This window comes from Peromyscus eremicus, chromosome 19 (genome assembly GCF_949786415.1).
Source record: "Peromyscus eremicus chromosome 19, PerEre_H2_v1, whole genome shotgun sequence".
In the NCBI taxonomy this organism is placed as follows: Eukaryota; Metazoa; Chordata; class Mammalia; order Rodentia; family Cricetidae; genus Peromyscus; species Peromyscus eremicus.
The window spans coordinates 65,222,812-65,348,362 of record NC_081435.1 but is presented as its reverse complement, the minus strand read 5'-3'; the positions used below and the strand labels follow the sequence as shown (position 1 = coordinate 65,348,362).

General features: G+C 44.0%; 3 protein-coding genes across 3 annotated transcripts in view; 1 reads left to right on the top strand and 2 right to left on the bottom strand.

Moving 5' to 3' along the window:
• Nucleotides 1-4,269: 4,269 nt before the first annotated feature.
• Nucleotides 4,270-92,252, bottom strand: Pstpip2 (proline-serine-threonine phosphatase interacting protein 2). Its single transcript, XM_059246354.1, has 15 exons — nucleotides 92,085-92,252; nucleotides 51,078-51,178; nucleotides 38,614-38,691; nucleotides 36,456-36,490; nucleotides 31,671-31,777; nucleotides 23,845-23,907; nucleotides 16,163-16,261; nucleotides 14,883-14,928; nucleotides 14,653-14,732; nucleotides 13,384-13,482; nucleotides 12,341-12,437; nucleotides 11,562-11,643; nucleotides 9,146-9,180; nucleotides 7,539-7,599; nucleotides 4,270-5,282 (listed from the first exon to the last, which is right to left on the bottom strand). Exons 1-14 carry the CDS (start codon nucleotides 92,115-92,117, stop codon nucleotides 7,550-7,552), a joined length of 1,005 nt encoding a protein of 334 aa, XP_059102337.1. The 5' UTR covers nucleotides 92,118-92,252; the 3' UTR covers nucleotides 4,270-5,282; nucleotides 7,539-7,549.
• Nucleotides 92,253-106,252: 14,000 nt separating this feature from the next.
• On the bottom strand, nucleotides 106,253-115,112 carry Atp5f1a (ATP synthase F1 subunit alpha). Its single transcript, XM_059246408.1, has 12 exons — nucleotides 114,971-115,112; nucleotides 113,200-113,278; nucleotides 111,282-111,451; nucleotides 110,503-110,676; nucleotides 110,242-110,408; nucleotides 109,902-110,050; nucleotides 108,887-109,038; nucleotides 108,563-108,787; nucleotides 107,670-107,777; nucleotides 107,400-107,544; nucleotides 106,761-106,911; nucleotides 106,253-106,472 (listed from the first exon to the last, which is right to left on the bottom strand). The coding sequence occupies exons 1-12, from the start codon at nucleotides 115,028-115,030 to the stop codon at nucleotides 106,391-106,393; spliced, it is 1,662 nt and encodes a 553-aa protein (XP_059102391.1). The 5' UTR covers nucleotides 115,031-115,112; the 3' UTR covers nucleotides 106,253-106,390.
• Nucleotides 115,113-119,322: 4,210 nt separating this feature from the next.
• Haus1 (HAUS augmin like complex subunit 1) overlaps nucleotides 119,323-125,551 on the top strand; it is an 11,248-nt gene continuing 5,019 nt past the window's right edge. The window contains exons 1-6 of the mRNA XM_059246446.1: nucleotides 119,323-119,432; nucleotides 120,091-120,265; nucleotides 121,939-122,074; nucleotides 123,833-123,967; nucleotides 124,829-124,952; nucleotides 125,310-125,375. Of these exons, the coding sequence (XP_059102429.1) occupies nucleotides 119,403-119,432; nucleotides 120,091-120,265; nucleotides 121,939-122,074; nucleotides 123,833-123,967; nucleotides 124,829-124,952; nucleotides 125,310-125,375 (666 nt within the window). The 5' untranslated portion in view covers nucleotides 119,323-119,402. The remainder of the gene's footprint in view (nucleotides 119,433-120,090; nucleotides 120,266-121,938; nucleotides 122,075-123,832; nucleotides 123,968-124,828; nucleotides 124,953-125,309; nucleotides 125,376-125,551) is intronic.

The following is a 125,551-nucleotide window of genomic DNA, read 5'->3' as shown; positions in this document are numbered from 1 at the left end:
GAGACAGCAAGTACCTCTCTCTCAATCTACCCCAGGCTGGCCTCAGACTCGCTATGTAGCAAAGGAAGACCATGAACTTCTGAACCTTCCACCTCCTCATCCCAAATGCTGACATTGTAGGCCTGTACCACCATGCTGACGGTAGGAATCAAAGCCAGGGCTTCGTGCATGCTAGGCAAGCACTCTACCAACCAAGCTCCAAAGCCAGCTCTCTATCCCCCACCCCATCTCTCTCACTAGACACGGTTTTGTGAAGCCCAGTTTGACCTTGAACTTCCTTAGTAGATGAGACTGGCCTTGAACTGATCTTCCTGCCTCAGCCTCCCAAATGCTGGCATGACAAGCAACAGCCACCACACTCAGCTAGCACTCACATTTCTGATTGTGTAGTACCTAATCCAAGCACTCTGCCTCAGAGCCAGCTTCGGCCACGTGTGTGACAGGCTGGATGTGTCAGGCAAATAAGGCAAACCGAGACCCACCCTCAACTGATGACGTTGAGAGCTGGCACATAAGAACAACTATGAGCTAAGTTATGTCTCCTCCCCAAACTCTAACATTGAAGTCCAAACCCCCAGGACCTCAGAATGAGACCTTGGAGATGGGTCTTTAGAAAGGTGATTGAGGTAAAATGAGATTCTAAGAATGAACCTTCAGTACAACGGTTGTCCTTACAGGAGGAGGAGGAGGAGGAAGAGGCGGGCATAGAAGGAAAACACTGAGAACAGAGAGAAGAAGGCTGTCGATAATTCAAGGAGAAAGGCCCACGATGCACCCTTCCATGACTGTGCTCAGACTGAACCAGTCTACACCTTGCTTTCTGTCTTCCGGTCCTAGAACTGTGACAGGACCTCTTGTTTAAGTCACCCAGTTTATAGTCCTTTGAGGTTCCAACTTTCTAGTCCAAACACCCAGCACTGTCATCCTGTGGTCAGACTAACTCAACTCTGTCTTTGTGCTGTTTTCCAGTTTCCTTCAGGGAAATTAAAGCCCCGTCTCCCACAATGGCAACTGACTTAACAGCACACTGTGTGTATGTGTGTGTGTGTGTGTGTGTGTGTGTGTGTGTGTGTGTGTGTGTGTGTGTGCAGGGGCACCATCTATGTGCACAGAGCTCAAAGAGCAGCTTTCAGGAATCAATTCTTTCCTTTGACATGAGTTCCAAGGGTCAAACCCGAGTCCTGAGACTGGCTTGGCCAACACCCTTCCGGACTCAAGCAGCTCCCCAGCCTTTTAAAGCACATTCTTTATCCATTTCCTTTTCATCCCTATTTCACTTCCTCTTCTACTGCTGTCTTACGTACTCACTTCCTAAACACACTATGTGATCTCAAATCTTTCTCTTCGGATCTCCTTCTAGGTCACTTCAAGCTAAGACAGCCAACACCAGAAATGGTCCTTGAAGGTGTCAGGACAGGTCGTTACTGTTGCCCCCTCCCCAGCCAGAAGACAAGGTTCTCGAGGAGGATGGTGGTGGTGTCTGAGATGCACCCTCACCATCACTTAGGTCCCTCCTGTATCATCAGGGAGGAATTCAGGTAAAAGAGCTTATGCAGCATCATTAGCATGTAAAAACATGGGGCAAGCGTAATTCTAAGGACCGCAGTGTAAGCTGGTTATAACCAGCTGCTGTCCCTACACTGATGGAAATGGGGAGCTGGGGACACTCGGAGAATGCCTGAGGAGCCAAAAACTGCTGTAGCAGCATTTACAGAGATGAACAAAACCCAATGAAGAAATGCATTGTGTAAGAGCATAAAGTCAATAGGAATACGAAAAGAAATGATGTCACTTCTACACTGCTTAACTTTCTTCAGATCCCATGAGTCCCACATCAGGCAGGCCTGCCTGTCAGCTATCCGTCATGCAGTGGAAATGGTGCATTCTGCCTGTGTGTGGTGGCACTTACGTGTAACCTCAGCTCTCAGGAGGCAGAGGTGGGAAGATCCTGTGTTCATGGTCAGCCTCAGATATACAGCAAGAACCCGCTTCCCAAAGTGGGGGTTGGAGCAAAGAATGAGAAAATAAAATGGTACATTCTGATTCTGGAAGGCTTGGGTACATTACTTCACCTGGTGAGGCACACACATCAATTACCTTCCTTTCTTGGACCTGTGCCTCTCTTCCTCACACTTGTGGTCTCATAAAAGATTCCTTCAGCCCAGCTGACAGAGAAGGGGAAAGCTCAGGCATGGTTCAAGAACAGCTCAGCTCTGCATCCCTCGTTTATGTGGATGTGGCCTGCTGCCACACCGCAAAACTCAAGAGTGACTGAAACGGACGGACGGAGAGAAGGACTCCCGGTAGGTACTACGTCAATCATTCCAGCTGCTCACCAACACACTGTGAGGGGAGACGCAGCCCAAGGCGAATGATGCATGGACCCATGGACCAGACAGGGAAGAAGGTTTGAAGATTGAAGGCAGAGAGCTAGGGAAGAAGTGAGTGGGTGGGCTTATGCAAATAAGCAACAAAATGTGCTTCCTAGTGCCTACAAGGGAATTGCCACCTCTACTGCAGGGGAGATGCAGAACTGCGTGGCTGGGATAACTCCTCCGGTAGACTGCTCTGCACTCTGTCCTTGGCCACCCCAGTGCTTCCATACTAGACCCATGAACAGAAAGGCCATGGTTAGAGAGATGAGACTATACAACGACCCTCCATGGACCCGCTGTGATCTCCTGCTGATTATCTGTTCTGGGGCTGAACTCTAGATCTGTTACCATCCCTCCAAAAGACCAACCAGTGAATTAGAACCATCAAATCTCATCCACTCTGGAAGAGGTAACGGCTTCTCCCTGCCAGGACAGACTCAAAGAACGGGTTTGCCCTTTAGCCTATAGTGTCTGGCCAGTTTATAGAATGCCTGATATGTCATATGAAATTCCATTTATCATTACCTCAGACTAGTGTTTCTCAAAATTTTTTTTTCATTATCATTCCCCTAAGGACTCTTTTAGACACTTCCCTAATCTCCATTCTCATGAAATGTTAATCCAGCGGGCATACTGTGTCTTTGATTAGATGCTATGGGTGTGCGTTAGACCTGTGAGAGGAGAGGGGAGAGGTTGGGGACCGCAGAGATGGCTCAGTGGGTAGAGCACAGTGGGCAAGTGTGAGGGCCTGGGTTCTGATCCCTAAAACCTACATAAAAGCCAGATGTGGTGAGGCACAACTGGAATCCCAGGGCTTCTACATTGTGAGAAGTGGGGACAAGAAAATCCCCCAAAAGCGCCAAAGCCAGCTAGCCTGCCATATACAGTAGCAAGGAACAGAAGACCCGTGTCAAACAAGACAGAAGGCAATGAGCATTGCCCAAGGTGATCCTCTGACCTCCACACATGCACAGTGGCAGAAGCCCGAACACACACACACACACACACACACACACACACACACACACACACACACACACACGTCGAAGGAGCATGTAAAGCTCAGAAGAGATGTGTGTTTAGCACAAGAATACAAATTAAGTCCCAAATCATCAGGAACTTTTATTTTACTTCATGTCAAGCAGAAAAAAAAAAACAAGCAATAAAATTAAAATAGTATTCTACACTCATGAAACACGTTTACATCAATTATGCTGATTGATAGAAAACATCAGTCATTGAGGACTTGCCAACAATAAATAATATACTTAAAAACAGAATTTTCTATGTGCAATAGACAATTTCCTGAGGCTTTCCAGTTTGGGGAAGTCAGTGGACCTTTGCAAACCTGAGTTTCTCAAAAGGATGCCCGACTGGTGCAAATTTCCTGTCAAGACAAGCAGCTGCCACAGCTGGGAGCATCTTATATTGAAAGAGGGGAAACCGGCCATCTTTTTACGGGGGAGGGGTTGAGATGGGTTCTCACTATGTCCCCAGGCCAATCTCAGACTCAGTCTTCCTGTCTCAGCCTCCAGCACGCTGTGATCACAGGCAGGCACCCCCATGCCCGGCTTTCAATCTTATTTTAATCAATTTGTCCAAATTCCCAGGGACTCTACTGTATGGAGGAAAGGAACTTGTTTGTCCTCTACGGTGACACAGGCATTTATGACATGCCCAATAAGAAGCCGTGCTAACAGGCTTTGTCATAACTAAAGTGTTCCACTTTCTCAGGTGTAAATATGACATAAATGGTGTGTGATCTTCCTGCTGTGTGTGGGTGACCAAGGGAGAGCCAAATAGAGAATGCCTCTTTAAGTGTCCCAGAGCACAGCAAGGGATGTGTATGCACGCCCATCAATCACAGCTGTGTGTGTGCTACAGCACATGTGTGGAGGCTAAAATACACGCCCATCAATCACAGCTGTGTGTGTGCTACAGCACGTGTGTAAAGCCTAAAGTGCACGTCTGTCAATCACAGCTGTGTGTGTGCTACAGCACGTGTGTAAAGCCTAAAGTGCACGTCTGTCAATCACAGCTGTGTGTGTGCTACAGCACGTGTGTAAAGCCTAAAGTGCACGTCTGTCAATCACAGCTGTGTGTGTGCTACAGCATGTGTGTGGAGGCTAAAGTGCATGCCTGTCAATCACAGCTGTGCATGTGCTACAGCACGTGTGTGGAGGCCTTCCACCCTTATGTGAGCTGCAGCAGCGGAGCCCAGGACCTCGCACTTGCACAAGCACCTTTACTCCCTGATCCAACTTGCCCGCCCTTCTTTAGCTTGAGCACGAGCATGGCAGCCGCGCGAAGGGCTGGAAGAATAGACTAGCGCTGTAGAACAAACTTATCGGCTAGGTCTGGTTCTGTCTCTTCTCACTGGCTGTCAGAATCGTAAGGAAACTGATCTCGCCCTGCTGCGTCTTATTTCCCCATCTGTAAAATGAGCAGGTCCGATCGGACGTGGCGACATCTTTCAGCCGAAAACAGCGGCCATGTTAAATATCGCACCACTGAGAGAGGCCGTAGCTGTTTTCATGCCCCTACTTCTCACCGCCCAAGGAGCATCTTCTGCAGCCTTGCCTGCCCAAGCCGACACTCAGAATCCAGAGTGGCCTTGCTTTCCAGACAGGAAACAACACTCATAATCTTAGTAACTAACCAGGAAATAATAATTCTTCCTTCTGGGGCAGTATGTAAACTTTCGGAGAAAAAAAAAAAAAAGAACTCTGCAGACCTCTACTTGACTAGGTTGAGTCAAATGTCTACTATAAATTTAAAATATCAAAAAATGTTCCACAAGGGTTCACATCGAAGTCTTCATGATTGACACGATTTGGTTACGGATTGTGCTGCTCTCAGGGCCTCTTTTGACGTCACGGAAGCAGTAACTGAGGAAAGCTTTCTTTTCTGAAAGAAAATAGCAAAGACATTTCATCTGAATGACCTATTCATGCCAACTCAGGAGTGTGTTTGGTCAAGGTAACAAATGTTGAGGAGAGAGCCACGGTCACCACAGAAGTTCTTCATGGTAATAACATGGGCACTGATATTTTTGATACACACATTTTTAATTCAAAAATTATAATCTGTCTTTATTAAGCATGTTAGAATTAAAAATAGGAATAGCAGCTAAAATCAACAACCATTGAACAAACCATTAATGCTTAAGTTCTCCTATGAAATTTCAACCTCTAAGGTACAGTCAAATAGATAAGTAGTGTAATACATGGCCTAACTGAATTAATTAAACTGGGTTCCTTTCCTTAAAATTCTCCGGAATTGAGGCTGGAGAGATGACCCAGTGGGTAAGGGCATTTGTTGCTCTTCTAGAAGACCTAAATTCAATTCTCAGCACCTATCTCAGGCAGCTCACAGCTGCCTGCAACTCCAGCTTCAGCATCTCCTGGACTCTTCAGGAAACTGCAGGCAGGGAGAAAGGGGCAAAGGGGCGGGGTGTAGGGGGAGGGAGGGAGGCAGGGAGGAAGCGGGGGGGGGGGGGGGGGGTGTGAAGCGAGCTTTTTAAATTCTCTGAAATTCAGCCAATTATATATGAACACGTTGAGCTCCTATTCATTAAGCTGATGCATACATTAAAATTACACAGTTTGAGAGACTCTACTCATTAAATGTGTAGGCAATAGCATCTTGCATTCACACATCAGATCCCTGGACCCTGGGGAACTAGAGTTCTATATCAAATGCCAGTCTTAAGCCTGTAGCATATATGCTTTATACAGATAAGAAAGGAAGAAACAAAATAAAAATACGTATTTTATATAAATATATAATATATAAATATGTGTATTATATAATATGTATATTTCATAAGCTCTTGGGACTGTCTATGCTTTGCCCCACAGTCATCATTTGCACCGTGGTCCAGACAGCAGATCTGCCTGATGAGTGATTCACTTACCATGTCCCTGCTTTGTCTCTAATAGAGCTCTGAGAAAGAGGCAGTCTTCGGAAGAAGCAATTATGACAGGCTGTAAAGACTATTATATTATATTATATTATATTATATTATATTATATTATATTATATTATATTATATGTCTACCTAGCTAGAGAGTGGAAAATTTTATGTCTTCAATTTCTATCTCTTTTTATAGCACACTTACATCTTAAACATACTTATGAAGTAATTTAAGGTCTTCTATTTAACACAAATTGATACCAGCTAGTTATTTCTATTTAATTAAGACAACCTGGCTCCTGTCCTGTGTAGCTAGATAGCGATAAGTCAGCAGGTAGGTGGCTTGGGGGCCTGACGCACATGCTCATCTCCTGGTGCTCTCTGGGGGTAGAATGCAAGACTAACAAATGGCCAGAGAGCACTTCTGAAACCTGTCCTGCTTCATAACTGACAGCAAGTGTCATCAAGACCAGGAAGAGCAGAGGTGACACTTGTCTAGGTCGCTTCCTGCATCCATCCACCTGCTCTCCTGTTGAGAAACTAAGACAGACTGGAAATGGAAATAGGTACTTGGAAATAGATCCCTCCTTCTTCTTCACTGCTGAAATCCCATACAGTTCCATCGCAGACTCACCCTGCCTGGCAAGCAGGACACTGTACAAGGAGTTTCATTGAGTATTGTTTTTGGCTTCCAGGCACTTTTCACATTGTGCCAACTGCCTGAGCACCCAGAGGACCAGCTCCTGTGTGGTCACCTTTGTAGCTCTGTCTGGCTAGCAGTGCTGAGTTCTCCTCCAAGAATCCTTGTGATGTGCTAGTTCAACTAATGACAACCTGCAGCCAGGTACAGGCTGACTCCCATGATCCTCCTCCTGTGTTTGGTGAGTGTGATGGCGCTTACATGGTTTTCACTGACTTCTCCCATTTCAGGGAATAAGGAATTCATTAAGGAATGAGAGTCGTGTGTGTTTTGCTTAGGGGATGCTGAAACGTGGGTGTATAAAAGCTACAAGAAGAGCTAAGCGAATTCAGAGAGTCGCAGACTAAAGAAAAGTGAAGAGGAAATGTCCTCATTCCATCAAGTTTCCCGTCATCTTGCAGTGGTGGGCTCCAGAGGTGAGCCTGAAGGGACGGAGGCCACGCCCACCAGGATGCTGGCCCCAAGCCTCTCAGGGATGTTCAGAAGAAGATCTGAAGGCTTCAGAAATGCAAATCAACAGGACTAAAGGAAATTTAAAGACTCTTACCACCACAGGTGCTACTGATAGAGCAAAGTGTAGTCCTCAACCAAGGAATAATCAGGGTCATCTGCAAAGAGAACATAGGACAGAATTAAGCTCATGGTTTTCCTTGATAAGACTTTAGCCCAGTGTTTCTCAACCTGTGGGTCACAACCCCTTGGGGGGGTGTCAAACAATCCTTTTACAGGAGTCTCATATCAGTCAGATATACTGCATACCAGAATTTACATTACAATTCATAACAGTAGCAAAATTACAGTTATGAAGTAGCAATAAAAATTTTTACTTTAATTTTAAAACATAACTTTATGGTGGGGGGGGGTCATCACAACATGAGGAACTGTATTAAAGGGTCACAGCATTAGGAAGGTTGAGAACTACTTAATGACTCAGCCCTTCTCAAACTGAAGCAGTCCACTTCAAGATTCAGGCAACTGCCTTTTTGAAATGACTAAACACATTAAAACACAAAATATGGGCACCAAAGCCCATAATTGATAGTCATTACTACAAACCAGAGAACATTCTAGAAACCATTTTTAGGACTTTGCTCTTTTTCATTCATGCCCACATTAGCATCCATGGTAAAGTCATCATCAAGAATGGACAAAAATGAAGTCACTCATTATTAAATGGTAATTATAAGGCAACAAGAAGTAAAATAACTTATTATTTAAATATATTATTTCAATCACTATTTTTTATTTTTTTTAGTATTTATTTATTGTGCATATCTGTGTACATGCTCAAGAGCTCAGCACACACACAGAAGTCAGAGGATAAACTGGTGAGGGCCAGTTCTTTCCCTTCCACCAAGTGGATTCTGGGTATCGAAGTCAGGCTGTCCACCTTGATGGCAAGCACCTTTACCCTCTCAGCCATCTTGCCGGCCCAAAATTTGTCGGTTAGTCATTAAATTTTTACTGAGATGCCAAATCAGCCTCAGTCAACTTTTCCCTCAGTCCCCACTGCAGACAGCTACTAAAACGGTTTCTGTCCAAAATGGTAAATTGTTAAGCACTGCTATGCAGCTAGTACTATGCTAAGGCTTTGAGAGGACAGGAGAAAGCAAAATGCTTCTCTTCAAAGGTGTTGCAATTAACTAGAGAATATAACTGACAAAAAATGTCATTCTACGTGGCTCTCTCTGTGGTACTACAGGGGAAAAAGGAGATCAGCAAGATCCGAAAACAATTCCTTTTTAGGCAGTGTGCGACATTTTAATTCAAGGCTACACAGTAAGACCCTACCTCAAAAAGAAAAGTCTTATAGTAAGATTCAAATACAGGCACAATCTCTTAGGAACTCGATCCTATTAGACATGTCCAACCCACCGTCCACAGCCCAGGATAGCTATGAATGTGACCCAACATAAACTCAAAAACTCACTTAAAACTCTTTTTTTTTTTTTTTTTTTTTTTTTTTAAGTAACTAGACTGCACTGTTCTCAAGTGCAGAGTCTGTAGATGATGGAGCCACATCGTAATGTCAACAAGTCAGATGTGCCTGGTTCTTATTCTCACATTCTAGCTATTCACATTCAAATCTATTCACATTCAATCTTAAAGAAGATCTGCCCTAAAAATCCCAAGAGGCTTTTCCTGGCGGCATACCTGGTAGACGTTTAGGAACTGGGAGAGGTCCTCTCCTGTAAAAGATGAAAATCAGTCTTTCAGGTGAGTTCTTATTATTTTTCTATCTTTCCCCTGCATGCTGCAAACATACCACACTGGAATCAACTGGCTTCTAGCCTAGAGCGTCAAGAAGGCTCAGCTGAAGCCAATGATTTGCAGCCCTGACTGGCAGAAACCCAAAGTGCAGGAACGACTGAAGCCCATAGGGAGAACACACAATAACCAGGGGTGCAGAGCTCTGCCCAGGGCCCACTGGCAGGATTTTGATCTTAGTGTTGGAACAAAATTTACTAATCTCCTGGTGCATCACAGAATGAGAAACACAAGCAGCTCTCCACTCTCTGTGAGAATCAAGTCAGCTCATTCATATTAACTGTTCTGAATGGTCCTTACTATGGACAGTATGCACTGATCTCTTCCACACACACACTCTCCACTTTTCCTAAAACTGGATGGAAAGCTCAGCGGATGAGAACTCACCCCCACCCCACCTGACTCCCACAGGCTTGGTGTGAAGTAAAAGTTTCTTTTCCCTCAAGACCCTTTATACTAGAAGCAGCACACTTTCTGTGCAATGGGCCCAGTGGGAGCGGCTTGGCTGGCCACAGTGTCTCTGGTGCACCTCTCTGCTCAGGTCTAACAGGAAAACAGCCAGATAAAAAGAGTGACCCACTGGTTGGTGTGCTCCAATAGCTTTCTATAAACCTGACTGTATAATTTTCACATCATTCAAGGGTATCCTTCTGTTTTCCAATTGTTTGAAAATATAAGCCAGGGCTGGGGAGATGAACCGGTGGTTAAGAGTGCTCGCCGCTCTTTTGGGAGACCCAAGGTCAGTTCCCAGTAACAACCACCTGTAACTCAAGCTCCAGGGAATCGGACACCCTCTTGGCCTCCATGGGCATTCACAGACACACAGCATGCAATGACACAGACAGACACACATACGCATAGATAAAAATAAATTTTAAAAAAAATGTAAGTCCGGTGTAATGGCAACTCACAGATCCAGAGAGGCTACCTAGCAAGGGGGACCCTAGGATGACAGTGGCTTATAATAAGTTTTGGTTTTTCTCAATCACTGGGCAAGCTTTAGTGAAACATTTTACTATTAGAATAAGAATTTGTACTATATCAAGCTGATGAAAGAAAATGCTGACTCTACTTTCAGGAGGGGAGACTAAAATCTTTTTAGATTATAGATTAGCCTATAGAAAAAAGTCTGCCGTAAGTCAAACAGTGAAGGGGGAGATGAATAGGAATCTCACTTACACAACTTAAGTAAAACATAGCTCTCTGAACAGATGAAGATAGGTTTCTTCTGTATCCCAGAATCTAATCAATATTTATAGGTATAATTCAGCTATCATTTGGCTTAAAAGGGCTTATTGGGAAATGTTATCATTTTTACTACTTTCTACAGAGATAATATTTTACTGTTTAAAATAACCCCAGATTTTGAATTATAACCTGTTTTTATGTTCAAGCTATCTGTATATTATTTCTCCTGCAGTTGTACATAAAATGTTTTTACATTAAAAAAGGGCAAATAGTATAGAATTGTATTACATGAAATATACAGAATATACAAATTCATAGAGACAGAAAGATTAGATGTTATCTCAAGATAGAGAAGAAAGGAATATAGAGCAATGATTTCCTAAGTGTAGAATCTCTGTTTTGTGTGATGGAAAATCCCCACAAATGGACAGTAGTATCAGGACATAATATCATGAATTAATAAATCAATACAATTAATGTAATTAATGAATATCATAAATATAATTATTAAATGAATACTGTGAATGTAATCAATGAATACCACAAATGTAATTAATATCATGAGTGTAATTAAAAAAATAAAGGAAAAAAATGTAAGTCCGGTGTAATGGCTCATGACTGAAATCCTAGCCCTCAAAAGCTGGAGCAGGAAGATCTTTGTGAGTTTAAGGCCAGTCTAAGCTACAGAGTGAGATCCTGTCTCAAATACACACACACATACACACACACACACACACACACACACACACTCACAGGGGGTGGGGGAGAAATCCTTCTTAAGTCATAGGCCCTGTGGAAACTAGTCAATCTTATCTGACTCATAAGGGGGGCATAGTTTGCTTATTCCTATTTTCTACCAGCCATAGAAAGGCACAGAATTCATAAACAAGTAATAATAGTCATACTCAAGTGTGCTATAGCACCCCAGAAACTATAACTAATAAAAGCTATATAATTTTTCTAAAAATGCTATTTCAAAAAATTAAGTTTTCTTCTTACTAGGTAAATTATGCAAATTTGGTCAACTGAAAACAAAAGGTAATGTCTTAGATCATTAACAATATAAATATTTATTAAAATACTTTTCTTCCCATGAAAAGCAGCCGGTTATTACCTTGCTACATTGGGCCCTGTGGTCTTTCCCGGTGGGGCTGCATTCCGCTGAGGAGAGTAGAAATTCTCATACATGATGGGTGCTACAATTTTTAAGACATCAGACATCAGAAACAGGTAAAGGTTGGGTCACAGCTGGCAGAGCACTTGCCTAACATGCACAAAGCCCTGGGTTCGTCACCCAGGGCCACATAAGACAAGCCTGAGTGCACATGCCTGTCACCTCAGTGCTCAGGAGAGGGAGGCAAAAACATCTGAGTTCAGTATCATCCGCAGCTGCACAGTAAGATTAAGGTTGTTCTAGAATACATGAGACCCTGTCACACACACATAAAAAAAAAAAAAAAAAAAAAGGTGGAGAAACCCCGACTGCTCCCTAGAGCCTTTAGAGACTTTGTCCCCCAGCTTAGCGCTAATGGAAGGTGATAGAACCTTTAAGAAGTATAACCCAGTAGGAACACAGCAAGTCAGGTCACTGGAGGCATGCCCTTGTCTCCTCCCCTTTCACATCCTGGCTGTAAGATGAACAGTCCACTGGGCCACTCTCGATCATTGTGTGCTGCCTCGCTCCAGCCTCAAGAGCAATGGTATCAACTGGCTGGACTAAAGCCTTGAAAACTATAGCTAAAATAAACCTTCCTCTTATTGGCTGATTTACAACAGGTATTTGTTACAGCAGCAGAAGCTGACTAATACAATATCTTACATCCTCTGTGACCTATGACAAGAAACACTAATCCTGTGGCTTAACTGTCTCTCCCACCATGCCACCCGGCTCACCTGGTGGGGTCTGTCCAGTTTTACGCTGGTTCACAAAATACTGGATGTCCTTCTCAATGCTGCACATTTCCAGACTCTTACGGACTTGTTCATACATCTGATAAACACGAGATAAAGCATTATATAGAAGTGTATTGATGATAATTACGGCACCACTCTATATGAAAGGAACATTCTTGAGCAGCTGACTCTTTTGCAACTTTTGTAAGTAGAAGACATTCCTAAGTCCAAGACTCACATAAGGGCAGCTTTCTAGTATATCTGTGCTATTGCCTTCTTTAAATAAATAAATAATTTTAAGATACAAGGAAGTATTTCTTTCAGGTCCAACCAAAACTCTGGTTATTTTTTTAAAAGTATTGATAAAATAAAGAAACTATATGCCAAGTCCAGAGATACAAGTCCCATGACCAAGTCTCAGTGCCACACGCAAATGCAAACACAACTACTTCACTTGAGGATCAGTTCTTCCGTTCAATTCTACGGGTTCCCTGGACACCTGATCATTCTCTAAAGCCATGTCCCATCTGAGAGAGGGGCTATTTCTTAGCAAAGGCTGTGATAACCTCATCTGGTTACTATTGCTGGGGACCCGGTTACTATTGCTGCACACAAGTTAATTCTGGATAAGTACCATGAAGATACAGAAGCAAATCTTCACCCTGGGGTGACCATCAACCTGCCATGGGTCAGTCTGCTAATACTTGGTGCAGGCAGTGATGGCATTTTATGCTGGAGCTGTCTTTGGGACTCACGTTCTTCGGTGACATCTCTGTCTTCCACACGTTAAACTGTGTTTGGGTTTCCTTATCTGCTCTCCATCCCTAACTCTCGGTTTCTTAGAGAGTCATGACGGCAAAATGGACCAGGAGTCGGGCCGGTGACAGCAATGCTCAAGCCACTACCTCTCTGTCCCTCAAACCGAAGCAGGAAGCGGGGAGAGGATAGACTAGTGAGCACCGAACTAGTGAGCACTGACGGTTTTCTGCTCTGATGATTCTAACACACAGAGCACAGTCCTCTTGTGAATGCTTCGGACTTACTTCATCATTTGTGACGCATTGCTGGGACAGCTGATTGACATGTAACCACAACGCATTCCGGAAGAAGTTGATGCGCTCGCATTCTTGAGCCTCAAACACCTACAGAAAGACAGTGACATGGACATGCATTTGTAAAGATGAGGGGTGGAGTTTAAAAACGAAAGCAGAAGAAAGTGCTTAGTGTACAGTATCAAATTGTAGAGAGTCATCAAATAAGATTTTTTTTTTAAAAAAATCACCAAAGTTGGTCTGGGGGTACAACTCCGTGGACTGGTGCTTGCCTAGCATGTATAAAGCTCTGGGTTTGATCACCAGCATCACACAAAGGAAAAAGAAACCACAAAGGCCCACTGGACCTCACACCAAGGGCATCCCTGGTATCCATGAGCGAGGAGAAAGAGGTGTAGGCAGTAACCTTTAGGCTGAGACAGGCTGGAACTTGGAACTTGCAAACAACTTCAAAAAATGTAGCTGGGGCTGGAAACATATCTCAATGGTAGAACACATACAAATGTGAGGTCCTAGGCATGACACACACACACACACACACACACACACACACACACACGTGCACACATCAGGAGAGACAGAGCCAGGGACAGAGAGAGAGAGAGTGCACCCGCAGCCAAAACGGAGGAGACTGTGCCAAATGGTGTAAAGAAGCCAGCTGAGCAGCCTAAGACCTTGACAGGGCAGGGAGCAGCTCCTTTCCGATTAAGGAAAGCTGTGCATCAGCGGTTCTAATTCTTGAATTCACAGAGACAGCCAGCTGCTGCCCTAAGTGTTTCTGACTCCAAAGGCTGGGCAGAGAGGCCTCAGATAATGCTGGTTCTGCTGGCCCAAGAACGCTGTTTAAAAACCGGTGTCAGAAAGCTGAAGAACTTTCCAGCTTGTGTCCTTCAAGTTTTCTCTTGAAAATTATGGAGTCCTGTGTATTCTCCTTAGAACCTAGCGAGTACAGGCCTGACTCTCAGAGGGATTAGTGCTCAACCCACCACTGACTGATGCAGCTGCGTCATGCCTAAAGCTCTGGATTGAGCTGGACAGTGAGGTCAGGATTGGGGTGGGGCGGCAACAAAGATGAGCATTAGGAGGAAATTATTCCAGTCCCTTTGGTTCTTCACTTAAAGTCTCGATTTCTAACTCGCCCTTGTACTCTGAATGAAAAGCAGATTCTCAGGTTCTAGGAGGAAAACGTGCTCCGTCCCATGCTGCTTCCAGTCCCACACTGCTTCCCGTCCCACGCTGCTTCCGGTCCCAGGTACCTACCTCACAGGCCTTCACGTGCTCACTCTGCCAGTCTTCCCGGACCTTCTCTAGCATGTTGATATGCAGCATGTACGATTTATCTGCAATGGGCGGGGTTTTGATTTAGAAACTAGACAGGCTTGTTGGAGTGTAGCTGTTCCTTTCTAATGCCTGTTGATCCTACATATTAATAATAATGTAAACAGCCCCCAACCAACCCTCCCCATGTATCAGAGCATCCCGCCCCTCACCTGAATCCTCTACTGCAGTCTTTGAAGTTGCCAGTTTCACAAAAAGCTGTGAGGACCAAAACCAGAAAGCATTAGGAAAGCTGAACCAGGCTTCCACGGGCAAACAGGGGTAAAAGTAATAACGATGGAGAAGTAAGGTCTGCTCCAAGTCCAACTTAGAAGCAGATCTTTCATCTTTACTCCTTCATCTTCTCAGCATCGGAAAACAGCCATCCTATGTCTTCCTATAGACACATCTCTGTAGTGGGTACCTGTTCCACCTTGAGGTACCAGCCCCTAGGGCATGGCCTCAGGGCTAGCTTAAGATCTGAGGGGCACATAGGCCTTGCTCTCTTCTCTCCCTTATGGGCTTGGATGATGTGGACTGACTCAGGTGGCAGAAGCCGCGTGGGACTGGCCATGAACCTTCCGGGACTCTGCGGTGATTTTGCCTCATCCCTCTTAGTGAGTTGTTCTCCCCAATTTATATCCTAATAAACTCTCTAATACTCCTTAAGCAGACTTCCTTGGATTTATCACTATATATCTCCCTGCCCTCAAGCTGTGGATAATATTATGTTCATATTATATATTATTTATTTTATTTTATATTTTGTGTGTATGAGTGTTTTGCTTGAGTGTATGTCGGTGTACCACCTGCAGAGGCCAGAAGAGGGCGTTGTACACCCTAGGACTGGAGTTACAGATAGTTGTGAGCTGCCAAGTAGATTCTGAGAATTGAACTCAGGTCCCCTGGAAGAGCAGTCAGTGCTCTTAACTGCTGAGCCATTGCCCCAGCCATATTACTAAATATATTATTTTATTTATTAATATTATTTCAGCCCATATGATTAAATGTCTCACCCACAAGAAGCATTCTGTCAACAAAGAATACAAGAGCTGAGTTTTGAAGACATTTTTAAAAAATACATCAAGACTCTTATTCCACCCACTGTTCTCCAGTGGTGTGCTTCTCTGATGCTTTCCCCAACCTCAAAAATGTTACCAGGGCTTTTTTTTTTTTTTTCCTTTCTGAAGATTAGAAGCCAAAGAAATTATTGCCACAGACTTGGGATACAAATCTTTTTTAAAAAATAATAAATTAAGTTTTGTTTTGCAATCTTTATTTTTATTTTTTTGAGATGGGTTTCACTACATAGTCCAGTCTGGCATTAACCTCATGACCCTCCTGCTTCACCCTTCTGAGCACTAGAACACCAAGCCATATGTATCATGCCCAACCCCTATAAACGGACATGAGTGCATCTCTGCCTCTTCAGGTTGTAGACCACACCACGCACCTTTTCCTGCTGCCTTGGGTTGGCCACATTGGCACTGCGGTGGACAGCCTGCTCCGCCTCATCCTTGTCCCGACACTTCTGCTCATAATTCTTTTTGGCCTTTGTTACAAACAGAGGGTGGAGACAGGTAAGCAGGGTATACAGTGTGAAAATCAGCTGACCCAGCCCACCAGGCCAGGTCCAGGCCCAGCATAAGCTCTAGATGGTGCTGGAATCAACAGACAAGAGGTTCTCACTGCACTCTGAGAAGTCTCCCTAGTTCCAGCCTTTTCCCAAACTAGGCACAGAGTGGCCCCCAGCCCAAGGAAGTAATAACTGTCATTTGCTGGAACAAAGCTCCAGCTTTGTTTCAAGCTCCACATGAGCTCGAAAGACTAAGAAATGGGACTTAAAATGTATATAAATGATTTTTCTGATTTTTCTTTATTCTTGAAATTTTCACACAATTATACACCGCAGTGTGATTGTATCCATCCCCATGTATATAACTTCTAAGATATGTAATCCAACATTTATGTAACATTCATAATCCTTTGAGTCTATGCACAATCACTTGGTCACTGGAACCAGCTCCCTCTCATTCTCGACAGGCATCAGTACTCTAGAGTCCCTGGCCGCTGCCACACACCGTGAGGGGCACAGCAGTGCCCCGACTCTTCCACTCTAGCATAGTCATGCTTCTTAAAGACTTCAGCTCTACAGAGTTTAAAGTAGCCAACGGACTATCTTATACCACTCTTACTACCAGGATTATGGAATCATTTCACAAACTCTAATCATTGTTGAATCAAGGAAATTAGTTTGTTTCAGGTCTAGAAACAAAGCCTTAGCTTGTTTAAGCAACACACACACACACACACACACACACACACACACACACACACACACAAAAGCTATGAATCAAACAATTAGAGAATAAATCAATATGATAGTTATACTTGACTAAGAATGGAGGTGTTATTTCTTGGCTGGAGAGACGGCTCAGCCACCAAAGTACACAACCAAAAATACAACTCTTGGTTTATTTCTCTGCAGCTGCCTGTGAAACAGAGATCAAGTGCTGGAACCAGAGTGCAGAGGTTCAAATCCAGCCTCGCCTTTATCTATGTATCTTTTGTTTTTAATAAATTACTTTATGCCTCTGTGCCTTTGTTTCCCCATCTATAAAGCAAGGATTCTTATACATTTATCTCTGGAGGGATATGAAAACAAAATAAGATATAAACTGTACTTTTATAGCTTTTACACAAGGACGTGCGAAATTGAACCCACAAAACCCATAAAATTCGATAGGTGATGATCCCCAAAGGATGGTGGAGAGGCGGTTTGGGCTTACTGTGACACATACTCCCCTATATTTCTCATAAGTAAGTTTCCATAATTCAACTACTGCTAGCCCTTCACAAGCTTTCCCTATATGCTGTATGTTATATACTTACCTGTATAGTATAGACCCCCTTGACCTGCCTGACCTTCCATAGTCAGGTCCCTTCCCTGCTGGGGTGGTAGCAGAGGAAGTGTAGTGGGAAATTAGAACTTCCCGTGAGGACAGAGGGGAACCTGAACTCCTAACCCCAGATAGCAGTAATAAGACAATTGCCCCAGCTCGTGTGGACGTGCAGTCACAGGAAAACAGATGAAACATGGTTTAAATACCCCAAAGCTTTCTTGTAATACCCTAAATACGCAAATCGATGGAGTACCACCCAAACCAAGAGCTAGAAAAAAAAATATCGAACTGAATGGACAATGGCAATCATCAGATGCCAGCATCAAGATGACAGATGTTAGAACTGCCTGACAAAGACTGCAAAAGCATTCGGCAAACCACGACCCACCGAAACAAACCAAAGCAAAACAGCATGGCAAAGATACAGAAAAGCTAAGCAAAGAAACAGAAGATAAAAGGAAATCTCAGAATGGAAAAGTAGTTTGAAAACAACAAAAGCCCCATGAAGAACCGAAGAGACAGAGGACTAAATCAACAGGAAGGAGTAAGTGTCATCACCTCGTGTGACCAAGAGTGTATTTAGTATTTCCTCACCTCGGTGATCGAGAGGCGGCTTGTGGGAGGAAGGACTTACTTTAGTTCACAGTCCATCATGGCAGGGAAGGAATGGTGGAGTTCATGACAACGGAAACCTGGGACTCCTCACTTCCGGGATTGGACCAGGAAGTAGAGAACGGGAAATGCTGGAGTTCACCTGGCTTTTTCCTTTTTCCCTTTTTAATTCAGACTCAGAGCCTAGGCTGGTGTCACCACATTCAGGGTGTGACTCTCATCCTTAATTAAGCCTCTAGGGAAAGAACCTCACAGAAAACCTCCCAGGTGAGCTTCATTAACGCCCCTGGTATTTTTAATCCAATCACATCAGCAAAAAATCAAAATTAACCAAAATTGAAGACAAAAAAAGCAGCTGAGAAAATTGAATAGAGCCCCGGGGACCTTTAGTACAGAAAGAAGCAAGCCAATACCTCGTGGACTTGGAATACTCACAGAGAAGACAGGCTAAAACTACATGTGAGGAAGTAACTGAGGCAACCCCAATTTTGGTAAAAGACATAACCTACAGGGGCTGGACAGATGGCTAAGAGGTTAAGAGCACAGGCTGCTCTTCCAGAGTCCTGAGTTCAATTCCATGGTGGCTCACAACCATCTACAATGAGATCTGGTGCCCTCTTCCGGCATGCAGAACACCGTATACATAATAAATAAATAAATCTTTTTTTAAAAAAAAAAAAAAAGATATAACCTACAGATTAAAACTAACTAAACTCCAAACAAGAGAATCCTAAGGGCACCCAAGGCATATCACGGAATGACTAAAGGCTACAACAAAGAAAATATCTTGAAGCAGTGACAGTAATGACATTTTGTCTCAAAGAACAAACAACTGGAATAGCACAGGTTTCTCTCTAGGAAGAACGAGAACCCAAAGGAAGAAGCGCAATAACTTCAAATGCTCCAAGGAAAGAACTGTCAGCCGTAATCCCACAGTCGCTGATCAGTCAGCAAACGAGTGGATAAACAGAATGTAGAAATGTACGACAGAGGAGCTTTCCTCAACTCTCAGGGAAGAATAAAACCGTGTCATTGGCGGGAAACTGGGTGGGGCCGGAGAATTACAACAAGCAAAATAAGCCAGACTCAGACAAGCACGGTTTTCTCCAATGGAAGTCTCATGTCATGTGTATTTCACTGAAATAAACAAAGTAGAGAAAAGGGATTGTGGAGAGTGAGTTAAGGTTCTTACCACCAAGGCTGACAACCTGACCTGGATCCCTGAGACCCACACAACAGAAGGAGATAATGAACTAACGAAAGCTGTTCTCTGACTTCCACAGGTGTGCCATGGTATGTGCTCTCCCAACCCCACCCCACATGCACACACATTTTTTTTTAAGATTTATGGAGAAACGCTGGAGAGATTGCTCAGTGGTTAGGTGCACTGGTACTCTTTCAGAGGACCTGGGTCTGATCCCCAGCACTTAAATAGCAGCTCACAGCCAACCACCTGTAACTCCAGCTTCTGGCCTCTCTGGCATGCTCATAGTGACATACATATGTATGGGAAAAATGCTCATACACAGCCAGCATGGTGGCTCACTCTTTTAATCCCAGCACTAGGGAGGAAGATCTCTGTAAGTTTGAGGCCAACCTAATATACAAATCGAGTTCCAGGGCAGCCAAGGCAGTTACACAGAGAAACCCTGTCTTGAAAAGCAAAAACAAAAAACAGCCAGGCAGCAGTGGCACATGCCTTTAACCCCAGCACTTGGGAGGCAGAGGCAGACAGATCTCTGTGAGTTTGAGGCCACCCTGGTCTACAGAGTGAGTTCCAGGACAGGCACCAAAACTACACAGAGAAACCCTGTCTCGAGAAACCAACCAAACAAACAAACAAACTCATACACATAAAATAAAAATAATTTAAACAAATATTTATGGAAAATTCAAAATATTCTTTAATTTTATTTTTAAGGGCTGGAGAGATGGCTCAGTGGTTAAGAGTGCTGGCTGCTCTTCCAGAGGTCCTGAGTTCAATTCCCAGCAACCACATGGTGGCTCACAACCATCTATAATAGGGTCTGATGCCCTCTTCTGACATGCAGGCAGAGCACTCAGACTTCAAATAAAAAATAAATTATTTTTAAGTATGAGCTGGAGTTACAGGTGGTTGCGAGCTGCTATGTAGGTCCAGGGAATGCATGCCGTGGACATGGACAGAGGACAACCTATGGGAGTCACTCCTCTCCTTCTTCCATGTGGGACCAGGGATCAAACTCAGGTGGTCAGGCATGGCAGGAGGCACCTGACCCACTGAGCCCTTCTCTCCAGCCCTCAAAATAGTCTTAGATGAAAGAAAACTATGGATGACATGCGGGTGACAGGGAAGTTGAAGGAACAATTTGGGAAGAGGAAGAAATCTGACAGGGGCCTTATATGGGGTGAATGTGGTTTCTGCAGGATGTAAATATATGTGGTTCCCACTGGATAATAAATAAAGCTGTTTGGGCCTATGGAAATTAAGCTTATAGCCAAGCCAATTAAATCCAAGCAGAGATACAGAGAGAATGGCAGAGTCAGAAGAGATGTGTGTCAGCCAAAGGAGCAACAAGATGCCAGCAGACTGGGAATGCCACGGCCATGTGGCAACATATAGATTAGTAGGAATGGGTTAATTTAAGATGAAAGAGTTAGCTAGCCAGAAGCTGAAGCCATAGACCATACAGTTTGTAATTAATATAAGCCTCAAAGTGGTTATTTTGTAAGCATCTGTGGGACCTCCGGCTGGGCAGGACTGAGAAACATTTTAGCTACAAAGTTCCTGGATATATTTAAATGAGAGCATCATTAGGAAACATAGCACCTTCTGCTATGAATGTTCACTAATGTAAAGAAGAATGAAGAGAAGAGCAGTAGTAGCGTGGCCCCTGACGGGAGCTCACTGGTTACTTATAATTTCATGAGTTAGTTGAGGCTCACAGGATACAGAGTTTCAAAGATGAATGGTGATGGTGTTTGTACTACATTATAATATACTTAATATCACTGAGCTGGACATTCACAAATGGTTAAGATAGCCTTGATTCCCTGCACAAGGCCTGCCTAGGATTGGGCTCATTCCGTCATGGAGTGGGGAGCAGTTCACAAGACCCCACTTTTTGAGGATCCATAAGCAGTTAGTGGTTGCTGCAGAGACAGACATGTTCTTCAGTGGTGTGGCCACTGCTCTGGTGCCCATGTTCCTGTGAATAACCCTTCACCCATGCTCCTGCAAACAACCCTAGTAAGTGTTTTCAATACAATGTTCACTGGCAGACATATTCTGAAGCTAAAAAGTTCTCTAAACAAAAGGAAACTATGCTAAAAGAAACCATGGAACATTATAAAAAGGAGGTAACATGGTTAGTGTGATGGCTAATCTCAACTGTCCATTTTATAAGATCCAGGCTTGCTGGTGAGATGGGCCTCTGGGCATGCCACTTGGGGATTATCTTTATCGGGTTAAATGAGGCAAAAAGAGCCACCCACTCACTATGGGTGGCACCATTCCCTGGGTGGGTCTGGGATGCTATAAAAAGGCGAGAGCTCTGAGCACAGGCATTTGCTGCTCTTCCTCCTGACTGCACATGCTCTGTGACCAGCTATTCCAGGCTCCTCAGCTTTGACTTCCCCACCAGAATGGACTTATAAACTGACACAAAATAAACCTTTTCCTCGGATTACCTTTGCCAAAGTGTTTTATCCTAGAGAGAATAGTAGAAACTATAACAGTGAGAGGAAAAAGTCAAATACAAATTTTCAAAATTATTTTGAAATTTTCTCTCAAATTTCCTAAATTACTATATTAGTGGAAACAAAATAATTAACGATAATATTTGCTTTGGTGCAGATCTTCATGCTTGATCCAAATTCACCAGTGGTCAGAGAGAACACTTTGGGGAAGTGATTAAATCACGGGTGCTCTGACCCAATCATCAGGTTAATCCATTGATGAGTTCATTGATGGGCTATTGGAAGACAGTAGAAACTTAGGAGGTGGGGCCTGCTTGAAGGCAGTGGGTTCTCAGGGGCTGTATCTTATCCCTAGACCCTTCCTCGTGGTCTCCTGCTTCCCAGGCAGCTCTGTTCTACCACCCAACCTGCACCATGATGCTCAGCCTCCCTTTAGGACCAAGCAACCACACACAGAAGCCTCTGGAACTGTGAACCAAAACAAACCTTCCTGCCAAATTTTAAGTTGTTTTCTCTGATGTTTTTGCCGCAACACAAAGTGGGTTAACACCATCAACAGTCTGTGTGTAGGTACAGGAAACAATCAGGACATGTAGATTTTCTTTAGAAGTCATTCACTTTAATGTGAGGAAACTTGCCCCAGATTTCTCCAAACACACACACACACACACACACACACACACACACACACACACACACTCACTCCCCGGCACTATTTCAGCACTCTACATCAACCTTCCCTCCTGACCAAATGCTTTGATGCGGTTTCCTCCAAGAATCAGCGCAAGCAGAGGAATAGACTGCATGTGCTGTCCACAGAGTGATACTTTCAACACCATATTACAGCCACACACGCTACAGATGTAGCAGTGTGTATGTATCTAAAAGAAAATGTTGTATTGAGCACTAACAGACTCATGAAAAGCTAGGACGGAAACTGTAACAACTTCTTCCTAGCTTGCTAGGGATTGTTAATAAGTCACTCAAATGAAAGGGGGCTCTTATAATTCCCAGATATCTTAAAACACAAAAGGGTCATTCAGTAAAATGAGCAACAATCAAGGTTCAGAATTGCTATGGGGTAGAAAGTTCAAATGCAAGATAAATAGTATATGTATGTGTGTATTTGTATGTGTGTATATGTGTACCTTCGTGTATGTATGTGTGTGTCTCCATGTGTCTCTATGTGTGTGTCTCTGTGTACATATGTGTGTGTATGTGTGTGTACATTTGTGTGTGTGCATTTGTGTATCGCATGCTTTTGTATCACGTCCTAAAGTATTTCAGTGAGCTGGTTTTATTTTTCCAGGTGCCATGCTAACTATTTCAGCAGAGATGAACAAACACCTACTCACCCCCATCAGGGACCAACAGACCAAAGGTACCAAAAGACCACTCAAGTCCACCTTGGTGGACTAATGAGTTTGACTGTGGATATTTATAGGATCAAGGGTGAAGGGTCACATAGAAGCATAGACAACTTATAGGTAGCTTCACCGCACAAGAGAAGTCTGCCCCTACCCAGAGCTGTTATCCACCCATGTCCTTGTTGAAGGCGTGGCCTTGGGAGGCCCCTTATCCTGCTTGTGGCCACTCTTTTGCTGCCCTGTGGATCTCCCTCTCCTGCAGAACACAATGTTACTGGTCCAGTCTTGCTAGGGGTGTTGGTGGCCACAGATACTCTGACTTAGAAGGCAATAGCCACGCCATGCCCAGAGGACAGAGTTCTACCCCAGCTCGCCAGCAGAAAGAGCACCGCTGCACCCACACTCTCCCACTTCAAGCTTCCCCAGGCCTTCACAGGAAGGAAAGCCAAGTGTTTTCCTTAACAGCGCACTGATAAATGACACCATTGAAACATCATTTGAGTAGGAGCATATTCATGTGCAGAATTACTGATAATGCCTCTATTACAAAAACAGCAGCTGCAAGTGTGACTTACATCCATAGTTTTCTTGAATTGAGAGTTCTTTTGTTTGTGGGCAGCATCCATTATAGTTTCTGTCTGTGGAGAGAATACAAACACTGTCAATAAAAACTGTAAGTGACTGCTAACAACAGCTTGTCTTGAGGACTAAGTGTTCAACGTGGGTTATCCGATTTAGTTTTCAGGTCACCCAGAAGCAAAATGAGCTATCACAAATGAGGACAGCACAGACAGAAACTAAACTCCTTGCTCAGGAAGTCACAACTGGTTAAACACATTGCCTGTTATTTAGCCTGGGCACTCATACACCAGGTCCTGAAGGCTCAAAACATCACCAGGGACTCACTGATCACCATGGAGTGCTTTCTTTGGTCAATCGAGAATCAAAGGACTTTGGTTTCAAGGAGGAATTTTAAATTTTTGTTAAAAATACCATTTGTATTTTAAGAGCGACTTTATTCTGGAAGCTATGTCGGCACAGGCAAATGAGGAACTCCACCTCCACTTCTGTGGCCCATCGATGACATGCGCTTTACAACAAGTTGCCAGGGAAAGAAGGATGTGTCTGTAGCAGTGCTAACAGAAACTGCTCTACAATCCTCTGCCTCATCTAACCCAGCGAGGTAAACCACGTAGTTCCCTTGAGCACAATGTCTCCATTGGAGTTGCGATGGTGGTACTTTTATTAGTCAAAACTATGCTGCTTATAATAAACACCTACCTCTTAGACACAATTGTTCTGGCTCCCACTTATCTAGCACTTGTGTGTGAAGCAGCTCCATGATCATAGCAGCATTTCTGTATAAGAACTACATCTCCACTTTTGTGATGGCAATGAGCTTCATGAGCCCAAAGAAACAAAGTCAGTGTGGTGGGTTTGGATGAGGATGGCCCCCAGAGGCTCATAGATTTGCTTGCTTGGTCTCTCGTTGGTGGAACCGTTTGGGGAAGGATTAGGAAATGTGTGTGGCCTTGTTTGGAGGAGGTGTGTCCCTGGGAGTGGCATTTGAACCCATGCCATTCCCAGTCAGCTTTCTCTCTGCCTCCTAGTTACTGTCTCAACACCAAGCACTCAGCTACTGCTCCAGGGCCACGCCTGTTGGCCTGCCGTCATGTTCCCTGCCATGAGGTCATGGATCACCCTCTACAACTGTAAACAACGATAAACTTTTTCTTCTATGAGTCGCTTAGTTCACCGTGTCTACACCGCAGCAGAAAAGCAACTAAGAGAGTCAGCAAATAAAGAAAGCTGAAACTTGCACCAGTGAGCCTACTTATTTCTTACTGAAAGTGAAATTCAAATGCAGCTTCTACTGGATACATAAAGAATTTAAGTTTTTATGTATTACCATACAGAGAAGCATAGATGGATTTTCAGGATATTTGGATGAAATACTTATGGTGGTCTCACTTCAAGTGGGATAAATGAAATTCCCTCACGGGAGCATCAAAGAACCCAGAATTTTCCTCCTAGCCTTCTCTAAAACAGAGATACCAGGAAGTAGCTGTTTGCCTGCTAATGAAGAAGCTAAGGCAGACACATGACTGGGCTCCAACATGAGTCCCACACAGAAAGACACATGACAGATCCTGGCCACAGCTGCCAGGGAGTTGAAGTCCACACAACTGACTAGTTTTACTCCTTCAGTAGTCACAGCTGATTTTCCTAGGCTACTTGACCAGATCAATTAGCAGTGTTGGCTTTGCCATGGCCCTTTAGTCCAAATATACACTTTGCTACTTATCCAGTTGATGGTTGCTACTAGTTTATAGTTGATAGCCAAGATGTCTCCTTATCTCCAAGTTCTATATAGCATCTACTTTAGGCCCTTCTCAGGTGCTGAGTGATTCACAATACCTCTTCACTTCCTGCCATTCCCCATCTGCCTTCACAGGGACACCAGCATTTGATAGTTGTCAAGATCCTAAAGAGCAGCCATTGACTCTAAGCAATCATGGGTAATTTCTGGACCCTGGGGTGACATGCAGTGCTCAAGCCCACTCAGGGAGTTAGTGGTGGCACATCGGGTCTATCTCTATCTGCTAAGTAGCTTTGACCTAAGTCTTCTTGTGTCCATGCTCACTCACAGGGTGACCCACTCAGGATGATCTCAGTGAGTCCAAATTCTCTTGCATGTGTTTTTGGGAGAGATGCTCTTTTAGCATTCAGGTTTTCTGCTCAGATGTGTTTTATTATTGGTAACACAAAGTATGCAAAAACTCAACCCTCTCATCTATAGAGTGGAATAAAGAAAAGGAAGGGAAAAGGAGAAGAGATTTGTGAAGGATCCAAGTAATTCTGGGGCAGATTACTGGGAATGAGATCCACACACCCTCCTCACCCTGCCTACCCCCAGGAATGCCAGGCTTGGTTCTCATTACCTCAGTAGTGGCCTCTAACAGTGGCTTATTATACAGATGTGCTGTGGAATAATCCTCCTGTACATTGAAAAGATTTGTCACTCGAATTGGTTTAATAAAACACTGATTGGCCAGTAGCCAGAAAGGAAATATAGGCGGGGTGACCAAACTAAGAATGATGGGAAGTAGAAGGCCAGAGTCAGCAACCAGATGCAGAGGGAGCAGGAGATTAATGTGCCTTGCTAATAAGGAGTGTAAATAAGGAATATGGGTTAACTTAAAATGTAAGAGCTGGGCTGGAGGGACAGCTCTGACATTAAAGGCTAGGCTCACAACGAAAAATATAAAATGTAAGAGCTAGTTAGTAATAAGCCTGAGCTATTGGCTGAGCATTTATATAATTTATATTAAGCCTCTGAGTCAATTATTTGGGAAGTGGCTTCTGAGTATTTGGGAATGGGTGGGACAGCAAACAGTTTACACAGGTGACTTCCTCCAGGAGGCTTCACCAGCCCCAGGTGAGGTTGTATGTCCCTATTAGGTGTTCAGATGGGAACTTCCTTTCCTTTCCTTTACTGTAGAGGACTCATCATATTTATCCTACATCACATCAGACTGTCTGGCTATGTTCTGTGCTTAGTGGAAGGAGAATATTTCCATCTTGGTGCTCATCCCCAAGAAAACACTACTTGCAGAGGTAAGCAGCTATAAACATCTGACCAGCCACCCTCCCACATTTCCCCTGCCCCAGTCTACTAAAGAAATCAATTATGGAACCAGTAAGATGTCTCAGTAGATAAGGACACTTGCTGCCGAGCCTGATAACATGAATTCAATCCCTGGGACCAACACAGTGGGAGAAGAGAACCAGCTCTTACAAGTTGTCCTCTGATTTTCACATATACACCATGGCATGAACACATATACATGCACACGCTCATGCACTCACACATGTAGAAAATAAAAATGTAATTTAAAATAAGAAAACAGGACTAGAGTGATGATTCATCAATTAAGAACACTGTTGCTCCTGAAAAGACCTGGGTTCAATTCTCAGTATCTACATGGTGGCTTATAACATCAGCAACCCTTGTTCAGGGGTATCTCTGACACCTCCTTCTAACCTCCACGGGCAACAGACATTCACATGATATGCACACATATGCAGACAAAACACTCATACATACAAGATAAAGTTTTGTTCATTTGTCTTTTGAGACAGGGTCTCACTATGTAGCCTTGGCTGTCCTGGATCTTACTATGTAGACCAGGCTAGCCTTGAACTCATAGAGATCTGCCTGCCTCTGCCCTCTAAGTGCTGGGATTAAAGTTTTTTAAATCTTAAAAAAAAAAATAAAGGCAAAAAACATTCTACTTAAGAATTTATTAGGCATTTTTTTAAGGTTTATTTATTTATTATGTATACAGCATGTATGACTGCAGGCCAGAAGAGGGCACTAGATCTCATTACAGATGGTTGTAAGCCACCATGTGGTTGATGGGAATTGAACTCAGGACCTCTGGAAGAGCAATCAGTGCTCTTAACCTCTGAGCCATTTCTCCAGCCCCCTATAGGCTTTTTAAAATAAATCAGTAACTTACATGTGGAGACACAGCTCAATACTGTGCTTGTACAGCACAATCAAGGTCCTAGATTCACCCAGTTGCATAAGAGAAAAAGAAAGAGAAGAAAACAAAAACAAAAACAAGCAAGCAACTGGTCTTTTGATGAGTGTAAATAGCTCGATTTCCAAGAAGTGGAAGACCAGAGCATGCAGTGTGACAATTTTAAAAAGGGAAGTTAGCATTGACACATCTTTTTTTTCCCCTAAAGCATGTTCTTTAAAAAAATGGTCCTCAAAGCACCCCAGAGTCCATTGTGAAACACATAACTACCACTTTCTAAATAAACTTCTGGCTTTTGGATGTTTTGAAAGTGTCTCCTGCTGAGAAGGGAACTTGAACTGAGCATGTGCTGCTCTGCTGCTCCTTGGACCCCAAACCACTCACTGGGTGTGCGTAATGTTAGCGGGAAAGTTTCAGAGCTAACAGCTCTCCCCGAAAGGGCCAGGGCTGCTAAAGATACCTGAGGATGTCAGAAAATGGCCCTTTTTAGTGGAGTCATAGATGCACAGCTCGGTTGACTAAGGTATTATGCTTCCTTTTATTTATTATTATTTTATTTTATTTTTTAACTATTCCACATGAGACACGATATCTCCTTAACTTTTTTATTATTTTTTAATTATTCTTTATTATTTTTTTTTGGAGACAAGGCCACATTAAGTAATTCCCACTGGCCTGGAACTCACTGTACAAGCCAGGCTTGGTCTTGAATTTGCAGAGATCTGCCTGCCTCTGCCTCTGGGGTGTTAAAGGCATCTGCCACCTCACTCAGCTTACATTTTTTTAATTGTATGTCTGTCCCTGTCTGTGTGTGATCACATACATGTGAATGCAGTGCCCAGGAAGGCTGGAAGGACTGCATACCCCTGGAGCTGAGTTGCAGGTGGTCATCAGCCATCTCACATGGTGCTGAGAACCGAACTCAGATCCTCTGCAAGGGCAGTACACACTCAACTGTGGAGCCACCTTTCCAACCTCCAAGTTCTTTTGCTGTCATTTCAGCTGGGTGTGGTGGTGCACGCCTCTAATCCCAGCACTCAGGAAGCAGAAGCAGGTGGATCTCTGTGAGTTCCAGGCCAGTTGGCTCTATGTACTGAGTTCCAGGACAGCCAGGGCTACAGAGAGAAACCCTGCCTGAAGAAGTGGCGAGGGAGAGGGGGAGTGAGAGGAGAGAAGAGACAAGAAAATTGTCATTTCAGGGCTGGAGAGATAACTCAGCAGTTCAGAGAACCCAAGTTTGGTTCCCAGCACCCATGTCAGGTGGTCCACAAACCCCTGTAACTCTAGTTCCAGTGGATCCCAAGCCTCCATGGACACCCACATACACAAATACACACACACACACACACACACACACACACACACACACACACACACACACTTAAAATTAAAAAAAAAAAAACTCTTTGTGGAGGGGGAACATGGGAGGGACTGGAGGTGGGTAGCTAAGAGAGGCTAGAGGGAGAGAGGGAGGTGATACAATTTTATTTCAATTAAAAATAGATTGAAATAAAAGAAAGGGGCTGGAGAGACAGCTCAGTGGTCAAGAGCACAGGCTGCTCTCCCAGAGAACCAGGGTTCAAGTCCCAGAACCCACATGGCAGCTCACAACTGTCTATAACTCCAGTTCCAGGGGATCCGACACCCTCACATAGGCATACATGCAGGCAAAACATCAGTGCTCATGAAAATAAATAAATTATTAGGAAAAATTGATAAATAAAAGGTACTTTAAAAAAAAACTGGTGTCAGGTACGGTGGTGCACACCTTTAATCCCAGCAATTGGGAGGCAGAGACAGAGGGATCTCTATGAGTTAGAGACCAGCCTAGAGATACAGAGTTACAGGGCTACATAGGGAGACCCTGTCTCAAAAACCAGAACAACCTGTAATTTCCTTAAAGAAGTGGCAGACTGGGCAATGTCAGACAAAAGAATCTGCCATCCAATGGGTTCAGTATGAACAATACTTCTGCTTGGAAAAGGGCTTTGGGATAGATAAACCTCAAGAGTGACACGCAAGCTTGAGAGAACAAGTGAAACCATTTGATACAGTGTTCCTTAACCATCAGCATCTGTCCTTCATGATAAGAGATATTGATTGCACAGGTACCAGCTGAGAAATGGGAAGAGGCAGCAGTGTGCAAAAAGCAGCTCTTAGGCCAGGCACAGCAGCACACGTCTATGGTCCTAGTACTCGGAGGTGGAGGCAGGAGACTCAGCTATACATATGCTGAGCTGGAGGCCGGCCTGGGCTTCACAAGACCATGTCTCACACACACAAAGGGAAATGCAGCTCATGAAATGATGGTGGATGTGAGACAAGGAGGTTTTTAAGATGCTGCAAGCAACCGGACACACCAGTGTCAACCCAGACTCCAACTTAAAACTGCAGGCAAAGTTGCTCCTCTTGAGAGGTTAGGATAGAATCAGCCTTAATACTGGCCGTTGGTTGGATGCACAGACTGTAGAAACAATGTCAGATACCATCAAAAGCTAGGATACAGGAAGGATTCCAAAGAGTCCTCCAGGAAGGATGACAGGTCCCCAAATGTCCACAGAGATCTGAATAGAAATCTTTGGTGTCAGCCTTCCAGTCTTGAAAGACATTCTTGAAGGGCTCTACTTGGCTAAAGCGTCAACTTACATATACAAGTTTTTCAGGAACAAAATAAAAAAGAATTAGAATTGTGTCTGCTTATTTCTTGATTCTTCTAAGTCCCCAAACACTGACTACATTTACCATAATAACTCTTACTCACTCCCATCACCTTTCATGTATGTGGAATAAACCCCGTCAAAGAAAAAGAGTCCTGTGGGTCCTGGAGAGATGGCTCAGCAGTTAACAGCACTGGCTGCTCTTCCAGCAGACCTGGGTTCAGTTCCCAGCACCCACACAATGGTTCACAACAGTCTGTAACTCCAGTTTCAAGGACTCGATACCCTCTTCCGGCTCCACAGGCACCAGGCACACATGTAGTGCACACACATGCATACAGGCAAACATGCATACACATAAAATAAAAATTAGTACATCTTTAAATAAAAAAGGGCCCCTCCAGAGCTGCTTTGAAAACAAAACAACTTGGATTTCCCAGGACCAGTTTCTCTAGTTATAAAATGGGATTATGCCATGGTATTATGAACTTTAAAGAAAGCGTGAGTCTTTCCCAGTTCTTCACCCTATTGCCTAGCTTAGGAGGAGTGTGATCCGGAAGCTCACTAGCTAGGGTGTGCTAGATGCTGCTGATGGGAGTAAAGAGATCTCCAGCCACAGTCTTGTCTGACAAAAACAAGTCTGACGAGGCAGCAGATCTGAAAAGAAGAGACGTGCAGACAGAACCACTGAATCCTGTAAGAATTTTGCCCAGGTTCTTGGTGTCTAAAAATCACAGATTCATGCTTATATGGGAAGCATTTTACCATTTGAACTATTTCTCCAGCACTCGTGCAAGTTCTTTTAAAGAAAGACTAACCTGGGGTACAGGGTATATGTTTCCATACTGAGTCTCTACATGAAGACTCCAATATGTCATTTTTCAGGCCAGAAAATGGTTATGATTATATCAGGGGTGGGAACCAAGTTGTGCAGGGATTTTGTTGTTGTTGTTGTTGTTGTTGTTTTGGGTGTTATTGTTGTTTGAGACAGGGTCACACTATGTAGATCTCACTGTCTGGGAACTCACTATGTAGACCAGGCTGGCCTCTACCTCAGAGCTCCACCTGCCTCTGCCTCCTGAGTGCTGGGATTAAAAGTGTGCCACTATGCCCAGCACGTTGAGCAATTTAGTAACAGGCATGCCTGAGATTTCTCTGCAGAAGAAAGTGATACTGTAACACATCCACGAAACTAACCTTTTTCCGCTGCAGCTTTTGCTTTTCCCTGAATTCCTCCATCTTCCTGGCCTCTTCTCTCAGAGTATGTGCAAGCTGGATGTGACACTGGGCCACATTGTCTACTTCTGTAAAAAGAATGTGTAAATAAAACAAAGTCAAGGTCCATATGCGTCTAAATTCAAATATACACAATGATTCAAAACTCAGCATCCAAATCTGGAGCAAGAAACAAAATTAAGAATAATTCTCTTGGTCACCAACACTTACTGAGGTCCTTCTTGTGCCCAATCAAGACCAAAGTTAAGTCGGGTGTTTTGGTCTTTTTTTTTCTGGGACAAAGTTTCTCTGTGTAGCCCTGGCTATCCTGGACTCTGTAGACCAGGCTCTCTTTAAACACAGAGATCCACCTGCTTCTGTGTCTCAAGTGCTGTGATTAAAGGTGTTGGCCACCACTGCCCAGCTCAAAGCTAAGTCTTTAGCTTAGCCTCTAGCCACTGTTACTAACCTAGTTGTACACCCCAGGCTGGGGGGCGGGGAGGGCACAGGCAAGGTTACAGTCAACAACCTTATATCCTGAGAGGGATGTTAGCTTTGATTGTCAACTTGGCACAACCTTGTAAAGAAAGTCTCAGTGAGGGTTGAGACCCTGTAGGCGTGTTGTCAAGATCATTGATATGGGGGAGATCCAACCTACAGTGGGGCAGCACCATTCCCCAGTCAGGGGATCCTGAAAACTCAGTGGAAAAATCAGCTGAGCACAAGCAAACAAACCAGTGAGCATGCATGTAATAATAATCATTACTCTCTGGCCTTGCCCATGGGTGTGATGAGTTCCCTCGAGTGATAGGCCGTGACTGGAATTATACACTGAATATAAACTCTTTCTCCCTAATTTCTTTTGTCAATATTTTATCAGAGCAAGAGAAATAGAACTAGAGTGCTACTAAGATCACAATTTCAAATTTGATTCTTGGGGCTGGAGAGATGGCTCAGAGGTTAATAACTGGCTGTTCTTCCAGAGGACTCGGGTTCAATTCCTAGCACCCACATGGCAGCTCACAACTGTCTATAACTCCAGTTCCAAGGGATCTGACACTCTCACACAGTCACACATGCAAGTTAAACACCAATGAATATAAGAAATAAAAAAGAATCATTAAGTTTGATTCTCTACCTCTTTTCATGATCTCTGGGTGCTTTCTATCTCTGGCCTCTCATGAGCATAAACATTTATCAAACATTTGTGCAATGTTTTGACCTCTGAAGGTTACTTGTCTTTATAATAGAAAGAAAAAAAAACACTTGTATTTTGCTCAAATTAGGCTGGATGTGGTTTGTGCACACCTTTAATCTCAGCACTTGGGAGGCAGAGGCAGAAGGGAGGCCAGCTTTATCTCCATAGTGAGTTCCAGGACAGCCAGGGCTACCTAGGGAGAAACTGTCTCAAATAATAATTATTATTATTATTATATGAAATATGCTGTTAAAACTAGAAAGGCTGGCTGGGCGGTGGTGGCGCACGCCTTTAATCCCAGCACTCGGGAGGCAGAGCCAGGCGGATCTCTGTGAGTTCAAGGCCAGCCTGGGCTACCAAGTGAGTTCCAGGAAAGGCGCAAAGCTACACAGAGAAACCCTGTCTCGAAAAATAAAAAAAAAAAAAAAACAACAAAAAACTAGAAAGGCTGACCTAAGAAACCTTTAATTTTTTTAAATCTTGTGTGCAATATGTGCATTTTCCTGTGTGATTCAAGAACACATATGTCATGGTACATAGTGCAATTTCCTATATGAGTCAGGAACACACATGTCACAGTACATGTGTAGAGGTCAGAGGACACTTCTGAATGGCAGCTCTCACCTTCCACCTTGTTTGAGACAGGTTCTCCTTTTGGTTTTCCCACTCTGCACACCAAGCTAGTGAGTCTGAGAATTCTCCTGCTTCTGCCTGAGATGACAGATGGGCACTACCATGTCTGGTTTTATGTGTGCTCCTGGGATGTGAACTTAGGTCCTGACATTTGCATGACAAGTACCCACTGAGCCAGTCCCCCAGCTCTTTAAGAAAACAATTTTAACTTGTTAATGGAACTCAGGATCCTCCTGTCTCTGCCTCCTGAGTGCTCCGATTACCAGCATGTGCTACCACGACACTGTTTTTTGAGGGAGATGGAAAATAAGTAAGAGTGAAAAAGTCAACTACTGGGGCGAGCCGAGCTATGCCGAAGCTCTTTGCTCCAGCACACTTGGCTCCTCGGTGTATTGTAAATAAGGAACATGGAAGGACACTGCATCTCCATGAGAAGCAGATCCATCACTGAACTCAAGAGAAAAGAAGACACTGTCAGTGGAGAAATTGAGAGCAGTATTTATTTATGTATCTTGTACACCTGTAGTGTATAATATATATGAAATGTTGATTCATTTTGCTGCTTTTGTGACCCCTGCCCAAGGAAGATTGTGAAAACTGATCTCTCTCTGCCTTTAGTGGACCATAAAGAAATTCTTTTCATGTTTTGTTTTGTTTTGTTTTTCGAGACAGGGTTTCTTTGTGTTCTTTATCTTGTCTGGTAGTGGGTCAAAGGACCCAGTTCCCTCCAGAGGAATCTCACCCCATGCACTGCAGGCAGACATGGTACTCCAGAGGCCAGGAAGACTCTGAAGCTCCCAACTGGCTTTCCCACTCAGTCTGTTAACAAGCGTGCCTATCCAATGAGGTCTCCATAAAAATCAAAACAGACACAGCTTTGGGAGCTTTCTAATAGCTAAGCATGCAGTGATTACTGGGTGTTGCTCATCCCAACAGAACAGCGTGGCTGAAGCCTGCTGAACCCATTCCTGCACAGTGTGCTCAGAAAGGGCATAAAAGTTCCTCTCACACACCCCACTTCCGCCCCCTCACCTTAACCCATTTCCTTTGCAATATCCTTCATTATAAACCAGCAAGGGTAATTCTTTCTCTAAGTTCTGGGAGCTATTGGGGTAAATGTATTGAACCAAATGGGGGTTGTGGGAACCTGATCTTCAGCCTGTTGGTGGGCACAGGTAGGAGCCTTGGGACAGGTAACTATAGTGGGAACTGAGCCTTCAGAGTACAGGATCTGATTACCTCCAGGATGATAGTGTGACAACTGAGCAGGACTAGAGGACACTGGCTAGCTTCTATTGCAGAAGAGATTGCTTAGTTGTTATGGGGGGAAAACCTCTCATGTGATGGGTCAGAAGTCTCCTGTGTTAGGACACAGTCATACTGTAGTATGACAGGAAGCAGATAACAGGGGTTCTGACGGAAGAGCACTCACCCAGCTACAGAAACACTTCAAGCATCAGTCATGCACACTGTGCCCTTTGACACCCTTCACCTGGAAATTCCCTACAAGGAAGGACAGAAAGCCCCAGAAGCAGAAACCCTGAGGAACACTAAGCTGGGCAGGACTCCCTGAAGAGTAACGTGACAGGTCTCATCCCAGACCTCCCAGCTCCTGATTGTCTCCACGTTACTGTAACCAATAAAAATCTGCTGGTGTGATTCCGGGTCAGATTCACAACCAAGCTAGGCCAACATCAATGAACATGCCAAAGTGGGTGAGAAAAGCCCATGATGCCTGACATACTCTGAACTAGAGAAAGAGCTGGTGTCCATTAAAAGAGCAGGTCTGGGGAGGGGTAGGTAGGACCACGTGCCAGATTACAACAGGAGGAAAGAATGACCAGGTAATATGTTTCTTTGAAGGCTGCCATAATTAAAATGTCTTGTAGAGCTGGGGCCATCCCATCGGGTAAAACCACTGGCCAAGCAAGTCTGACGACTTCAGTTAGATTCCTAGAACCATGAAAAAAGCCGGATGTGTGACATACATCTAAGATCTAGTACTCCCGGAGAGATGGGAGGCACTGATTGGAGAAAATCCCAGAATCTTGGGGGTCAGCTAGCCTGGAGTAGGCCGGCAGTAAAAACAAGAGAGAGCCTGCTTCAACAAGGTTAAAGGTGAAGATCCCCCAAAGTGGTGCTCTGACCTCTACACTCACATACCCTTACACACACAAATACACACACTAAAAAATAAAGATTTCTTCTGCATAAAAATGATTTTAAAAATGTCTGAAAACCTGGGAGAAATGGCAAGACAGTTACAACATTGCCCCAGTGACTGAAGTCCAGCAGAATTATCTCTGGGAAGCGAAAAGCTACACAAAAATATATAAGAGGCTGGGTAAGTCTGTCAGAATCAAGTAAGGTACAGACAAGCACTCACATAACGATATCTCTGAGTTAAAAACAACACAGGACAGAATGTTCTTGTGTGCTGTTATTCCTGTTTGGAACTTAAGAGCACACAGAATCTCAGGCCCTACTCCAAACTCCTGAGTCAGAACCTCAGATGAGCCCATGAATCTGTGCTAACCACACTATCCAATTGACAGGTAGATGTGAAGAGTCTGGCTCATTTCTACTCTGCAGAGCTATTTCTCACCTTATGGTTGTGTTAAATCTTTTCACCCAATGTTAAACTACTGTTCAAAATAGAACTCACCTTAGAAGAAAGAGACAGAGCCTACCAATGATTGCACTAGGGACTGGAGTGATGGCTGAGCAGTAAGAGTACTGGCTACTCTTCCAGAGGACCCATATTCAATTCCCAGCACCTACATGATAGTGACAGCCACCGTAACGCCAGTTCAAGGGGATCTGATGCCCTCTTCTGGCCCCTGTGGGCACCAGGCACACACATGGTACACAGGCATACATGCAGGCAAAACACCCATACATATAAAATAAAATAAATTTTTAAATAATTAACTTACGCTGCTTGAAGACCTCGAGGGCTCTCTTCAAGGTACTGAAAAACAAGTACATAATACAATTTCAACTCTGGAAATCATCTATCTAATTTTATCACAATGTTTTCACGTGCCTCTCTTTGCCACGTCTTCACCTGGGGGCTCCAGATTCACGTTTACTCTTGAGCCTCAGAAAACAGTGAAAGACCAAAACCTCTTAAGACCGACCTCCTCAATCCCTGGCATAAACAGTTCTGCACTGTCTGCCCTGGGTAGAGCAAAATGTAAAAACTCTGCATTTTATCTTCCCCGGTGATAATATAGGAATCTGATCCTTTTCTCATAAGAACATGTTGTCATTTGAATATGAAAACGAAGCAAATAAAGAGAGAGCTCCAATCCTAGTGTGCACTTTCAGTGAGTGTCTGGGGGGCGGGGGAGGAGGAGGAGGATGGTGTACAAACTGAGACAGCATCTCACCTAGCCGGGCTTGCTATGCAGCTGAAGCCAGCCTTAAATTCCTAACTCTCCTGCCTCCACTTTCCAAGTGCTAGGATTACAGGCATTCCCCACCATGCCCCAGCTCAAACCCTGGCTCTCAACTGACTCCTTTTCCAGAAAGTCATCACATGCTTTTTTTTTTTCTGAGATTGAGTCTCTGTACCTCTGGCTGTCCTGGAACTCACCTTGTAGACCAGACTGACCTCGAACTCAGAGAGATCCACCTGCCTCTGATTCCCGAGTGCTGGGACTGAAGGCGTGGGTCACTACACTCAGCATATACTTACTGATCAGAAACTATAGGTCAAGCTTATTCCTTTTTTACAGCTTCCTTCTTTTAATTGCATCTTTACCATGTGCAACGTAATATTTTGAAATCTGTATGCATTGTGGAATGGCTCAATAAAGTAATTAGTATATCCATTACCTCACATCCTTACCACTGTTTTGGAGTGGTACACTTACAATCTACTTTCAATTCTTTTTAAGAATAATGCATTGCTATTAACTACAACCACAGTGCTGTATAATATTTCTCTTGAATTTATTTCTCCTAACTAAACCCTTAACTTTTTGTTTTGTTTTGTTTTTCAAGACAGGCTCTCACTCTGTAGACCAGGCTGGCCTTGAACTCACAGAGATCCACCTGCCTCTGCCTCCCAAGTGCTGGGATTAAAGGTGTGCGCCACCACCACCCAGCTCCTTAACATTTTTTTTCTTTTCCGTTTTTATACGTGTTGTACGTGTGTATGAACATGCATGTCTCCACATGTGTGGGCATGTATGTGAGCATACACACATGTGCATGTAAAGGCTCAAGGTTGAAGTTGATGCTAAGAATCATTCTCTATCAGTCTTCTACTCATTCTCTGAGGCAGGGTCTCTCAATCAAACTCAGAGCTCACTGATATGGCTAGCCATGCTATCTATCCAGTTAACTCTGGGGATCCCCTGACTCCACCTTCTAAGGTTGGAATTACAGGCTTCCACATCATCCAGCGTTGACATCAGTTCTGGGGAACTGAACTATGGCCATCACGCTTGTGCAGATAGTACTTCAACCAGAGGCATCTCCCAGCTCTGAAATCGTCTTTTTCCTCTAGCCCGGAAGATTTCATTTTCCTATTTGATCCTTTTACAAAATTTCTAGGACATTTCTAAAAATCTCCCCACTTAAGCTTTTAATTCACTCTTTTATAAACATAGTCTGTATAATTGAGGGGTTTTTTTTTAGATCTGTTCATCACTAAAAATCTATGTACATCTAATTCTGCAATCTATTGTATTGTTGAATTGTAGTCACAGTAACCTTTGTGTGTGTGTGTGTGCGTGTGTGTGTGCACATGCACATGTATGTGCCTGTGTATGTTCCTGTGTGTGTATGTGACTGTGTGTGTGTGTGTGTGCGCGCATGTGCATTATGAACTAAATGTTCAGTTTCACTGTGTTTCTTCTGCAAGGGTCTGTACTGAAAAAATTGTGGTAACTTAGAACCACAAATTCTGTGTTCTGTTAAGATCTATGAAAAGACACAGACTTTTCACAATTGGAAAAAAGGAAAGAAATATTAATTCTTTTAATCTTACATACTGTGACTGCTACTCAATTGTACTTGCTGAAACAATGGGGCACTGGGCAGTGAGCCAGCCTAGGACTCAGAAAGACACTGACTGGTACCTACTTGATCTCGGACTGTCCACATGGCTTCTTCCTGGAGAGACTCAGCAGATCTTTGCCATATTTCTCTTCAATTGATGCCCTAGAGGGAACAGAAGAGAAAGTCATAGGTCCTGCATAGAGTTCTTAGCTAAGACACATAAGGCAATGCCCCTGCAGGAAAGTTGTTCATTTACTGTAGAAGTTCAGATGTAAAGTCACTGTGTAAAATATAAGACTCAGTAATTTAAAATTAATTAATTAATTAAAATAAAACTCAAAGCCAGGCATGGTAGTACACATCTATAATCCCAGAACCGGGAGGTAAAGCCAGGAAGGCCAGGAGTCAACATCAGCCTTAGCTACACAGGGAGTTTGAGGCCAGTCTAGGATATATGAGACCTTGTTTCAAAAAACAAAAGGAAGGGGCTGGAGAGACAGCTCATGGCTAAGAGCACTTGTGGCTCTTCCAGAGGACCTGGGTTTAGTTCATAGCACACTCATCAGGCAGTTCATAACCACTTGTAACTCCAAAGGATCAGACATTCACTTCTGGCCTCCTTGGCACCCATACTTAGACATGGCATACAGGCACATACACATAAATAAAAATAAGCCTTAAGAAAATATACACACACGCATGCATACACACACACACACACACACACACACACACACACACACACACACCTTGATCACCAGAACCCAGGCCTTAAAGGCCAGGTATGTGAAACAAACGTGCAATTCCAGCCCCTGGAAGTGGGAGACAGGATTCCTGGGTGCACCGGCCAGGCAGCCTACCCTACCCAGGAGGCCTCAAGACAGTGAGAGACACTGTCTCAAAGGAAAAGGAACACTGCAGCCCACGTCAACCTAAATCTTTACATTAACTTCCCAAAAAGCTATGACTATGGCCCTGAACCACCAGGCCGAGCTTTTATTATCCTAAAAAAATAAACAAAAAGAAAAGCTCCAGGGCTGGGGAGATGGCTCAGTGGCTAAAAGCACATACTGCTCTTCTTGAGGACCAGAGTTCGATTCCCTAGCACTCGCATCAGGTTGCTTACAATTACCTGTAACCCCAGCTCCAGGGGATCTCATACCCCTGACCTTTGTGGGCACTTACATTCATGTGTACATACTCCTCCCCCCAACACACACATACATACACATAATTAAAGTAATAAAAATAAATATTTAAATAAAAAGAGAAAAGCACAAAGAAACAATAATAAGCTATTCAAATTACATCAACCAAAATTAATTCATTTGGGGACTGTGGTGGTACTATTAGGAGGTGTGGCTTTGTTGAAGGAAGTGTGTCACTGTGGGAGTGGGCTTTGAGGTCTTATATATGCTCAAGCTACTCCCAGTGAAACAGTCTACTTCCTGTTGCCTTCTGATCAAGATGTAGCCAGGACCATGTCTGTCTGCACACCGCCATGCTCCCCGCCATGAAGATAATGAACTAAACCTCTGAAACTGTAAGCAAGCCCCAATTAAATGTTTTCCTTTATAAGAGTTGCCATGGTCATGGTGTCTCTTCACAGCACTAGAAACCCTACCTAAGACAGAGTCTGAGAAGACGATTAGTGGGTAAAGTGCATCACACACAACACAGAAAAAGCAGCACACGGCCAGGTATAATGGTGCACACCTCTAATCCCAGCACTTGAGAGGCAGAGGCAGGAGGATCTCTAGGAGCTCAAGGCCAGCCCGGTCTATATAGTGAGTTCCAGGACAGCAAGGACTATACAGTGAGACCTGGTATGGGGTGGACGATAGAACACAGTGACACACATCCATAATTATATCCCTGGGGTTCATGGAGTTTCCTGGCCAACCAGCCTACTGAAGCTGATGAGTTCCAGGTTCAGAAAGAAACCTTGTCTCAAAAAATAAGATAAAGGGGTCAGTGAAATGGCTCGGTGGGTAAAGGTGCTTGCTGCCAACCCTGACAAAAATGAGTATAACCCCCAGAACCCACATGGTTGAAGGAAATAACTAATTCTCCTTCTGACCTCCAAACACACACACACACACACACACACACACACACACACACACACACACACGCCAACAACAACAAATAAAGTAAAAAAAAATGCTGAAAGACAAGTAAGGAAGGCATGGACAGCAATCTGTGATCTGCACAACATACATTCACACACACAGACATGCAGCCACACATATGTGCATGCACACACATGAACATGTATAGACAAATACACCACAAGCATATATAAATTAGTTGTATCATTTGATGATGATTGAAATCGGTATTTTTTAATTTTTTTTGTTTGTGAATATATATGTCTGCAGTGTGTGTGAACATGTGAGCATATGCCTGTGTGCACACATGTAAAGACAAATGATGGCAGAGGGTGCTCTAGCTCACACTCCATCTTCTTCCCTTGAGACAGGGTCTCTAGCTAATCTTGGCATTCACATCTGCTGATTATCCGATAAAAACAAAAAAATGTAAAAAATATTCTAAAGATAGTCATTTTCACAATGCTACTTCTTCCCATCTATGAGTCTAGGAAGTCTTCCCATCTTTGACTGTCTTTGATTTCTTTCATCAGTTTTAAAGTTTTCATTGGTAAGGTCTTTCTCTTCATTGGTTAGGTTTATTCCCAAGTATCTTTTGAGGCAGGTGTGACTAGAACTGCTTGCCAGATTTCTTTCTTGTCATATGTGTGGCTGGTACACAAGAGACTGATGATTTGGTGTAAGAGTCTGTTTGGGAGGCATCCAGGCAGTGGGACCGGGTCCTGTGCTCATTGTATGAGTTAGCTGTTTGAAACCTGGGGCCTATGCAGGGTCGCTTGGCTCGGCCTGGGAGGAGGGGACTGGACCTACCTGGACTGAGTCCACCAGGTTGATCTCAGTCTGTGGGGAAGGCTTTGCCCTGGAGGAGGTGGGAATGGGAGGTGGGCTGGGGGGAAGGTAAGGGGGACCAGAAGGGGGAGAACAAGGGAATCTGTGACTGATATGTAGAACTGAATTGTATTGCAAAATAAAAATTTTTAAAAAATAAAATAAAAAGAGTTTTTGCTGCAAGAGTTTCCCAGCTCTACAAGTTTTCTAGTAGAATCTTAGGGTCTCTTATGCATAGAATCATATCGTCTGGAAACTTTGACTTCTTTCTTTACTATTTATATCACTTTTATTCCTTTCTTTTGTCTCTTTTTCTCTAAGACTTCAAGCACTACATTGAATAAAAGTAGAGAAAGTGGACATGCTTGTCTTGTCCTTGATTTTAGTGGAAATGCCTGGAAGTATTTCCTATTTAGTATAATGTTAGATGTGGTGATACTTTGTTTGTGATCTAACAAATAAAGCTTGTCTGAAGATCAGAGTATGGAGCTAAGCCACTAGTTAGCCATAGAGGCAGACGATCTTTGTGAGTTAGAGGCTACACAAAATTTTGATCCAGTTTAAAAGAGAAACAGAACCAGGCAATGGTGGCACACACCTTTAATTCCAGCACTAGGGAGGTTGAGACAGGAAGTGTTATGTGTGAAGAAAAGGAATAGAAGGCGGAAGGAGATAGGAGTTCAGATCCCTTTCAGGCTGAGGATTCAGTAGAGGTAAGAAGTCTCTCTAGTGGCTGGCTGCCTGGCTTCTCTGATCTTTCAGCTTTCACCCTGATATCTGCCTCCAGGTTTTTATTATTAACACCAGTTAGAATTCGTGCTACAGTTAATTAAATATATTTTCATTATGTTGACATATGTTCCTTCTATTGTAGCCTCTTCAGGATTTTATGATAAATGGATGTTAGATTTTGTCAAAAGCCTTTTCTGTATTAAAATGATCATGTGATTTCTATTCTTGAGCCCATTTGTATGATGCGCTGCATTTATTGATTCACATCTGTTGAACCATCCTTGAATCTCTAGAATGAAGCCACCTTAACCAGAGTGAACGATCTCTTTGATGTTTTCTTCTACTTAGTTTGTAGTTTGTAAGTACTTGATTGATATTTTTGCATGTATGCTCATTAAGGATATTGGCTTATGACTTCATTGTGTTGCTGCTGTGTCTTTCTCTGAGTCTGAAGCTCTTCTTTTCTATTTTATGGAATAGTTCAAGCATTGGTGTTAAGTCTCCTTTAAAAGTCTGGTAGAAGCTGGGAATTGTGGATTTGGGGCCAGTCTGGTCTACATAGCAAGTTCCAGGCTCCTGGTCTACATAGCAAGTTCCAGACTAGCCAGAGCTATGTAGTAAAACCCTGTCTAGAAAGGAAAGAAGGAAGGAAGGAAGGAAGGAAGGAAGGAAGGAAGGAAGGAAGGAAGGAAGGAAGGAAGAGACAGAGAGAGACACACAGCACACAGACAGACAGAAACACAGAAAGAAAAAAAAAAAACAAAGAAATCTGGGCCTGGACTTTTTCAGCCCCAATCTCAACAATTGTTGTAGATGTGTTATTTTATTTTATTTGTGTGTGTGTGTGTGTGTGTGCATGTGTGCACATGGGCAAATGTATGGATGCATGTGTGTTCAGGTGCCCAAAAAGCCCAGAAGAAGCCACTAGATCCCCTGAAGACCGAGTTACAGGTGGCTGTGTGCCACATGACATGGGTGCTGGGAACCAAACCTGGGACCTCTGGAAGAACAGCAAGCACTCTTAACCACTGAGCCATTACTCCAGCCCCCCTATTTAAATTCTTTATCCCACCTTGGTTTAATTTGGGTAGATCATATGCAACAGAAATTCATCCATTACTTTTAGATTTTCCAACATAAAGCATGTCCCAAGAATTTTCTGAATTTCCCCAGCATCTGTTGTAAAGTCTCCTTTCCATTTTTAGGTTTGATTTTTTTTTTTATTAATTTGAGTCTTCTTTTTCTTTTGGTTAGATTGGCTAGGGTTTGCCTATCTTATTTATCTCTTCAAAGAAATAGCTCTTTGCTTCATTGATTCTTTATATTATTTCCATTTCTGTAATTTCTGGCTTGACATAATTTCTTCTCACCCACTGATTTTGTGCTCAACTTGTTCTTGCCCTAAGTGTGATCATTAAGTTATTTATTTGAGAGCTCTTTAATTTTTAATGTAGCCAATGTAGCTATGAACCTTTCTCTCAAAACTACTTTCATTATATCCTAAAAGTTTTGATATGATGTGTTTATTTTCATTCAGTGTAGGAATTCTTTAATTTCCTCCTTGGTGTCTTCAGTGATTCATTCATCGTGTAACAGTGTGTGATTTAATCTCCATGAGTTTGTGTATATTGTATAGTTTCTCTTGCTGTTGATTTAAAGTTTTATTCCATTGTAGTCAAAATACAAGGAATGATTTCCATATTTGCTAAGAATTGCCAGGTGTCCTATCATATGTTCTCTTTTAGGGAAAGTCCCAAAGACTGCTGAGAGAGATGTGCATTCTGCATGTTTGGGTGAAATGTTCTGTGCAAGTCTCACTTGGTCTATGATACTGTTTAACATGGATACATATTTTTTCCTTGGGATGGCCTATTTATTATGGAAGTGTGGTATTGAAGTAGCCCAGTACTACTGTGTTGGGTTTAATCTGTGACTTTACATCTAATAGTATTTGTTTTATAAAATCGAGTGAACTCATATTTGGCGCATACATGTTTAGAATTACAATGTTCTCTTGATGGGCTTTTCTGTTTTATCGGCATAAAAAAATTCTTTGTCCCTTCCTACTAATTTGGAGTGAATTTTATCAGATATTAAAACAGCAACACTTACTTGTTTACTAGGTCCATTTACTTGGGACTTTTTCCTCCTTTTGCCCAAAGGTAGCATCTGTCTTTGATGCAACAAATACATGGGACCTGGGTTTTTGTTTTTTTGTTTTTTGTTTTGTTTTTGTTTTTTGGAGCTGAGGATCGAACCCAGGGCCTTGCCCTTGCTAGGCAAGCGCTCTACCACTGAGCTAAATCCCCAACCCATGGGACCTGTTTTTTAATCCAATATGTTAGTCTGTGCTTTTTAATAGGGACTGGAGACCATTAATATTCAGAATTATTACCAAAAGGTTTGTATTAATTCATGACACTTTGTTGATTGTGTGGTATTTGGTGTTTTCCTCATCCTCATTTGGTTATCCATGTTTCAGTGTACCTTATTCTTCCTTGTAGCCTCATACATGTGTTTAATTGTCTCAGTCTGAAGGATCCCTTCAAGGATCTTCTGCAGACCTCAATTAGGGGTCATAAATTTCTTAATCTCTTTATCACAGAAAGTTTTTCATTTTCCTTCAGTTAGGTACATTAACGCCCTCCTGTCTTCTAAAGTTTCTATTGAGAAATTGTAACATGAATCTTTTAATAAAAAAAACCTGAGTCCTCTGACTGAAATCCTCTGTGTCCTCACCTGAAAGGCTCCAGCTGAAAGTAATGCTTCTGCTGAAAAGCCCTTAGTTCCTGTCTGCTCACACCTTATATACCTTTCTCCGCCCAGCCATCACGTCCTGGGATTAAAGGCGTGTGCCATCACTGCCTGGCTTCTATGTTTAATCTAGTGGCTTGTTCTGTTCTCTGATCTTCAGGCAGATTTTATTAGGGTACCTAGTATATCACACAGAAATCTCTTGTATGAGCCTGGTTTTATATGTAAGCTGGTGTTTCTCTCATGCAGATTTCAATATGAATTCTTTGTTCTGTCTATTTACTGTTTTGACTACAATTTAACATGAGGAGGTTTTTTTTCTGGTCTTTGGTGTTTTAACTGCCACTTGTACCTAGGTAGGAACCTCTTTCCCTAGATTTGGGGAATTTCCTGCTATGACTTTATTGAAAATATTTTCTATGCTTTTAGTACGAACTTCTCTTTCTTCTATGCCCATAATTTGTAGATTTAGTCTTTTCAGAGTGTCCCGTAGATTTCAAATGTTCTGTTCATACCTTCTTGTGAATTTATACTTTTTAACAGTGTGAATGATGACATTCCTCTACCTTGTCTTTAAGCACTGATATTCTGTCCTCCCCATGATCCATTTCATCGGTGAGCCTTTCCATAGAGCTTTTTATTTGACTTACTGAATTTTTCATTTCCAGTATTCTACTTGGCTTTCTTCAGCCTTTCTGTCTCTACGGACTTCTATTTTCATATCTTATACTGATTATGTTATTCTATTCAATATTTGTGTTCTCTTGGAATTCATTCAGAAATTTATGGCCTCTTTGATCTATTTGAACATACTTACAAGTATCCTTTTGAATTTTTTGTCTTTGATTTTGTCTAGTTCACTCTTACTAGAGGCCATTACTACTGGTATTACTAACTTTAGAGAAGTCACATCGTCTTGGTTTTTCATGTTTCTTATACTTTTGCATTGGGACTTGTACATCTGTGTTTGGGTTATTTTCAATTTGGGTCTTTTCAAGTGTCCCTGATTCTTTCACGGGAAGTGTTTTTAACATTTAACAAGAACTAGATTTCAGTAAGGCTGAAGTGCCATTTTTCTCTGCTGGACTGGTGTCTAGGAGCACAGGCTCAATCCCCAGTGCTCCCCTGAAATTAGAATACTATCTTCAAAAGGATCATTACCAAAGGGTATGCCTGCTATGAAAATCCAATAATAGTCGAATTTAAAAAAAGAAACACAACACCCCTTAAATGCCAATCATTTTAGGAAGTAAAGGAGCACTGATAATACTGTGTAGAGTGATATGTTAACCACTGTGTAAAGTGGGAGAAAAATAGAGTAAGACTAGTGGTTAGTGATGGGGGGAGGATAAATATGAATAAAAGAGGGAACAGCAGGAGGGATGAGTCAGTTTTGGCTAAAAGTAAAATGAAAAGACATCAGTAAACTCATATACCCAGATAATCTACAACCATCCAGATCTCAGGAGGCTGAGACACTGAATCCCTACAAACCAGGAAAAGTCTGTGCTCTTTGAAAAAGGAAAAGATGGAGGTAGAGGACACAAGCAAAGGAGACCAGAGCTGTCTGCTAATCCGACACTAGTGTTAAATAAGGAAGACTAAGGAAAGAGGAGAAAGCCAAGTGCAGGATGGAGTCTGACGCTATCCAGCCGGCTTGCTAGTCTACCTGTTTTTTCTCTGGCTCACAGAGGACCGTCACACCTCTAGACACCCCTTTGTAAGGTCACACCTATGGACAACCCTTCAGGAGTCTAGATATCAGTGCTGGCCTATCCCAGTGTAGTCCATCTCAATGTCCAGTTTGCTGCTTGGAACCTGCGTCCATCTACATTCCCCTGCAGACTCTGCTCCAACCAGGTTTCCGTCTCACCAAAGACTGCATAGTTCTGATTGAAGTTTCCACCTACAGTCTAGACACATTCTGGCCAGGTTTCAGAATAAGGTCCCACGGCATTTGCTCTGAGTTTCCCAAGAGCATGGTTCAAAGAGGTCTCAGGCACCACAGCCACCAATATTGCAGAGGTCTTTTTTAAATGGCATCCCACGGCTGCCCAGTGCTGGAAAGAGACTTCTGGAATCTCTCCTCACTCTGACAATGTCACTCTGCATCCCTTGTCTGGCCTCTCCCTCTTTCTCTGCACCTTAAAATGCTTACCACTGAAAGTTCAAGTGCAAATCTTCTGAGCCTTTCTGTGTTAAGCCCTGGCCCTTATCTGCTTTTTCCTCTCACTGGAAGTAGAATCGCTCCTCAAACCAAACCAATCGCCCCAGGAGTTCTCCAGCTTTAGAAAGTCCCCTATTTTACTTCGGTATTAAAACTAGTGATAACTAAACATCAGCACTTCCAGAGTCATCGTCCAGCTTCCAGTGTATTGCGTGCAGAATCTAGCGAGCATCCCTGTCTCTTGTCCTCCATCCTCCTTCCTGTCTGCTCCTGAAGGGCTCTTGAGAACCCCCCTGGCCTCCAGGAGGAGGCACTCTAGCAGTAAGGCAACTGTGGGCAGAATCCCCACCCCCAGCAAGCACAGTGGTCTGCTCTCTGAAGAAAAGGGAGAGCTTTGCTGAAGTGAAACTCCAGAGTCACACTCTAAAACCAGGGGAACCACCATTGACATACAGAGGAAGATCCCAAGCATAGGGGAAGTGCTGGGTTCTGAGGCCATGGCCACAGGAGGAACCACCAGGACTTTGTAGAAATCCCCTTTGACTGGGGAAACACTTACCTAGATCACCACCCACTAACCACCCCAGTGTTCCTGCTCATGAATTTGTCTTCTTTTAAAGATTCATTTATTTTTTAATTGATATGTATGAGTGGCTTGCCTGTGTCTATGCCTGTGTATTATGTGTGTACAGAACACATACAGGCCAAAAAAAAAAGGCATTAGGTCCTCTGGAACTGGAGTTATGGATGTTTGTAAGCAGCCACGTGGATAATGGGAATGAAACCTTGGTCCTCTGCAAGAGCTACAAGTGTTCTTAGCCTTTGAGCCATCCCTCCAGCCCCTAAGTTGTCATTTCTGGAACATCTGTTATATGCCAGGCATCCTTCTGGTGCCAGGAACACCGAAAGACTGAAATGGAAGAGCAGCCTAGTGCAGCTGGTGGGTGTGTAAATCAGTGCTCTAGTTACTACAACAGGGACGTGTGAAAATGTAGAAAATAGAGCAAGACACAGAAGAGGGGTCCTACTCCTCTACTTTTAACGGCTAATTTATTTTTTACTACAGGAATTCACTCATGTTGGCTGTAAAACATCCCAGGTTTCAGAACTGTGGTATCTCTGCAGTGTTTTCCCTCCCTTTTGGCTCTTCTTGCCCTTCCTCCTCCCTCCTCCCTATTGGTCCTTCTACTTCCTGGTCTTACTTGTTTCCGTGCACGAGAAAAAGCATGCTATGTTTGTCTCTCTGTGTCTGCGTTATTTCACTTCAACATGATGGGGAGCTCCAGTTTCGCTCGTTTCCTGAAAAGCCAACGCTTGACTAGAAACTCTTCTTCACAAAGCCCTTCATGCTCACTTTGATCTCTCCCTCCAGATTTCCCAGACCAGGAATAATAATCCATGTGCCAGCTCCCCTTCAACAACTCATAGGCAGCATAATCAGACGCAGCCCTTTCCCTCGGGCCTGAAAACAGTCTCCACGGACTCCCTGCCTGGAGCTCGAGGGAGCCCCCAAGTCAGAGTAGGTAGTCAAAATGAAACCTTTTGTCCAAGTACCTGATATTTACCCATTTTGGCCCATTTTGCTACATATTCCCAAAATAGTGACTCCCTTGAGTTATTAATTTCTTTGGAAGACCCAGGCTCTTTGCTCACAGATTTTACAGAACAAGAGTCCAATGGCTTCCTTTTACTGATGAGGAAAATGACATCTGGAAAGATACGTGCCATAGATGCATGTCCCTGACAATGACCAAGGAAGCAGTATAAGAAGAGGAAGTAACTAGATGCTTCTCTCGTGTTCTTCCCTTTGTAGGTCTCAATTTCCTGCCTGTTCCACCTGCATGTCATGGGCTGTCTCCCTTTTAAAAATCGCCATGTCCAAGTCTAGTCCACACTGTCTCAGACTGTCCTCTTCTTTGGAATAGGGTCACTACAGATGTAATTAGCTGAGATAAGAGCACCCTTGAGCAGGGTCAGTTCCTAATCCATCATTGCCGGAGTCCTCACAAGCCAAGAACTCCCTGTAGTAATGAAGAGGGTAAGGAGTACAGGGCTGAAACCCATCAAAGACTCCTAACGATGTCAGAAGCTACACAAACCACGAACCACGTTCTCCCGAGAGCCTCCAAGACAGCAAGGTCCTGCGCCCACCTCTCCCATGGCGTCACCTCATCTTCTGGTGTCTGAATGAGGTCCTGCCTTCCTCTTACCACCTGGGGCTGCTTGCCGCCACCTCCAAGACCGCCTGTCTCCCACAGCTGTCAGAGCCACCTTTCCTGCCAGAGCCCTGCAAGGATCCCCTCTAGCATGAAGCTACCCCAGAATCTGGTTGTTTCAGTTGTTTGTTTATTGACTCTTGCCGATTTCTAATTCCTTTTTTTTTTCTTTCTTTCTTTCTTTCAAGATAGGGTCTCAACTATACAGCTCTTGGCTGTCCTGAAAAATCACTCTGTAGACCAGGCTGGCCTCGAACTCACAGAGATCTGCCTGCCTCTGCCTCCTGAGTGTTGGATTAAAGGCATGTGCCACCATCACCACTGCCTGGCTATTTTGTCAATTCTTCTTCTTTTTGGTAGGGTGGGAGGAGGGTCGAGACAGGGTTTCATTGTGTAGCCTGGCTGTCCTGGAGCTCACTCTATAAACCAGGCTGGTCTTGAACTCAGAGACATCCTCCTGCCTCTGCCTGCCGAGTGCTGGGATTAAAGGCGTGCACCGTCACCACTGGGTGTATTTTGCCCATTCTTAACCTGCCTCTTCAGTGTCATTGATATCACACTTCTTAATAGAGTTTGTGTGCTTGCTGCATTCTATGTGCTGTCACATTTATAAATCTTGTTTTTCAAATTGGCTCCTGGGAACTTTAGAACCTGCACTGATGTAGAAGAAACTTGAGTGTCAGAACTGATGCTTATAAAGGTTTACCGATAGATTTGCTTAAGTCACTAAAACATTAAGTCACCCAAAGTAGAATTTAGCTAAGGGGGCCACTGCCTCCAAAATACACCAAAGATAAGAAGAATGCTAACCAGGTCTGTTTGAGATCAGTGAAAGTTAGGATGCTGATGTTTGTTTACCAAGACGGAGCCCCAGTTAGGCTCCATTCCCATAACAAAAGGAGAAAACTCTGAATTACAAATGGCCATGAGGCTCATCTCCGTATCAAAGAGCATGACTCTAAGGGGGGCTCTAGGGGGCTGCACAGGCTCATAACCATCATTAGGTCCTGGCCTGCCAGTCAGTCCCCTGTGCTCTTCTCCAGAAAAGCACAATTCTTCCCAGTGGGCAAGACGACCCCAGGTAACAACTATAAGTACAACACTGCTATACTTAAATAATTCTGGCAATATCTTTGCTGTGTAAATCTCCCATCTGCCCAAGCGGCCAAACTTGCAGTCTCGTGTCTCTGTTTAAATCATTCAAAGTGTGACCAGGAACTGGACCTAAATGTAAGGATGACAGTGTGTGTGGAATGCACAAGCCTAAGTAAGGTGTGTGAGTTACTAAAACCATCTATTCATGGCCAGCTCCTCTATGGGCATTAGCCAGAGCTAGACACATGCTATGCTGAAAAAACTTTTTCCCCCTCTATTAATCTATTAAGTATGCAGAGTGATTTCTCACTGAGAAGGCATATTAATATTAACTCTAGAATAATATCAGTTACTTCTTGGGATCGGTTCATACCCTGTAGCAGAGAGTCTTCAGAACTGGTAAACAAGGGAGAAGTGCTTGGGGGGCAAGCCCGCCAGCCAGAGTTCAATCCCTAAAAGCCATGTAAAGGTAGAAGGAAAAAGCCAACTGCACAAAGTTGTCCCCTGACTCCCCCGTACACAGTGTAGCACATGCATGGCCACATACTAACAAGAAATAACTTTCTAAAAAAGAAAGACAAGAGAAAACGAATGATTCCCAGTCTGGGGTGGGGGTGGGGCATGTTGAAGGCCTGAGCATCTTACCTTTCTTTTAAAAACTCTTCAAATTCCTTGCAGTTCTTGCGGCCATTGTTCAGATGCTGGATGATGCTGTCGTAGCCGACAGTGCTGAGAATGTCCGTGCTCTGGAGGAATGAACAGCATAGCATCAGACTAGGAATCAGCATGAAGAAGGCATGGGGCAGAAGGGGCAGGAAGCCCGCAATGGGACTTTCACTGAATCATTTTTACAAAGATGTAACCCAAGAGAAATCAGAAAAGAAGTAAAAATGAACAGCTGGAAAAAAATAGTTAAAATGGTGAAACTGAAGAGCCATTAACAGAAGGGACAAGACAGAGGAATGAGAGGCTTAAGGATGAGGGGTGAGGCAGACTCAAGTCCCTCTCTGGGCCTCCATTCACACCTAAGTCAGGACAGGAGAGACAGGGTGTTGTGTGATCCTTCAAATCGCTTGTCAGTAACTGCCTCGGGCTACCAGGTGGTGCACGCCTTTAATCCCAGCACTGGGAGGCAGAGGCAGGTGGATCTTTGTGAGTTCAAGGCCAGCCTAGACTGCAGAGTGAGTTCCAGCATAGTCAGGACTACACAGAGTATGGTAATTTGAATGTAATTGGCCCCCATAATCTTATAGGGAGTGGCATTCTTAAGAGGTGTGGCTTTGTGGAGTAGGTGTGGCCTTGTTGGAAGAAATGTGTCACTGTGGGGGTGGGCTTTGAGATTTCCTATGCTCAAGATACGGCCCAGTGTCTGAGTCTACTTCCTGTTTAATTTTTAAATGCATCAGTAAATACAATCTGAAGATCTGGCAATTACCCAACAAGAGCATGACATCGCAGGGAAAATCTGTGATGTGCCAATAGTCTCTTCCTGGTCCATGGCATTCCCTGGAGAATCTACCAAATTTAGCCCCTACTCTTGTCCCATAAGTCTGAGGAGGCAGTCAAGCACAGAAAAGCAGCTCCTCTCAAAACTAGAATGAAGTACCCATATGTAGGACCAAGGGGGGGGGGGGAGAGAGAGAGAGAGAGAGAGAGAGAGAGAGAGAGAGAGAGAGAGAGAGAGAGGCTACAGGCCCATTTTAATCAGGGGCTAAACAACATTCAACACCAAAGACCCTGACATCTCCTCCCACAGCCAGTTAGCCCTCTTGAAGGACTGTGGAATAGCCACAAAAGGGAAGCGGTCCTGAACCACAAGGAAGAGTGAGAAGGCAAGCCCCAGAGTGGAAGAAACTGGTCACTGGCCCAACGGAACCATGAATGGGAGTCTGGGCCAGTACTGCTGCACATAGTTCCTGACCCTAGTTTGGGGAAAAGAATATTCAATTTTTAATTAGCAACTTCACTACCCCCTCTTCAATACAGTATTTACATTATCCTTTGCAAAATCCAAAGCCAGTCTTTCAACTCTCACGTTTTCTGGGAGTCTTTTCTGGGTAGCCCAGTTCCCTCTTCTAAGTTCTCAGAATTTGGTGCTCCGCACTGCTCACACAGATTTCTGTCCCAACTCTATCGAATGTGCCTAGAGCTTCATGCAACACTGTCACCACCCCTGCACCCCTCACAGAAAAACCTCCCTTGATGTCATGCACCTCAGGGGCCTACAGCAGAAATGTGCAGGGTGAGATGTCTCCCACCCGAATACATAAGAACAGAACAAGGAAGCAAAGCCCCCGGGGAAGTGAACAAAGGCATGTAAAGGCTCATTGTCAAAGTCATTTTGTAGACAGATGTCTCCGTTCCTACCCATCAAGAACGCTAGACTTCTCTGTTCTATGACATCAGGGAGGTGGTTTCCCTCTTCTTAATTAACAGTACAGATAGTTTAGGTCTGGTGGGGCAAGAAAGCTAGAACAGAGTTTCCTGAAAACACAGGCCTCCCAGCTGCCAGTCTCAAAAACAAAACAGAGCGGCCGCCCAGTCACTCTGAATCAGTGAAGAAAGGAATGCCAGTAAGAAGTAACTAAGAAAAGAAATTCTCAGAAAAAGCAAAGCACCTAGCACCAGGTCCACAGTGGCGGAGGGCTGGCCTATGCTAGTCAGAGAGCATGAGCACTAACCTGAAAGACGGAGATAAGAGTGGGAGGGCGAAGCCACACGGAGGAATGCACACGCAACCCAAGATATAGCAAGACACCCGGCACCAAGGGAGAGAGCTCAGTGGGCAAAACATCCGCTTCACACCAAAATGTCAAGCACGGAGTTCGGTCCAGGCACCCACATAAAAGTTAGGGGTCGCAGCGCGTGCTCATAATCCCAGCCCTGGGGAGGCAGAGACAAGCAGCTCCCTGGTGGAGCTTGCTGGCTAGCAAGCCTAGACTACTCAGCAAGCCCCAGGGAGAGACCATCCAGCGAGAGATTGTCTCAAAAAACAAGGTAGACAGCTCCTGAGGGAGACTGCCAGAGGCTGGCGCCGGCCTCTATACACACCTGCACCTGCGTATGCACAAAGACAGAGACAGGGGGTCGGAGCGGAGGGACAGAGAAGGGGAGAGAAGGGAAGGAAGGGAAGGTTGGCTGGCAGAAATAAAAATATAGCTAGTGGGGCTAGGGGGATAGCTCGGAGGTTGCTTGCTTGCACACACACACATTAAAAACAATTTTTAAAATGAATGTAAATATATAAATAGCAAAATAAAGGAGAAATTTTTTTTAAGAGAGCATCACTATCCTCCATTAGAAGTGGGAATGACAAACCCTTGACCCCAATCCTCAGAGTCAGAATCAAAGGCTTCTATGCAAATCCACACCTCCCCGCTCCCAACCTCTCCCACACGGGTCTCCTCTCCCATCTCCAGGAGGAACAATGCACATTGCTACCCCAAGACCTTTCTGAATACTATTCCTTTAGTGGGAAGGGTATGTCTTCCTTCTTCACTTAAATCCTACCTCTGCTTCAGAGCCTGTTCAAATCCCATTTCTTCTCTGAACGGCGACTTCCTGGAAGAATTTACTGTCCTCGGAGTGTTTACTGTTGCTCAGCTATCAGCATATACTGTTTTGTGTCATGAGCTATCTTTTTATTTTGTTTTGTTTTTTTGTTTTCTTTCTTTCTTTCTTTTGAGACCAGGTGTCATGAAACTGATTGATCTAATTTACTACATCATAGCCAAGTATGACCCTCAACTTCTGATCTTTCTGCCTCAACCTCCCAAACACTGGGATTACAGCCACCACACCAGGTTTATATGGTACTGGGATTACAGCCATCACACCTGGTTTATATAGTACTGGATTACAGCCATCACACCAGGTTTATATAGTACTGGATTACAGCCATCACACCAGGTTTATATGGTACTGGGATTCCAGCCATCACACCTGGTTTATATAGTACTGGATTACAGCCATCACACCAGGTTTATATAGTACTGGATTACAGCCATCACACCAGGTTTATATGGTACTGGGATTCCAGCCATCACACCAGGTTTATATAGTACTGGATTACAGCCATCACACCAGGTTTATATAGTACTGGATTACAGCCATCACACCAGGTTTATTTGGTACTGGATTACAGCCATCACACCAGGTTTATATAGTACAGGGATTCCAGCCATCACACCAGGTTTATATAGTACTGGATTCCAGCCATCACACCAGGTTTATATAGTACTGGATTACAGCCATCACACCAGGTTTATTTGGTACTGGATTACAGCCATCACACCAGGTTTATATAGTACTGGGATTACAGCCATCACACCAGGTTTATATAGTACAGGGATTACAGCCATCACACCTGGTTTATATAGTACTGGATTACAGCCATCACACCAGGTTTATTTGGTACTGGATTCCAGCCATCACACCAGGTTTATATAGTACTGGATTACAGCCATCACACCTGGTTTATATAGTACTGGGATTACAGCCATCACACCTGGTTTATATGGCACTGAGATTACAGCCATCACACCTGGTTTATATGGTACTGGATTACAGCCATCACACCAGGTTTATATGGTACTGGATTACAGCCATCACACCAGGTTTATATAGCACAGGGATTACAGTCATCACACCTGGTTTATATAGTACTGGATTCCAGCCATCACACCAGGTTTATATGGTACTGGATTCCAGCCATCACACCAGGTTTATATGGTACTGGATTACAGTCATCACACCTGGTTTATATAGTACTGGATTCCAGCCATCACACCAGGTTTATATGGTACTGAGATTCCAGCCATCACACCTGGTTTATATGGTACTGGATTACAGCCATCACACCAGGTTTATATAGTACTGGGATTCCAGGCTTCACACCAGGTTTATATGGTACTGGATTCCAGCCATCACACCAGGTTTATATAGTACAGGGATTCCAGCCATCACACCATGTTTATATAGTACAGGGATTCCAGCCATCACACCTGGTTTATATAGTACAAGGATTACAGCCATCACACCATGTTTATATAGTACTGGATTACAGTCATCACACCAGGCTTATATGGTACTGGATTACAGTCATCACACCAGGGTTATATAGTACTGGATTACAGCCACCACACCAGGTTTATACAGTATGGAGGATCAAACCCAGGGCCAGTGCATGCTAGAGAAGCAATATCAACTTAGCTACATCCCTCAACCCTAGTTATCATATTTTCTAACAAATCAATTAACTCATCACAGGTAATTTGGATTAGGCACAAATTTTATCATTCATATCAATGGCTTTTGACATACATTTTAATTTCATACCAACTACACATAAAGTACTAACAAATTTATAAAGCCAGCCTGAGGTTGAGTACTTGCAACCAGGGAACCTACCATTCATTCCAGGGAGTCAGTAAAAATCATACATAGAAAACAAACATGTATGTTCAAAGAAAGTTAGAGATGAGGACAGTATATAACATGGACATATGAAGAACATGTGTAATTAATACAGTAGAAAAAGAAGGAAAGTTTAGTCCTAAGAGAAAAGAAGAAATGAAGAAATGGGAGGCAGGTGAGGTAGGGTCTTGCCATGTTCCCCAGGCTGGCCTGAAGCTGACCACCCTCCTAACTCAGCCTCCTAGAGGTTAGAATTACAGGTATATGTCACCACTAATGGCCAAGAAATAAGATTTAAATAGAGTCCTTTAACATAACCAGGATTTACATGGAAAAAATATAAAAGCATTTTAAATAAAATGACAATGAAAATATCAGAATTTGCCTGGTGGGGTGGCACATGCCTTTAATCCCAGAATTCAGGAGGCAGAGACAGGTGGATCTCTGTGAGTTCAAGGTCAGCCTGGTCTACAGAGTGAGTTCCAGGACAGCTAGGGCTACACAGAGAAACCCTGTCTCACAAAACCAATACACACACACAAATGCAAACACACACACACACACACACACACACACACACACACACACACACACGTCAGAACTTACAAGATGAGGCTCAACCGGCCAGTTGATTGTCTAGCATGCACAAGCCTGATTTCAATTCCCAGCACTTCAGAAGCCAAGTACTGTAGCACATACTTATACTACCAGCACTCTGAAAGGAGGACCAAGAGTTCAAGGTCAGCTTTGGCTACATAGTGAGTTAGAAGCCAGCCTGGAGCATATCAGACCTGTCTCAAATAAACAATAAAAGTGAACAAAAGAAAAAGAGAGAGAGGTGATTTTAAAGGTACTGACCTAAACTTTTACTTTAAGTAGCTCAAGAAAAAGAACCAGATAAACTTGTAGTAAATGGTAGAGAGATTTAAAATAGGGGAATGCGATAAAGAGGAACAGACAACAGAGAAACACTGATAAAACCAAGAAGTCCCTTGAAGAGTTAAACAAAATTGATAAACTATGTCAATCAAAAATAAGAAGGGGGAATAAAATACAAACTGCCAATATCAGAATGAAAGTGGGAGCATCGATACAGATTTCAGTCAATGCAGATTCTACAGGTGTTATTATAAGCTAAAGTAGCAGGTGCAGTACACACCTGTAACTCCAGCACGTCAGCATCTGAGGCATGGAGAATTCAAGTTCAAGACCAGCCTGCACAACATAGTGAAATCCTATCTCCAAACCCAAAAGACATCTCAGCAATTAAGAGATCATGTTCTTCACAAAACAAAAGTTCAGTTCCCAGCACCCACACTGGGCAGCTCACAGGTCACACCTATAACTCCAAGTCCAAGGGGATCCAACCAGCCTATGGTCTCTGAGGACACCTACACTCATGTGTACATACCCACCCACAGACACTCATAGATACACATGCATAATTAAAAATAAAATAATTTTTTACTGGAAAAAAGAAGGAAATATCAGAAGGGCAGTGATGGTGCACACCTTTAGTCCCAGCACTCGGGAGGCAGAAGCAGGTGAATCTCTGAGTTCAATGCCAGCCTGGTCTACAGAGTAAGTTCCAGGACAACAAGGGCAACACAGAGAAACCCTGTCTTGAAAAAAAAAAAAAGAAAGAAAGAAAAAGAAAAAGGAAACATCATGAAATCCACTAACAACACAAATGAGCATCAGAAGAAAGATAGGAGTAGCCCCACATCTTTAAAGAAACATAAAACTTAAAGTTCTCTCACAATGAAAGAAAACTGACCCAAAGCAGGGCATGGTGGCTCATGCCTTTAATCCCAGCACTCAGGAGGCAGAGGCAGATGGATCTCTGTGAGTTCAAGGCCAGCCTGGTCTACACAGCAAGTTCTAGGCCAGCCAGGGCTACATAGGGAGGGAAACACCTATCAAAAAAAAAAGAAAGAAAGAAAAGAAAGAAGAAGGGAGGGAGAAAAGAAGGAAGGAAAAAGGGAAGAAAGAAAAAGAGAGAAAAAGAAAAAGATTTTAAATATTTTTTTAAAGATGTATTTATTATGTACACAGTGTTCTGCCTGAGTGCCAGATCTCATTACAGATGGTTGTGAGCCACCATGTATTTGCTGGGAATTGAATTCAGGACCTCTGGAAGAGCAGCCAGTGCTCTTAACAGCTGAGCCATCTCTCTAGGCCTCAAGATTTTAAATATTACAGTGACATAAAAAAATACAAACTATTCTGGAATAAACACTAAAGTTGGGAAATTTCTTTACTGGAAACCTCAAAAAAAAAAAAAAGCATTGCTGAAAGAAATGTAAGTTCTCAGTAAAGGCAGCCATACATCCCATTTGAAGGCATGAAAACTGCTAAAAAGTTGATTTTTCTCCCAATTGCTCTACAGATGCAACATAATTCCATCAGAATCCCCAAGTCCTCTTCTCTAAATAACTGCAATTTGGACCTAAAATTCATGAAGAGTTACAAAGGACCTGGACTAGGCACAAAATAAAATTTTGGTTGAACTGTTCTGTTTGAAAAACATAGCCAGCACCAGGTATGGTAACACAAAAGTGTAACCCAGCACTTGGGAAGTGGAGGCAGGAGGATCAGTTTAAGAACAGCTTTGACTACATAGCGAGTTCAAGGCCAGCCTGAACTCCCTGAAACCCTGACATAAAAGCTGGAAGATTGAGACCATCTGACTTGAGAACTTTCCGTGAAGTTACAATAATCAGAACTGCAGGGTAGAGACCCGCCCGAAGAAAAACAAGTAGGCAATGGAACAGAAAAACATACAGAAATAGACTCATTTGTCTATAACCAACTGATGTTCAGCAAAGTGCCCAAAGCTGCTTAGTTCTTCTGAACAGATGTTCCTGGAACATCTGCGTAAATTTGATGGGCAAAGTCTCCATTCATCTTCTACCGTATGTGAAAGTCAGTTTGAAATGAACATGCATTTAAATATAAAGGTAAAACATAATGTTTTTAGGAGAAAGCATAGGAAATTGTCTTTAAAAACTTGAGGTCATCCAAAAGGAACCACAGTGGGCTTCGGAATGGCTCAGTCTATAAAGCATTTGCCTTGAAAGCATGGGGAACTGAGTTCCATCCCCAGAAGCCACATAAAAAATATCAGGTGTGGTAGCTCACCTGTAATGGGAAGGCAGAGACAGATGGATCCCTGAGGCTCATTGGCTTAAATAATGAGCTCCAGGCCAGAGAAACCCAACTCAAAGGGAGTGTGCGGCATTCCTAATGATGACACCTGAGGTTGTTCTTTGGTCTCCATGTGTGCATACATGTGCATATTCACCCTCACATGCATGAACATGTACACACACTTTTTAAAGAAAAGAAACCATAGTGGTTTGGGGAACTTTGTAAATCTCTCAAGATCAGAGGAGACTGGGCAGATTCAGGATCATATAGACATAGACAGACTTAGCAAATCTTTAGGGGAAAAAAATCTTAAAGCTAATGGCCAGAGATTTAGCTCAATAGGGGTGTACTTAGCATGCATAAGGCCCCAGGCTTGCCCTGCAAGAACCACCAAAAAATAAATAAGTCTACCTATGTCTGTTCACGTTCCCTGTGAAGGTTTTCTCCCATCCTGTTCACTTGTTTCCAGCTGTTCTCCATTATTTAAAACACTGAGCAGACAGACTGGCAAGAGAGCTCAGGGGGTAATGGCACTTGCCACCAAGCCTGATGACCTGCCCCCATATACATAGCAATCATGTGCACACGTGCACAAAATAAATAAGTAAATAAATGGTTTTTAAAACAAAGAACAAATTAATTTTTAAATTAAAAAATATTGGGCTAGTAATGTGGCTTAGTTGGCAGAGCACTGACCTAGCATGCAGACTTCTGGATTTGATAGAGATAGATATAGATAGATGACAGATAGATAAACAGACAGATGATAGATAGATAGATAGATAGATAGATAGATAGATAGATAGATAGATAGATAGGTAGATGGATGGATGGATAGATAGATAGATAGATAGATAGATAGATAGATAGATAGATAGATAGATAGATAATGATGGTAAAGATAGATGAGAGAGAGAGAGAGAGAGAGAGAGAGAGAGAGAGAGAGAGAGAGAGAGAATGCACGCTGGCTGGCTGGCTGAGGAGCACTGACAGTTCTTCCAGAAAACCCAGGTTCAATTCCCAGCACCCACATGGCAACTTACAACTGTAACTCCTGTTTCTGGGGACCTGATACCCTCTTCTGGCCTCCATGGGTACCAGGAATGCACACAGTGCACATACAGATATGCACACAAAACACTCACACATGTTAAGAGAAAAAATACTTTTTTAAAGTGCTAGAGACTGAACCCAGAGCCTGACACATGCCAAGGAAGCATGCCATCACTATGCTACATCCATGGCCCTAAATACTAGCACATATATAACATTTTTCTCAAGTCATGACTACTTAAAAGGGCATCTGCAGAGAACAGACTCCCTTTATACCAGTTCCATCCTGTACCTTTGCCACCTATTACAGCTCTTGCTCACTAGTGACAAACTTCATTTCTGGTTTATTCTTTTGGTACTTTGTAGCATGAATCTTAAAAGTTCTTATTAACAAAATCAAACCCGAGCCCAGTTATTGGGGAGAAGCTGGAAGATCAGAGATACAGAACAAGCCACAGCTACCTCACCTTGCCAGATCCTCAGCTGGTCTTGTTTCCTCAGACTGGAGGCCTCTGAGTCCTCATCCAGAATGGGTCTCAGCTGAACTGCTGCTCGAAAGCCTGAAGCTTAACTAGCTAAAAGCTTAACCAGCCAAATGCTGCTAGTTTCTGGTCCTCACACCTTATAAACCTTTCTGCTTTCTACCACCACTCCCTGGGATTAAAGGCTCGCTTTCTGGGATTAAAGGCATGAGTCACCATGCCTGGCTGTTTCCAATGTGGCCTTGAACTCACAGAGATCCAGAGGAATTTCTGTCTCTGGAATGCTAGGATTAAAGGTGTGAGTGTCACCATTTTCTAGCCTTTGTATCTAGTGGTTGTTCTGTCTCTGACCCCAGATAAGTTTATTAGGGTGCACAATATTTTGGAGAACACAGTACTTTTTTTGTTTTGTTTTGTACAAATGAGCAGGATCATATATTTTTCCATTTGTTCATCTGTCTTAGGCTTAAGTACTACAGAGCTGGGAAAATGGCTTAGCAGTTAAGAGTGCTTACTGCTCTTTCAGAGGACCTGAGTTCTGTTCCCAGAACCCATGTTGGGTAGCTCACATCCACCTGTAACTCTAGCTTGTAACTCCAGCCCCAGGGGATCTGATGCCTCTGGCCTCCACAAGTACCCACACTCATGTGTACATACATACATACATACATACATACATACATACATACACACACACACACACACACACACACAATTAAAAAATAAAAATAAATCCTGGGAGCTTGTGCTGTCTCTCTAGACTAGTTCCTTGAACACTTCTGAGTCACCTAAAGATGCACAGGGTAGACAGAAATGGTGCTCTGATGGTCTAACTAAGGACAACTGCCCATATCATACGTAATAGCCTTAAACATGCCATGTTCTATAAGGTAACAGTAATAAATCATTTATTATGTCCAGGCTTCAGGACACTGTAGTCACTCTTAAAAACCGAACACCAGCCAGGCATGATGGTGCTCACCTTTATTCCCAGCACTCAGCCAGAGGCAGGAGGATCTCTGTGAGTTTGAGGCCAATCTGGTCTATAAAGTGAGTTTCAGGATAGCCAAAGCTATAAAAAGAGACCCTGTCTCAAAGAAAATAAAAACCTGAACATCATTCCTTATCAGCTTTTTGACAGCTGCATAGACTTGATATATATGGATGTAACACAGTTTATGAAGTACTTTCCTGTGTATGAACATAAATTGCTTCCAAAATTTTACAATAAAAACAGTTTTTAACGTTTTATAATTTACATAAAAAGGCTGATTCTTAGGTGTTCTATTTATTTTTATTTCTGATTTGAGGTGTGTGTGTGTGTGTGTGTGTGTGTGTGTGTGTGTGTGTGTGTACACTCACTTGAGTGTGGGTGTGAGGGAGATGTGTGAGTATTGTTACACTCCTACAATAATGTGTTTGTTGAAGTCAGAGAACAACTTCCAGGAATTGGTTCTCTCCTTCCACAATCAGTGGGGTTTGGAGATTGAAATCGGGTTCACAGGGTTTGTAACAAGTACCTTCACCTGCTGACCCACTGTACTGGCCCTACTTTGGTTTTTTGAAACAGGGTAGCCAGCTAGCTTTGAACCTTCCATCTCTAGAGTGCTGCGTTTACAGATGTGCACCACTACACCTAGCCCTGGTCTTGGCATTGTATGAGTGTTGTGTGTGTGTGTGTGTGTGTGTGTGTGTGTGTGTGTGTAGGTGCCCAGAATCCAGAGACAGATGAGATAGCAGGAGTTTGCTCTGTCACTGTCTGACTTTTTTGTTGCTTTGTTTTGTTTTGAGACAGAGCCTCACAATGTAACCCTGGCTATCTCAGAACTCTCTATGTAGACCAGGCTGGTCTTGAACTCACAGAAATCTGCCTGTCTCTGCCTCCCGAGTGTTAGGGGGATTAAAGGTGTGTGCCACTGCACCTGGCTTGCCTTATTGGTTTGAGACAGGGTTTCTCCCTGTACCCAGAGTTAGGCTGGTGGCCAGCAAACCCCAGTGATTCTCCTGTCTCTAGCCCTAACAGTTAGGCAGATCTCTGTGAGTTCAAGACCAGCCTAGTCTACATAGCAAGTTCCAGACCAGCTAGAGCTACACAGGGAGAGCACATCTCAAAAAATAGTTGGTCAGCCCACCATATTGCATGTGCGTGCATGTGTGCGTGCGTGCGTGCGTGCGCGTGCTTGTGTGTTTTGTGTGTGTGTGTGTGTGTGTGTGTGTGTGTGTGTGTGTTCGTGTGTGTTCTACTCCTGGGTGTTTTGATAACCTCTTGGTACAATTTCTGATGCTTTTGCTTCTGCCTGGAGTGAGATATGGTAGGAGGAGAACATGCAGAAGCCCCAGAGCTACACTGACCTTTTTCCTTGAATGTAGATGTAACCAACCGTCTTATTAAATAAGAAATACAGAGCCGATTCAGAGAAGAAAGCCAAGAGGTCAGAACTAAGAGCCTTATCCTTCCTGCTTCAGCCAAGAGAGCTTTCCGAAAAGGAGCTACTTCCTGTGTGTTTGTCTTTATAAAGACTTTCGGTTCTGACTTCTCATTGGTTGTAAATCCATGCCTCGTCACTGCCTGTCTGTAAAGACTTCCAGGTCTTCTATGGTTGGGATTGAGATTAAAGGCATGTGTCTCCAATGCTTGCTGTATCTTTTTACACACAGAGATCTACCTAGCTCTGTCTACCAAGTGCTGGGATTAAAGGCGTGTGCCACCACCGCCATACTCTTGCTATGGCTCTAATGACTCTGACCCCCAGGCAACTTTATTTATTAATATACAATTAAAATCACATTTCAGTACAAGTAAAATACCACCACACTTGAAGACTGCCACAATCAAGCCCTGTTGCTGGAGGATATCACGCTCATGTCAGGCACCTGCTTCAGGGTGTCATCAGCTAACACTTTGGCAGAACTATCAGAAGCAGCTGCTCCACGTTCACCTTGGCCGCATTCCCAGTGTCTCCAACTGATCTCTCCATGGCTGCTCCCAGTTCAGCTGCCTCAGAGCTTGTTGCTAAGGTCCTAGGACTTGGTGTAGAGAATCCATGTACTCTACTCTCTGTCTATCCTGGGTTGGACACTTTCTTCCAACCTCTGCCCATCTAGTCCCATCTGCCTCCTACACTGCAGAATTTCCCACAATCAACGGCTCACCAGCAGGTCTTTCTCTGTTTTCTAACGCTGCCATGGCTCATTTGCTATTTTAGTACGGCTCGGGAACAGATGACTGATAGACAAGAGCATTTAATTTCCCATTCAGGGATGGAGGCAGGGAGAAAGGCCTCAGATTATAAAAGTAGCATATGTATATTGCAGGAAATTTAGACTGTACATAAAAATGCTAAGATGGCAATCACTCCCAACACTTGGGTGCATATTCATATCCTCCCCACCCCCTCTCTTTTGAGACAGTGTCTGATGCATGTAGTCTAGATTGGTTTCCAATTCTAGTCCCTCTTCCCGCCTCAACCTCTGGAATGCTAAGGAATGTGCCATCACACCTGGCTTCATCTGCTTTTCTTGCTTAATGTGTTCATGCATAACATAGTTATTTTCTTGCCTTCTGCTTTCGCTTATTTACAATCCATTGATGCTGCCTTTCCCATTGGCCTGTTGACTTGAGAGGAGGGACGTTTAGACACGTGTGGACGTCAAACACGGCTCTCACCTACCAAGAGCTGTCTGAGGGCTGTAGGGGCAAGATGAAAGAACAGCAGGGCTGTAAAATAATGCTGGTGCAGCAACTGGGGTGGTGCAGTGGGTAGCCATTCCAGCTTCTCTGATACTTCTATAGCTGATTATGACAAACAGTTCTGAATACATAACAAGATATGTTTATTCTGCCAGTATCTGCCTTTGGTGAAGAAATTCTTGTGTTCTAGACATGTTTCTTTGCCTATGTGGCTAGTCTTGAACTGCTTTTTGAATATGTCTTCAACTCATTTAATCTAAGAAGGACTTGAAAACTCAAAGCGCAGTATCTCTTTTAATCCTTCCAATATCTCCCACATTTCAACCTAGCCAATCAGTCAATTGACAGAACAATTTGCCCAAAGTCACGTGGCTTGCAAATGGTAGACTTGGGGCTCCTATTCATGTTTCACTTCAGAACCACAAATAAAAGGACTAAGAGGGCAAAAGTTAGATAGGATCCTGTGCTCAAATAAGAAAAGCTAGGGCTGGGAAGGACTTTCCACACAAGCATGAGGACCAGAGTTCAGGTCCTAGCACCCTCATAAAAGACAGGCATGGTGGCCTGCCTATAATCTGAGCTTGGGAGACAGAGACGGGGAGTCCCCAAAGCAAGCTAGTCAGCTAGACCATGCAAACCAACAAGCCAGGCTCAGTATAAATAAAACAAAGACCAATCAATGAGGACATCTGACACCTATCTCTGTCCTTCATACACATACATGTGCATGCATACCCACCCACACACAAACACTGTACATATAAGCCTACAAACTACACAAATATACACAGAAAAATAAATAAATAAAAAGAGCTGTGTGGCTGGGTGGTGGTGGCACACTCCTTTAGTCCCAACACTCAGAAGGCCGAGCCAGGAGGATCTCTGTTAGTTCAAGGCCACCCTGGTCTACAGAGCGAGATCCAGGACAGGCACCAAAACTACACAGAGAAACCCTGTCTCAAAAAAAAAAAAAAAAAAAAAAAAAAAAAAAAAAAAAGCTGTGTGGCCATGTGGCTTGAGCAGATTTCAGTCTGTTTCACAACACAGATTTTTGACCCTCAACTTTTTGTTCTATACAATGAAGATAAAGGGCAAGATGAAGATGAGCAAGACACCTCAACAGTAAAGGCACTTCTCCCCCAAGGATAGCAACCTCCGTTCTTTCCTGGTCCTCTGTGGTAGGAGGAGAGACATGACTCCCATAAGTTGCCCTCTCACCCTCCATATGAGGGCTGTGACACTCTTGGAAACACACACATACATACACACACACACACACACACACACACACACACACACACACACACACACCAAATTTACTTAAAATATAATGAAGATAATAATGATGATTATATTGTAAGATTATTGTAAGGCTTGAACAAGATATTCCATTTATAATTGGTAGGCTACTTGTTAATATTTTTTTAAGATTTACTTATTTATTTATTATGTATACAGTGTTCTACCTGTATGTCTGCCTGCAGGCCAGAAGAGGGCACTGGATCTCATTATTGATGGTTGTGAGCCACCATATGGTTGCTGGGAATTGAACTCAGGACCTCTGGTAGAACAGCCAGTGCTCTTAACCTCTGAGCCATCTCTCCAGCTCCACTACTTGTTAATATTAATCAACAATAGTTCATCCATATTTGCAGAGTTAGATCCACTGAGACAGTAAACAAATAGAAAAAATGATATCTCAGAGTCGTTTTGATTTGCATTTCCCTGATGACTAAGGATGTTGAGCAGTTCCTTAAATGTCTTTCAACCATTTAAGATTCTTCTGTTGAGAATTCTCTGTTTAGATCTATAGTCCATTTTTTAATTGCATTGTTTGTTATTTTGATGTCTAGTTTCTTGAGTTCTTTATATATTTTGGAGATCAGCCCTCTGTCAGATGTGGGGTTGGTGAAGATCTTTTCCTATTCTGTAGGCTGCTGTTTTGTCTTACTTACTGTGTCCTTTGCCTTACAGGAGCTTCTCAGTTTCAGGAGGTCCCATTAATTTATTGTTTCTCTCAGTGTATGTGCTGCTGGTGTTATATTTAGGAAGTGGTCACCTGTGCCAATGCATTCAAGACTTCTTCCTACTTTCTCCTCTATCAGGTCCAGTGTAGCTGGATTTACATTGAGGTCTTTGATCCACCTGGATTTGAGTTTAGTGCATGGTGATAGATATGGATCTATTTGCATTCTTCTACATGTTGACATCTAGTTATGCCAGTACCATTTGTTGAAGATGCTTTCTTTTTTTCATTGTACAGTTTTGGCTTCTTTGGCAAAAATCAGGTGTTCATAGGAGTGTGGATTAATGTGAGGGTCTTCAATTCTATTCTATTGGTCTATATGTCAGTTTTTCTGCCAATACCAAGCTACAGCTCTATTAGAGCTTGAAGTCAGGGATGGTGATGCCTCCAGAAGTTGCTTTATTGTAAAGGATTGTTTTAGATATCCTAGGTTTTCTTTTTCCATATGAAATTGAGTATTGTTCTCTCGAGGTCTGTAAAGAATTGTGCTGGGATTTTGATGGGGATTGCATTGAATCTGTAGATAGCTTTTGGTAAGATTGCCATTTTTATTATGTTGGTTCTACAATCCATGAGCATGGGAGATCTTTCCATTTTCTGATATCTTCTTCAATTTCTTTCTTCAAGGACTTAAGTTCTTATCATACAGGTCTTTCACTTGTTTGGTTAGAGTTACCCCAAGGTATTTTATATTATTTGTGGCTATTGTAAAGGATGATGTTTCTCTGATTTCTTTCTCAGCCCTTTTATCGTTTATGTATGTTGTAGGAGTTCCTTGGTAGAATTTTTGGGGTCACTTATGTAGACTATCTTTTTTTTTCTTTTTTTCTTCCTTTTCTTTGTTTGTTTGTTTTTCAAGACAGGGTTTCTCTGTGTAGTTTTGGTGCCTGTCCTGGATCTCACTCTGTAGACCAGGCTAGCCTCAAACTCACAGAGATCTGCCTGCCTCTGCCTCCCAAGTGCTAGGATTAAAGGCATGCACCACTGCCACCCAGCTATGTAGACTATCATATCATCTGCAAATAGCGAAAGTTTAACACCTGTCAGAATGGCTAAGATCAAAAACACTGATGACAGTTTATTTTGGAGAGGATGTGAAACAAGGGGAACACTTCTCCACTGTTGGTGGGAGTGCAAACTTGTATAGACACTTTGGAAATCAGTATGGTGGTTTCTCAGAAAATTAGGAATCAATTTACCTCAAGACCCAAAGATGATACTACTCTGGGGCATATTCCCAAGGGATGGCCAATCATACAAAGACACTTGCTCAACTATGTTCATAGCAGCATTATTCATCATAGCCAGAACCTGTAAACAACCTAGATGCCCTTCAACCAAAGAATGGATAAAGAAAATGTGATACATGTACACAATGGAGTACTACTCAGCAGAGAAAAAACAATAACATCATGAAATTTGCAGACAAATGGATGGAATGAGAAAATGTCATCCTGAGTGAGGTAACCCAGACTCAGAAAGACAAACATGGTATGTACTCACTCATAAGTGGACACTAGAGGTAAAGCAAAGGATAATCAGACTACAACCCACAGCTCCAGAGAAGCTAGGAAACAAGGAGGACCCTAAGAAGGAGGTACGGATCGCGTTGGGAAAGGGAAATAGAGGAGATCCTATTGAATAAACTTGGGGGGGGAGGGAACAGAAGAGGAGGGGATGGAGGATAAGAACATGAGGGAACAGGATGGTCGGTTGAGCTGGGGGAGGGACGGAGTGGGAGAGCAATGAAAGAGATATCTTGATAGAGGGAGACATTATGGGGTAAGGGTGCTAGGGAAATTCCCAGGAATCCACAAGGATGATCTTATCTTAGACTACTAGCAGTAGTGGAGAGGGTGCCTGAACTGGCCTACCCTGGTGATCAGATTGGTGAATACTCTGTCATCATAGAGTCTTCATCCAGTAACTGATGGAAGCAGATGCAGAGATCAACAACCAAGCACCAGGTCAAGCTCCGGAAGTCCAATCAAAGAGAGGGAAAAGGGATGGATTCTATGAGCAAGGCGGGGTCAAGATCATAATGGGGAAATCTACAGAGACAACTGAACCAAGTTCAAATGAACTCACGAACTTTAGACCAACAGCTGTGGAACCTGCATGGGACCAGACTAGACCCTCTGCATACGGGAGACAGTTGTGTAGCTGGGTCTGTTTGATTGGACCCTGGCATTGCGATCAGGATCTATCCCTGGTGCCTGAGCTGGCTTTCTGGATCCCATTACCTATGGTCGGACACCTTGCTCACCCTTGACGCAGCAGGGAGGGGCTTGGTCCTGCCTCAACTGAATGTACCAGGCTTAGCTGTCCCCCATGGGAGAACTTAACCTGTTGGAGGAGGGAATGAAGGGTGGGTCGGAGGTGGAGGGAAGGCGGGGGGGGGGGTGGATGAGAGGGGGATCGGTGGTTGGTATGTAAAATGAATTTTAAAAATTTAAAACAAAAAACAAATAGAAAAAGAAAGTCAAAGCTGAAAGCACAGGGAAGTAAGTGAACTCCACAGTTTTTATCCCAAGTCTACAGTTGTCTTTTAGTAGTTAATAAGTAACTGAAGGATTCTGATGACACTCTTGGTGGACAGTTACAGTCTTTGTGACTGGAGCCAGCAATAAAAATGTTGCTTCCTGTGTCTCATTTTCTCCCCCTATGAAGCATGGAAATGGCTCCATCACACTCTGTTTATGGAGCATGCTGTGGTCTTTGATGCAAAGCACTGCACATCTGTGCCTTCTATGCCCAGGCCTCACACAAATGCAGCCTTTGTATGAGGTGCCAAGCACCTGGCCTCCCTGTTCCGGGGGCGCTCTCTAGGCTTCCAAAAGGCACCAATGCCAATTTGCATGTTTTACTCAAAACTGGAGGTTTTTAAATGAAATGCAAACCATGGAGAGCCTTGTCTGGTCTCTTCCCTTTTCTGGCATCCTTCTCCCATCTCCCCATCCTACTGTGCATGTTTCTAGTTTCTTCTTGATATCTCCTCCAGGCAGGACCCATTACGATCCATTTGTTTTCTGTTTCTTGTGGTAGCAGATCTCAATGCACTCTGGCCTCCTGAAGGAGTAAACAGGCCTACAGCAGCTTAGAATTAGCAGGCCTGGACTGGGGCTGAGGAATCTACACGGTTAACAGCTGCCTGGGTGGTGGTGACCTAAGAGGTTCTGGGAGCTTGTGCCTGGAGATCCCGGCGTGTGTGGTAGACGTGACAGCCGTGGACTTGAGATGCAGCACAGAACCAAATGTGAGGATGCTCAATGCGGTGCTTGTAGCCCTGAGGGTGGTTCCACAAGTGGCAGGCTCCGTTTGCCGCTAGCTTGTTCTCTATGCCTTCTGCCCACAGGCCACCCAACAGGTGGATGAGGTGGGAAGGGGCACAGAAAAAAGTCCTTAGAAATCCTTGCAGCACAGTGCACAGGGTGAGCAGCAACTAGGGGCATAGCACAACGCATATGCCTCAAAGACTGAGTGAAAGCCGGGCTGAAAGACAGAGCTGGGGTGGGAGCGGAGAATGGCGAAAGCCACCTACCCTAAATGGGTGGGGGACACACTGAGTGCCCTGTGGTCTGTGCACAGCCAGACTGTTTCCATTATTCTTTGGCTCGCACATCTGCTTCATGTGGCACACATGAGCTCACGGCTGGTTCTGGAGAGGTTTTTGTCTTAAAAGCCTTTAAGTGGCTTCATGGTAAAAGCATTAATCCACCCAGCAAAATTAGAATGCCATGCACTTCTCTTCTGTCGTACATTACTAAGTCTTGCCTTCCGGGTCTTTGTGAGGGCTGAAAGGCGCGGGTCTTCTCTGAGAGGATCACTTACACCACAGACCTGGCTCCTCAGCTTTCCGACTTCCCCTGCTCTTCCTCTCCCTCCTCATCCAGGACTCAAGGCCAGACTCATTCCTACAGTCTAATGCTCTCTCTGATAACTGCTTGCTCCCATTATCCCTCTGAATCCTAATTTTGTTTTGTCTTTTTATTTTTTTAAGGCAGGATCTCCATTTTTTTTTTCAAGACAGGGTTTCCCTGGCTGTCCTCAAACTCACAAAGATCTGCCTGGCTCTGCCTCCCGAGTGCTGGGATTAAAGGTGTGCACCACCACCGCCCCGTCGTCTTTTAATTTCTTGAAGTGTCACGTATATAAAATGAAAAGTACAGATGTAATTTCTTAAAAAATCACAATCATACAACTTACATGCTCACATCTCTTCATCTCTGACATACCTAAAGACATTCATTCCCTTTGTTCCAGAATGTTCTTTCCTGGCCCCCCTACCACCACCCAGTTCTATCAGTCTCTCCCTAGTTCTTACACCATCACTGTTCTTATATATGTTTCTTTTATAATAGAGTCATTAGCTTTTTTTCCTTTTTATTGTTGAGTTGTGTTTCATTGTATGACTATAACACAAAATAGTTATCCATTAATGAGCTGTTACATGTTTGAGTTGTTTTCAGTTTGGGACTTCGTAAATAAAATCCCCACAAATATGCTTATACAAGTCTTGTATGTTTTTCTGCTTGGGTGTCTTCATTCCCCTTGGGTAAAGGCTTAGGAGTTGCACTCTGGGTTATCAGCTATGAGTGCAGTCAGCTTGCTGAGACACTGATGAACCTTTCCCAAACTGACTGCATCATTTTACACTCTCTCACGTAACACATGGGAGTCCTGGCAGTCTCACATCCTTGCTTGTGTCAATACTGACTTTTTCTTTCTAATTTTTCATTTGTGTTTGGTTGGTTTTGAGGGGAGAGTTGATATAGGGCCTTGTGGTGTAGCCAAGACTGGCCTCAAAATGGAATTCACCATCCTCTCTTGCCTCGGCCTTCCAAGTGCCAGAGCTACAGGCACGTACCTATGTGCTTAGTTTTTGTAATTCCAGCCAAATTCGTTGTGACTTAAATTTGAATTCTCCAGATTAATTTTTAAATGCATTAGTAAATACAATCTGAAGATCTGGCGATTACCCAACAAGAGCATGACATCACAGGGAAAATCTGTGATGTGCCAATAGTCTCTTCCTGGTCCATGGCATTCCCTGGAGAATCTACCCAAATTTGGCCCCTACTCTTGTCCCATAAGTCTGAGGAGGCAGTCAAGCATAGAGAACCAGCTCCTCTCAAAACTAGAATGAAGTACCCATATGTAAGGAGAGAGAGAGAGAGAGAGAGAGAGAGAGAGAGAGAGAGAGAGAGAGAGAGAGAAAGAGAGAGAGCACAAATCTCAGCTGTCCAGACACCAAACCAAGAGAGGAAGTCAGAGCAAACAGTAAATGTGCTGGCACTACACCCAAAAGCAAATACAGAGCAGGAGCCAGTGGGGGAGGGGCAGGCCATGGAGGAGCAGATCGGAACCAAGTGTGACACTAGGTATGAACGATTATTTGTATGAGGACAATATCACAGTGAAACGTACTACTGTGTATGCTAACTAGAAACTGGGTAAATTAAAAAACAAAACAAAACTGGGGCCCAGGAATCTAGAGTAGTTCAAAGCCAGGACAATGTCCAGAGTTGCTGAACCAAGGTGAGAGCCCAGTCCACAGAAACTCCAACCAGTTCTGCAGCCCTCCATGTCCCGTCCCCTCCACAGCACGACATTACAGTTCTGAAGACCTTCAATGCATCATGCTACTGATAAAGAGAATAAATGTCTTAGTCTTTCCTCTTCCCGCCTCCGCCCTCCACACTTTGAGACAAGATCTCACAACATAGCCCTGGGTAGCCTGAACTCTATGGAACCAGGGTGGATGGACTTGAACTCATAGAGATCCACCTGTCTCTGCCTCCTAAGTGCTGGAATTAAGCTTTTTTAAAAAAGATTTAATTATATTTACAAGTGTCTGTATGAAGTGCCCTCAAAAGCCAAAACCGGATAGATTTTTTGGATCCCTTGAAGCTAGAGTACACAGGCCATTGTGAGCTGCCTAGGATGAGTACTGAGATCCCAACCTCAGCCTCGAATAGAATAGTAAATACTTTTAATGGGCAAGCCGTTTCTCCAGCCCCTTTTCTGATTTTTTGAAGCTAAGTCTCATGAAGCTCAGGCTGACCTCAAGCTCATGATGTAGGGGAAGATGACCTTGAACTTCTGATCCTCCTCAGCCTCTTAACCATGAGGACAAGCAACCACACACCATGGAAGAAACAACATCCGCCACACACCGCACAGCTGCTAACTAGAAAAACTTTGCCAACTCTCTACTCAGAAACTGTAAGTTAACGGAAAATATTTCATGCTCATGAAGACAAGCTCTGTCCTAAGGTAAAACCAGGCCCAAATGTACTGATTTTCCTTCCTATTCTGTCTTAGGGAACTCCACCCCCAGAATCAGCAGGGGAATTCCCTGATGGTCTGGACTTGAGGTTCCCAGGCAAAGGTGGATTTATAATCTTCTGAACCAGAAGTTAATCAGTGCTACTTATCAACCATTCACAAAGTACAACTAATCAAAATATCTCATTTCCTAAACATTCTAGAATCAAAGGGTCTGTGTGGTTTCCTATAGTCCTGTGGTCTTAGTGTTCTACGTAACTAAAACTTCACAGAGAGAAGCCGCATAATGCATTTCTATCTTGCCAGTGAACTGAAGCCTAGGTTACAACTTGACCAAAGACAGACTGGCTGTGAGAGCACACGCCTGTTAAACCCCAGTGGTCAGGAGGCCAAGGCAGAGATCTGCTACCTCAAAACAAAGTCTTAATTTTTTTAAATTTCACTTTTTTTTTTTTTTTGAGGTATGCTTTTGTAAACTTACGCTAGCCTCAAACTCTGCATAGTTTCTTCATACGTGTTTTCTGTTTGGTTTGGTTTGGTTTTGCTGGCTGTTTTTTGTTTTGTTTTGTTTGTTTTCTTTTTGAAACAGGGTCTCCTATATCCCCAAACTGTCCCCTAAGACCAAGTTAGTCTTTCCCCAAACCCCAAAAACATATGACTCTTGTTTCCACTTATTCCTACTAACCCTTTATAAAGTTTGCAATATCTGGGCTGGGGAGACAATTCTGTGGTGCAAAGTGTATACTGTCCATGCAAAGGACCAGGGTTCAGGTCCCAGCATCCACATTTGGTGGTTCACACCCCTTGTAACCCCAACTGCAGGGGGATCTGATGACTCTGGTCTCCAAGGGCACCTGCATTCACATGCACATTCTCACACACAGGCACATCATTCAAAATAATAAAAATAAATCTCTTTTAAATTTACAATGTCTGTTGTCCTGGAGTATTTCTGGTTAAGATGTAGTTTAGTTTTAGCGTTTGGTGGTCCTTCCACTGCTGACTGTGGAGCCCAGGGCTTTGTACATACTCAGCAAGGCCATCTACCACGGGCTACATCCCCAGCCCCAGTCTATCCTTCCACTGCTGACTGTGGCACCCAGGGCTTTGTACATGCTCAGCAAGGCCATCTACCACGGGCTACATCCCCAGCCCCGTCTATTCTCAGTCTCACAGTTACCATTTTGCTGAGTCCATCTAAAACTCAATGCACTTGGGGCTTTCCATACTTCAGGCCCACAACTACAGAAATAGGATGTTTTTATATATTCAAATTTCAGACTTGGGCCTGTATTAAACGTCGGGGTTTCAAAGGGAAGTTACAGGAAGTATTCTGTCATTACTTTGTCAAAGTCCACTGCCTTGTCTCCTCTAGCTCACTGATTTCTTATCTGGATGGATCCAATAAGCAGCTCACATGACCCCTGAGCACAGACAACCCAGGCATCTAAACGTTAATCGCATAAAAATGACCCACACCAGCTGACTTGTTGACCCTAAATCAGAAGCTATTCCCACATAAATCTGCACACTTGTTTATAAAGCTGTATTCATAATTACCCAAATGTTCAACAGGTGAAGAGACAGACAGACCGTGGTACATCCGTACAACGAGACACTGTTCATTGTAGAGACCAAGAGAAATGTGTTATCAAGCCACAGATGTGAGGAGGGCTTCCCCACATGCCCCCCCCACTTCCAGCCTGTGACATGAAGCCTATCGACATGGAAGAATTTTACACACCCCCTGCTGGATAAAAGAAGCCAGGGTCTGAATAGGTGGCACACCGCATGATTCCAATTATGTGATGTTCTAGGAAAAGCAAAACTATAAAGACGGGGAAATGAATGAATGGCAGAACAGGGATTTACAGGTAGTGAAACTGTCGTGGGTGCTTCAGTGGTGGAGATGTCATTATTCCGTCATCTAAACCCACAAAACACAGAAAGGGAAATCCATGATCGGCTATAGACCTCAGACAACAATGCGTATCCAAATTACTGTGCCCCTCGAAACACATGTACCTCACTAAAGTAAGATGCTAATGATGGTGGGGAGGACACATGGGAAATCTCTTTTTTTAATAAAACTCCTAAACCAGTAGATCTTAGGTTGTTTTGTTTTGTTTTGTTTTGTTTTGTTTTGTTTTGTTTTGTTTTGTTTTGTTTAAGACAGAGTCCATTATGTAGTCTGTCTGGCCTAGAGCTTTCTATGTAGACCAGGCTGGCTGAAAACTCACAGAAAGCCAAGGCTTCCATTGGAATTAAAGGCATGAGCAACCACACTCGCCACCTACCACACTCCTATTAACATTAAAAATCTGCTGAAAATGTGGGGTGTGCATGGTGGTACACACCCGAAGTCTCAGCACTGGGGAATGGAAACTACACAGAAAGTTTGATGCCAGCCTGGGCTACAGGAGACTAAAGTAATTATTAATCAAATTGTTGGAAATGACTTAATGGCATGCTGTAACTTTCTAGGTAATGACTGGAAACAAGGCTTGAGTGACTTGATCATTTTGGCGAATTAGATTTTCTGAAATGGGTGGTCAACACTTTGGCCTACCTATGAAAGTACCAGTCACTTCCAGCCCTACCATCCTCCCTCCCCACCCCCAGCCCCTCTCAGGGCTGCTCTCCTTCATCCCTCACCTCTCAGCCACCTGTCACCATCTCAGGAACATCCCCTGTGATCAGACTGTCATACATGTCAGTAAGTCTCCTACCAGTTACTCAGTGTGGCAGGCAAAAAGGTACACCCACCCTGAAACAGAAGTGTCAGTCTCCAGGATCACTTAATAACAGGTGAAGTGGAATTTGCAATTATGATTAAATTGAGGACTTTGAGATGGGAGATTATTCTAAATTATCCTGGTGGACCCAGATGTAATTACAGAGATCCTTAAGAATAGGATAATGTGATTGCTGGGGGTTTGGGGTTGTTCTTCTGTTTGCTTTTAACTTTTTTTTCAGTCAAGGTCTCACACTGTAACCAAGCCTCAACCTTCCATATGCTAGGATTACAGGCATGCTCCACCATGCCTGAACCTGACTGCCTTTGAAAATGAAAGTCATGGGCTAGGGAGATGACCCACTGTGCAAAGTGCTTGTTTCAAAAGCCTGGGGGTCTGAGTTCACCACAGCATGCCCAGGGGAGCTGGGTTTGCCTGTAACCCTAAGACTGGGAGCTGAAATAGGATGTTCCTGGGGCTCGCTGGCTAGTCAGTCCAGCCAATGAGTGAACTCCATCATGTTCAGGGAGAAACAGAGACACTATCTCAAATAAATACACACACACACACACACACACACACACACACACACACACACACACACACAGTGATTATATATAAAATAGTGGAGGGTGACCGAGGAAGACACCTGACACTCAACCAATGGCCTCCACACCAGTACACACCGATACATGTACCCACACATACTCATACACCATACACACATGCACACACATGCACACACATTAATTAGTTAATTTTTAGAATGAAATTGAAAGTGATCCATGAGCCCATTCCTGAAAGTAGACTCTAGAGTATAGAGCAGGTGTTCTCAACCTTCCTAATGCTGTGACCTTTTAATACAGTTCCTCATGCTGTGGTGACCCCCAACCATAAAATTATTCTTGTTGCTACTTCATAACTGTAACTGCTGTTATGAATCATGATGTAAATATCTAATATGCGACCCCTATAAGGGTCGCAATCCACATGTTGAGAACCACTGGTCTAGAGCAAGGCAAAGGTTCTAACTAAGCCCTGGCTCCTCCCCTCCAGTCTTCTCCCAGAAATACAGCCTTGAAACATTTCCACTTTAGACCAGGGAGCTGTATGACTGTAAGAGGGGCTGTAAACACATGTCAGGAGTACAGCCTAGCATTTATGAGTTCCTAAGCTTGAGCCTCTTGACCCCAAACACAGAAGGAAAGAAGAGGGAGAGAGGGAAGAAGGGAGGAGAGGAAGAGGATGGGAGGGAGACTGTAAGGTAAATTTGTGTGTCTTAAGCCAGTCTCTGCTAAGTTAAAGCAGTTATAGGAAATTCATATACTCTATGTATTTTCCCTCACTGCAATCACCAAAATCCTTAGTTATACAGTGTATTTATTTAGCTACTAGGCATCTCACACACTAGGATACAAGCTCCCAAAATCTGGTATCTCACGCAGCATAAAAGAGGTCCTTTCGGCCGGGCGGTGGTGGCGCACGCCTTTAATCCCAGCACTCAGGAGGCAGAGCCAGGTGGATCTCCGTGAGTTCAAGGCCAGCCTGGGCTACCAAGTGAGTTCCAGGAAAGGCGCAAAGCTACACAGAGAAACCCTGTCTCGAAAAACCAAAAAAAAAAAAAAAAAAAAAGAGGTCCTTTCAACAGATACTCACTAAAGGTAGAACTTTGATCCCATCCTGATTGGAATCATTCAAATGCTACAACACAAACACAGAGACTCAGAAGTTACCCTACGAGCTCAAGATGGACCAGCAATAGCCACACAGAGCCAAAGCCTGTGCCGCTCAGCACTCCAGGACCTCGTTCCATCAGTGACATAGCAGATGTACAGAGATCCAGCCCACATGGTGGTAGTACATGCAGTCCTGGGGTAGAAAGATCTGGAATTCAAGTTATCCCTAGCTACAAAGGGGGCTGGAGGCCAGCCTGAGCTACAGGAAACCCTGTCTCAAAAAACAAAAACAAAAACACAGAGGAGTCTGGCACCTCTAGGGCTGGAAAGAATACCTAGAATGAATGTTCTAGGTGAAAAAGCGGGGATATAGCAAATTATTTTGTCTAGAAATTTTGAAATTTGGAGTCTATCGTGTAAAGCGTAGAGTCTGCAGGGGTAGGGGTAAGGGGTGAAAGGGAATAAAACACAGGGTGTTCAGGGTGCAGAGAGAGGAAACAAAGCATAGAGTGTGCAGGGGGAGGGTTGAGGGGGAGAGGAAACAAAGCATAGAGTGTGCAGGGGTAGGGTTGAGGGGGAGAGGAAATAAAACATACGGTGTGCAGGGGGAGTGTTGAGGGGGAGAGGAAATAAAGCATAGGGTGTGCAGGGGGAGAGGTGAGGGGAAGAGGAAACAGTTTGAGTCCCATTCAGCAAGGCGGTTTTGAATGAGAAGTCCTGGGGAGCAAACTTCCCCCTGGTGCAGAGCACCAGGCAAATGGCTCTTTATGACACTTTGGTTCTTTTTATGGTGGTTGGCAAGAGTGCGTGAAATTCTTGATCCTCTGCCGTCGGCTGGACACCTTGTCACACTTTTGTGTTTCTTTCTTTTGTTTTAATGACAAGGCCTTGATGTGTAGCTCAGGTTGGTTGCCAACCCAAGCCCTCCTGCCTCAGCCAGAATTACAAGCATGTGCCACCAACCCAGCTGCGCTTGATGGTTTACCTCGGATGATTCTAAGCTTTCTGTTGAGAGAAATAATGCTGAAATGCACACACTAACACAGACAGCAAAATCCTTTCCTAAACATGCTCAACAGTTTCCCCTGCCACTGCAAGGACCAACACCTTCTCCCACAGGAGGCGATGGCAGTGAGGTTTTTCCTAATTTGCTGGATTTGATAAGCAAAAATCCATCCATAGTAGAATTACAATTTTTACTTATCAATTCCCCAGTTAGGGTGAACTATTGGAGGTGTTTTGTTTTGTTTTGTTTTGTTTTGTTTTGTTTTGTTTAGGCAGGGTTTCTCTGTAGCCTGGCTGTCCTAGAACTCGCTCTGTAAACCAGGCTGGCCTCACACTGGCCTGCTTCTGCTTCCTGAGTGCTGGGATTATAGGCATGTGCCACCACCACCCGGTGGAAATCTTCTGGAAAGGGTTTGGTTATACACTGACTTACTTTGTTGTTGTTGTTTTCGTAATTACATTTACTCATGGAAGGTGGTACACTGTACCATGGACTGCACAGAGCTCAGACGACAACTTCCAGGAGTCAGTTCGCTCCTTCCACTACATGGGTCCTGGAGACTAAATTCAGGCCATCAGGCTTGGCAGCAAGCACCTTATTTGCTCAGCCATTTACCTCTATTTTGGTTTTTCTGAGGCAGGGTTCAGACTTACTGTGTAGCCCAGGTCAGCTCTGAATTCACAGAGGCCCTCCTCCTTCCTCAGCCTCTGGAGTGCAGGATTGCCGGCATAAACTGCCACACTACTTTTGTTTTCATTTGAATTTTATGAGCGAGGACAAACATTTTTCCCTGTTCTTACAATTCACTCTCATTCTCTTTTGCGAATTAGAGAGATCGATTTTAAATCAGGATAAGGAAATGGATGGGGAGAGCAAATGAGCTTCTACTCCAAGGAAACACCCAACACTCTCATGTCATATCTGTCTGTTCCCTAAGGACCTGCCTGAGCTTTAGGTGAGCGTCACTTGCTCGCCCAGCTTCTAGAGCAGCCCCATGCACATGCACCACCTCCACTTTCTCTGACTGGTGGAGGCAAGTGCCAGTCAGACACTGCTGTTGCTGTTGCTTTAATTTTGATGTTTGTTCATCATGAGCTACTTCCTACAGTGTTAATGGATTATTTATAATGACTACTGAAGGACTTTTTGCACCCATTTAAACATTATACCAATCCCAGTTCCTCTCACCCTAATCCTGGCCCTGCCCTTTCCCCCCTATCCACAAGACTCCTCTTTCCACAGGGCTTCCTAGAACAGTCATCACTGAATAACATCAAGCCGCACATGATGGACTCGGGAGCAATCTGGCTACAACATCTGCCATGCCATTGATCTCCAGGGCTCATTCAGTTGATCTGGCTGGCTGGGTGGCCTTCCCCCTTCCTCCCTCACCACTCTGGGTGCCTCTCCTGACGATGCAGAACCAGTGAAAGAGGACGACCTTCCCCACTGAGGAGAACCAGTCTTCAGTCAAGGGCACTCAAGTAGCTGCTTTCCTCCACTAGGCCCTCCCAACAAGCTCTCCAGGTGCACATGACTTCACCACCACACTTCTTGGGGTGCACTTAGAAGCGTTTTTTTTTTTTTTAACTTACGGAATATTATATTTTTCTGCAATGAACATGTAGGTAAAAGAAAGAGAGAGAGAGAAAGAAAGAGGGAGAGAGATAGAAATAAACAAACCCATAAGGTCAGAAAACATAAATGCTGGGTTGCTCAAAGGACAGGCTTTATAGCATGCTATTTCTTACCACAATAATAAATATATTTCTCCAAAAATCTCGCATTGAGCTAGGTATAGTGTAGGGACGTACACATATAAACAGCATTTGGGAGGCTGAGGCAGGAGGACCGTAAGTCCAGAACAAGGCCAATGAGATGGTGGCTCAGTAGGTGCCTGCAGCCAAGCCTAAGGACCTGAGTTTGACCCCCAGACCCACATGATGGAAAGAAATTAGGACTAAATTTCACTTGCTCTAACCATTCCTTAAATTTTAAAAGTAATTCGCTTTCATGTATCATCTCAATTTTCTTCCACTACTCTAACTCAAGGACATTACACTCCATGGGCCCATACCTCATTATCTTCACAGTACAACAGATAGCTCAAGCCCAGAGTGGCTTCCAGAATGGTTCCAGGCAATCCCTCACACACTGAGTAAAGCAGCTTACAGATCTCAAGTGACCCCCGGCCAGGTGGGCTGCCACTGCCCTCGGCAAGCGGCCTTGCCTTCCCTGGGTTCTGTTCTTTCTGAAGAAGTCCCTCCGTGACGGCAGCGGCCTTTGCACACCCAGACTCTCTAAGGCCCGAGTCCTTTCAGGCTTCCAGCTTCCCCATCTGAAACTTCACCCATAGGACGCATTTCCTGGCCCTCAGAGAGCAGACAGGCTTCCCGCGGATGGGGCCCTTTGGAGGGCTTTCTGCAAAGAAGGGCAATCAGCAAGTGTTTTAAAAGCAGGGGAGTGCAGCTACTCAGGTACCCTTGACCAAAGACACATCCTCCTCTAGTCCAGGAAGGTCGTCTTGGTTGACTGACTGAGCGTGCAGCTTCAGGAGGGATGTACATGGAATGATGAGGGAGGATGGGGACACCCACCTAGCCAGCCAGTCAGGCAAAATCAACCCTGGCGATCAATAGGGGAACAGCTGCCTTGGCCAGAAGTGTTTTGAATCTGCGGCACACCCATGCCTCTTGACTTGGTTCGGACAGGTCCAGTGAGCTGGCTCCGTGGGTAAAAGTGACTCTCCCACAAGCCTGAGGAATTCCTGGTAGGTGGAAAGAGCCCACGCCACAGAGTTGTTCGGTGACTTCCATGTACACGTGCCTGCGCTCGTATATACACAGAGACACACAAAATGAAAAAATAAGGGAAAAAATAAACCATGGCACAGAGGTCCCCTCACTCACAGATGATAAGGGCATCTGTGTCATCCAGAGAAGCCTGTCAGCCTGACAGTGACCCTAAGTTGGCTGTTCCTTCAAGGTCAACAACTCCCATGGGCAGGAGTCAGATGGAAATCCTACCTGAAAAGGAAGCCTTGACAGGACAGACAGACAGACAAGGAAGCCTAAGCTGGGGCCAGACTGCACATAGAACTGACCCACAAAGCTCAGACCTGGCCACCTCAAATTCTTGCCAAAGGCCTGCTGAAAACTGACTTCATTCCTCAGAGACCTCAGGAGTTCCTTCTAAAAGAGCTAACTCAGGTCCCACAGGGCAAGATCCGCTGTGTTTGCTAAACAGGTATATCCTCACAGCAGGTTCCCAGAGGTCATCAATGCTTCCAGCAGTGAAGGGACTTAGACCCATATTGCTGGGCATTGAGGCCACTTAAGAACCTGTCATTTCTTAAAGCTGTTCTTCAGCTAAGTAAGTGGTCCCCTCTATTCCTGGGGAATGTGTTCTAAGACCTGCAGTTGATGCTGGAAACCACAGACAGTACCCAACTGTGTACATACTATTTTTCCCTATATATACATGCATACCTATGATAAAGTTCAATTTATAATTTAGGCATGGAAGCCGGGCACGGTGGTACATACCACCTTTAATCCCAGTACTGGCAAGGCAGAAACAGGCAGATCTCTGAGTTCAAGGTTATTCTGCTCTACAGAGTGAGTTCCAGGACAGCAAGAGCTACACAGAAAAACCCTGTCTCAACCAGCTGAACTAGTGGAAACGCATGAACTGTGGACCAATAGAAGAGGAGCCCCCGTGAACAAGCAAGACTATAATAGACTAGGCCCTATGGATAAGCGAGACAGTTGTTTGGCTTGAACTGTTTAGGAGGCCCCCAGGCAGTGGGATCGGGACCTGTCCCTAGTACATGAGCCAGCTTTTTGGAGTCTAGTGCCTATGGTGAGACACTTTGCACAGCTTTGGTGCAGGGAGGAGAGGCCTGGACCTGCCACAACTGAATGTACCAGGCTCTGCTGACTCCCCATGGGAGACCTTGCCTTGGAGGAGGTGGGAATGGGGGTGTGAGTTGGGGGGAGAAGGCTGGGGAGCAGGAGGAGGGAGGAAAGGGGAATCTGTGTTTGGTATGTAAAATGAATAGAAAATCTCTTAATAATTAAAAAAAATGGAAAAAAAAGAAAAGAAAAACCCTGTCTCAAAAAGCAAATAGATAGATAGATAGATAGATAGATAGATAGATAGATAGATAGATAGATACATAAATAGAGGCATGGGAAGAGAGTAACAATTAAGAATAACATAGAAAAATTAGGGCTAGGGATACAGCTCAGTGGCACAGCACTTGCCCAGCATATGTTGATGCTTGCCTATAATCCCATCACTTGTAAAGCTGATACAGAAGGATCTTGAGTTCAAGACCAGCCTGGGGTACATAGTGAGTCTGAGGACAGCTCAGGCTATACAGCTAGAGCCTATCTCAAAAAAAGAAAAGAAAAGAATAATAGTCATACATATTGTAACAAAAGCTATATGAGGGCCTGGCGGTGGTGGCCCACATCTTTAATTCCAGCACTCTGGAGGCAGAATCAGGTGAATCTCTGTGAGTTCCAGGACAACCAGAGTTGTTACACAGAGAAACTCTGTCTCAAAACCAAAACAACAAAAGCTATACTAAGAGATGCCTCAGTGGATCAGAGTGCATTCTGCTCTGATGGAGGACCTGAGATCGGTCACCAGCATCTCACAACTGCTTATAAAACCAGCTCCAAGTGGGTGGGGGGTAGGGTGGAGGTGGGGGTGGTCAGATGCCTCTGGTCTCTGAGGGTACCTGCACTCATGGGCATATACCACACATAGACACACAATTAAAGTTAATTTAAATATATATATTTTTTTTTTAATTTTTTTTTTTATTTTTTTTTTGGTTTTTCGAGACAGGGTTTCTCTGTGTAGCTTTGTGCCTCTCCTGGAACTCACTTGGTAGCCCAGGCTGGCCTCGAACTCACAGAGATCCGCCTGGCTCTGCCTCCCGAGTGCTGGGATTAAAGGCGTGCACCACCACCGCCCGGCAATTTAAATATATATTTTTATATGCAAGTGGTCTCCCTAAAAAAAAAAAAAAAAAAAATTTATTTTGCTTTTACTTTCAATTAAAGGAAACAGGACTTCTCTTTTTTTATGTTGACATTACCAACATTACAATCTCATGCTCCAAAGCTATTTTAACTAAAATAGAGTAGTGCCTCCAGAGGGTATACTGGACCAAGGGATGGTTCATATGCAAGGCCCAACAGAGTGAGAAATCCTGAGATTTCAACTTTGCTCAGAATGGTGTGCCATTTAAAATGTGAATTACCTGCTTCTGGAATTTTCCATTCAATATATTTCAGCACAACTCATCGTAAGTAAGTGAAAACTGAAAAAAGAGAAACCTCCAGGCGGTGGTGGCACACGCCTTTAGTCCCAGCACTCAGGAGGCAGAGGCAGGCGGATCTGAGTGAGTTCGAGGCCAGACTGGTCTATAGAGTGAGATCCAGGACAGCCGAGACTGCTACACAGAGAAACCCTGTCTCCAAAAATCAGAGAGAGAGAGAGAGAGAGAGAGAGAGAGAGAGAGAGAGAGAGAGAGAGACCATGGCTAAAGAAGGACTTCTGTGGTGCTCAAATACAAGAGAGCAGGCACCAGCAAGAGAGAGGAAACTGTTGCTGTGGTGTTTTGTATTCATTGGACAGCAAAACCAAGCTGGGCTCGTTCGTGAGATGCTAGCCTAGGCACTACAGGCATAACCACATAGGAACATGGGTCCGTGCTTAGCCCTGCAATGGCCAGTTAGGAACTAGCCTTGAGAGAAACAACATGATCCTTATCTGGGCCGCTGCTGTGTGAAGTTCCCTGCTTCTCAGCTGAGCCTAATCCTATTTATACAAACAGTGAGTGAGACGTCACTGGCTGGTGTTCAGTTTCTTAATGGAGTAGACTCAAGCAAACATGTCCGACCTGTGGCCCAGGGCTGCATGTATCCCAGGATACCTATGAAATCAGCCCAACACATTTGTAAGTAACAATATCATATTTCAATGTCAAAAGGATGGACGATCAGCACAGCGAGAATGCGTAGGGAGTTAGAGGTTCCAGGGGGAAAGGTATGAAATTATCACGGTGAAAAGAAAGAGAGATCTTATTGAAGGACACAGCAACAGGGCTGGACAGGTTCTGTCTGTCATGTGTTTTCAGAATTAAACACCAAACACCTTGTGCATGTGAATGTTATTTATTATAGAAAGCTCTAGAAATGACACACCTGTCAAACAAGAAGATAATGGTATCTCTTATGTTTTAAATAGTTATTAGGGGCTGGGGATGTAGCTCAGTATTAGCTATTGGGAGACAAAGCTATGATTATGGTATTTTAATTGAAATACTGAAACACTAAACAGTGTCTACACGATGGTTATAATTACATGGATGTACCTTACTGAGGGAAGCACAGGCTGTCATGAGGACAGGTGACGTGGCTAGAGGAAACGTTATCTGACAAGTAACGAAGGACACTGTGGTCTGGCCGGCGGAAGGAGATCTGCTCAGAGAGGCAGTGGCTGAGGCGAGAGACTGCTAGAAGAATTTATACAAAGAATGACAGGACTTGGTTTATGTTTTAAGAGCTCTCTGGGTGACTTGGAAAACAGCAACGTCAAGCAGAAGAACATGGAAGGGAAGCCCGGGATGGCAGCGGAAAACAGCCAGTGGAGGTGGGAAGAGGACCAAGGGCTCCTGGGGAAGGTCTCCACAGAAAGGTGTGAGGAGAAAGGGTTGTGTGTGTTTGTTTTCGGAACACACTCTTCTCTATGCAGCCCAGGCTGGCCTGCAGCCTAAGAGCCTGAACCTCAGCCTCCCAAGTACCGGGATTCCAGGTGCACCACTTGTGGCTTGGAAAGGACTTTTCAAAGCACCCACACACACACTGGAGCATTTTAAAAGGGAAAGGGGTGAGGTGGGGCTCCAGACAAATAAGGAAATAAGATAAATAAGGAAAAAAATGACAAGATAATATCCAGGAAAACCAAGAACAAAGAAGTGGTCACAGTGTACACATAGCTCTGAGTAAACTGCCCTCTTAGGGCCTAAGAGCATGAGCAGTGATGGTGATTCCTTTTCCCTCTCTTTCTTCCTTATGGAGACAATGTGGTCCTGGCTGGCCTCAAACTCACAGAGATCCATCTGCCTCTGCCTCCTGAGTGCCAGAAATATATATATATGTATGATATATATAGATATGTGTGTATGAAATGGTATTTAATAACAAAGAATCTAAGTGAAGGAAATATTATATGTTTATTATTTATAACCTTGAAATTTCTGGAACTTTGAATTTTTTTTCTAAATAAAAAGTTAAGCCGGGTGGCAGTGGCAGTGGCAGATGTGTTTTCCAGAGCTCAGGGGGAAGAGCTGAGCCTGGGGTGTGTGTGCGGGGGAGTCTTCAGTATAGATGAGAGATGGTGCTCTTCAGATGTGGGTGTTTTTTTTAAAAAGTTAAAAGTAGTGGCATAGTTTGTTTTTTTTTTGGGGGGGGGGGTTGGGGGGGCTGGAGGGAACAGGAAGAAGGGGTATCAGTAACTACCAAGAGAAAGAGCTAAGAGTTTAATGGTGAGGAAAGACTATGGGGTTAGATTAGGCACATATGAGAAAAATACTGTTTCTATTTTAAGTCATAAGGAAGTATATAGATTTCTCAAAACATGTACTTTCATTATTACATTTTATGTTGTTGTTGTTAAGTATTCGCCTTTATACTTTCCAAGTATCCAAATTTTGTCGTGGATTTCTCTTTTTCTTTTTTTTTTTTTTTTTTTGGTTTTTTCGAGACAGGGTTTCTCTGTGTAGCTTTGCACCTTTCCTGGAACTCACTCTGTAGACCAGGCTGGCCTCGAACTCAAAGATCTGCCTGCCTCTGCCTCCCGAGGGCTGGGATTAAAGGCGTGCACCACCACCACCACCACCACCACCACCACCACCGCCACCGCTGCCTGACTGTCGTGGATTTCTTAAGGTTTTTTTTTTTTTTTCTCCTGAAAGGTACGGTCCCATATCATTCTTACGAAATTTTTCAAATAAAGTAAGGAATTTTGACAAGCATTTTAAAAGACCATTTTTCTAGCTGCTGGGGGGGGGGGGAAGAAAGAAAGAAAGAAAGAAAGGAAAGAAAGAAAGAAAGAAAGAAAGAAAGAAGAAGAGAAGAAAGAAGGAAAGAAAGAAAGGTAGCTGCCAATGGCCCACCTAGCCTTTGCCTTAAGCAAAACAGAACACAGATGGCTCTCACAGTCTCTCCAGGAGCCAAGAGAGAATATTTACAACTGGGAGGGTGGGGGCAGAGATGCAGCTCAGGGTTAGGACTCCTGCTGCCCTTGCAAAGGTTCCAGCATCCACAGGGCACACCACAACCATCGGTAAGTGCAGTTTCAGGGCTTTCAACACCCTCTACTGACCTCTGAGGGCACCAAGCATGCACATTGTACATGCACATACATTTAGGCAAAACATAAAAACTTTTTTTAAAAAAAATCTTAAACAAAAAATTTTATTAGAGCTGCGTGTGATAGAGCTAGAGTTTGAGACTCTAGCAGCTCAAAAACAAAACAAAAAAAAAAAATAGAGAAACATCCTAAATGTGCAAAATACCACATGGAGTCAGTAATGCAGAGGCAAGTATAGCTTTTTTTCCCCTCTGTGTTCAAAAAAGAAGAAGAAGAAGAAGAAGAAGAAGAAGAAGAAGAAGAAGAAGAAGAGAAGAAGAAGAAGAAGAAGAAGAAGAAGACGAAGAAGAAGAAGAAAGGAAGGAAGGAAGGAAAAAAGGAAGGAAGGAAGGAAGGAAGGAAGGAAGGAAAAAGGAAGGAAAGGCAGACTCCCACATGCTCCAAAGCACACGGTATTGAGAAAAGCCTTGAGCAGGCAGACACTGTACAAGCTCCACTCTAGGGCCAAAGGTTTGGAGCAGAGGAACAGCTCTGTGGGCTGGCAGCTGGGTAATTAGGAAGACACCCAAACTTCCTCTGGACAATCTCCAGGTAGAGTGAAGGGTCCCACACCCAGGGCAGGTGTACAGTGCTGACAGTGACTGGGAAGCAATTCTGGATCCAGAGCATTGGGCCCAGGAAAGTCATTCAGGCACAGGCTAGACTTCATGCTCAAATGAGGCTCCTGTAAACTCCCTGGGGTGGGAGGACATTGCTTTCATCTGGCTCTCCTGAACCAGTTCTACAATTGCCTACACACACCCACAGTGGAAAGACACTTTTGTCTGAGTATACCCACATCTGAAGAGCACCATTTCTCATCTATACTGAAGACTCCCCCTACCACCACCCCAGGCTCAGCTCTTCCCCCTGAGCTCTGGAAAACACATCACTGCTCATTGTCTCATTCTGGTGAGAAACCATCAAAGTTGACCAAGATTAATCGCATAGCACTGCCTACCCAACTGACCACTAGAAGTGATGCATACGGAAGAGTGTGCATAGATAATAAGGCACACTATATCAGGGCTGATCCCCTGTATTTTTACTGTGCTTCTTGGATCTCATTCTGTAGCCCAAGATGGCCCAGAATTCATGATACAGCCTACATATGACCTGAAATTCAAAGTAATCCTCCTGCCTCAGCCTCCTAACTGCTTGAGATTATAGGCATGAGCCACTATGGTTGAGTTCTTGTTTTTTGAAATTACTGATTATGGGGCTGAAGAGATGGCTCAGCTTTTAAGAATAATTGCTGCTCTTAAAGGGTCCCAGAGGACCCAGGTTCAGTTCCCAGCACTCACAACCACCCATAATTCTAGTTCCAGAGGCTCCAATGCCCTCTTCTCTCCTTCTGGGAAATTGCATGCACATGGTGCTTATACATACATGCAGGGAGAACACTCATACACATAAAATTTACCTTAAAATATATTTCTTGAATACTGATTACTTCCTTGTAAAGCAGACCCACCAAAAGGTTCCCTTATGTATTTAGCTGTTTATTTTGCATTTTAAATCTATTTGTTTAATGGGAGATGGGGGGTGCTGCAATACACATGTAGAAACCAGAGGACAACTTGTGAGCTGCCATGTGGGTGCTGGGAATTGAACCCAGGTCCTCTGGAAGACCAGACAGTGTTCTTAACCACTGGGCCACCTCTCCAGCCTACAGAGGACAACTTGTAAGAGTTGGTTCTCTCCTACCACCATGTGTGTTCTGGGAATCAGACTCAGGTTATCAGGCTTGATGTCAAGTACCTTTCCCACTGAACATCTCACTAGCTCTAAAGGTCCCTTTAAATAAATATTTACATAGGACATTTAATCAAATAAGTGGAGTGTATTAGCTAAACTTTCAGGAGCAGTACTTAATTTGATCATGAACCTCTCAACTTTGGCATGTTCCTCTCTGAAGCCTGTGACGGCTCTTTCCTGGTTGTCTCCTTTGGTCCTTACCTCTTCCTCTGTTCCCTCCCTCCTTCCTAAATCAGGCATCCGTCAAATGCTGCTGCTGCTTATTATTATTATTATCATCATCATCATCATCATCATCATCATCATCATCCTTTTCCTTTTTCTTCTTCTATTTTTCATGTGTTTGTTTGCCTGTTTGTTCTTTCCAGACAGGGTTTCTCTGTGTAGCCCTGGCTGTCCTACAACTTGCTCTGAGGACCAGGTTGACCTCGAATTTACAGAGATCTACCTGCCTCTGCCTCCCAAGTGCTAGGATTAAAAGGGTGAGGTGCCACGTCTGGCTAGTGCTTCTTTTGTTTAACTTTAATTTTTTTCTTTCCTGGAGACCAGGTGAGCATTCCACAGCACACGTGTGGAGGTCAGAGGTCAACTTGTGAGAGTCAGTTCTGTCTTTCCATCATGTGGGTCCTTGGGCTTCACAGCAGGTGCTTTACCCTCTGAGCCATCTTGACAGCCCCCCCAAAGTGCTTCCTCTCAGACGTCTCTCTTCATCCCTTCTCCTAACTATCCCTAACTCCCTTTGTCACTTGTGCCAATAGGAACAACAGCTAACAGTGACAAGGTACCAGTCACTACGCTCATCTCTATAATTCAGTTCCACGAGAGTCTCATGGAAGAGACCAGCATTATCTCCACTATTATACACAGAAAAAACAGAAGCTTCAGGGCTTAAGCAATCTGCACAAAATCACCAAGTCAGCAAAGGCAAGTTCACCTCAGAGGTCCTGCTAACAACAACACTCTTGTATTTCATGCTGTTCCATGAAATCTCCCAGAACGCCCAAAGAAGCAGCGGCATCTCCACCAGCCAGTAGATGTTGACCGGCACACATTGGAGTACTCACTGACATGTTTGCACTGGCCAAAATGTTAAGATGCTTCCAAACCCTGCTGGCTGACACCCTGTCCTCTCTCCCGGAAAACTCTCCTCTGGCAGGAAGTCCTCAATACTCATCAACCTAGCCTGGAGCTGCAGGGTGAGCCTGGAGCTGCTGGGTGAGGCCTGGAGCTGCAGGGTGAGCCTGGATCTTTGGGGTGAGGTCTGGGGCAGAGGGAGCCTAGTACTCAGGCCACACAGGTGTTACACCTGACTAAATATTGTCCATTGTCACTTCTCCCTCCTCCTTCTGCCTCCACAAACCAGTTCCTCCTGCTGACTTCCTCCTTCAGGACACCCCCACACACACACTTCATTCTCCAGTTCCCCTTCCATGAAGCTAGCTCTAGGCCCCTCTGTTCCTTCTGCTGCTGACCCTCTGTTGGCTGACCTAGCCTGTGGCTTTAATGATCTCTATCTATGTGGTTTCTATATCTGCCTCCTTTCCTACTCCGGCCAGACCCTCCTCTATATTCTTGAGGTCAAAAAATGGCCAAAACCTTGCCTCTCAGCCAAAAAAAAAAAAAAAAAAAAAAAAAGCCAGTGGTGGTACACACCTTTAATCCCAGGACTTAGGAGGCAGGGGCAGGCAGATCTCTGTGAGTTCGAGGCCAGCCTGGTCTACAGAGCAAGTTCCAGGACAGCCAAGGCTACACAGAGAAACCCTGCCATGAAAAACAAAAATAAACAAACAAAAATTCCTTCTCTCTCTACCTCCCTTCCTCAGGAGATATCTGTGTTCCAGCGAAGCTTGCAACAAATTTAACCTCAGCAAATGTCACACCTACTAGAGAGCACTGTATAGAGAGTAACTATTTCATACACATTTATTAAACCCAAGAAGTCGGTGCCTGCTTATGTTTTCTTAAGTGCTCTGCCTTGTCCAGTCACAACTTTCTCATCCATGAAACAAAGTCACTGTTACAGCCTCAACTTGGTCAAGACTTTTTTCCTGTTCCCTAGAAGCATGACTACTTGGCAAGGGGTCTCTCTTCCCTAACAACTCCCTCTGTGCCCTTTCTCCCAGGTCCTGATGCCCCAGTCGGTCCATCTGCCTCATAGCTGATGCCGAGGCCTCAGCTGATGGTAAAATGGTGCCTACCCTCCAAGAACTCCTGACCCAGCTGAAGGAGAAAGGAAGACTCTCGTGAACTGTCCCAGGATGGTCCGATATGTCCCACACCCACTGCAGGCAGACATTTACTCTGGGGCATACTTACTCCATGCCACCCTCTTGGAGATACTTGAGAGAGCAGTTAGTTCATGCAGAGCCCTGGGTCACTCACTATTCATCAGCTTGAGGGCCTTGAGAATGTTGCTTAACCTCCCTGTCACTCAATTTCCTCACCAGTAAAATACCATGGTGAGTCAGTTCCCTCCAAGGGTAACTGGGAGGTTTAATGGAATAATGTGTGTAAAGCATTTAAAGGACCTAATAATCTGCACAGTAAACAATGCAGTCCTTTTCATTATTTGAATGAAACAGCCCCTGGAACTAGAGATGGACAACACCTTTGCACACTGTTACTGGGATAGCAGGTAGCTTTTGAAAGCAGACCAGAAACTCGTCCCCCTCCCCCACCCACCATCACCACTCCTAGACCTTCACCCTAGGTCTCAACTCGGACTGCACTCTGCCCCTCCTCCTGACCATTCCTGCCAGAGTATACACGGGACAGCTGGGGGCTGCCAATGGCTTCTTAGGATGCTAGCACAGCCTCCCCGGTGCTGGGATTTCAGGTGTGAGCCAACACTTCCGGCTCTGGGTTATTTTTAGGTTAGTAGGAAGGAAAGGAAAGAAACCGCGGCTCTTACTGCTGGGACTGGTGGAGTAGGGTCCTGGATCCTTAACTGGACTCAAGTGAAGATTTCCAGAGTCGAAGGGCAACAGCAGTCTTTTCCTTGACACTTTTGACTAAGCCTGCTCCAGGGCCAGATGTGCTGCAGGCACCACGGGACTGTGCGACCATACCATCCGCTTAAGCCTCTGTACCTCAAGTGTTAGCCAAAAAGTAACCACTCTACAGTGAACTGTATACAAGTCTGTCCTTTTTTTCACAGTATAAAAAGTCTGAAGATTCCGCAGGCCTCCTAAGAAGACCAGTAGAAGGTTGCCAACTCTTGCTGTAAAGCTACCCCAGCACTTTGTCTTCCTGTCAGTGCCCTAGAAGGACCCCAAAACCTCAAGCAAATGGGACGTGATAGGCTCTGTCTCTGGGGTCACAGCAGAAGAGTGGTGTAGGCAACTCTGAAGCTAACGGGGAAACAGGCAGGGTCCTAGAAAAAGGCTATGCGTAGCTATGGGTCAGCTCTCAGGTGGATGCTTCTTGCCCTGCCTTAAAGAACGAGGGTGCCTCCTCCGAGTTATGGGGAAAATGGACCCTTGGAGGGTAGGTAGCTGTAGGGTAACGGAATGAGAAAAGGATGTCTAAGTGAAGCGGGGAGAAGACCCAGGAACTACCAGCTCTTGGGTCTCACACACATGCGATGGCCTTCCCGGGGTGCTTGCTCTGGGGGGCTGGGAGGAAAATCAGAAAGCGAGAGTGCCAGGCAGGGCAAAGCTCCGGCCGAGAGCCCCACAGTGATTGCTCACATGCCCCATCCCGGTTCTCCCAGGTCTCCGGAACTCGGCTCCGGGCACCCGCCGGACCGGACGACGCTCCTCCTTTCGGGCTTCAGTTTTCAAGCGTGAGAACGAGGGGTGACGTCAGGGCCCAGGTGTTCGGGGGAGTGCGCGCTCCTGGCGCAGCGCGGCCCCGGGAGCGGACTCGCACGGTGGAGGCGCACAGCCAGGGCTCGCTCCCGCGTGCGCTCCGGGCCGCTCGCCCTGCGCCGCGCTCACTTACCCAGAAGTTTGCCTTGAACAGCGAGCCCGTCATGCTGGCGCAGAGGGCTGGACGCGGAGGACAGCGGGTGGCGGCGGAGAAGGACAGCGGGTGGCGGCGGAGAAGGACAGCGGGAGGGATCGCGCCGGGAGCTCCGACTGTCAGGGCCAAGGTCCGGCGCAACTTCGGAGTTCCACTGTCGCTCCGGGAAGCCGCCCCGGGTCCTAAACCACGCCCGATTGCGCCCGCCCCGCGCCCCGCCCGCGCCGCGCACCTGCAGAGGGCAGCCCGCCCCGGCCCTAGGGTGCGGCTGCTCCGGCAGCTCCGAGGGGGGCGGCCAGTCCAAGCCCCATCCTGAAGGACACCTGAACGACTGACAGAACCGGTCCTTCTCCCTCCGGAAGCCCACTCCAGGCTCTTCCCACAAGGCTTTCTCGCCCTAGTAGTATTCCGGACTATGGATCCGCTGAAACTTCAGATGCTGAAAGTCAGGGACAGCGCCAGCCTTAGCTTATGGCACCAGTGCTACAACGAATAGAGTGCCCTGGGGGTGACTGCAGATTTTAGTCTAAAATGCCAAGAAAAATACATTACTGATGTTTCCCGTCAACTCTGCATGTTTTAACCTGAACTCAGTTAAGGACCCTTCCCCACCAGCAGACTCACCCTTCAGTAAGATCTTTCCTCATCCTCTAGACTCCAAGATAAAAACCAAGAGAGGGAAAGGAGGCTCACACCTGTACTCCCAGTACTGAGGAAACTGAGGCTGGAGAGTGTGAGTTTCAAGCCCATCCTGGGCTACAGTGTGAGGTCTTGCCTCATAAACCAACCAACCAAATGGACCCCAGGGCAAGTCAGACCCCTTCCTTGCCTGGTAGTAGACAAAGTATTTCTCTGTTCTGTGTGCCTAGCGCCCAGCCTGAGATTCAGAGAGGCTGAAAGAGTTGCCCAAATTCACACTTATTTAGGGGGTGAAGAGACCAAAGTTAGAAGTCTGTCCTTCCTAACAGGGCACAAGACTTGGCACAACGTCTCCCTGGGTAAGAAGTAAGTGCTCAGAGGGGAGAGAATAAAGCCAAAGCTACCGAGGCTGAGGACGTTGAGCCCATTATCCATCAGGCCAAAGCAAGCATTTGCCACTGCAGCAGGTTCTAGCTAGATCCAGGCACAGTTCCAGGCAATTGTGGACGGATTAGAAAAAGTTCCCAAAAGTTGTGCTCAGGTCATCTGCCATGCTAGGGATGAGAGAGGGCACGCCTCCAGCCCCGGTACTCTCCAAGGACATGCATCCGTTTACCTGGCTCTTCACGAGCATTCACAACACTGAGGTTAGGGGTACTCGCTGCTTTTCCAGAGGACTTGATTCAATTCCCAGCATCCATGTGCCCGGCTAACAATAGTCCCTAACTCCAGATCCAGGGACTCTAACACCCGGTAATTTTCTGCTAGCAAAGGCATGCAGGTGGTCACAGACATACATGCCAGCGAAAGACTCATAAATTAATAAGCTAAGGTAGAGCCGAGGCAGGGAAGCCTAACTACACCTGCAAGGAGCCGCAGAGGCCAGGTGTGCGTCAGGAGGGTAAAGACAAGCTGGACTGCAGGGGTAGGTGGGCCACACATGACACTGAGGGGTACAGGAGGCTGGAGAGCTGAAGACAGTACCAAGGCTTTTCCTGGGAGGTTTTTATTTTTAATTTGGGTCTCTCTCTCTCTCTCTCTCTCTCTCTCTCTCTCTCTCTCTCTCTCTCTCTTTCTCTCTCCCTTCCCCCCAGCATTGAATCCAGGTCCCCATCCTAGCATCGTTTTAAATTTTTTTGTTGCTTGCTTGTTTTTGAGACACTATCTTACTAAATTACCCATGATGGCCTTGAACTCACTCTGTAGCCCAAGCAGGTCTTGCATTAGCAACTCTCCTACCTCAGCCTCCCAAGTTGCTGGAATTACAGGCATGCGCCACCATAGTCATCAGGAAGCTCGTGACAAATATCTTACATACAATTCTCGTTATCTATATTTTAATTTTCTCCTGGTTTAGATTTTTTTGTTTGGTTTTTTGTTTCATTTTGTTTTTTGTTTTTTGAGACGAGGTTTCTCTGTGTAGCCTTTGGTGCCTGTCCTGGATCTCACTCTACAGACCAGGCTGGCCTTGAACTCACAGAGATCCACCTGGCTCTGCCTCCTGAGTGCTGGGATTAAAGATGTGTCCCACCACTGCCTGGCCTGGTTTTAATTTTTTTTTTTTTTTTTTTTTTTTTTTTTTTTTTTTTTTGGTTTTTCAAGACAGGTTTTCTCTGTGTAGTTTTGCGCCTTTCCTGGGACTCACTTGGTAGTCCAGGCTGGCCTCGAACTCACAGAGATCCACCTGGCTCTGCCTCCCGAGTTCTGGGATTAAAGGCGTGCGCCACCACTGCCCAGCTTTTTAAGAGAATCTCTCTATGTAGCTCTGGCTGTCCCAGAACTCAGGACTCTGTAGACCAGGCTCGCTTTGAACCCGCAGGGATATACCTGCCTCTGCCTCCCCAGTGCTGGGACTAAAGGAATGTACCACTATGCCTGGCTTATATTTTAATTTGTAATGTGTATATTACTTTAAAGTCAGTTTCAAATCTTGTCAGGCCCCATGCAGCAATGCCCTTGGTTTCCCTGACACAGGCTTCTAAAATCACTGAATTTTAACTCTCTTCCACCTCCTGGTGGTACAATTGAAAATTGAAAGTGTTTGTTCAGGCTGCCAGAAAAATACACTCTTCAACTGTGTTGTTATCGTTGTTTATTGCATTTATTTATTTATTTATCTATTAAATGTGTGTTTGGTAAAGGTTGAGACCTAGTATGCCCGTGTTCTGTGGAGGACATCTGAGGATCAAACTTAATTCTTCATTGTTGACAAAAAGCACTTTACCCACAGGCTAGCCTATGGGGTGTTTTGTGGGTGTTAAAAAAGTTATTTTTATTTTTGATGTGTATGTGCAGAGGATACTCATGGAGGCCAGAAGAGGGTGTAGGAACCCCTGGAGCTGGAGTTACAGGCAGTTGTGAGCCACACCACATGGGTGCTGGGAAGTGAACTTGGGTCCTCTGGGAGAGTTAGCAATACTGGCTCTTAACCACGGAGCCTCCCCAGCCCCTCCTCAAAGGTCTTTAAACTCATCACCCGGGCAAGCATCGTGTTTAAATGACAGGTTAAGTGTGTGCTGTGTCTATGGGTCTATGAGAAACTTAGTATATTTTTGCTAACAGAGTTAAATAATACTACCACAGAAATTATGTAATAATAAACAGTGACTAAACTGTTTACTATAACTGCTGTGAATATTTTGGCATAATCCTTTCAGTAATATACATTTCGTGGCTAAGTCCATTCTGTATACAAAATTTTGAGTTTTTCTTTTTTACTTACCACTGTTTCATAAAGGCTTCTGAAGTTATGAAGTACATTTTTTTTCTGACAAAAAGTTTGGTGGCCATACAGTGCTGGTTGCTGTGTGAGCCAATAACCCTCTTGCATGTAAAAATTAAAAATCTCTTTAAAGAGACAGGTGGCTGTATCCCTCAAATATAACATGTGCTTGTCTTTTCAAAACTCTTCAGTAACATTTAAGTTCTTATAAGATTTCCAGTCTTGCAAATACCCAGCATCTCTCTAGTTGGGAAATATTACTGTGATAAACATCTTTTATATAAGGCTTTTCAAGAAGTATTAATAAAGGAATTACAAGTCAAAGAAATAAATGTTGTTAAGGTTCTTGAAGCATTGAGTCCAGTTGTTTTCCAGAAGAGGCTTTGAAGTCTGTACTGCCAGAGATGTGACAGTGTAGCTGGAGTTTTCTCTCCGGGTCCCGCCAAGCCCGGCAGTCTGACAGCCCACTTATAAAATAAACACACAGACGCTTATATTATTTAAACTGTTTGGCCTAATGGCTCAGGCTTCTTGTTAACTGTTCTTATATCTTAAATTAACCCATTTCTATTAGTCTTATACTTTGCCACGTGGTTCGTGGCTTACCGGTACCTTACATCTCGCTTGTCATGGTGGCAGCTGGCAGTGTCTCTCTGACTCAGCCTTCCATTTCCCAGAATTCTCTTCTCTGCTTGTCCCGCCTATCCTTCCTGCCTGGCTACTGGCCAATCAGTGTTTTATTTACTAACCAATCAGAGCAACATATTTGACATACAGAACATCCCACAGCACTTCCCCTTTTCTTTTTTTTTCAAAAAGGAAGGTTTTAACCTTAACCTAGAAAAATTACATATAATTTGGGAATTTGGGTATAGCTTCTCTTACTACTTCCTGCTGGAAGGGGGCGCTGTATCTTATGGGGACATAAAGAAAATTTTAGGATTATGGAGTAGTCCATGAGGCTGTATTGTCTGAGCCAGTTGCCTTCAAACCATTCTGGATGTTGGATCATCTGGGCCATGGTGTCATCGGAGACCTTTCAGGGTGTCTTGGCTGGTCAAACCTGATGTATCTTAATCTGGAACAAATCCATAGCCTCTTGCTTTCTGTGGAAACAAAAGCAGAGTCTCCTTTCCAAAACAACACATCCTTACATCCAAATTTTGAAGTCAAGGTATCTTTAAAATATACATATTGGTTTAACTCAACATCTTTTATGATCAAATGTTTTTCTGCAGTTAAAAATTCCAAAGACAACACAATCCAGATTCTCTGTGTAATATTCATCTTTACGTGGCTTATTTTTTAATATTAATTTTACTGTCTTTTTAAAGACTTTATTTTTTAAACTATATATTTCTTTATATAACTGTATATATCACCTTTTTTGTCTCTTTCAAGCCTACGTATCTTTTACACACATTGTAAACTCTTACATCTGAATCTGTCTTATTGTGAATCTATTGCTTTAAACTGCAGCATTTGTAAGACTGAAATGGCGCTATGGCTGCTGGCTCCGCCCACCTCAGCTTCCCAACATGGCGGTGGTACGTTTACCACCAGCTCTGGGAGCTATTGTGGGTCTATGCTTTTATCTAAGCAGAGTCTAGCCGAGAAACTTCTTTTTTTTTGTTTTGTATTAGCAAAGGCTAAATCCACCACACAGCTTAATGTGCCACTTGCAGAGGCCTCATTCCTGCCATACTGCAGATCAAGCGCGCACGCCAGGAACCCGCCAGTAGCTCAAACCAGCAGGCTGCCACTCATTTGAGAGAGACAATTAGGAAGCTGTTTTTAGCTCCGTTTTAGAATCTTTTCTCAGGGTTTAGGTGGAAACTCTTGCCAACTTGTTGGGCGCCATTTGTAGCTAGAGTTTTCTTTCTGGGTCCCGCCAAGCCCGGCAGTCTACTTATAAAATAAACACACAGATGCTTATATTATTTAAACTGTTTGGCCTAATGGCTCAGGCTTCTTGTTAACTGTTCTTATATCTTAAATTAACCCATTTCTATTAGTCTATACTTTGCCACGTGGTTCGTGGCTTACCAGTACCTTACATCTCGCTTGTCATGGAGGCAGCTGGCAGTGTCTCTCTGACTCAGCCTTCCACTTCCCAGAATTCTCTTCTCGCCTATCCTTCCTGCCTGGCTACTGGCCAATCAGTGTTTTATTTACTAACCAATCAGAGCAACATATTTGACATACAGAACATCCCACAGGAGCCTCTGCCTCAGCCCTTTCACAAACATTGGGTAGTATCATTTATCACCCTTGAGAATTTGAGAATTATTCCACCTATGTGGTTTTAATCATCAGAGCTTTATTCATAACTTTCTAAGTGATTGATCAGGTTTTACATATCTGTTTCTCACTCTCTTGAATATTGTCAGTACCCTTTGCCCTTGGTTAAAAAAAGAAAAAAAGGAAAAGGGAAAAAAAGCCTATTTTTCTAATCAATTTGCCATCTGTTCTGCACACATCTAGCTCTCCATTTCATGGCCTAGCACTACCTATCACATTATGAATACTCAGTATTTATTATTGATTCAATTGAATTGAGTTTCATTTCATTAGAATTTTTTGGAGCCCATTTGTCATATTTATGAAACATCTCTCTGTATCCTCTGTAACCTTTTTCTGGCAAAAGTCCTTTTCCTTGTAGAATTGTCTATGAAATATAAACATGATTTGAAAAAACCTTGGAGCAGTCTAATCTATCTTCTAGTACCAAGCATTAGATGACTTCAAAACCAAATCCCCCTTCCCGCCTCTATCAGTTTGCCTGTTGCTGCAAAATAGATGACTTAGATTTTTAAAAAGCAAGGAGATACACTGGGTGGTGGTGGCATACACCTTTAGTCCCAGCACTCGGGAGGCAGAGTCAGGCGGATCTCTGTAAGTTCAAGACCAGCCTGGTCTACAGAGTGAGATCCAGGACAGGCACCAAAACTACACAGAGAAACCCTGTCTTGGAAAAAAACAAAAACAAAAACAAAAAAACAAAACAAAACAAAATGCAAGGAGGTATGACAACACATGTCTGTAATCTCAGCTGAGGTAGGAGGATTGCTGAAAGTTCAAGGCCAGCCTGGGCTACATAATGGGTTTAAGGCCAACCTGGACTACACTGTTTCCAAATAATTGTTTAACTATGTAAAGATGTGTTGCTGTTTTACCTTGCCTGCCTAAGGCACTTGATTGGTCTAAAACTGAATGGCCAATAGTGAGAGAGAAGTATAAGCAGAACTTTTGGGCAGGGAGAGTAAGGAGGAGGAGGAATTTAGACTTGAGGAAGAAAGAAAAAGAGACACCAGGGGCCAGACAGACAGAAACAGAGAAAGCAGGAAAGTAGTACAAACAAAATGAAAGAAAGGTAAAAAGCCCCGAGGCAAAATAAAGATGAATAGAAACAGGTTAAATTAAGTTAAAAGAACTACTGGGACAATCCTAAGCTAAGCATTCATAATTAATAAGTCTCCATGTCTTTATTTGAGAGCTAGTTGGTGGCCCAAAGAAAGTGCTAACTACACTATGCAGCAATACTTAGCCTCACAAAAAAAATTAAAAATAAAAATAAAAAGTCAGTAACTTAAAACAATAAACATTTACTGTTTTGTATAGTTTCTCTGGGTAGGAATTTAAGAGCTGTGTGGTATGGACTCTATCTCATCAGACCGCAGGCAACTGTCTACTCCAGGCTCACAAGCAGCTGGAAAGTCTCCTTTTCTGATTCCTTTCATGCTTATTGGCAAGATATTAGGTGGCTATTTTCCCGAGATTCACTTAATATTCGGTAGATCTGTGTTCAAAGCTTCTCCCAGCACTGAAGCCTGCTTTTCTTGGAGCCAGTGATCTAAGAAGGGCAGAGGAGAAAGAGAGAGAGAAATTCACAAGGAAGCCACATTTTTATAAACTAATCTCAAGTCCTATTTCAAGACATGTCACCAGCAAGTGCCAGGAGTTTCTACCTAGTGCTGAACCCAGTACAGACCCTGACCCACCTGCCACTCTGAGTCCCAATGGAGGCCTCTAGGCAGCAGATCCCATTGGGTCTGCGTCTTCTCCCAGCCACCTCTAGTCATCCCTGCATGTATCAACACTTCTGAGCAGTTTCCTGGGACCTGCTCAACAGAGCGAGGCACTTGGGAATTTAAGGCGAGGAATAATCCTAGTTGCCCTCAGTGCTGGCTTGTGACATTTCTTTTTTTTTTTTTTTTAAATAATTTAACTTTATTTTATGTGCATTGGTGTGAAGGTGTCAGATCCCCTGGAACTGGAGTTACAGACAGTTGTGAGCTACCATGTGGGTGCTGGGAATTGAACTCAGGTCCTCTGGAAGAGCAACCAGTGCTCTTAACCACTGAGCCATCTCTCCAGCCCCGGGTTTGTAACATTTCTATTGGGAAACACAAGACCAAATCAAATCTGCTTGAGCAAAATTGGGAATAACAGTTCTCCTAGTTGAAAAGTCTCTAGCTAGACTGGGCGTGGTGTGCATGCTTATAGTCCTGGCACTTGAGAGGCTGACACCAGAGGTCATGAGAGACAGGGTAAGAAGAAGGAGGAAGAAAGAAGGGAGAAGAAGGAGAGAAGAGATCAAGGAAAGTGGGAGAGGAAATAAGGGAGAGAATTTGTAGAGGCACCCTGGCCAGTACTGGCTTCATGCACTGCTGGATTCAAAGCTCAAGCATGTCACCTGAGACCTGTGAGTTCCGCCTGCTCTGGGCCTGCCTAAGCTGTATTGATTTCAACTCCAGCTCCACAAGGCAGCTCCTGGCAGCTCTGTGCTGGTCTCATGGAAGGGAGTCTTTCTCCTCCTCAACATTCCAACTAAACCTTGGATCAGCATCCCTACAAGGGTCACACTGTTACCTCTCTGGGCCTAATTAGTGTCAGCCAAAGACAGTTGCTGTACTTCTGGAATGGAATGCCCACCAGCAGCACACAGACCAAGAATGGAAGATCGGCAGGTATTGTTGCACTGAAGTTGGATAAAGGGATCTAGGCGTATATCTAACTAATTACAGGGTTACTCTCATGTTTTCAGTTGCAAAACACCGCTTTCCTAGTCTGTCTGCTCACACAGCCACCAAGTTTCCCTGTTGCTCACCCTAACTAAATCCCAGTGGCCTTACCTGGTGTCTTTAACCTTCCCAAAGCTGATGGGACCCCATCTTTCATGTGCCCCTCCCCTCATGCAGCCCCAAACCCTGAGCTTTTTTTAAATTCCACTTCAGTTCCTACCCCACACTCACTGGAGGGGGGGGCGACTTTGCAGGTTTCCTGGGTTACCCTCCGCCCTCCATGCTGTATGCAGCCCTTACCGATACTCAGTATTTTTTCACTTCTTGAATTTTTACAACTTGTCATCTTTATCAAAGAAATTAGCCTTAAAGATGATTGTTTATAAGCTCACGTTGTCCTCTAGCTTCTGTTCCTCATAGATACCTCACAAGAAGATTGCCAAGTACCTCAAAGTAAGGGTGGGATTTTTCTCCTGCAAACATGTAGATTAGACAGTGAGAAGGCCCACAGGGAATTCGACAGCAGGGCTCATTTTTATTTCAGTTCCATCATGTTCGATCTCTGTCTTTCAGAGAGCCAGAGTATATCTGACAGCGGAGCTGGTGGTCATGCAGCTAAAATGAAGTGGCACCCCAGGAACTCAGACTGGCCAAACAGAAACCTCTACCAGGCTTTTTCTTTGGGGCCACCAACCAGTTCCCAAACCATGACACAGAGACTTGTTATTAGTTATGAATGCTCAGCCTTAGCTTAGGCTTGTTTCTTGCTAGCTCTTATAACTTAACCCGTTTCTCTTTATCTATGTTTTGCCTCAGGGCTTTTTACCTTTCTTTCTCTTTCCTCCCTTCTTTTTCTTTCTTTCTTTCTTTCTTTCTTTTCTTTCTTTCTTTCTTTCTTTCTTTCTTTCTTTCTTTCTTTCTTTCTTTCTTTCTCTGTCCTACTTTCCTGCTTCCTCCATGTCTGTCTGCCTGGCTTCTGGCTGGGAGGGGGGGTCTCTTTCACCCTTGTTCTCTCCTCCTTCTCCAGCCTAGGTTTCTCTTCCTATTTATTCACCTACTAGCCCCGCCTATTCCTCTTCTGCCTAGCTATTGGCTGTTCAGCATTTTATTAGACCAATCAGTTGCCTTAGGCAGGCAAGGTAAAACAGCAACACTTCTTTTCATAATTAAACAAATGCAGCATAAACAAATGTATCACACCTTTCTTTACCCAGTTAAATTAATATTCTGGAGCATAAACAAATGTAACACATCTTTGCCTAGTTTAATAATATTCTACAATAGAGGCCCTGGTCCTCAAGCATTGGAGTCCAAGGTTAAGTCACGTATGTATCAGCTCTGCCAAATCAGCATCAAAATCTGAGAAGCTGGACATGGTCACTAGTCTCAGAACTAGGATATCTGAAGAAGAGAATGGAGGGTAAACACAGTTGAGGAACAGTATCCAAGCAACAAATACCCAGAAGGACCTCAACAGGGTTAGCTGCATGGTGGGCTTTGTCTGAAAACAAACACCTTGGTTTTCAATCCTGGGGAGTTGGAAATGGGAGAATCCCAGGGGCTTGGAGGCCAGCTGGCCTAGCTGAATCAAAGAGCTCAGTAAAAGACTACTTCAAAAACTAAGGTGGAGAACAATTGAAAGACACTCAACATTGATCCCTGGCCTCTACACCCACCCGCATACATTTGCACATTCACGATATAAACACATATGAGTATGTATGAGAGAGGAGGGGAAGGGGGAGGAAAAGAGAGAGAAAGAGAAGGGTTAAGCTGGTGTGATTTTTGCTGCCTGTAATCTCCACACTGGGAAGGCTGAAGGAGGACTCCTATCATGTTGAGACCAGCCTAGGCTACACACTCCTGGCAGGTCTTGGCTACAAAGCAAGACCCTCTCAAAAATAAGCAAATAAAGGGCTGGAGGATGGCTCAGCAGTTAAGAGTACTTGCGGTTCTTCCTGAGGGTCAGAGTTTGCCTCCCAGGACCCACATGAGGCAGTTCACAACTGCTGCCAACTCCAGCTCCACGGGATCTGATGCCCTCTGCTGGCCTCTACGGACACTGCTGGAACTGAACCTAGTCCTCCACAGAGCAGTTTGAGCTCTAACACGAACCATCTCTCTAGACCCCTTGACTTTTCTTTATTGGGGGCATAGTGGCACACGCCTTTAATCCCAGCACTTGGGAGGCAAAGGCAAGATCTCTGTGAGTTCAAGGCCAGCCTGGTCTACATAATGTGTTACAGGACAGTCAGACTGTTGATCTCCTTCCCAATCTCTCTCTCTCTCTCTCTCTCTCTCTCTCTCTCTCTCTCTCTCTCTCTCTCTGTGTGTGTGTGTGTGTGTGTGTGTGTGTGTGTGTGTGTGTGTGGTGTGTGTGTGTGTTTCATTAGGGTTAGGGTTGCTTAGAAAATAATGCTGGTTAGTTTTTGTCAACTTGACACAAACTAGTTATCTGGGAAGAGGGAACCTCAACTGAGGAAATTTCTTATCAGATTGCCCTGTGGGTGCATTTGTGGGACATTTTCTTGATCAGTGACTGATGTGAGAGGGCCCAAGGCCACTGTAGGTGGTGTCAGGCCTGGCAGTTGGTCCTGAGTTGTATAATATGGCATCCCACACACCTCAGGAACCCTGACTAGGGGCATCTAGGGAATGAAGAAAGGGCAGACCCACCCACATCCGGGAAAGGTGGGGTCAATTGGGCTGTTCTCTGGTGGGCTGCACCTACCCCCAGGAACCTCAGTGTATTTATTATGTACAGCACAGGGGAAGGGGTTGGCCAGTCTTGTAGGAGCTCTCTATAGGAGAGCAGCCTCAGTAAACATCCCAAAGGAACTAGCTGCAGTTGCTAGTTCTTGAACACATCGGTCAATCACTTGTACTCAGACCCTGGAAGAATAAGCCTCACGCTTTGCCACTCCCATGCGGCTGAGGCCCCGGGTTCTTGACATGGTTGTGCCCACGGCAACAATACCCATTCACTTAAGACTTCACTCACTCGGGTCTCCCCCTGCTCCCTACAGCATACGAATTGTAGTTTTGCAAGTCAGTGATCAAGTTTCTGCGAAGGCGCCTGATTCTGTTGAGTTCCTGCCCTGACTTTCCTCAAGGATAGACTGAGTGTAAGCCAATAAACTCCTCCTCAAGCTGCTTTTGGTTATGGTGTTCATCACAGCAACAGGATGCAACTAGACAAGCACAGGAGAAAGGTCATTCACAGGGGCGTGGGCACCTTGTTAGTGGGTACACCACCATAAAAAATGTCTCCCCCTGCCATCTACTATGAATTGCCTCTAAATCCTCAGGGAGAGGTTGAACTCTGTGACTTCTCTCCACTATGGGACATTGACAGGCCCAGCAGATAATCACAGCTACTTGAATTCAAGAGTACCGTGGCAGCCAGGCGGTAGTGGCACATACCTTTAATCCCTGCACTTGGGAGGCAGAGGCAGGTGGATCTCTGGGAGTTCGAGGCCAGCAGAGTCTACAGAGTGAGTTCCAGAACAGGCACCAAAGATAGAGAAACCCTCTCAAAAAACCAAAAAACAAACAAAACCACCTAGGAAGTTGCTTCCAGAACACAACTGTACACACAAGCTGCTACAGCTGTGGTCCAAAGGTCCATCCCAAGCTGGTAGCTAAACTTGGCAGTGGCATGCACATGGTACTGGTTTGGGAGACAACGCTAAAGACTGAGGGCTTTGTGATTCTCCCTCCATGGTTTTAGAGCTGTTAAGACCAGACACTGTATGGCAGGGAAGGGTCTCTTCAAGGAGACCTTGAGCGAAGCTGAAGGCTAGAGTTTTCCTGCCTGGCCCACAGTCAGGACAAATCTCTCACCTGCCAGTCCCACAGCCACTCAGACCCGACCAAGTAAACACAGAGACTTATATTGGTTACAAACTGTATGGCCATGGCAGGTTTCTTGCTAACTGTTCTTACAGCTTAAATTAATCCATTTCCATTAATCTATACCTTGCCACATGGCTCGTGGCTTACTGGCATCTTCACGTGCTGTTTGTCATCATGGCGGCTGGCAGTATCTCTCTGACTCAGCCTTCCACTTCCCAGCTTTATTCTCCTTGTCCCGCCTACACTTCCTGCCTAGCCAATGGCCAATCAGTGTTTTATTTATTGACTAATTAGCAACACATTTGCCATACAGAACATCCCACAGCAGCTAGAATGCAACACTCACTGATGATGGATGTAACTGGACCCAGAGACATCTTCTGAAAACCGCATATAGGGAGTGGTGCCAGCTCCAGAAAGGAATTGTTATGGACAGAACATTAAGAAATTGTTAAGGGCAGAGCTGAGCTAAGCCCTTCGAAAGTGAAACTTCAGCTGCAGAACATAGAGCTACAGGACTTGGGGTCGCCCCGCTGGCTTTGGGTCTTCCTTTGGTCCAATCTTCCTCACTACGACACCACTCCTCCCTTTTGGATAGGAATGCACATCGTGTCACTGTATGTTGAAAGTGTGTAAACTTTACAGGTCAATTAGGAGATTGCCTTGAGACCCAAGAGGTTTTAAACTTTTTAAGTATTCAGCCTGTTAGGATTATAGACTTTTGAAGTTGGACTAAATGCATTTTGCAACATGAGATAGCCATGAGACTACTGGGGTACAGGGGCAGATTGTAGTTTGAACGAGAAATGTTCCCATAGGCTCATGTATTTGAACATCTGGTCCTAACAGAAAAGTAACTACATTATAGTCTGTCATTATAGTCTAGTTCCATACAAAATACTTATGTTAATGTCCTTCAAATCTATTCCCTTCCCTAGTCCACCTCAAGCACTAAGGTTTTCCTATTTTCTTAAAGAGCACTTCAACAAACCATATCCCTAGCCATCAGCTCATTACTGAAGATGAGTGCTTTACTGGTATTCAAAGCCCTCTAAGGCCCCAGTGCATAAATAATCTCAGGATGCAAACTGCTACAAACTGAACTAGCCTACAGGGAGACCCTGCCTCAAGGGGAGAGAAAAAAGATTGAAATAAAACCAGGCACGGTGGCACATACCTATAATTTACCAAACAGGAGGCTGGAGGATCAAGAGTTCAAGGTCAGCCTCAGCTACCTTTTAGCCAACCTGTGTTATGAAACCCAGTCTCAAAAACAAAAACTGAAGACCTATGGTAACACTCTTTTCAAAGGTGTGAGGCCAAGTTTAATCTCCAATACCACATTAACAACAGAAAGAAAATGACCGTTACCAAGGACAAAACTTTGAGAAAGGGTCTCAAGTATCTCAGGCTGGCCTTAAATTCACTATGTAACCAGTAATGACCTTGAACTTCTGACCCTCCTGCCTCAATTCTTAAATGATGAGATTGTAGGTCTGCACCTTCCCAAGCAGTTTATGTGATTCTGGGATTCAAACCTAGAGCTTTATGGACGCTAGGTACTTACAAACTGAGACGTATCTCCAGCAGATTTCTCTTTAATCAATCACAAAGGACTTTACAATCTGTACCAACATTTAGGTAGAATGGGTTAAGAGAGCAATTTGCCAGCTCTGGCAAGAGCAGCCTGGGCTACTCAAGTGAGTTCTGGGGCCAGCCATGGGTGATGGAAACACAATAAGCCCGTCTTACAAAAACGAATTTATGAACTCACCATGAAGACAGGCAAGATGGCTCAGCAAGTGAGGCACTTGCCATCACTCCCGATGAGTCATAGTCCCAGCAGGCTGTCCTCGGACCCCCACACACAAGCCACAGTATACACCTGCACCTGCCCCCACACAAACTCACACACAACATGGAACCTTTATTTAGGTGATTTCTGTACATGAGGAGTACGGAGCAATCCTTTACAAATGGAGCTGATTTTACCGAATAAATGACAAAACCAAAGCAGTGTCTGACACACACGGATTCATGGGGCTTTATGGTTCAAACCCAGCCAAGAAGTTTGTTACGACCTCTTTCAGCTTTGCATCTGATTGTTCTGAGATTTTCCCATCAGCCCTGTTTGGAAATAAAAGCAAGATTCAATGACTAGTGCAAATGACCTGGGCAAGGACTCAGTGACAAGGCTAACCTAGAGAGCTGAAAGGTAACTGTTAGGTGCATACCTGAGACCCCAGCACTTGCAAGACTGTCAAATGCTGAGAACCACCCAGGTACATTGTGAGCACCAAGGCCAGGCAGGGCTAGTATACAGCAAGACCCGATCCCAGCCCCCAACCCCCAGGGAAGGAAAGACTCTATAAAAACTGCACCAGTCACAACAGAGGCCACTAACTCCACTCATACCTGATATTGCCCAAGAGGGTCTGGTGCTGGCTGATAACATGAGACAAGAAAGCATTCTCAAATTTGGTGATCTTACTGGGCTCCAGCTTATCGAGATAGCCCCTCACGCCTGCATAGATAACAGCCACCTGCTCTTCAATAGCCATGGGAGCTGAAAACAGACACATTATCCAATGAATTACTCTAATGCCTTTTTACCAAAGTCACAGTCCCATGGCCCACCCACTCTGACGTTCTGTACCTGTAACTCCACTTATTCCTCTTTCCCACCCTCCTCTGCAAAACCCAGGAGTATAACCTTTGGGTATAACCTTTATAAGCATTGCTTATAACTTGATAAGTGTTTACACAGTATTTGTGGTATAATTTGCTGGGCCTTTTAGGCAAGATAAAAACACACTACTATTCTTCTAAATCTGCTAAATTCCATATTCATACAACATGAAGATGTATTAAATATATTTGATTTTCCTGGTTACTAATCTCGTAACACTACATTTGAATGGTGATAAGGACTACATCAGTGAAATAAAACAGGTGGCTCTTCTTTGTCAGAAAATTTTGTGGTACAACACAGCCCTGTAGACCGGGCAAGACCCAAAATTACAATAGGAACCTGACCAAATGAAAAGAACTCACAGTACTGTCCTTGCTTTAACAACTCGGTCAGACGCACACCACGACTCAAGAGCTGTTGAGTGGCAGCATCAAGATCAGAACCAAACTGGGCAAAAGCAGCAACCTCCCGATATTGAGCCAACTCCAGCTTCATGGTACCGGCCACCTAAGCAGACAAGTTGACGTTAACATGACTCAATGTCACACACAACAGTATACAAATAGTTAATACACTTTTTAAGATTTTAACCTAGTAACAGACTCCTCCCCAACAAAGTAAGGTAAAATCACCTGCTTCATGGCCCTGGTCTGGGCAGCAGATCCGACACGGGACACAGACAAGCCCACGTTAATGGCAGGGCGGATGCCTTTATAGAACAACTCTGTTTCCAAGAAGATCTGCAATTCAGGAATACAGACATTAATAAGCTTTAATTTTTTTTTTTTCAAATTTAAGCCACTGTGCCAAAAGCTGAAACCCAAAATCTGAGTAAGATTGCTAAGTGACCTTTCTACATACCCACTGTTGAGAAAGGTGATATGGGGGGGTGGGGAGTAGGAATGAGAAGATACTTATGTTGAAAAAGTACATGCAGGTTGTACATGCCTGTAATCCTGGCACTGAGGGACAGAGGCAGAAGGATCACTCCAAATTCAAAGCCAGTCTGGGCTACATGCAATTCTAGGCCAGTCTAGACTACATAATGGCCAGGTCTCAACAAACTAAAACAAGGGCAGTAACGGAAATTCTCAAACACACTTTAACATTTTCTAGGGCTAGAAAATAATGAACCAAAACATGCCCAGCCAGGTGGGGTGGCCTATGCTTTTAACCCTAACACTAGGAGGACTGTAGGTCAAAGTCATTCTCAGCTATATAGATAACTAGGACCAGCCAGGCACCCAGGAAGTGGAGTTACAGATGGTTATGAGCAGTCAAAGGGGTGCTGGGATTCAATTCTCTGCAAAAGCAGCAAGTGCTCTTAACCACTGAGGCATCTCTTCAGTCCCTATTCTCCTTAGTTTTGTTTACAGTATTCCATAAAAAAAGCAAAAGGTGCCAGGGCTACACAGAGAAACCCTGCCTCGAAAAACAAAACAAAACAAAAGCAATTTACTAATTCATGCTTACTTGCCCCAACCAGTGCCTTAATAATCAAACACCTTAGCCATTAATCTGATACCTGTCCGTCAGTGATGGAAATAACATTCGTTGGAATGTAAGCGGACACATCACCAGCCTGGGTTTCTATGACCGGCAGGGCAGTCAAAGAGCCACCACCAAAAGAGTCATTCATCTTGGCTGCTCTCTCCAGCAGCCGAGAGTGCAGGTAGAACACATCTCCAGGATAGGCTTCACGCCCAGGGGGTCGGCGCAGCAACAGAGACATCTGGCGGTAAGCCACAGCCTGCGGTACAGAAGAAGACGGTGAAATTCAACTGCTAAACAGCTGCAACTGTTAATGTCCACTAATGCAAACATCCAAGTTCTAAAGACATCCTCTGACCTGTTTGGATAAATCGTCATAGATGATCAAAGCATGCTTGCCATTATCTCTGAAATACTCTCCCATGGAGCAGCCAGAGTAAGGAGCCAAATACTGAAGTGGGGCAGCATCAGAAGCAGTAGCCGACACCACAATGGTGTACTTCATGGCATCTGAGGAGAAAAAAGGTTTCCATTTTACAAAGCTGTAAATTTTAAACCAGAGGCTATGAAACAAAACTACCCAGTACCTGCATTCTGTTTAATTAATGGGTTGGGGGGAGAGGGTCCTAGGGGCAATGGTGCTTGCTATGCAAGCCTGAAACACAATTCAATTCCCAGACCCCACATAAAGGGGAAAGAAAGGAAAGAACTCAATTTGTAGAGCCCACCTTTAACAGGCTCCAAGTCAGAGCACACCTATAATCCCAGGAGGTGGAGACAAAAGAGCAGAGTTCCACGTCCTCCTGGCTATGACAAGCCCAAAGCCACCCAGGGACAGAGGAGCTACAGTACACTCCCCTCCTCACCCCCAGTGAAGTATCCCCAGCACAAGGCTCTAGTCCCTGACCCTGGGAGGTAGAAGCAAGGTGATTGTTTAAGGTCAGTCAGAACTGCATGAGACCCCATCTTAGAAAAACCAAATCAAGCCCAGCAATGGTGGTATACACCTTTAATCCCACACTTGGGAGGCAGAAGCAGAGGCAGGAGGATCTCTGTGAGTCTGAGGCCAACCTGGTCTAAACAGGGAGTTCTAGGATAGTCAGGCTTTGTATCAATGTTCTCTCACCCACCCCAAAAAATTAAAACACTAAAAAAACAAAAAAACAAAAACAAAAAAATCCCCCCAAATCAAAACAGTAATCTAAAGTAATACACAAAGCAGCACTCCAGTTAAGTGGTGCCTCACAGTATTTCCTTGTTTCTGTTTTGATTTATATTAGACCCTCAGTTCACTGGAGTAAAATCGGCCTTGGGTACACAGAGACTCCAAGATTAGCAGATAGAACAGCCCTAAGACTCAAGGTCTTCAATACCTGCGTCTGTCAGTCTCTTCACCAACTGGGCGACAGTGGACCGTTTCTGACCAATAGCAACATAGATACAGTACAGCTTCTTCTTTTCGTCAGTCCCATCATTGAAGCGTTTCTGGTTGATGATTGTGTCGATAGCAATCGATGTTTTCCTTTCAAGAGAGTGGCATGAGTGTCACTAAATACAGAACTTCCAGGCAAAATCCTGTGACCACTGCTAACTGCCATTATCACCTGCCACTGCCCCATTACAGCCAAGGCATTTACCACTCAAAATAAACACACAAATGATTTACTTAGGATCAACACCAGTTAGAATGTTTAACAGGATTTGAGTCTTTACCCAGTCTGTCTGTCACCGATAATCAGCTCACGCTGACCACGACCAATGGGCACCAGACTGTCCACAGCCTTAATGCCAGTCTGCATTGGTTCCCGCACTGAGATTCGAGGGATGATTCCAGGGGCTTTCAGGCCCACTCGTCTACGGGTCTTAGAGCCAATTGGACCCTGGAAAATATTAAAACATTAAAATAAATAAAAAGGACCCCTCAAAATTAGTTTTGATATTTGCCACACTGGCCTCCAATCAGCATTAACCCACCTTTCCATCAATGGCATTACCAAGGGCATCGACTACCCGGCCCAACAGTTCCTCGCCAACTGGAACGTCCACAATGGCTCCTGTTCTCTTCACAATATCACCTTCTTTAATTAGCTTATCATTTCCAAACACGACAACTCCAACATTGTCAGGTTCCAAGTTCAGGGACATACCCTGCACAAAGGGACAAGTGAATAATGAAGCCAGCCCCCCCCCCCCACCACAGCAGTAAATAATCCCAACAGCAGCAGCTGACAAACGGCAGGAAGGGCAGGGTTCCCCTTCCACCTGCTGTAGTCTAATCTTTCAACTAATGTTCTCTGGTAAGGACTTCATCTAACAGCTAGGTGGGAGAACCTCCCGAAGGCTGTCCTCACCTCCACAATGCACACCAACCTCCAATAACGAAGAGCTTCGGACAGCTACACTCTGACTCAGCTTTTAGTAATGGATCTACTCTTACAGGGGAAGAATCTAGTTCGAGTAACCAAATGCTTTTGCATAAAACAATCTTAACAGCTACAAAAGAACTGACATGAACTCACTGAAATTTGTGTGAACCTTCACTAAAATTTTAATTTTGGTGCCAGTGGCCACAACTTATTTATCAGCACTTAAACCAAAACATTTCTAGTTTATTCTCTTTATAACCTATAATAGGGGGTAAATGAGGCAAACTGAGACTTAAACATTTTTAATTTCTGACAAGCTCTTAATTACTAAATGAGAAACCAAAGCCAAAGATCCTAAAATAACAAAACCCCCACTTTGTAACTTACCTTTAAGCCTGAAGAAAATTCTACCATTTCCTCTGCTTGAACATTCCTCAGCCCATGTACTCGGGCAATACCATCACCGATGCTTAAGACACGCCCAGTCTCTTCGAGATCAACAGATGTGTCAGCTCCAAGAATCCGCTCTTCAAGAATGGAGGACATCTCAGCAGTGCCTGAGAGAAAACAACTCAATTTAAATAACCTGGTCCAAACAGCTTTTCAAAATCCAGATCCCAACAACTGCTTCATGGTAATAAAAATCTTTCTAAAACATAATACAAATTCTATTTTAAAAGCAGGTATCTGGAGCTGGAGAGAAGATGATTCAGTGGCTAAAAGTATTTGCTGCTCTTCCCGAGGATCTGGGTTCAGTTTATCACCCACACGGCAACTCTCAACTGTATCTAACTCCAGTTCCAGGGAATCTGAAGCCCCCTGTGGGTACCAGACATGCACACACATGCATACACCCAGGCAAAACACTCATATATATAAGTAAAAATACACAGATCTTTTTTATAAAGTTGGATATCCATCACTGTCAAAATTATCGAAAACTCCAAGTGACTGAAAGGAAAACCTTCTTCACAAGGCAGACAACAATCTAGACAAAAAGCTGATAAATTACACATTCCCCTTCCTAATGTGTTATATTCTTTTCTCACTTTATTTCTAAAGAACCTGTACATATGTTAAAAGCCAAATTTTTGGCTAAACCCTAATACTCTAAAATTAGCTACATTAAAAAAGCATGGGAGCAGCGGAGTACTAGCTCCTTAGGAAAGTGCTGGCTGGCAAACCCAAGAACCCAACCCTGACCCCCAAGACAGCAGAACAGACTCTCAAAATGCTGTCCTCTGATCTCAACAAATGCCTCCCGGCATGCAGTGCCCCGACCCGCCACAGCTAATAAAATGTAATAATAAAATGGCAGCTAGTGAGAGGGCTGGTACACAGGGTTCCAGACCAGACCCACAAGGTAGGAGAGACTTGGCTCCTGAAAGCTGTCCTCTGACCTCCACACATACAGCACGGCTCACATACATGTGCTATTCAATAAACAAATGCAAAAAAAACAAAACAAGAAGTTACGAAATTTCCCCTTTAAAGCACCTAAGCGCTAGTGCTCATCTTACACTATATACATACATACATATATACACTAATGTATATATTTCACCTTTATTTTAAAATTACCAATATATGGCCAGGGATGTTGACCAGTAGTATTTGCCTACAAAGCTCTGGGTTCCATCCCCAGCACCTCCAAGACAGAAAGAGGAAAAGCCCTCCAGCACATCTCCAAAAAAGCTCCCCAACCATACTGTCTTTTTATGTATCTTTGCCCCCCACTTCCCTAATGTACCTGCAGGTATAAAACAGAAGCAATTGTATTTGAAAAAGCCTATCAATTTTGGGGGGAAAAAAAATGTTCATTTTCTTATACCTCTCTCTCACTCTCTCTCTTTTTTTTTTTTTTTTTTTTTTTTTTTTTTTTTTGAGACAGGGTTTCTCTGTGAAATAGTCCTAGCTATCCTGGAACTCACTCTGTAAATCAGGCTGGCCTTGAACTCACAGAGATCTTCATGCCTCTCCCTCCTGAGTGCTGGGACTAAAGGCATGTATCACCACTGCCCGGCTTTCTTATACTTTTTACATGAGGTTAAAAAAACAAAAACTTTCACAGTTCAGAGAGGGTGCCTATTACATATGTACATTGTTTTCATCCAAAAGAAATTATCAGAAGTCATACAGCGTAACAGAGAAATATATAGCTTTATTAGACAAAGAAAATCTATCAAGACAAGGCATTTTAAATGGCACATTATGGTTTAAAAGTTTCTGTAGCATGTTTTAAAAGAGAAAAAATTTAATGAGGAAAAAAAAATCTCCACAATGTAGATTTAAAAAACTGACTTACCAGTCTTCTGAAGTCGAGTGTTAGTGGCATGGAGATTTCTTGCACCAATGAAGGATGACCCCAGAACATTTTTGGAGACCTAGTACAAAACACTCTTTAAGCAACTTGATTCTAGAAAAACCACCACACATAAGCTGTACTCATATACTTGTACACGAATGTATACACAAACACACACAGGCACACACACAGCTTTCACAAGCTGGTTGTGATGGTGGTACATGCTGTAATCCCAGCATTCATGAGGCATAGGCAGGAGGATCACATGGAGTTTGAAGCCACACTGGTTTATATAGCAAGTTCAGGCCAGCCAAAACTGGACAGCAAGACCTTGTCTCAAAAAACAACAAAACAAGCAGCAAAGCCTCCATAAAACTGGCAAGCTTAAATAGGTGCTTTGGCTGATCAAATGGTAAATTTTGCTTAAAAGTCAAAGAATTACACGGGAAAGCCCATGGTGATACGAGCATCTATTGGGCAAACCGCTGGTACACAAGACAATGGAAGGCTTATTTTTGAAAACAGATGTTAAGAAAACCCTTCCCTTAAAGGCATCTAGGTATTATTATTTTGCTGTTAGATTTCAATTGAGTTGTGGAAATCTCAGTAAGATAACCACTATCGAAATAGAGGGAACCTCAGTGTGCTTCCTACTTTTCTTCTTTAAAGGGCAAATAAAGATTGGGTGAGCGAACCAATGCTGCAGGTAGATTAGAAAATAAGATAACTGTTTCACTGTCTTGAACAAATCCAGCAGCAATGTGGAACCTGGACCCCTGCATGTTTCCTTCTACCTGCAATACTGTGATTGACCACGGTGAACTCTGAATCGGCTAGCTTGTAATAGGAACCAACACAAATCTTTTCTTAAAATGCCTCTTTTTTTCTGCTAAGAGAAACTAAGATGCTACCAGTGTTTTCTTAGGGAAGCAGGATAGCTAGTCTATTTATTTCGTCTTTTGGATTCATACTGCTTTTATAATGAAAAGGTAAATGTATTATATAGGACTTAAAGGTCATACATTTTTTAAGAGTTATTCTCAATGTCATAGACCATTCTTAGTGATGGGCACTGACTTAACATTTCCCAACCCTTTGTTCTATTTTACAACTCTTTAAATATGAGGTGGGCAACTCAAGGACAAAAAACGTGTCAAAAAAAAAAAATCCCACTAAGTCTTCTACCTAATTCTAGCCCATTTACAAAAATCCCATCGTCGTAGACAGTGCAAACCACATCAACTGCTTCTGTACCTAGCGATTTTTTTCACGATCCTTTCCGTTTTCAGCACCAAGTGACAACCACCCAACTACTCAAAAAATCACTTTCATTTATTCCTTTCCCTTGAATTGACCTCTGAGCAGAGGCGAAAGGATCGGGCCTGTTGACCTTCAGACAATGTCAGGCTCTCCCCATTCACCCGCACAAAGCTGCTGACAGCTCCGTTGACCTTCAACAGAGCCAGACCCCAGGAACAAGCCTCAGCAGGCCAGACAAGCTGCGCACAAACCCTGACCTTCACCCTGGGCCGGCCCTCACCCCGAGACCGGAATCCTCCTAAAACCCCTTTGCCCGGAAACGCCGAGGTCACCGATCCCCAGCACCACCGCGCACCGAAGGCCTGCAAAGACGACCGTCCGCGCCGCCGAGCAACCACGGTGCAAGATGGCGCCGTGCGCCCCAGCCCCGCATTGCACTGCACAGCCCCGCAGCGCTCCGCAGAGGCCTGCAGCCGCGCCCACGCCCGCCTGCCCAGACCTCGGCGCTCACCAGTCCCGCCCGTCGAGGGAGGGTACGGGCCACGGCCGCGGCGACGCGCACGGTCAGCATTCTCGCAGCTTCTCGGGGAGATCCTCTGCAGCCGCAGCCTCCGGACAACTGGCACAAAATGGCCGAGCGCGAAGGAAGGTCAAGGCAGCCAGCCCGCCTGACCCGGAAGTACCGCCCCTCTCCTTCACCTCCGGACGTAAATTTTTTTCTTCTTTTTTTTTTTTCCTATTAATATAGTTTGTTTTAACATTTGAAACTAAAGATGAATGAATCACCTGTTTCCAGCCTCCCTGGCATTCATCATACTTTTTTTTTTTTTTGTCTTTTGAATCGACCTTGTGGTTGCCCCGGGCGACCACGTGAATAACGAAGCTTCCCTAAAGTGGGCGGACTGCGCAGACTTCGGGCAGGATTCCCGGTGCTGAGTGTAACTCCTGCACCGTGCCTGCACCCAGAGGGTTCAGTCCTCAGGTCCTTGGCCTCGCCCCAGACTTGGAAATAATCTGTCGTTATTTTAAGTGTTCATTCTTACTAGTGTGTGGTGTATATGTTCATGTGCCAAGGCGTGCAGGTGAAGCCCAAAGGGCAGTCCTCTCCTAACACCTGATGTGGATGCTGAGAATCAAACTCAGGCTTGGAGTGCAAGCACTTTACCACTGGGCCATCATGCTGGCCCGCAGTTTGGGTTTATAATAAATACTCAAATACTTTTTAATTAAAAAGGTTTTTTTTTTTTCTTTTTTTTAAAAGATATATCATTGCCTTTAATTCTCACACATACAAAGGGCAGGGAACACCAATTTAAAAAAAAAATCAAAGAAAAGTCAGCTCTCAGCACTGTGGATGCTGTTCTTAGATGAACAGTCCTGCTGAGCTATTTTAACCTCAGAAAAAGCCTGCTTTTTGCCTCTGAGCATGCTGCGTCAGAGGAAGGCACAGTTGCTTCCATAGAGGACCAGAAGGACTTCATTTTACTAGCTCTTCCTGTTGTCTGCCTCAGGGCTCTGACATCCCTGTAGAGAATTCCATTCTTTTTAAGATTTATTTATTTATTATGCACACAATGCTCTGCCTGCGTGTATGTCTACACATCAGAAGGGGGCACCAGATGTCATTACAGATGGCTGTGAGCCACCATGTGGGTGCTGGGAATTGAACTCAGGACCTCTGAAAGAGCAGCCAGTGCTCTTAACCTCTGAGCCATCTCTGCAGGCCCCAAGAATTCCATTTTTTTTTGACATTGTTACCCTCATATTTATTGAACCATTGTACATGATAGCCAAGAAATAGAAAGCACTCAAGTATCCATGGAACAAAGTAAAATCTTGTCATTTGTGACAACATAGATGAGCTGGAAATCATTATGTTAAGTGAAAAAAGGCACAGAAAGGTAATTACCACACGTTCTCGATCATATGTGGAACTGGAAATAGTTACATGAAATAGACATATAGTAATTATACATATTTATGGAGTCCACTGTGATATGTGGATAATGTAATAATGTCAGGGTAAATGTCGTATCTGTCACCTCATATATGCATTCTTTCTTAAAAAGTTTTATTTTTTTATGTATATGAATGCTTTGTCTGCATGTATGTCTGTGCACATGTGTCCGGTGACCTCACAGGCCAGAAGAGCCTGTAAAATACCTCGGAACTGAAATTACAGATGGCTGTTAACCACCATGTGGGTGCTGGGAATCAGACCTGGGTCCTCCAGAAGGACAGCTAGGGCTCCATTTCTCCGGCCCAAATACCCAAATCTTATAGGGGATCTGATAGCACAAATGAAAGAACTGAAATCCCTTAAGGTTCCATCTAAAAGCATCTCTTCAGGGAAGCTAGACCTGAAGACTCAGTCCTCTAATTCCAGCTACCTTGTTGGGGAAGTTAAAGGATAAAGATTAACAAATTTGCTGGGCGGTGGTGGCGCACGCCTTTAATCCCGCCACTTGGGAGGTAGAGCCAGGCGGATCTCTGTGAGTTCGAGGCCAGCCTGGGCTACCAAGTGAGTTCCAGAAAAGGCGCAAAGCTACACAGAGAAACCCTGTCTCGCAAAACCAAAAAAAAAAAAAAAAAAAAAAAAAATTAACAAATTCAAGGCCAGCCTGGGCACAGCAAGACCTTGTCAATCAATCAATTAATCAATCAATCAATCAAAAGTAGCTGCTTAGGGTGTAGAAGGCTTTGGGTTCAATGCCCAGTTGGGGAGAGGAGTGGGAAGAATCCTGTCTAAATTAGATAGGTTCAAAACTTCTAATAATCACAAGGAGTTTGAGTAGAGTGGTTGACAGTACAACTGCAAATGGTCCAGCTAACGCCTTAAATCCCTAACTGTTCGTCTCTTTCAGGCTGTACTGGCTGCTTTGAACAAAAGGAATGTCAATCAAAAAAAAAAAAAAAAGCCATCCAGACTGCCTTATGCCAGCACCAGCAGTCTTGGAAAAAAGTCCTACACAACAGCCACCTGTGGTGCAGACACTCGTAATCCCCATACTTGGGAGTTGGAAGTAAGGGATCAGAAGTAGAAGGTCATCCTTGACTACAGAGTGAAATACAGAAGAAATATACATAGAAGAAATATCAGATGTTCAAAGTCATTCTCTGATAGATGGCAACTTTTCAGCCAGCTTGAGCTACATGAGAAAGCCCCAAATCAAATATAAATAGATAAAAAGGCTATGGAGCTTTCCCAATAGGTAAAAGTGCTTGCTTTCAAGCCTTGATCACAAGTGTGATCTTCAAGTTTGACCCCAGGGACCCACATGTTGGAAGGAGAGAATCTGTAGGCAGAGTTTCCCTGTGTTCCAGCAGTCCCTCCCAAATAACCTCACAGAGACGTCTTATTAATTATAAATGCTCAGCCCATAGCTTAGGCCTGTCTCCAGCCAGCTCTTACAACTCAAATTAACCCATTTCTATTCATCTATGTGCTGTCCTGAGGCCCGTTTACCCCATCTATGTACTTTTCATGCTGTTTCTGCCTCGTCTGGTTGGTGATTCCTGTGACTCTGCTCTTCTCCCCAGCATTCTCTTTGCCCCCAAATTCCTGCCTAGCCATGGGCCAATCAGCTTTTTATTAACAGTGAGAGCAATACATCTTCACAGTGTGCAGTAGAATCTATTTATTCCTGAAAGTTGTGCTTTGACCCCCCCACTCGTGCCCCCCAAACAAATTTTGAAATGTAATAAAAATTTAAATAAATCGCTCTTAAGGACATTTAGATCCTTGATAGCAGAAACTGATGTTAAGATCACTGCAGCTCCTATGCCAGAGTACAGTCAAAAGTTAATTTTGTTTTGATTTTTTGAGACAGGGTTTTGTGGTGGTTTGACAGAAAACGGCCCCCAAAGGGAGTGGCACTATTAGGAGGTGTGGCCTTGTTGGAGGAAGTGTGTCACTGTGGGGGTGGGCTTTGAGGTCTCTTTTGCTCAAGCTTCCCTCAGTGTGACTGTCAGTTGACTTCCTGTGGCCTTCAAGATGTACGACTCTCAGCTCCAGCACCACATCTGCCTGCACATCACCATGCTCCCCATCATGATGATGATGATGATGGACTGAACCTCTGAAACTGTAAGCAAGCCACCCCAATTAAATGTTTTCTTTATAATATTTTCGGTGGTCATGGTATCTCTTCACAGCAAAAAAAACCAAAAAACAAAAAACAAAACAAAACAAAAAACCCTAACTAAGACAGGTTTCATATAACTGGGTTTGGCCTTGAACTTTCTATGTAGTTGAAGATAGCTTTAAACTTCTGATCACCCTTCTCCCTGCTCACAAATGCTAGAATTGCAAGTGTATACTACCACATACAGTAAATGATCTGCTGGGGATCCAACCCAGCCTTTCCTGCATTTCAGACAAGCACTCTATTAACTCCCAGTTATGGACCTCAACCCCTGAGAGCCTTTGGAGTATGTTTGTTTGTTTGAGACAGTCTTGCACTATAGCTCAGGCTGACATGGAACTTACAATATCACCGTGGAATGGAGGCTGGCCTTGAACTATTGGCAATCCTTCTGCCTCAGCCTTCATAGTGCTGGGATTACAGGAATGTGCCACTATGTCCGAAAAATTATTTATTAGGTTTATGCAATCAGCAACAGTATCTGTTGACTACAACTGGAAGTGACAGGTATTTTTAAAGACAACTTGATTCAAGCGATAAATATAAGAAATAAAAAAAACTTGATTCTAGCAGCTCTTCTCATTTTTATGCTTATAACACAGCTTGCTCAGAGTCACGGATGTTGCAAAGCCTGCTGAAGCCTTCTCTCAGCCTAGTCCCGGGTTCATGGGCCTGGACTCAATAAAAAACACAACTCCCAGAATTCCCGGGGCCGAGGGGCGGACCCAACGGTGAGGGGGTGGAGCCTGGGGGCGTTCCCCGCGAGGTTTTGAGAGTGAGGTGGCGGGAGCGGCGGCCATGGCGGCGCCGGAGGAGAGAGACTCGCAGGTGACATCCGGAGCTGGGTCGGGAACCTGCTAACCTTTCTGGGGCCGCTCGTCGGCCGGGCTCCGCGCTCGCCGCCACCGCTGGTTTTGTCCCGACCCCCACGGTGCCATCGCGACCCCGGAGGCCCCTTGTGGGCCCGGAGGCCCCGGAGGAGGCCGTGCCCTCCCCTTCCCGGCGACCCACCCAGCCGCTGTTTCGAGCCCCTGGCTTCAGGCTGGAGTGGGATTCCGAACACAAACCCGCCCTGCAGCCCAGCCTCTGCTGCTTCAGTCTAGAACTTAGACACCTGAGCCGCAGCCCAACTCCGGGAGCCGCCTGGCACTGCGGGGGTTGAGGGTGTGTTGGGGGCCACCCGCTTTTCAGACCGTGCACAGATCATCCATCATGCTTTCATATTCGCTTATTAACATCTTCCAAGGGAGGCAGTGTGGGGTTTTGTTTTGTTTGTTTAGTTTTTGCCTGTGCTGCGTTTGCAGCGTTGGGAAAGAGTGATGTTCTTTGGTAATTTCGACTTTTCACTTGCCCACTCGCTTGTTGACAAGTCAGAATGTGAAGTAGGACCCCAGGGCAGTCTCAGGAAACGTTTAGTTTGCAGGGGAGCACGTCTTTGTCAGATTCTTTTGTGGCATTATAACAAGGCTTACCTTTTAATGGTTAGGTTGCTGCGTGGTTGAAAAAAATATTTGGAGACCATCCCATTCCACAATATGAGGTGAACCCACGGACGACAGAAATTTTATATCATCTTTCAGAACGCAACAGGGTCCGGGACAGGGACATCTCCCTGGTAATAGAGGACTTAAAACAGAAAGCAAGTGAATATGAATCAGAAGGTGAGTTAAGTCTAGAATTTCGAAAGAGGTAACTAAATTTTACAACACTAAAGTGCCCAAGATTAGGATAAACTACTAGAATTGATTATTATCATTAGATTAAAGGCGTGCACCACTACCACCTGGCCATTATCATTTTTTAAGACAAATTGGCTTCTGCTCTATTATAGTAACTTCCAAATTAGAAATTTCACTATAGTATGTTTTATTCATACTCTGCTAGTAAAACAGTGAATCCTAAAAGAAAATTAAATTTGCTGGGGTGAGGGATTGGTGGAGGAATGCCTTTAATCCCAATATTTTCGAGTCAGAGGCAGGAGGATATCTGTGAGTTCAAGGTCAGCCTGGGCTTCATAGTAAGATCCTGTCTCAAAAAAAAAAAAAAAAAGCTTATTAGCCTAACAAGAAAGACACTTGTAGTTTTTTTTTTTCCCTTTAGGTAGCTTGCAGGACACCAGAGGGAGCAGCCATGAAGTGTGAGACTTGGACAAATACCATGGGCTGTGTATTAGGGAATTGCTTAAAAGTTCCTAGTAAGCCAGGCATGATGGTGTAAGCTTGTGATCCCAGCATTCAGAAGGCAGAGGCAGGAGAATTGTGATGAATGCAATGTCAGCTTGGATCATATAGCAAGACTGTCTCAAAAATTCCTGCCTCCCCCCCCCCTTTTTTTTTTTTTTGTTTTTGGTTTTTCGAGACAGGGTTTCTTTGTGTAGCTTTGTGCCTTTTCCTGGATCTCACTCTGTAGCCCAGGCTGGCCTCGAACTCTCAGAGATCCACCTGGCTCTCCTTCCCGAGTGCTGGGATTAAAGATGTGCACCACCACCGCCCTCTTTTTTGAGAGAGAGAGAGAGAGAGAGAGAGAGAGAGAGAGAGAGAGAGAGAGAGAGAATATGAAGAGAGAACAGGGTACAAAGCCAAAGGGAATGACTAATATCTTTCTGGGATATTCCTTCTTTGGAACTCCTCCCACTCTGGGGTTCTTTCTTAATTTTCTTAATACATTTATGGATATGGTGGCATGCATCTTTAGTCCTAGAACTCAGGAGACAGGAGCAGGCAGATCTCTGTGAGTTCAAGGCCATCATGGTCTACATAGTGAATTCTAGGTCTATGTGAGACCCTGTTTTTTTTTAAATTCTCTTTACTGCTTTTGAGGGATGGGCACATGAGCATGTGGAAGTCAGAGGGTAACTCATGGGACTCAATTCTGTGTTCCACTGTGTGGGGCCTGGGGACTGAACAAGTTGGTTCCCAACACCCTCACTGGATGCCCCACAACTCTGATGTCTCTGGCCTCCATGGGCACCTGTGCCCAAAGTGCACACACACACACACACACACACATACATAATTACAAATATAATAATAATAATAATAATAATAATATATATATATATATATTTTTTTTTTTTTTGAGGGTAGGCTTTCTTTGTGTAGCCCTGGCTGTCTTGGAACTCTCTGTGTAGACCAGGTTAGCCTCAAAATCAGAGGTGCTCTGTTTTGGTTTTGGTTAATTCTGGGTGCCCCTGCCTCTAGAGTGCTGGGATTAAAGGCTTCCACCACCATGCCTGGCTCAGAATAAATCTTAAACAAACAAAACTACAATAAAAATTTAAAAAACAAAAAGGACAAAACATCTGAGATAACTATGAATGCTTTTATCATTTCAGCCAAACATCTTCAAGACTTTCTCATGGAGAGTGTGAATTTTTCCCCAGCCAATCTGTCTAACACTGGTTCCAGGTTTCTGAATGCATTGGTTGACAGTGCAGTAGCCCTGGAAACAAAGGATACTTCACTAGCAAGGTAATTATTGTAATGGTTTTGGTCCGTGTTCCCATAGCAGAATATGCTGTAAGGCCTTGATGTAAGGATTTTTTTTTGGTTCTCACAGTAATTCTGCAAAGAAAATTAGCAATAAATGTGAAAGTGCTGAGGTGGTTGTTTTGTTTATTTGGTAGGTTGGTTGATTGGTTTGGGTGGGTTTTTTTGTTGGTGTGTGTGTGTGTGTCTGTCTGTGTATGTCTGTGTGTGTGCTGAGTTCTAGTTAGCTCAGCAGTACCATTGGTCAGTGGCCCTGGGCTGTATAAGAACGCTAGCTGAGTAGAGGCCAGAGAGATGGAGCCAGTAAGCAGTGTTCCTCCATTGTTTTTGCTTGAGTTCCTGCCCTGAGACTTCCCTAAGTGTTGTATTGTATCTGTAAGCTAAAATAAACCCTTTTCTATGTTGCTTTTGGTCTTGGTCTTTATCATAACACCAGAAAGCAAATTAGAATAGCTGGAAACTGGGTATGTGGGTATATTTTACCTATAATAAGTCCAGCACCCAGGAGGTGGAGGCAGGAAGATCAGAAAGTCAAGGTCATCCTCGACTACTGAGGGAGTTTGAGGCCAGTGTGTACTATGTGAGAACCTCCCACCACCAAACAAACAGGAACAGTAGTAGGTTAAATGATCTGGTTGAGCATGGCAAATTTTGGTCATATACAACATTGAATAAGTTAAGGACCCTTTTTTTTCTTTTGTTTTTTTTTGAGACACGGTTTCACTGTGTATCCCTGGCTGTCCTGGAACTTACCCTGTAGACCAGGCTGGCCTCGAACTTGTAGAGATCTGCCTGCCCCTGCCTTCTGAGTGCTGGGATTAAAGGCACACACCATCACCACCTTGCTAAGGACCCTCATTGTTTGAGATAGACATTTCACTTATATAATGATGTAATTTTTCCACGGATCCTCAGAAGAAACTCAAGAATTGAGATTCTCAGCAATTTTGACTCCAAAGGCCATATGACTGCTGTTGGAGGTCATTTGTTAGCTAGGACTACTACTGCAACTTACTATGATCAGAAAAGTACACATAAGTATGTTGTGCATAACTGCCAGTGTAAAGGTTTGGGATTTATATAATTCTTGAAGAGTAGTGTTGTAAGTATAAAAACATGTAGACTACATGGCACAGTGGTGTAGACCAAATTAGTTCTTTGGTATCAAGTACAATTGCATAGATGTAATACAAGGGAAGCAGAGATGAATAGGGAGATAGACATCACCTTCAAAGACAGTTTCTTAGTCAAAGGAGACAGAAGGACAATAGATAGAATTCTACCATCATGTAACAGCTAAGACTAAAGATGCTATCCCTGGCAAGCACAGACAAAAGGCAATGAATTCAGGATGGGTAAATCTTACCTGAGGTTTTTTTCCTGAGGGGGTTTTGTTTGTTTGTTTTGTTTTTATTTTGTTAAAACAAGGTCTCCTGTATCCCTGGTTAGCCTGGAACTCACTGCTCATTCTGTAGACCAGGGTGTCCTTGAACTCTCAGAGATCTGCCTGCCTCTGCCTCCCAGTCCTGGGAACAGCGGTGTGCACCACCGCACTCAGCCTACCTGAGTTTTGTAGGGAAAATGGGAGTTTGGCCTGCTGAAGGGCATTTCAGGCAATGGCAGCCCCATGTGACAATTGTATAAATGGACAGAACAGTGTGATTACATAAAGTCTATAGAGAAGATCATTTAGGCAGTGCTTATCCTCAACCTGTCTGTGTAACCAAGTTTCTCTTTCAGTTTTATTCCTGCAGTGAATGATTTGACTTCTGACCTTTTTCGTACCAAGTCCAAAAGTGAAGAAATCAAGCTTGAATTGGGAAAACTTGGAAAAAATCTGACTGCAACATTAGTGTTAGAAAAATGTCTACGAGAGTAAGTTGAAATGTTGACATTTTGAATTATAAAGATATTAGTAGGATCTTGTCGAGCCGGGCATGATGGCACAGCACTGTAATCCCAGCTACTGGAAGGCTGAGGCAGGAGCCGCCTAAGTCCAAGGTTGCCTGAGCAGCTCAGGAGGTGCTTAGTTGCAGATTTCCACATTTTACTTTATACAGTTTATTACCCATATATTTATTTTCGCTTTATTAAAAATATGTAGTTTTATAAGTTTCAAATCTTTAAACTCACAAACTACCACAAAATTTAAAGTCACATATTTTGGTATGCTTTTTTTCTGTCACTCTAATATCCCTCTTTTGATGCTGTGAGCCTTTAGATTTTTATTGCCCCAGAGATTAGAGCCAGTTGATAGCATTTATATAAATGCAGAGTAATTTGGTGACATACAAATGTACTCAACAAATAAAGAAAATGTATGTGTTGGACACTGTCATGTCACATATAGTAGAGAGGTCTTTGGGATCCTGTATTTCAAATTGGCTTAGGATATATATTAAACCACTTTTTTGAATGGCAGGTTTAGTTTGTCCAAGAATAATTTAAGAATAGGTTAATGTTAACCCTGTCTCGAAAAACCAAAAAAAAAAAAAGAATAGGTTAATGTTAATGGTTTTATGTTCCTTGAAAAAAGTCCCACATTGGCAACATGTCGGGGCAAATGCCCTACAGAATGCACTGTAGTCTGGGATGTACAATTTTTGGGATAGCTGGCAAGTAGGTTGTCTGTATTGGCCAAGCCAGAGTTAAATCCCTGAAGAGGGCATTGGTTGTCTTGTTTTTTAAACAATCCTTTACTAAGAAGAAAAAATGCTTTAATTTTACTTTTGGAAGAGATCTCAAGAAGGCAGAGCTGCATCTGTCTGTGGAAAGGGCCAAAGTTGACAGTCGTCTTCAGAACATGGACTTCCTGAAAGCAAAGGCAGCGGAGTTCAGGTTTGGAATCAAAGCTGCAGAGGTGTGTATGAAGAACTGTATCTAGCTAGCCTTTTAGACCTTTGTCCTCAGGGTAGAAAGTCTATCAGTCCTTTGGGTAGATGACAAACCCACAGGGAAGATCTGTAACCCCCCAAGTGTATGTAACTACTGAGCACAGCTCCAGGTTCACAGTCGAGCATTCAAACCCTTACACTCGGCACCCATCTTCTCAGCATATCTAAGTGTGGAAGGGATTCACAAGTAACAAAGTAGCTTAGATGCATGTGTGCTTTTTAATTTGTGATCTGTAGCATTCTTTATTGCATGTTGAAAAATTTTCATGATGGTTACTTTCAAGTTGATTTTTCAACAGAACTCTTTTTTTCTCATATTGTAGGAGCAACTTTCAGCCAGAGGCATGGATGCATCTCTATCTCATCGGTCACTAGTGGCACTTTCAGAGGTAAGCTTCCTGACTAAAGTCCTTTGCTGCTGTAATAGAATACCACAGACTGGATAATATATGAGCAGTCAAAATAGAAGTTTGTTTTGTTCATGATTCTGAAGGCTAAAAAGTCCAAGATCCAAGAGTGGCATCTGCTGAGGGCCCTTTACTCTGCTGAGGGCCCTCTACTGTGT

Bases quoted from the DNA above. Each gene is read 5' to 3' on its own strand.
- Pstpip2 (XM_059246354.1), bottom strand. From the start codon at position 92,117: ATGACGGGCTCGCTGTTCAAGGCAAACTTCTGG. The intron at 51,179-92,084 runs GTAAGTGAGCGC...TCATTCCTCCAG, and splicing joins TGTTCAAGGCAAACTTCTGG to AGCACGGACATTCTCAGCAC. The intron at 16,262-23,844 runs GTAAGTCACACT...TTTGTAACAAAG, and splicing joins AATTCAAGAAAACTATGGAT to GCCAAAAAGAATTATGAGCA.
- Atp5f1a (XM_059246408.1), bottom strand. From the start codon at position 115,030: ATGCTGACCGTGCGCGTCGCCGCGGCCGTGGCCCGTACCCTCCCTCGA. The intron at 110,409-110,502 runs GTGGGTTAATGC...AATATTTTCCAG, and splicing joins GTAATGCCATTGATGGAAAG to GGTCCAATTGGCTCTAAGAC. The intron at 106,473-106,760 runs GTATGAGTGGAG...ATTTCCAAACAG, and splicing joins ACCCTCTTGGGCAATATCAG to GGCTGATGGGAAAATCTCAG.